At 44.3% G+C, this 134,301-nt stretch overlaps 3 protein-coding genes across 3 annotated transcripts; 2 read left to right on the top strand and 1 right to left on the bottom strand.

The window, feature by feature from the left end:
• Nucleotides 1-25,690: 25,690 nt before the first annotated feature.
• On the bottom strand, nt 25,691-63,492 carry LOC138771748 (serine/threonine-protein phosphatase 4 regulatory subunit 1-like). The gene is made up of 20 exons (XM_069951720.1): nt 63,394-63,492; nt 60,754-60,798; nt 57,009-57,141; nt 55,761-55,867; nt 55,376-55,518; nt 49,007-49,153; nt 48,684-48,791; nt 46,480-46,545; nt 45,904-46,062; nt 43,571-43,737; nt 40,029-40,414; nt 38,547-38,731; nt 37,044-37,124; nt 36,774-36,959; nt 36,121-36,282; nt 35,851-35,951; nt 34,457-34,577; nt 34,230-34,364; nt 33,766-33,907; nt 25,691-31,494 (listed from the first exon to the last, which is right to left on the bottom strand). Exons 1-20 carry the CDS (start codon nt 63,398-63,400, stop codon nt 31,340-31,342), a joined length of 2,736 nt encoding a protein of 911 aa, XP_069807821.1. The 5' UTR covers nt 63,401-63,492; the 3' UTR covers nt 25,691-31,339.
• A 12,647-nt stretch (nt 63,493-76,139) lies between these two features.
• On the top strand, nt 76,140-88,431 carry RAB22A (RAB22A, member RAS oncogene family). The gene is made up of 7 exons (XM_069951603.1): nt 76,140-76,248; nt 79,633-79,712; nt 81,112-81,193; nt 81,949-82,020; nt 84,550-84,656; nt 86,033-86,142; nt 86,526-88,431. Exons 1-7 carry the CDS (start codon nt 76,213-76,215, stop codon nt 86,618-86,620), a joined length of 582 nt encoding a protein of 193 aa, XP_069807704.1. The 5' UTR covers nt 76,140-76,212; the 3' UTR covers nt 86,621-88,431.
• A 14,475-nt stretch (nt 88,432-102,906) lies between these two features.
• Nucleotides 102,907-127,935, top strand: VAPB (VAMP associated protein B and C). Its single transcript, XM_069953691.1, has 6 exons — nt 102,907-103,098; nt 118,460-118,612; nt 119,570-119,673; nt 120,896-120,976; nt 121,332-121,508; nt 123,717-127,935. Exons 1-6 carry the CDS (start codon nt 103,041-103,043, stop codon nt 123,873-123,875), a joined length of 732 nt encoding a protein of 243 aa, XP_069809792.1. The 5' UTR covers nt 102,907-103,040; the 3' UTR covers nt 123,876-127,935.
• The last annotated feature ends 6,366 nt before the right edge of the window (nt 127,936-134,301 follow it).

The following is a 134,301-nucleotide window of genomic DNA, read 5'->3' as shown; positions in this document are numbered from 1 at the left end:
TTCTAGATAAGAGCTTAACAGCTGCCGCAAAGGTTTTATTGGTTCCCATAAATCACAACTATTTCTGGTCTCTGAAATGAAGCGTCCAGTATAGACAGAAGATAGGAAAACTGCTATTCCTCTAAAGATAATGGTTCCTGTAAGGATCAGTCTACACTACACATAGAACTAATGGATAAGCACCCTGGATAAGTGAGACTGTATGCAGGGCTGCTTCTGCCATGAGGCTGAATGAGTATTCCGCCTCAGGCGGCAGATTTTGCGGTCCTGCAGGGGGGGGCATAATGTTCCCCCTGCTGTCATTCTTGTTAGGTTTCACTTAACAAAAATGACAGCAACCCTGCAGCTGCTCATCTGTCCCGCCGCAGCCGGCCTGCCGCCCATGCTCACCGCTGTCCCCAAGTCCCGCCGGGCTCCTGCGCCGTCACCCAGCAGCTCACCTCACCATCCTGGCTGTGGTAAATGCCCGGGGTTGCGGGGTCGGAGGGGGTCCCGCTGCCCATGCTCACCGCTGTCCCCACATCCCGCGGGGCTCCTGCGACGTCACCCAGCAGCTCTCCTCACCCTTCTGGCTGTGGTGAATGCCCGGGGTTGCGGGGTCAGAGGGTGTCGCGCTGTGGCGATGGGGGGTGGGGGGTGTTTCAGGGGGTTAGGCTTGCTGTGTGGGGGGGGTGGGGGTCTGGCGCTAGCGAGGGGGTGGCCGCCTGAGGTTTGCCTCAGGCGGCCGAGATCCCAGAATCGGCCCTGACTGTATCCCAAGGATGCAGGAGGGAACACGCTTAAAGGGGTTTTGCCACTGGATAGGGGACAAGTTTATGGTCTCACTGCTGGGACCCCTCATAATCTCGAGAATTGGACACCTGAAACTACTGTCTGAATGTTACAGTGGTCAAATGCATGCTCTGCTGTTGAATCAACTAATCGTAAGAGTGCAGAAAATAGTTGTATATAATACTCGGCTCAGTGGCACCCCTACACACAACAAATGGAGCAGTAGTATTTATACTTTACTTTCGTTCCATCCAGAAGAGAGACTTAGGAGTCCTATCACAGGGTGTTCCACGCCTTTAATAGTAATGCACACTATTTACCTCAAACTTCTGAGAACATCCATATTCTGTGGGGGGTTTTTTTACCAAATAGGATAGCCATGTTCCCCAACATCCCCCGAAGATAAGCTGAGTATTGTCTCCCAATTCCAATTGCTCTAAATAATATTTGTGTATAGGAAGGCCATAAGATGTTCTCCAGTAAACTAAGTAAGCATACTTCAGGGGTTTATGTTGTTGGGGCTGATAAGTTATCTGATTGTATACTTAGCACCTTGCTCCAAAATTATTTACTATGTACACAGTCCCAGGCCATATTGCAGAAGTTAGTGTTGTGTAAAGCAGATTAGTGACATCTGTTATGTTCTAGTCTACCCCTATTATGTAGCCTGTGAGCTTATGAATAGAATTGATGTTTTTTGTTATTATTCTCACATATAGTAAGATTTCTAAGGTGTATGGTGGCTCCCCGACAGATGACTTCTGTGGAGAGAAGAGTCGGGCATGTTAGATTTTTATATGCAAAAAAGGGGTCCGTGGAGCCTCAGTTACGAGTCTCAAAACACGGGAATAGCCAGATATCCCTCTCTCCAGAGAAGGAAGCCCATTGCCAAGGGGTGCCCCCTAGTGGGGAGAGCACCAAACCACCCTGATACGTAGTCCCTCAGGTCCTCACTCTGTTGCGAGCTTTAGGACCTAAATAGGGAAACACCAGGGTGGCCCCTGTGAGTCAAAGTCTAACTCTGTGGCGAGTATAACGACATAAGACAAGGGTTACCAAGGCTAGGCATCCATCCACAGACTGCAGTTTCGGGGTATTTGCCCCTCGTCAGTGTGGAGCAGGATTCTGGCTACTGGGGCAATGATAAATAGACCAACAAAACACAACAATCACTGAACTCAGGGAGAACAGTGAAAAATTCCAATGGAGTACTCATTTACGAGTCTCCATTGATTGTCCCATACAAAATTTAAATATGCAAAAAAGGGGTCCATGGAGCCTCAGTTACGAGTCTCAAAACCCTGGTGTTTCCCTATTTAGGACCTAAAGCTCGCAACAGAGTGAGGACCTGAGGGACTAAGTATCAGGGTGGTTTGGTGCTCTCCCCACTAGGAGGCACCCCTTGGCAATGGGCTTCCTTCTCTGGAGAGAGGGATATCTGGCTATTCCCGTGTTTTGAGACTCGTAACTGAGGCTCCACGGACCCCTTTTTTGCATATTTAAATTTTGTATGGGACAATCAATGGAGTCTCGTAAATGAGTACTCCATTGGAATTTTTCACAGTTCTCCCTGAGTTCAGTGATTGTTGTGTTTTGTTGGTCATGTTAGATTTTTACCCAACTCTATTGTTCTGGGAGGAATAAGCCAGCACCGGAGCAGTACAGGCCACAAAGTCATCTTTATGGGATGGGAATACCCATTTAACATTTAAGTTGATACCTGAGTAACAATAGTGGCAATGTATCCCATATTTTACATTTGGATGCTTTATGGCCCAAAAAGTGGTGCATATTTTCCCTGTTGGTTTTATTAGGGATTTTCATACTGTATATTGCAAGTCAACTTAAGGGTACCTGTAATCACTGTCATGCTGCCTGGACTACGAGTCAACAGGTCGGTCCCTGACTACTACCCTCTGCCTCACCAGCCTTAATTCATATGGTTTACCTATAGGAAAAGATCTATTAATGAAGGCTGACAGGGCAGGGCAGCCACCAGTTGTTCTGTCTGATGCACAGAGCCCATGGGCTTTAAATATACAAAATGGAAACCAATCGTGTCAAATTGGGACCAAACGTCTGCAGATCCTTCATTAAATATGACCAGTGGATTGGGGTTTACAATGTTAAATGAGTTACCTGACACTAAAAATACTCTATTTATGTTGCTGTCCTTATATAAAACAAACATCTTATCCCCCCTCTCCACCAGTGTCCTCCTGCGACTTCTCCAGGTCTCCCACTGAACACAGCCACTGCCACTTCGATAGACAAACTCATCTCGGCAGTGACAGTCCTCTCAGCCAATCACTAGCCACAGTGCTGTCCTGTCTCAGTTAAGGATTGGCTCCTCAGTATAAGGATTGGCTGAGTGGGATGTCACTGTTATGATGAAGCATCCTCAGGAGTGGTGGACCCAGATGTTACTTGTATTTGGGTCCATCTACTGTAAGTGAACATTGGTTTATCGCATTCCTGTAACTTTTCCTTGCACTAGTACAAATCTGCAATTGCATCACATGGTACAGATTGAGAGATGTCCCTGCAACCAGGAGTGCACACAGCACTAACCACGGGAGCTTGGGGAGTGCGGGTTGGCCATTCCTGTATCTTCCAGAAATATAAGTCTGGGCTGACTCTCTAATAGGAAAGGCAGCAAAGTTCCCCTACATTCTCAGCATCAATGTATGTATAGATCCGATCCATATGCCATATATGTAATTCCTAGCAATATATACTTAAGAAAACCCATTTTAGGAAAACCAAGCTGCAATGAAACTTAACCCTTTCTGCTGGATTTCTCAACACTCTGTGATCAGCTTAGCATTAGGCGACGTTAGGCATTGTAAGTGAACAACTACTTTATTGTATGGCATGTAATAAACTGGGAGCACGATGTGGGCCAAGTGCAGTCTATGGGGGGTTGTATAATGTGTCCATACAATACAGATACACAATATAGCGGTATGTATGACCCTTCACATTGGATTTCTCTCTCAGTATAATTTCTTACAGGTGCTTAGTACACATTCTCTTCTAACGTGACATAAAAGCAAAATAACCAAACCTGTTCTTAAGAGTTTCCTCGAAAGTCTGCAGCGATGAGATAAGTCTTATAGTCAAGGAGAGCGGACTCTGGAGCTAGAGGATAAGCTCAGACAATATTTGCATTGAGAAGGGGGGTATAAGATCTTGGCCAGACAATCTGAGGAAAAAAACATTTGTTGGAATCTTACAAGCAGCCAAAATATTCATTGTCTTTATAAAACTGCAGAAAGCAAGTCGCCAACAGGATTGTTCCTGGTTTTATTAAGAGAACCTGGTCCAACTAATGTGACACTTCCTCCATGGAGACGTTTCCATTACATAACTAGCAATTCCCTGATAGAATATTAAAATGGCAGAGCTACAGGAAATTATATAGTTCTGGCCAAGTGTAGTCACTATAAGAGGCACTAGTTGCATATGGATACATACAGATAGTATTGGACTCTGGTGGTGACCGCTAGAAAATGCTATGAAAAAAAAATGCTTTTCAGTCATTAACATTTTATAAAACCACAGATGTGAAGCTGCAATAAGTGTCCCAGGCAGGCTTACCAGTAATTGTCTCTATTGGCTGCAAAATACACAAATCCTTAGGGGATGTTCACATGCGCCAGATTAGCTGCAGACTGAAGAATCCATCTATTACATTTGATGAATAGGGCTCAAATGTGGATTACTGCAAACTCCAAGCAGACACATAGGATAGGTTGAGACATTAAAGGGGAACTCCACATAAGAAAAATTGTTTTCTATTAAAAGTACATTAAAAGTTATATAGATGTGTCTATATAATGTATTACTATATCTGTGTCATTCTGCCACACTGGTAGCTGATAGAAATCCAGGAAGTGAAGAAAAATGGCCTCTGTACCAATTCACATTGTCTCCTGCTCCTTCTGCTCTCCCCACCTTAGGAGACAGAGATTCCATGCCTCTTTTTCACCTTGTGTGTGTTTGCTGATGGGGCAGGGCGTGATCTCACAGGAGGCTTGGCTGGATCCCCCAATCCCCTGAGTGATTCACCATCTCTGAACGGTCAGAAGCAGGTGCAGCAAGGACTGTGGACTGTGATGAACAGCTGAGGGAAAGCATTGCATTCTGGAACCAGTACTGCATTCTGGGAACTGCTCAACACAGGAAGTACAGAAACACAATACAGAACAAAACCCCCCAAAACAAATGGATTTTTGGTAGTTTCTAAAATAGGATAGATTGGTAAGTAATGCGTTATGCTTCTGCAGAAGTTTCTTTTTTTTAACCTCTACCTGGAGTTCCCCTTTAATGTAAAAATTCATCTGCATGTATACTCAGGTAGGCAGTCTTACCACAAGTCTTCCAGATCGGGTCATTAGACTGAAACTTAAGGTCGTAGTTTGGACACAGATATGAGGAAATATTACACCTACCAACATTAGGCTAGGTTCACACACAGTATTTTTGCTCAGTATTTAGGTAAGTATTTTTCAACCAAAACCAGGAGTGGATTGAAAACACAGAAAGGCTATATTCACACACTGTGGAAATATAGTGGATGGCCATTTAACTGCAAATAATGGCCATTATTTCAAAACAGCGTTAATTATTTGTCATTAAATGGCCATCCACAAAATTTTCACAGTGTGTGAACATAACCTGTGTTTTCAATCCATTCCTAGTTTTGGTTGAAAAATACTGAGCAAAAATACTGTGTGGGAACCTAGCCTTAAAGTGGTTGTGTGGGGTCAAATGGGTTGTGCTGGGAGTAGATGATGGCTCAAACCTTTCTTTCTCTTGGAAGTATACCTTCAAAGATGGTGGAAGAAGGGGTTAAGGCCCAATAAACATGTATGGGCACTCAATGACCAATGACTGCACCAACACCTGATCGTTGAGGCCAGGGCCGCCATCAGGAATTTCGGGGCCCCATACAACCAAAGTGTCTGGGCCCCCCACATTAATAAAAAAAAAAAAAAATGTGTGTTCGACCCACGCCTTGCTGGGAGGTATAATTTGGTTCAGATCAATTCTAGAGAACTGGCTCATATACCCCATTTTCCCCAGTGGCTTAAAATGTAACCTCTGTTATACAGTTATAAAATTGTAGAAATTAAATGTGAACAAGGTGCAATTCAAATAGACACTTACTTGTATAGCTGCCTCTTGTGCTCTGTATGCAGTGCATTATATTCACCCTTGCAACGTACAATTTATAGTGTGTCTACAAGCCCAGCGGGGCTCATTATGATGGAGACTAAAACTTATACAAGAGTGGGGTAGGGGTTCCCCTGTATTCAGAATGCTGTTGAGTACTAGGCAATGCCCCGTTTGGGGTTATTGAATTTCGAGGGTCTGGGGGGGCTGTTTGATTTGTATATGTTCACCAATATCCCCCCCCCCCCCCCCCCCCCCGGTATGCTCACTAACATAGAATATGTTGATAAGGCTAATATAATGAGGCTGTTCCATGTTAGTGAGCATATACAAATCACAACCCCCCAGGTTTAGCTCACCCAAGCCAGTGATAGCGAATACATGGCGGTGAGAACGCTTTCTAGGAGATCCTTTGTGCAGCAGAGGTGTCTTTATCCTGCTCTGCATAGACCCTCGAAATTCAATAATCCCAGATGGGGCATTGCCTAGCACTCAACAGCATTCTGAATACAGGGGAACCCCTACCCCACTCTTGTATAAGTTTTAGTCTCCATCATAATGAGCCCCGCTGGGCTTGTAGACACGCTATAAATTGTACGTTGCAAGGGTGAGTATAATGCACTGCATACAGAGCACAAGAGACAGCTATACAAGTAAGTGTCTATTTGAATTGCACCTTGTTCACATTTAATTTCTACAATTTTATAACTGTATAACAGAGGTTACATTTTAAGCCACTGGGGAAAATGGGATATATGAGCCAGTTCTCTAGAATTAATCTCACACACAGACACCAGCACACATGTATACAGACACCAGCACACATGTACACAGACATACAGACACCAGCACACATGTATACAGACATACAGACACCAGCACACATGTATACAGACATACAGACACCAGCACACATGTATACAGACACCAGCACACATGTATACAGACATACAGACACCAGCACACCAGGGCACGATGAAGTTTGAACTTCTGTAACCTGGAGAAATCACCTGATATCACCTGCAGTCCTATGTAACACCACATAACACAGTGGTATCTCTGAGTACAGATAATGTAGTAGATTTCACCTGCAGTCCTATGAACACCACAGATAACACAGCAATATCTCTGAGTACAGATAATGTAGTAGCTTTCACCTCGGGGCGCCCCTACTAAATGATGTTCTACAAAATAAGAAAAGTGTCATACAGTGACTCACAGGTGACGTCTTCTTTGATCTGAGGCGTCACTTTCCCTTTTCCTCTCCATCCGGCCCAGTCCTCCATGATGAGTCCTTCCAGATACGTTTCATCCCCTTAGAACCTGCGAGACAAACAATTTAGGCTCTGCACATTTCTAGCAACTTCCTTTCCTTTCTCCCCCCTGTAGGCTCCCATAGTAACTGCGCTGTGTGGGATGCCCCCTGTATGTAGGATTCCCAGCTGTGCCCCCATGAGCTAATAATGCCCCTAGAGGTGGCCCCCATGAACTAATAATGCCCCCAGAGGTACCTCCATGCACTAATAATGCCCCCAGAGATGCCCCCATGAGTTAATAATGCCCCCAGAGGTGCCCCCATGAACTAATAATGCCCCCAGAGGTGCCCCCATGAACTAATAATGCCCCCAGAGTTGCCCCCATATACTAATAATGCCCCCAGAGGTGCCCCCATATACTAATAATGCCCCCAGAGGTGCCCTCATACACCAATAATGCCCCCAGAGGTGCCCCCATACACCAATAATGCCCCCAGAGGTGCCCCCATACACCAATAATGCCCCCAGAGGTGCCCCCATACACTAATAATGCCCCCAAAGGTGCCCCCATACACTAATAATGCCCCCAGAGGTGCCCCCCATACACTAATAACGCCCCCAGAGGTGCCCCTAAAAAAAACAAACATCCTACTCACCTAATCCGCGCTGTGACTGCAGGCAGCAGCTCTTCCTCCTCCTCTTCGGGCTCCATCTTGCGAGCCGCAGGGACGGGACTTCCGGCAGACGTGATGACGTCACATCATCACGCCTGCCGGAGGGGCACATGATCACGGCCCGGCCTCCCATAGGCTGCTGGTATGAAGTGCCGGCAGCCTATGGGAGAGAATACAGGAGGAGGACGCTGACAGGTCCTTCTCCTGTATTCTGATCGCTTTAATGTTCCGCCCGCTGTGCGGGCAGAACATTAAAGCGATCAGTGCATCCCGAGAAGCTGCGCGGCCGCAGCTTCTCGGGATGCTTAAAACAGGTGGCAAGGGGGGCCGTGCGGGCCCCCCTAGCGTAGCGGTCGGGGGGCGGCGGCCGGCGGACCCGCCGGGCCCCCCCCCCCCCCCCCGTGTCTCTTAGGGTCCGGGCCCCATACGGCAGTACCAGTTGTACTGCCCTATCGGCGGCCCTGGTTGGGGCTGCTGAAACCCTTATATCATTGATATCTTAAGCATAATCCATTAATCATTTTAGCCTAGAAAACCCCTTTCATTTTTTAACCATAGTTCATCAGTGCTTATGGAGGAAAAAAAAAATCCCTTTAAGAAACTGCGGCCTAAACAAAATGGTTGCATCAGTGTATGGTCGAAAAACACGCTCTGATCTCTTATCTGCTGCAAAATGCTTTACCATTATGGAAACTTCTACAATCAACAAACCAAAGCCATGAGTTTTTTCAAAAGGGATGTGCAGAAATAATTTGGCATGGAATCCACTAGAGCCGACACACTGTAAAGTACTTTATAATCCATTCCTGGTGCCAAGACGATGTAGAAAACAAAGCGTCAATGTGCTACCTCACCTTTCAATGGAGCTGGAGACAAATACAACAGATTAAGGACAGATATATCAAATCCCACAGGAAGGGGGTGGGGGCCGCTATTTGTGCCTGTAATTGTAAGATTTCCAACGACAAACAGGATCATTAATCCAAGGTAGAATACATGACCCTGAGGAATGGTTATTGTAACGATAGACACAGGTCTGTATAATTGAGTTCTAACAGGATTATTGTATTGACGGTTTATCCAGAAATCATGTAGTATCAGGGGCGTAGCTAAAGGGGGCACAGGGAAAGCAGCTTTATCTGGGCCATGGTGCATAAGGGGGCTCGTAGACACAGATATTATAAATGTTTTTTAGTGGATGAGGGGCCCTGTGACACTTTATCCCCCAGTACCACTGTATTGTTTGAAGCTTCAGTGGGCATGCTTGATAGCTACTGCACTCAGAGACTTCTCGTGATCGATAGGGAGCCTGGTTGTAAGACGTCTGCTGATCAGACACTTATCACCTGAGGATAAGGGATCAGTTATAATCTTTGGTACTCCATTAAAAGGCTATATACATAGTCAGGTAATCATCCGTATACCTCGGGGAACAAGGGGATTGAGGGTGTCGGGATTCAACTGGGTTGCACCCTATAAGTTGATTTATCTCACTCATGCTTTAACACCCTGCTCGTGGGCCGTAACTTGAGCATCAATCAACAGCTTCTGTCATACACATAATCCACCCATCAAGACCAGACACACAAACACACACAAAACAACCAAGGTGCTGACAATGTGCTGTAGTTGGCAGTCCCCTAATGTGCATGTTACCTTTTAGTAATTTGTCTGCGGAGTGGATTATGAGCAATCTTGGGTCTCCTACTGTAATGAAGAGTTAAAGAGGAGTTGAGGCTCAGCGTTTGTGCTGCACTCTGGCACACCTCACCACTTCTTTCATCTTCTCTCCTCTTAAAGAATAATCTCTGCTGCCCGGCCTCCTGCTCACTTGCACTGTCAGCCAGTTTCTCTGAGTGTTTGTTTCAGGCATAAATTGCCTACAGAGGTCTGATGCGCATATAGTTGAATCTCCTCGATTATGGTGAAGGTGTGGTCTAGGGGTAAATCACCTGTCTACAGACCAACAACAGTTTTTTCCTGGTTTCGATTCCCTTGATGAAATTGCAGATCAATCCTGTAGGCAGTTTATGACAAATACTCAATGAATAATCTCTGCTGTTTGGCCTCCTGCTAACTCACTGTCAGCTAGTTTTTCTGAGTGTTGGTTATAAACTGCCTTCAGGAATGATCTGCAATTCCATCAAGGGAATTCAACAAAATGGAGAAATAAGAAAGTTTGCATACTTAGAGAGTGGTATAGGAACTTTCTCTCCTGGGGATTGGGAATAGAAAATGGTGCACAAACCAATTTGATTGGACCCCTAGCTTCGTAAAATTAAAATCTTGCATACCTCTCATTTTTAGCTAAGATCTGAAGGGGGGGATGGTCTGAGGGGGCTGCACCTCACATCTCTGACTCTGCCCCTCTGTGCAGAGCTTCATTACACATGCAGCCTTCCCCTCAGCCTTCAATCCTGAAAATATCAAAAACATATTTTTCCAGGTGCCCCGGCAAAGATATGGGCCACGACCCTTCTTCATGACCAATATCTCCCCGTTCTGATTTTTGGCATCTCAGACACGATATGCCTCAGACATTCAGAACGTGAAATCCCTCTTATGTGATGAAGAAGACAGATAGATGGACTATGTTTGGACTTAATATATACCTAAAGCTATGAAACTGGTTCTGTGGCTATACAATTTATTTGGTGCAAGCTATGGAGGATGGAAGATCTGGAATATGGAACACGATCTCCCCTGCTGATCAGGGAGTCCCCCCGGTCTGGCTTAAGGTGTCCTGAAGGTAAGAAAACCTCTTTAGCAGTTCCATGCTATTTGAGACGACCGACTCCACGCTTATCAACAATTCAATAACATTAACTTGAATCAGCCCCATTCCAAGCCAAAAGCTCTACAAAGGCCTACACAAAAATACTACACTTAATATATAAAATATACGCTGTACATATACATATAAAGGCACACTAAATATGTCATCACTTTGCACATTACATAAATAAAAAAAAAAGCTGACTATACACATACTTCTTTGCGAATATTATATTGCTTTAAAGAAAAATTGTCTCTATGGTAACAGACTACAAACAAACCCTCTGCAGTCATATGCCTTTCCTTCTGTCTTTTATGTGCTAACCCACTAAATGCAAGTCAGCGAAAGGTTTATTTGCAGTCTGTTACAATAGAGATAGATGGGCGTACAAAGGGATTGTAACGCCTGGAGTAGTGGATCCACTGGACCGTCACCAGCGATGGCACTAACCTCATCAGGGAGCGGAGTCTAAGGGGCCGCTGGTTTTCACCAGAGCCCACCGCAAGGCGGGATGGACTTGCTGCGGCTGGCGACCCCCAGGTCGCTACCCCTGGCTTGGTTGCTGGTGACGGCAGGCGAGGCGTGGCAGGAGCAGTAGGCAGGAGATCGTGCAGGCAGAGGACAGAAGGCGTGCTCGCAGGTGGCGGACAGGACTCAGGAACAATGGGAAGGCAGCGGCCAAGGATAGGGACAAGGACTAAGGACAGGAACCAGGGACAAGGACTAAGGTCAGGAACAACAGGGAGCTGGGCCAAACGCTATGGGAAGCATGTAGAGGCTCCAACACAAAGGACAGGGCATGCTGGGATTTATAGGGGAGTGATTGGTGCAACTAACCAATTAAGGGCGGACTGGCCCTTTAAATCTGAGACAGCTGGCGCGCGCGCGCCCTAGGAGGCGGGGACGCGCGCGCCGGCCGGCACAGACCGAGACAGGAACGGAGGAGAGGTGAGGCGCCCCAGGGGCCGAACTAGCAGCAGCGCCGGGTCCCTACACAAGGACCCCGGCGGCTGCATGGGACAGGAGGCGGTCGCGGCGGCGACCCGGAACGCGGGAAGCCGCTGCGGCCGTGACAGGGATTGTAGACACAAAACAGAGGGAAGGACCTTCTGTAAAAACTATTCATTTAAAGTTTTTATGTGATGAGGAATGTTGCGAGGAATGTGTTATGGAGTACACAGAGATACAACAAGACAGAACAAAAACAGCCACCGGCATTAATAAGATTCTGATGTATATTCCAGGAAATTGTCTGGAAGCAGCCGGAGATGATGGGGGATTTTTATTTATTTTTTCAAATTCTGCCCATTCCTAAACAAAATACTGTAGATCTGGAAATAATAGGCTTATTTATCAAAACTGGCCCAATCAATGAGAGCTCAGCTTTTATTTCTTCACCCACCCTGAAAAATTGAAATCTCCTTTGCAATTTGCTGGGCAATAAGGCCTAGTTTCCTGTTAGTTTACATTAAATGAGGCTCATTGAGGGAGATATATCAAGCCTTGTACAGAAGAGCAATTCCCCATAGAAACCAACCAGATTTCAGCTTTTATTCTACCGAGGGTTTTTAGGTTTTTTTTGTATGAAAGCAGGATTGGTTGCTATGAGCCAGTGTCCCACCATTTCTCTGCATACAGAGAGGATTCTTATGCCTGTACTGGTGTCTCCATCACAGATTCCTTTTGGGGTCCATCGAACAATGGTGGTATCCACTAGGGATGGTCCGAACCCTCCGAAGTTCGGGTTCGTATGAACCCGAACGCTCGGCATCAGATTCCCGCTGTCTGCCCACTCCGTGGAGCGGGTGGATACAGCGGGAGGACCGCCTGGAAAACTGGGATACAGCTTATGGCTATGGCTGTATCCCAGTTTTCCAGGCGGTCCTCCCGCTGGATCCGCCCGCTGCATGGAGCGGGCAGACAGCCGGAATCATTTCTGAGAGTTCGGGTTCGTACGAACCCGAACCGAACTCGGTTCGGACCATCCCTAGTATCCACCATATGACTGATCAAGTGCAGCATTATGGATTATGTTATAGGAAACCATGATGCCCGTGTGAACATGTGATTTGCAATTATGGTCCACACTGGGACATGTTCCTTTTTTATAGCAGATCTATGAAAATTGCTGATATGTGAATAGAAAACAATAGGATCTAAATTTGTCTGCAATTGTGGATCCGCAATTACGGACGTGTAGGCTTCTGAACAGCAATTTAACCTAGTTATATCAGGTGCAGCTTATACTGCTTTATTACTGAGGAAGTTGGTCACTCAAGATCCTGGAGTGACAGAACCTTTGGCAATTGGCATGATACTATTAGATCAAATAAAACAAAGGCGTTACATAGTTAATAAAGTTGAAAAAAGTCAAGAGCCCACCAAGTTTCCCCCCTACTCAAAAATTTCAAGAATAGAATAAATCATGGCTTAATGCTTTCAATGAATTGGATCATACATGTGTATATCGAGATAATGAGAAAGCATCTCCCATAGCTGAGAGTGTGTTACAGGGGTTGTTACCCTGTCTAGATAACCCTCTGTGAGCTACACCACCTGATACATTTTACCTGCACTAATACACTATAGCAAACTATCCGAACAAGAGAAAGATTCTTATTATTTATTACACGGTTGACTATACTGGATATATACAGTATATTAAAAGTTAATGCATAAGTAGAAAGAAACGCTCAGCTTGGCACTTCTCTCCCTGTCCTGCTGCATTTGATGAAATTAAGGCCCTATTACACCAAGCGATTATTGGCCGTATTTGGCCGATTATCAGCCGTTAAGGCCTATAATCGCTTAGTTTACTAGCTACTGTTAAAAGGCATCGATCAGCCGACATGTAAGATGTTGGCTCATCTTTGTCTTTCAACATGTTGAAATTTCTTACAATAACAGGAGCAGCGGCCTGCTACTATCTCTTAGCTTTAGTTCGTCCAGAGGGTTTATCCCGCAGCCCCCCTGCTCTAGCGCACTCGCTGACGGCACATGTAATAGCGCTGTAGGAGCACTTATCTCACAGGACGACGCTCGCTTGCTCCTGCTGATCGGGGGCTTTAGAAGCCCCCTTTAGGAGAGGAATGTATAACTAGCTGTGTGACTGCCTTGGATGTCATAAAGCAATATTGTCACTGTGCAAGTAATATCCCTTCCCCCAACCATCTTATCTCTTGTAGTTCCCTGATAAAACTGTACGGAGGTAAAGGTAAAGAACATTTAGTCCATACTAAAGCCTTGAACATGCTGAAATTCCTAGCAACCTTTGATATACAGTATACAGAGAAGAGCGTCACTCCACTATACATTCCGCTGATAGAACAGAATCCTATAGAGCAACAGACTAAGACAGGCATTAAAAAAATCCTGTCAAGTTATATATGATTTAGAGAAAGTATTGTGATACCCAATATGGCTGCTGTTACAGTGGTCACATGAACAGCTAACCAATGCAGCAATAGGAGGGTTGGCCTGTATTGTTATTCAGACACTCATGGGAGTGTTATATTAGCATCCATATTGGATCGACTGAAGATGAAGGAGTTAGGTTAAAGCTGGTGGCTACATTCATGTCATTTCCTGTACTTATTGGTGTATTGGCTAACCTTAAAGCGACTCTGTACCCACAGTCTGACCCTTCCCACCCCACCCCCCAAGCCACTTGTACCTTCGGATAGCTGCTTTTAATCCAAGATCTGTCCTGGGGTCCGTTCGTCACGTGATGCAGTTATTGTCCTAAAAAACAACTTTTAAACCTGCAGCCCTGTGTCAAATTGTCGTGGCCTAAAGTACCCATGTCCTATATATAATATTTATACTCCGCTGACATTGTGCCTTATTATTCTGATAATTGTGTGTTTAATGTTCACTTTGACAATATGGCCGACACTAATTAGTATACGGTTATGTAAAAAAAAAAAATTCTTTAATAAAACCAGATTTACAAAAAAATAAAGCGAAGCACACCATGCATTTAAGGGCTTATCCAGCGCTACAGAAACATTGCCACTTTCTTCTAGAGACAGCCCCACTCGTCTCCAGTTTGGGTGGGGTTTTGCTGCTCAGTTCCATCGAAGTGAATGGAGCTTAATTGCAAATCGCACCTGAACTGGAGACAAGAGTCGTGTTGTCTCTGAAAGAAAGTGGCCACGTTTTTGTAGCACTGGATAACCCTTTTAAGTCTGGGTAAATACATGTATACTATAGGGAAATGATCTGAACTTAGTCTCCATTGACTACATTCAGGCCCTTAATAGCTATGTAATAGAGATGAACGAGTAGTACTCGATTGAGTAGGTATTCGATTAAATACTACACTATTAGAAATACTCGTTTTCAATCGAGCATCCAACCAAATACGCAGTAAAAATTTGATTCCCCTCCCACCTTCCCTGGTGCCTTTTTGGGGACCAATAACTATGCAGGGAGGTGTGAGAGGCCCTAGGAGCACACTGGAATCGCGGGAACAGCATCTATATATTCATTGGCTGGCTTACTCATGTGACCTCCAGAGTATAAGAACTTGGCTTTCCTGCTCGTTGTCAGATGCCATGTTGGACCTAGACAGGGAGAGAGGCTGCTGCAGGGAAAGGGAGGTTTTAGCGGCTTTTAGACAGGAAAGACCCCACAAGCCTTTGTTAGGGCCACTAGAAGACATAGCACAGTATATTCTGTATATATATATATATATATATATATATATATATATATACATACAAAGAATTGGCCAACTACCTGTACAGAAGCTGCTTTATTCAGACAGGCAGCTGGTGTGTATTCTGAACATGCTGCACTGGGTTTAGTCGCTCCTACAGTCTAATTCTTGCAGGACAATCTCAAGGATAGTTTTTTTTGGAGTAGGAAGAGTGTGAATTTAGCTGATTGTAGGCAGGCAAGACCCCACAAGCCCATTTCAGGGGTAATACAATACACAGCATAGCATATACATCTGCGTATACAGTGAATAGGCCGAGTACCTGTACAACATATAGCTACATTCATACAGTGCACAAACTACTAGGCATCAGCTACTTTGACAGGCAGGCAGTGTATAATTTTCCTGTATATACCTGTGTTGGCTTATTACGTGTAACATCCAAATTGTTGTAGTGCAGTACACAGAGCTCTGTGCACATTTCTGTCCATACTAATGTAGAGGAAAGAAGGATTCCTGGTGTTTTTTCCACTTTGCATAGAGGTTATAATGTGCTTGAAGTGTATTGTTGAGAGGCTGTGATAGTTGCGTAATGCTGCGACTTTGGTGTGTTAGATGCACCCAGGCATGCTTTCCCTGCTGTCCCAGTTGCATTCTAGAGGTGTTTGTATGAATTTCTGATATGTCGTGGTGGACTTGAAAACCTAAATTCGACCACTTGGAGATCACCAAGTCACAAGCATTTTTCTCTTATAGACTTTAATGGGAATCAAATTTCGAACTTTTAAATATAGTCAATAAAATATGTTAAAGGCGGCAGAACCTTAGTAGTGTGGTGGTGCCAGAAGTACCTGAAAGGGGCCGCATGTGTGTCACTGCTGTGCAGCCTTGGCAGAGCAGACTTCCATCTAAAGCCTGTTTTACACAGACCGATTATCGAGAAGGAGCGTTGCTAGAAATGCTCCTTTGCCGGATACCTGGGCTTTGTAAAAGTGTCAGCGATCAGCCAAGAGGTTTGTGGCCGCACAAACGATACAGCTGTCCGATTAATTAGGTTTTCTGAACGCACTGTGAACGAGTTCTGTTCCCACTAATTGTCACTCATTTGCATCCTTGCACGGGCCGTGTAAAAGTTCACATCACAGTTCGTGCCTCCAAATCATAGATATATTGTCAAAATCTTACAATTGCCTTAATTCAATGGCCCAAACGTAATCGGTAAATGACTATGTTCAGGTTCTTTTTTGAGAGAATACGAGTTTGGCTCAGATTGAAAAGCGTGGTTTGCAGCATTTTCCAGTCAAAACATGCATATCCTTGGAAAAGTACACCAAAGTAGTCACTATATTGTCTATGAGACACCACTGCTCTCGAAGGCTGCAAACTAGTTAAGGAGAGAGGAAAAGAAAAAGACAACAATTTGTACTATCAAACCATCCATCCAGTTTTCCAGGCTACAAAAGTTGCATTTGTTTTGCATCAGGCTTAGCTGGAGGCATGGCTTTGTGAGGCCTAACACATTTACTATAACTCATGCCAGAAAACTGGTGTAAATTATTGCCAAACATCTGCTCCAGATCTGAGCTGGCGTAGAGTTGTAGCTTGCGGACAGTCAAATGTGCCAAACTTTCTACGCCTCTTAATAAACTGGTGTCATCTCAGTCCAATGTATTTTCCCTTAGGACTGGCAAGTAAAACACTGGTATTTAATTAAAAAAAAATAAAAAAAGTGGGTTAGGAGTAAGAAAGAGTAAGAAACCAAGGCACCATGGAACCATTATCAATGAATGTGATGATGTGTGGGATGTTTGTACGAACCTGAACCATCGGCATTTGACTCCTGCTGCCTTCCTGGTCCATGGGAAAGGTGGAGACAGCCCAAATACCGCCTGGACAACAGGGATACAGCCTATTACCTAGACTGTATTCGTGTTTTCCAGGCGGTACTCGGGCTGTCTCCACCTTCCCTACAGAACTGGAAGGCGGTGGGAGTCAGCTGGGCACGTCACTCTCCCATTTACTGCAGGGGACAAACTTCATAGATTTACAATAGAGACCATTTTCTATAGCAAGACAGAAGAGAGTTGGGAGTGAAGAACCCAACCGAGCAGTTTTGGCTCTAACAAATGAAGCAGGTCTAAACATCCAGATTCTGACCAAGCAAAACTTCTAATAAATCTTTTAAATTTATTTTTTTTTTTTAAGTGACAGTACCCATCACGGGAGATCAGTTGTTAGTGTGACAGCTAGTCTCCCACTGTAACTACCCAAGGCAGAGACTTCTCCCCTCTGGGTAGCTTAACCCAGTAAAAGCTGCTGTCAACCCCCTCCCCCATAGTAAAATGACAGTTTATTCTCCATACAAAATAAATTGTTACATAAAACATAAAAAAAACCTATACGTTTGATATTGCCACGTCCGTAATGACCCAAGCTATAAAATTCTACCATCATTTATGGTAAAGAGATCAAAAAGTCATATAAAGGAGTGTAAATTAGTATCGATAAAAACTGTACATGTTCCCAGAAAACATGAACCTGCAAACAGCTATGTCACAAGAAAAAAATGAAAGCTATGCACCTTGCAATGTGGCAACAGTTTTTTGTTGTTTTTTCAAGAAAATAGTTTCTAATGTGCCAAAGTAGTAATAGTTAAAATAAAAACTATGCGTGTGTGTGGGGGTGGGCGCTCAAAAATGGCCACATCTTTGCTGCATGCGGCGACCACATGAAGGGATATGGTAGAGTGGCACTGTACCTAGAAAAGCACACCTCTTTCACCCATCTGGCCGCCCTTGTATCCTACAGGTATAACTGTACCTCCTTCTCTGCCTCTCAGATATCACTGCTGTCTGATGCTTTTTATTAATTTTTATTTGGTGTGTGTTGGAAGAGGGGTGGTCCTTTATCGTGAGTATATCCCAAACTCTCTATTTTAACTGGAAAAGTTGGGGGTCATCTTACACGCCAGAAAATACGGTAAATTACATTTTTTTCTATTATCCCTCCAAAAAAGTGTTAGTAAAAATCAATCAATAGGTTTAATGAATCTGAAAATGGTGGCAAAAAAAGTAAAAGTTGTACCGCAAAAACCACCACCTCATATGGCTATTTGGGCAAAAATAAAAAAAACAGCATGACTTTTGAAAGGCAGCAATGAAGTATGAAAATGGGTTGGTCATTAAGGCCCAAAATAGGCTGGTCACTAAGGGGTTAAGATCAGTGGAATGACTTGTTTTTTTATTATGAAGTGTATTATATATATATATATATATATATATATATATATATATATATATATATATATATATATATATATATATATTATTTTTTTTTTTTTTGCAGTATAGTTACCACAAGTTTGTGGTAATAATGTTCAGGAATGTGACTCATGCTGTTCTACAGAATATTAAGAAATAGCCAAGAACCTCGTGATCAGACCAAAAATCGGCATTTTCTGACATCTGGAATAATGTGACTTTTCTATACTGTTCAGTTTCCAGAATTCGTCATGTAAATCAACAGCTTCTTACTGTCAGGATGGAATTTCCGCCGTTATGTAACCGAAGATTAATCACTCTATAATAAAAACTTCTGCAATATACTTTGTGTTTTAGTTCCCTATAATATCTCAGTCATTGAATAAAAACACTTTATTATCCCTCCCACTGGATGAAGGCTTGGGCAGACCCATTTCTTTAACGGTCTATGATCTAAAAAAAAGACATTAGAAAGGGGTTTCATTTCAGGGGCAAAACAAGAACATTCCTACCAATGACAACAAGCAGAGAAGGGGAAAATGGAGACAAACTGAAAACAATGGATCAATACTTATGTATTAAGCATTATAGATTTTATAAGATTGTAGTTGTGCTTCAATAGAAAAGGGACTTTGAGGAAAGAAGAGTGGCTTAAAAAAGGCTCCACATCACTCCAAAATGTCACCGCAAGAAGCCATAGATGACATTTTTTCAACGGGTTATCCCCTATTCATAGGATATGTGATAGCTGGCTGATGGGTGGGAGTTTGACCATTACAGTAGTGTTAAGAGCATTGCTTACTGTCCTCATCCTCACAGGTCCACTTTAGTGTTTCCTGTAGTCACTTCTTGCACTTGACTTCCTACATAAAGGACTGAAGTGGTCATGGGAAGTTCTATCTGCTGCAGAAGAGAGGACTTCTCCATGTTGCAGAGGCTTCAATTGACTTGAGATGAAACAGGAAGCCATGATTGGATCTAAAAATGAGATGGTAATGCTATGCTGGGAACTAGGAATACAAAAGGGAGCCATACTGGACAAAAAAAAAAAAAAGATGGCTAACCATTCTGAGGACTTTTTAGACAGAGAGTCGTGCTTGGGACCAGGAATGAGATGAACTAGGAATGAGACGAGGAGCCATGCTGTGAACTGGGAATGAGATGAGGAGCCATGCTGTGAACTGGGAATGAGATGAGGAGCCAAGCTGTGAACTGGGAATGAGATGAGGAGCCATGCTGTGAACTAGGAATGAGACGAGGAGCCATGCTGTGAACTGGGAATGAGATGAGGAGCCATGCTGTGAACTGGGAATGAGATGAGGAGCCAAGCTGTGAACTGGGAATGAGATGAGGAGCCATGCTGTGAACTAGGAATGAGACGAGGAGCCATGCTGTGAACTGGGAATGAGATGAGGAGCCATGCTGTGAACTGGGAATGAGATGAGGAGCCAAGCTGTGAACTGGGAATGAGATGAGGAGCCATGCTGTGAACTGGGAATGAGATAGTGGGGCAGACTGGGTACCAGGAATGAGAGAGGTATCCTAACTGGGGGCTATAAATTAGATTGGAAGGGATGCTGGGAAGAAGAAATGAGAGGGGATACCTTGTACTGTGTGGGAGGTTTTATCGCAACGTAGCAATAGGTCATAAAAGATTTTATTCTAACTGGCAAAGTTACCATCTATCCTCCGGGGATAACTGTCTGATCACAGGGGGTTTAACCACTGGGACCCCCTGAGATCTCAAGATCAGAGTCTCCTATTGGAATGAAGCAGCTGGTCGTATATGCATGCTGCAGGCTGATTTATTCTCCATAGGGCCAAACACCATACTCTGCTGTTTGGCAACATCCATAGAGAATAAATGGAGTGGTGGCACACGTGCAGATGTGGGAGCCATGGGTCCCTGTGACCGTGGAGTACCTCAGCAGTTAGACACCAACCCACCTCCACCCCCTGCACTTACAAAGTTATCCACCATCCGATGAAACATCTCTGTGGGCAAATCTGATACACTGTTCTAGGCCTAGAACTGGGTGACGGAACAAAGCACAACACAGGGATCCTCTCTTTAGTGGTCTGTGATTTGCTGCTTCATGCTTAATACAAGTATCAGTTTTACCCAGAATGGTCCTTTAAATGATAAATGGATTATCCAGGATTAGAGCTACCTTTCTCCAAAAACAGCACCACCCCTGTCCTCAGGTTATGTTTGGTATTACAATTTAACTCCATTCACTTCAGTGTCTGGAGCTGCAAAGCTCACACCCAAAGACGACAAGTGGTAGTACTTCTAGAAGAAAGCAGAAATAATTTTCTAAGCCTGGATAACTCCATTTAAAACGGCAATATACTAAAGGCCCTATTCCACGGGTCGTTTAGAGGAGCAATATCGTTCGTATTCGGCCGATAACGGCCGCTACGAACGATATTCGTCCCGTGGAATAGAGTGCAACGATCAGCCGACATCGTTCATGTCGGCTGATCGTTGCAGTCGCTTGTTTTTCAACATGTTGAAAAACAAGCGACTGATATAGCAGCGATCTGCTGCCGTCGCTCCGTCGGCAGCAGATGCTGCTATATCCTATGGGCTGCCCGGACGATCAGCGATCCCCCGGGCAGCCCCCCCAGCAGCTCCCCGCCGCCCCTCCCGCACTCACCCGCTCACTGACGCCGCGTTGAATAGCGGCGGCAGCGAGCGGGGAACAAGGAGCAAACGAGCGCTAATAGCGCTCGTTTGCTCCTCCAAACGACTCGTGGAATAGGGGCATTAGTTTTACATACGTACAGAGCTACAGTATGACACTACTGATGTAAGAACATGGTGCACCCATAATATTGGTTGTGTCACTGTTCGCCATTTGGTGGTGGGTCCTCACATACTTACCAAGTGGCGTCTATGCCTTTAGTCTGCATCTGATCTCACAGTCCAGAAAGAATGTTACTATAAACATCCATTTACTGGAAGTCTGCAGGAGGATATTCAGAGGAATGAGATGTAATATTGCCTGACATATCGGTGGGATTTGTGGAGCTATCCCAATAATTTGTAGTGGTTCTCAGGGTGTAGCACCTCCAAGTGTCCCCCAGCTGCAGCAAACCATGGGGGGTGGGGGGGCTTAGTCGCAGTGAGCCACCTGATAAATAGCAGGGGACAGTGTCCTTCATGCTTAGGCTGCAGATGTCAGCCATGTTCACTGGGTACATATGCTTATATCTGGGTAACAAGCCCTGCACAATCGCTTTGTTCCTATCGGGATTCTGCTCCCTGCCGCTCCTCCCCGGGTGCTGAAAAAAGATGGATCCAGTCCTGGGAAATTGGGAGAAATTTCCTGGGACTGGATCCATCTTTTCCCAGCACCTGGGGAGGAGCTTTGCGGAGCGGAGCAGACTTCAAAGCCCGCAGCCTGATGAGCAGAATGCAGATAGGAACAAAGCACTCTGTTCCTACTGTAGATTCATCTCTAATTCGAAGCATTATGGCGGCTGTTATATGGGTGCTTTCATTTAGCGGTATAATATGAGCAATATGGTGCGTTTACACAGGCAGATTTATCTAACAGATTTGTGAAGCCAAAGCCAGGAACAGATTATAAACAGAGAACAGGTCATAAAGAAAAGACTGAGATTTCTCCTCTTTTCAAATCCATTCCTAGGTTTGGCTTCCAGAATCTGTCAGATAAATCTGCCTGTGTAAACACAGCAATACGTGCTTCTATGATCAGCATCATTTCTACATGTTATAAGACCTTATATATGCATAATAGTGGGTTACACCAAATTTCTATATACAATGAATATAAATAGCTCCTTTCTCATTGCAAATCCCATCAATTTGTTCTCTTCAATGGTTAAAATTATTTCCCCTGCACCGAGCAACTACAACAGGTCGGACAGGCTCCTTAGATACAGCAGGAAACACAGTATACTGATCTGTGCACATTAGGCGACATAAGACACAGAAGCCTCTAGAGAAGGGGTAAACGACCTGCGCCCCCCCCCCCCCCCCCCCCCCCCAGCTGCTGCAAAACTACAATTCCCACCATGTCTGAAGAGTGAAAGCTGGGTGAGCACAATTCTGGCCAGATATACATGGGAGGAGACGTATGGTGCTGTCCTATGCTAGGAGTCTACCAATCAGCTTTCATTTTATCAGAGCAAGGTGAGACATGAAAACTGAGCTGTGACTGGTTGCTATAGGCAAAAAAGAGATTCCCACTATAGGACAGCAGATAAATCTCCTCCATAGTTCCCAATGCCGCTCAGCTAAAAGAAGAGGAAAGGGCTCCTTCAATGCAGGTAAATGGCCATGGCTGTCACTGTTTTCTATATAACACACTAATACCTGGTACGCATTGTACAAACCTTAGTACAAGACCATAGACTGATGAACCAGAGGCCTCTGTTAGCCCTTCTTTCAATATAATGGTGCCCTCTAGTGGTGGGACAAGCTTATAACATACATTACAGGACACAGGGACATTCAACAGCACTTAGGGCTCTATTCCACCGGACGATTATCGTTTGCATAATCGTTAACGATTAACGATCTCAAGCGACCGCTATTGCGAAAGACCTGAAAAAGTTCAGTCATTTCCATGGAACGATAATCGTTACTTATGATCGTAATTGCGATAGTTTTTTCTTCGCTATTTATTCGCTATTGCGTTCGTATCTACTGCGAACGACCGAACGATGTCTTATTCAATGCGAACGATTTGCGAACGAGCAACGATAAAAATAGATCCAGGTCTTAGAAAGCGATCAAAGATTTCTCTTTCGGTTGTTAATCGTTAACTGCATTTCAACTGAACGATTATAGTTTAGATTCGAACGATTTAACGATAATCTGAACGATAATCGTCCGGTGGAATAGGGCCCTTAGTCATGCAGTTCTCCAAGATGCAGTGATTGGTAGGGGTTCAAAACTTTTGAAACTTACTAAAGATCGTAATTTCTGGGTCTCTATCAAGTCTTCATACTAATCACAGCATGGCAAATGCTATAGACAGATGCATTGGTGCCGTTGTCCGTAAAACATGTCAATCTGATGCAGGGGAAATGTTGCATTACATGTCAGTGATATAAGTAGTCAGTCTACTATATTCGTCAAGGCTTATATACTAAATGGCCCCTTTATTAGCCCCCCCCCCTTTCCTTTCAAATTGACGCTTCCCCTGTATAGAGATTAGACCCATAAACCTGAGTGCAGCACAAAATCCAGTGATCTGTTTTCTGTGAATCTAAAATCCAGTGATCCTTGTAAGACCTGGTCATTGAGGCTAGACCAGCCAGAGGCAGGATGTCATTGCCAGCTTTGTGGGGCTCTCTCCTGTAGCACTGTTGAGAGTATACAAAGACGGGTACAATGGAGGAAAAATATCCCATTAATACCTGCAAGACAGTGACTGTCAGCAGGACAATACATCTACATGGGGAAAGGTTATCCTGACAAGCCAGAGGTATTACAATATCAGGAAGTAAGGATTATTCATTGTACTATTAAAGTTAATATGATTTCCAATATTCTTTTTGTTTTAATTCCTGCTATAGCTGTCAGTATCTCTGCTAACTCACACCCAATGGTTTACTTCCAGAGGATAGCGGCCTTTTGGACACACCGCTACATGTTCTGTTACAAGACACAGCTCTGACATTTGAACGGTATGAACCAGGAGAGGCAAGCTATGCACATGTGGGTAAACAATGAAGATCACATCAAATGACAGCAAGCAAGGATAAACACACATCTATCTACATGGTGCTCAGACAGGTAAATCTAAAAATAAAAAAGTTACTTACCTTCTTCGTCCCCAGTCATTGCTGTAGCCTGATCCTTATTCTGTATTCGGAAGGCACTGCCTGCACAGTGACAGCAAAAAGGAAGGCGGCATAGGTTTATAGTAGGTTTACAGTTCTAAAATAAAATTAATTCATTAAAACTCCTAGACAACCCTAGTGGAAAATTCCGTGCAGAATCCGTTTCCCATTGACATACATTAAATAGTGGATTAAAGCAGATTTGTTTATGTTAACAAAAATGTGGTTGACCGTGTTTTTTATACATTAAGATAAAACATACTGAAATTGATGGGAAAAAAAGCACTGTACACCTAGCCTTATTAAACTACAGCTTATACGCTGCTGCTGCAACAGCTGAGATAACTTAGACCCCCACCATTAAACTGCTTAGGTTGTGAGCACATAAAAGTGTGTGAATAGACTGAACACGTCCCTGTGAATAAGACCCACAGCATTATACTGAATTATAATTCATAGCCATGTGAATGTGACCTTGACTGTGGGATCTAATCTGTTAGAGGGAAAGGCCTCAATCATTCATTCTCTAGGAGAGCTGCCGTAGATAACGGTGTATAGAATTTGGCTATCTATGTGGGTCCCCATAGAGCATGGTTCTCCGAACTGCGGCTCTCCAGCAGTTGCAAAACCACAATTCCCACCATGCCCAAACAGCTAAAGCTTTGGATTTGGCTGTCCAGGCATGATGGGAAATATAGTATTGCAACAGCTGGAGGGTGCAGTTTGGAGACCCATGCCATAGAGAATGGTTGGTGACACATAATTTAAAGCATAGCTAACCTCAGGGGAAAAAAAAAAACTAAGCATGTCCTAGGTATGTGTCAAAAGTATTTTTCAGTCAGGGTCTGGGTGATAAGAAAAACCGGCCCCATAGACTTGCATTGGGAGTCTGTGCAGGTCATGTGACAGCCGGAACGGGCTAATCGTATAATTTTCTCAACTAATGGTGCATTTACACAGACAGATTTATCTGACAGATCTTAAAAGCCAAAGACAGGAATGGACTATAAACACGGAACAGGTCATAAAGGAAAACTGAAATCTCTCCTCTTTTCAAATCCATTCCTGGCTTTGGCTTTAAAAATCTGTCAGATAAATCTTTCTGTGTAAATGCACCATTATTCTCCTGATTGGTCTAAACACTCAGACAGAAGTTTTTAAGAAGTCAGGGTCTGTGACATATCAAATTATGGTAAGCTTTTTATTGTGTAAAAGTGTAAATTGTAAGTGTAAATTTTTTTTGTGTAAAAGTAGTCAATGATGCCATACCCATCCTACAACAGTAAACACAAGGGTTAAATAGAAATCTAATTTTATTGGGATTAATACAAACTGGTTTGCAGAACACTTTGTATAATACATTGCTATTAAAGAGGAGTGCACATCGCCTAAAGAGTCCATCATAAAGGTGCAGCGTACATGGCCGCTGCAAGGAACAGTCTCAGTTCTCGATCCAGGGAAGGAAAGGTTAAGTGCTCGACTTTAAAAGAGACAGTAACTGTACATAGGTGACACTGCCTCCCCACGATGCAAAGTGCGCTGCCAACACTGTAACCAGGTCATAGCTGCCGGTAACTACTGTACAGTGAGTAAAAGGATCGTAAAACACTGTTCTCCAATGTATTAAAAAAAAACAACAAAATACAAAGGAATTACGGTCGACTGCAAAGCCAGAATATACAGAGAAAGAGGATGTCATGCCAGGTAATAGCTATGTATGTGCTTACCCAGGATTCCTAACTGTGTGTGCAAAAAACGTTTTCATATAAAAACACATAATCAATGTAAACCGATCGGTCTGATTGCAATAAAAGTAAAAAAAAAACAAAAACTATACATATTGAACATAGGTGGTTACAACAACCATGCATTAGATTGCCAGTGTAAGTGCCAGGATACTCTAAGACTCAATGCATCGTGATCTAGGCCACTATTCGCCAACATGTGGCCCTCTAGATATTGCAAAACTACAGCTCCCAGCATGGGAGTGGATGCTGGAAGTTGTGGCTTTGCAACAGCTGGAGAGGTTGGGTGAACACTGATGTAAGTCATCTGCAAGTGAAAAAGTTCAACCAACCAACAAATGGCTACCAATGCCATGTACACCATAAGTATCAACTGTGTATGTACGTTAAATCAGTGCCAAGTACATGCAGATGCCAATGCACATGCATGATCGACATTACTACAGTATAATCACATACTGGGGATAAAAATAAAAAATGCAGTAACACTAGTGATTATACAACCAAGAGTGTGCCTTGAGCAAGAAATGTACCCCCTCTAAATCCCTGAGAAAGGGGAGGCTCTAGGGAAGTGAATGTGCCAGTATGTTCCTTATCTTATGGGAATTGTCCTAAAAAAGTAAATTTCTTAGAGGAACCAATGTAGGAGGAGCAGGAGTCCACACCATTGAGCTTTGCATTAGGAGTAGCAAAGTATGTATTTTAACAGAAAGTCCCTTTAAAGGGGTTATCCAGGAATAGAAAACCCACAAACCACCCCTGTCCTGTGTGGTATTACAACTCACTCCAATGGAGCTCAGCTGCGCTACTACACACAGCCTGACGACAAGAGACAAGAGTGGTGCCTCTTCTGTAAAAAAAACAAAAAAAAAAAAAAATAAGCCATGTTTTCTAAGCCTGGATAACGTCTAACATCCCATCACAACTGGTTGATAGAACTAGACTGACCAAGTTGCTACCTATAAACCAGCGATGGGGAACCTTTGGCCCTTCAGCTGTTGCAAATCTACAATTCCCATCATGTCTGGAAAGCCTTCGGCTGTCCAGGCATAATGGGAATTGTAGTTGTGCAATAGATGGAGGACCGAAGGCTCCCCACCCCTGCTATAGAGGGCCAGCATGTGAACAGCGCGGCACACATTCATATCCAGGACAATCGTTTTTTGGCAATTAAACTTTTAAAAAGCCATTGTAATATCCATCCGTACACGGGAGGAAAATGCTGTTCTTGCGGCAAGAGACCTTGACCGATCAAAAACTTTGGCATGTCTCTAGGACCATCTAATACAGGTACACTTTAGAGAAGCACAGCTACTTTCATGCAAAAACAGCACAGCCATCAGGTTGTGTGTGGTATTACAATTCAGCTCCACGGAACTGCGCTGCATGACCACACCCAAATAAGAGTGGTCCTGTTTCTGAAGAAAAGTGGCCATGTTTTCCCAAGCCTGGATAATAACTGGCCACACTGGGGCAGCTGCATGAACTCAACAGAGATACTTATTTCTTTCTCTGTTTTTCACAATGTTTCTGTGCTTTACAATTTAGCTAGTAAAACCACAAACAGGCATGCTGGTTGCTGTTGCTGGATCTCATTGTTTTTTCTTACTTTCATTATAGCCCCCATATTCAATAAACATAATAATTGCCTAGGATATTGATGTGTAAAGCAGTGTTTACACTGTGTGGATATGTTTTGGCTTATGCGAAACTGAAGGGTTTTTACCATATTTTCAGAAATTGCAGGGGAACAAAATACTGCAAACAAACAGCCTCATTGAGTTGAGTCCATGCAAACAGATTTACACATCAGCAACTTGCTGACTGTTTCCAAAATAAATCTCTGATCCCCTTCTATCTGCAGGGATAGATGGCCACTGGCTGCATGCAATGAGGCTTATATTAGCCTGTACGGGAGAGGATCACAGTCACCCAGTTGGGGGTTCCTCACACCAATGGACAAAGGGTCTAAAGGATCTGTGCTATTTGGAGGGTCTTTTGAGAAAGTGCCAAATTTTATCACCGATTATGTGCTTATCCAATGATATTATTACATGGGTGTGCTTTGTATTAAGATTTAATGATGGGCCTATTAAAATAATTTACGGTATATAGCGATGGGAATGCCATAAAACCATAGAAGAGGGAGCTGGCTACAGTAGCACAATCTGACACAGGACCCTATATGTCAGGGGGGCCATATATGTTGCATAAGGGTCATCAATATAGAATGCAGGGAAGTCGCAGGTTGTAGGTCACCACCTTAGAGCAATGTTACCCCAATCTGTAGCTTTTCAGTTGTTGCACAACTACAATGCATGTCATGTCTTTACAGCAAAAACCTATCAGGGCATGATGAGAGTTGTAGTTTTGAAACAGCTGGAGAGTCACAGGTTAAGGAACATTGCCTTACAGAATCTTAGAATAAAACTTTATCATACAATGTTTAATAGGGAGAGAATCTCCTCTTATTCCACAGGATCTATATACAGTATATGGAATGTATTATTGTGAGTGTAATGATATATACACCGGGCCTGTCATAGAAAAGCATACCAAAATCTCTGTAGCAGCCAGTCACTGGATTTAAAATTGTTATTTAAAAGACCACCCGAAGGCTGTCAGAAGTTTTCAACCACTGGAGCTGCAGGTTGCAGAACACGGTTGTAGTTAATCCATTTTTTTATGGTCCATTTACACAGAAAAATTATCTGACAGATTATCTGCCAAAGATTTGAAGCCAAAGCCAGGAATGGATTTGAAAAGAGGAAAAATCTCAGGCTTTCCTTTATGACTTGATCTCTGTTTATAGTCTGTTTCTGGCTTTGGCTTCAAATCTTTGGCAGATAATCTTTCTGTGTAAATTGACCCTAACTCTACTAGGAAATTTGGAGTGTATAGACATTGGCTCCATACAGGACTTTTAAACTAGCCAGAAAAACGGGCAACTACAGAATCTCTTGTTGTGGAGGACTCAAGACACAGAAAGCACAAAGCACATTGGTTTTACTGGGCACCATGCAATGCTTGACTTCTGTCATCAGCAGGGGGCGCTGCAGGGATACTGAACACTTACTGCTGTGATGATTTGGTGACAAATAGGATCCCAAGAGCCCTACAGCATGTGCTCAGCATAGCAGGACCCTTCTAACAAATAATTATTCTAGATCCTTTCCCCTCTCAATAGATTCTTAATGGAAAATATATGACATGACTGACACAATAAAACTACTGCAAATTTCATACAAGTATTTCTTGCACCTTGTAGTAGGTAACTTCTACAGTCATAAAAGTCATAAAATCATGACTAATCGGATCTATCTCCTGAAAATAACTAATGATCAGCAGATTAAGGGATCTACAGTGCTCCACCAAAATGTATGATACAGTGCCATCCATTTAGTAGTGGCTGCAGCTGATACTGCAGTTATATCCCATTCCAGTTAAAGAGGTTTTTCAGGATTAGAAAAACATTTTTTCTTTCAGAGAACGCACCAATCTTGTCCTCAGTTTGTGTGTGGTATTGCAGCTCAGTTCCATTGACGTGAATAGAGCCAATCTGGTAAGGTCAGGTATGGTGGTATTTTATTTGTAACGTTCTCCCTGTGTTTGCATGGGTTTTCTCCCACACACTAAAAACAAACACAGCTGAATTTAGAATTTACGTTTGGAGCCATAATGTGGACAGGGACCGATCTGAGCAACGACAAGCTATGTACAGAGCTGCAAAATAAGTTGCTACAGTATGTCATATTATATTTATATTATTTTTTTTTCTAGTCTTAATTAATCCCTTTAAATATACCAGGTACAGTCACTTCAAAGTGTACCATGCTGTGCCAGTTAAACTCTTTAAATCAGCTGCAGGTGCTGGAATTGAACTCCCATGGATGACATTCATGGTGTATTCTAATGGTGCGTTTACACGAAACGATAATTGGCCTGATCGTACGATTAACGATGTCGGAGTAACGATTTTTTTTCATAACGATCAGCGTTTATATGGTACGATATATCGTACGGAAAATTCGTTTTGCGATTGTTTTGCGTTCCTTAAGCCTATCTCACACATTGGTTAAATCGGCAAACGACTGTTCACACGGAACGATCTGCAAATTTTTTGCGAATGACGAACGACGATTTGATAACATGTTGAAAGATCAAAATTAACGATTTCTCGTTCGTCGTTTGATCGTTCGCTGCGTTTACACGTACGATTATCGTTCGAATTCGATCGTTATCGCGCAAATTTGCGCAATAATTGTTACGTGTAAATGCACCATAAACCTCAGAGTTTCACTTTTCCACAAATAGCACCTTGATATGTACTGACAGAGGGTGGAGGGGGCAAACAGGGGGCCCCAATACAGCTGTCTACAGATGAAGACAACTCACCCCCCCCCCCATAAAGCACTGCCTGACAACAAGACTCCATAAACCTTCTGTGTTTCTTCATTGCCCTAGGATGATCTACAGCAGTGTTCCCCAATTTCTGGCCCCCCAGCTGTTGAAAAACCACAACTCCGCCACCACCACAAATGATGATAATTATAGTTTTGCAACAACTGGAGAGCACATATCGACAGAAATAGATGGTGAAAAAACTCCTCTGACCTCCCGTCTGCTAAGCTTGCTACCCACGTCCATGCTTCTCTCTCTGCAGTCAGGTAAATAGATGAGAGAATGTAAGATCAACACTTTGTAGACAGGCTTCATTATTATTAATATTATTATTCACATATCCAACCATCACCCCCCCCTCCCCCCTAAATTTACTTGACCACAGGTTTTCTTTTTTGTTAAAAAAATATATAAAATATATTCAAAAACATATTACAGAAGTAGATAGTGTACAGCTTTCCATCTTATACAGGTATATATACAAACACTGAACATCGGCTTTCTATTTTCTGATAAGCCGTAATGGTTAAAGCCCTTGCTTGGTAGACCGGGTTTCTATAACAAGTGGTGTTCAGAGACTGAAGCGGAATCATCTTTGCGGTTACCATGCATTTTCCTTATTTAAATAAAGCCGTATTAAATGTATCTATAAAAAAATTGCTATGGAACACATCTCATGCCGTTAAAAGGTTACGGGTTATGCTGCGGTCGTGGGACCAGGTCAACAAAATGTACAACATAGGATTGGCGGACCTATTGGAGAGATAAAAAAAAAGAAGAAAACCCATACACACAGGATCAGTCGACAGATTGTTCCAGTGGGGTGCTCCGGAGGTGTCGCTTTGGCTCAGCTGTAGAAAAGAATCGCACGTCTTGGTCTCGGTCCAGCTGCATGGCTTGCACAGTCTTTTCCACCGAGTCAAGATGTGGGTTGCCCAGGCTGGTAAAGTAGGCTGGAAGAATTATTCCACAATTATTCCACAATGATAAGGTTGTATCTGCTGCTGTGAATCTGCCCCTTCCATAATAAAACATCTTGCCAATCGACATCACTAAGTATAATGGGCACCAACCATACTATCAATGTATACAAGAATAAGCTCTCTGTTCTATGATGTCTAAGTGTTTCCGCCAAGTGTAGACCAGGCCTAGCAGTATTGCAGTCTGATCACCCTATTCACATAATGACAAAACCATCATACTTCTCCTCAGAAATACTTTGTGCTTGACTTACAAGGGAACTTTATGTTAAAAACCTGAGTGTGCACCAATAAAGAGGTGGAGGTGTAATCGGATACCATTTGATTATTTACTGTTTAGGCCATCAGTATGATAGTAGTAGGTAAGGGTCATCCCCACTAATCGGCAGAAGGAAGGGGGCTCCAGTAGTAAGGCACTTCTAGTAGTAATCGTGTTGGTATCACACCTTGCTATACAGTCGGAGCTGCAATAAAAGCCACAGTGGTTACTAAAAAATAAAGAGCTGTGACGGGTTAAAAAAAAAAAAGATGGGGAAATCGTGCTCACTGGGGTACTGCGCTTCTTGTACTAATCCCATATTGGTTAAAAATGCCATTAACCCGAACCAACTTCCATTTATGCGTTTTCGCTTTTTCCTCCTTGTGCTTAAAAGGCCATAGCACTTGCATTTTTTCCACCTAGAAACCCACATAAGCCCTTATTTTTGGCGCCACTGATTGTACTTTGCAATGACAGGCTGAATTTTTGCATAAAGTACACTGCAAAACCAGAAAAAAATTCAATGTGTGGTGAAATTGAAAAAAAAAAAAATATATATATAAAAATATTTTTTTTACTACGCCATTCGCCCTGGGGTAAAACCGTCTTGTTATACATGTTCCTCAAGTCGTTATGATTACAACGATATGTAACATGTATAACTTTTATCTGATTTTATCTGATCTTATTTTGTAAAAAATTCAAACCATTGTTAACAAATATATGTTTCTTAAAATCGTTCTATTCCCAGGCTTATAGCGCTTTTATCCTTTGATCTATGGGGCTGTGTGAGGTGTCATTTTTTGTGAAATGATCTGTACTTTTCTATTGGTACCTTGATTGCGCATATGCAACTTTTTGATCGCTTTTTATTACAATTTTTCTGGACTTAATACTACCAAAAATGCGGAATTTAGCACTTTGGAATTTTTTGGGCGCTTACGCTGTTTACCGTGCGAGATCAGGAATGTGATAAATTAATATTTTGGGCCATTACGCACCAAGCGATACCAAACATGTTTATTTATTTTTATTTATAACATGGTAAAAGGGGGGGGGATTCAAACTTGTATTAGGGGAGGGGGCTTTTTATTAATAACACTTTTTTGTTTTTTACACTTATACTAGAAGCCCCCCTGGTGGACTACTAGTATAAGTACACTGACCTCTCATTGACATCAATGAGATCTGCTTGCAGCCGGAAGCAATTGAGTGCCGAGCCGGGATCAGAGCCATTACGGCGCAGACCCCGGCCGATGCCGGAAGTAAGGATCGCCCCTCCACGACAACGTCGCGCGCAGGGGGGGGATACATCTGACAACTGCATCTGAATACTTAATTAGCGGTCCCGGGCTACAAGCGGGACCCGGGACAATCAACAAGATCGTCGCTTGTTTATAATGTGGCTTGGGCCATCAGATACAGCCTTAGGACACTGATGCCATAAATGTATGACAGATCCCACACCTATGTCTAGAACAGGCCTCCTCCTCCCAACCAAGTCCTGCCTGGTGATAGTAGGCAGATGTGGCTCAAAACTGGGAAAGAGCTGAGCGGGCTGTACTATGCTGCCTCATAAAAGTATATGGGAAATAGAAGGTATCCTGTAGTGCTGTGTTGTTTTTGACTCTTATTCACAGAGTTGGATCCCAGCCACCTCTGCCTGATGCATTCTGACAGGTATTTCTATCTCAGCCATGACTGTCTCACATGGGAATATTCTTTCTTTTCCTAATCCTGGAGAACCCATACAAGTAGCAGGAATGTAGGGATGAAACAGGTGAATGTGCAGGTAGCTTATCTCTACTTAATACTCTTCTCACTCCACTAGCTGCAGTGACACCATATTAGACAGATCGAAACACTGCTGCTGTCCTCTGTCATGTCCTCTCTCTGTCTGGCTACAATCCGAGATATACAGCAGATAAGGGAACATGATGCTCCATTTCAGCAGAAGGCTAAGCACTGAAGTAAACTCGGGTTACCTTTCTCCAGGAGCGTCTGCTTCAGAGCTTTAGCGAGTAAGACTCGTACATTGGGCACAGGATCGGATGCAAGACTTAGCAGGTTGGGGAGAAGGTGGGTCACAAACTCTTCAGCGGGCATGCACTCCTCCTGTACCACTGCCTGCAATGAAAACACTTTTATACATAGCTCTACACAGGATGAGATTATGTTTTGGCCCAGAAATATAGTTACTATATACAATTCCCTTAAGATGGGACTTTCCTGAAGTCATCAGTGATGTTCTGGGTCAGTGTTCTGTAACCTGTGGCTCTCCAGCTGTTGCAAAACTACAACTCCCAGCATTAGCTGTCAGGGCACAATGGGAGTTGTAGTTGCACAGAAGTTGGAAAGCCTCAGCTTGGGGAACGCTGCTCTAGAGTACTGTGCCGTAGAAAAGAACGAACGGCAATACGACATGTAGAGAGGACAATGGTCACATTACCTGGCAAATAAATGCAAACGCCTGGCGTCCAACCCATTTAGGAGAGTGTCTGAACTGCACAATGAGCTCATTGATGAAGTTAATGCCCAATTCGTTTTCACCACTAGCATAAAACTTCCGCAAAATTGCGACGATCTGTAAAGAACACAAGTGACTCAGATATGCATTTAAAATAAACTCAGCTCTGCTACAACCACTCTCATAGAACATACAGGATTCCAACTTACCAATTTAAAAGAGATCCACCTGACCTCAGACACTTTGTCTGAGCAGAGCGTCAGAGCTATGACCCGTAAATAATCATAGACGTCTTTGGGACTGTACAGCTCCAGGATCAGGATCAGCTGCCTGAAAAAAGATGCAACATCAGCCTCTGTGATGTGGATAGAGCGAACAGTAAAATGCTAGCAGAAAACAATGTCACATAAAATGGTATAGTATAAATTTCAGTGCTTCTCCTCTGTCAGTAGATTTACTTGCTGTCAGTATATGAAGGGTTTCTTAATAAATAATATTCATAAGCAATAAGCCTGTCCAGATCTAGTCCTGCTCATCCAAAAATCATTACACTGCATCATTGCTAGTATTCACTCCCATATACTGCGCACACACAATCGATGGAATCATGCCCCTTGCTCCCCTATATCTTTATAGCATAGCCTCAGAGTAGCTGTTATGATGTCCCCATATACTGCTCACACATAGGGGAAGAGATCTTCTGCTCCCCTATATCTCTATGGCACTCACATAAAAGCAGGAGACTGGCTGCTATAATGTATTCCATACACTGTACACACACACACACACACACACACACACACACTATAGAAGAAATCATCTAAGCAGCAGTAGCAACAAGAAAGCCATTACAGAGCAGTACTGAGCAGTTCAGGCTGTGAAACCAGCACTTGGGTGAGATACAAACTTTATGGGAGATTTTAGCAGCTACACAGGCAGCTGTAATCAAAGCCCTTAGTGAGCTGATTAATCTTAGCTTTATTCTAACTGTTTTTAATGATGAGTTTAGCGGAGACTGTGGGTGCGGAGATAAGAAGCCTGATATAAAGAGAAATAGAAATTTTTTTCTGCTACCGTTTTGTGACGTGTTTGCAGTAACCAATGGGAATATAGAGCTTAAGTGGTTCGTTTACATATTCACAGCTACGGATACTCCTATAAGTCCCAGCACGGGTAATCTGTGAATGACTTATTAGACGGAGGGATATGCAAACTATCAACGATGATCTTCTGAATCTTCTGACTTATAAACGACTGACTGATCGCAAGGTGTTAATAAACAGGTGGATAATACCTACTTTCCAGTCGCTGTAGTAAGGTTTTACATGATATCACTTAATCTAACCTTTAGGCTCTTGCAGACTGCTTTGAGGCATACATCAGGGGCATCTTTCCTGTGTATACCACGGCATATGCTGCGCATAAATCCCAGGTTAAAAAATTGAAGAATATTTTTTATTATGCAGATATGATCATTTTGCTGATTGTTGCTTACGCTTATGCTGCTATCAACACTTATATGAAGATCCCACATGACCTTGTCCTTACTGATGTGATCGACCACTGAAAGGGAATCTGGGTATAAGTGTTATGTTACACTTACTCTGCCAACTCGTATCGAAATCTCCAGTTCCTGATATTGTCTGTGGTAAGGAACTCCTGAAGCTGGTATAGGTATTCCCTCCTCATGTCTGCATGGAGAAGCTGCAGAGAAACAGAAAGACACACTTTATGACAATTCTCACTATATTGGCCTTTATCATTATCCGAGTAATAGGTGGAAAATAATACAGACTGATTGCTTTCTAGGGGGAATGAGGCTACTTTCTCACATGTGGTCTGCTGCATAGAACATCTATAACCTCAGAATTACCTTTAGAAAATCATATAGATGCTTCAGGACGCCAATACGCACTTCATCCAGGTCTTTCAGGAATCCATTGAAAATGGGAACAAGATCTGCTGCAGTCAGTTTATCTCCCAGGATGACGGCTAGCTCATGGATGGAGAATGCCAGCGTCCGTCGTACCTTCCACTAAAAGGAGACAGTTCACAAGTACCTATTACCTTGTATCTAATGCACAAAATGTGGTTTCCCTACTTTTTAGGGCTCTTTTATTTAAAATAACGTGTACCTACCTCCCCGGCTCCAACGCTGATGCCTGTATACCACAGCTCTGGTCCCCATCTGCTTTCTGGTTCACTCAGCTAGTCAGAGGCAGGACCCTGCTACAGCCACTGACTGGCTAAATGGAAGTCATGTCCCAGGTCTTCTATCGAACCAGGAAGCAGACGGGGATCAGAGCTGTGGTATATGGACATCAGTGTTGGAGCCGGGGAGGTAAGCGAATGTTATTTCTTTCATCCTCCCCCTCCCCAAAAGAGGCTAAAACAAGCTCACAATACCTACCCAAACAACAAGCAAGTCAGTTCCATAGAGAAAGTGTCAAGGTAGATAGCTGTCCATGAAAGCCAAACCAACCAATTTGTGTAAAACAAGATCTCATAATGTAGTTGTGTTCATACCTGGACATCAGCAGCCAGGGTCTCATAGGTATCCTTCAAAAAATGCCAGTTCTGCCGTCCTAGAGTCAGCGCCACTCCTGGTAGACTGTAGGCGCAATGCTTAGTTATTTCTGTGTCTACTGTCTGGGCACGGACTGGGTCGGTCATGGAGAGATATTGGTCTAGCAGAGGCTGTGGAACAACATCCTTAGGAGTAATAGAAGAAACACTCAATGTTAACCAATTTCCATTGAAACCAAACTATATCATCCAAGTAATGTAAATACTAACCTGGACCTTAATCTTCTCTTCCTCCTGACTTTCCTCTTCTTGGAGAGAGACAATAGGAAGCACTGGTTCATCCTCTGGTGCCTAAAAACCAAGAGAATATGTTTATCCTTTCTCATGCCTGCTTGACAACAAAATTTTCAACCTACCTTTTTAAATAGTTATATATAAACAAAAAGAATGTTAATGTGTACACGTCACTGTAAAATAAATTAATAAAAACATGTAAAAAGTTTTGATCAGTTCGGGCCAGAGTGTTCAGACCGCTAGAATAAAAGAGGAGAAAAGTGCGCAGCAGAGCCGAATTGGTGCACGTGGCACAGAGCTGGGGGAGAGCACACTTAGGGGGAAATTTATTAAGGGCTTTGCAGCTATTTTTAGTTGAATAATTAGATTTTTCACCCATTTTTGGTCTAAGTTCTATTTATAAACCAATAGTCGACAGGCAAATATTTTTTAGATGCGACTATATTTTAATATGCCTGTTTTGAGTATTCACCCAAAAGTTACCACAATCTGGGATTAGCGCCCAATTTATTACTCGCGACTTTTTAAATAGTCGCCAAAACAGGATACATTCACTATGGCAGTGCTACTTTTTAAAAAATCTGTCACAAGATATTGGAACAAAATATACCCAATCCTCATTAGAATAGTTGCACATATTAGACCCCTTAATAAATGTCCTCCTTAGAGGTCACTTCTGATGGCTCATTCTAGCAACTGGTCGGGGTCTGAACAAAGACTGTTATCATCCAAAATTTTTGACAAAGTAACAATGCCTATTTTAAGTCATGTCTACACAGACATTAGGTTCTGGTCTGTCACCTCAGCTTTAGGGTGGGCACAATAGCATATGTTCTGCTGCTCTCATAATGATATAAGTCAACTGGACCTGTCCAAATGCATTGCAAAAAAAATCCTGTAACCATGTTTCAGTTGTCTGTCTTCTGGAAAGCTCCAATTTACCTGAGAGATACCAACAGTTTCCGTTTGGCTTCTGCCAGGCCAGAATACCTTGGTATACCTCTGCCTCGCTGCATGAAATAATGCAGCAAGTTGTCCAAAACATGTGATAAGGGTATTTTATTATGTATAATGGGGGCTTATGGACAGATTCCTCCAACAGATGTATACGTCAAGAGCGCCTCCGGACACATGGACACTGCTAAAGAACGTAAGTCACATCCCCTTCTAAATTCCCTATTGATTGCTCATGCAAAGTGCATTGCTCAATAGGGGCTGACACCAACTACTTCCTCCCAGTAAAGTTTTTTCTTAGAAATCTGTGCTCCATCTTGAGGCATGCCGGCTGTGACATTCTCAATAAAAACTGACATTTCGCAAAACCTGTTCTTTGACAAGTCTTTACCCTGGGAATGTTTACTCTACCACTGATACATTCACAATGGTAACAGCCGGGACTATAATACATGAATGCATTACCATGGTTCATGGTCAATACGATGCAGCAGAGAAGGTGTACTGTTCAGAATAAGCACTCACTGGGCTTTGTGCGGAGAGGTTGGGCTCCTCTTGTTCTTGATGTGTAGGGCTGGGGCACTGAGTGCAGACGCTGCTTGGGGTCTCTATAGGCAGCAGGCTGGTCTCCTGTGTACTTGTTGTCTCCTCTGGACTCGCAGAGTCTAGTTCTGCTGCTCGCAGGGCAGCTGACAGAACCTGAACCTGGGCTAAAAGGGCAGGAAAAAAGGGTTATGAATCTTCACCCCCACCTCCCTTTAATCATCATTATGTAACCTCTTTCTTGCTGTGCCGTTTTCCTTACTGCTAAAATAGGGTCTTGGAAACCCAGTGTACAACTAACCTCATTCTCACCCCACATGCTATCTATAGTGCCGTACTGTAGACCAAACCCCAGGACAGTGCCAGCCTGCTTAACCTAAGCAGTGCCTCACTGAAGACAGACAGCAAACATATTTTGTGAAGTGTAACCCTGTAGTCTTAAGATTCCCAAACACTTGAGACTTATTTCAGCTTAAAGGGGTGGTCACTTTATAGTAAAATTGTTTAGTGTACAGTATACAGTGAACTCACTGTATATACTGACAGCAGCTCCCTGTGTACCTCACAGAGCTAAAATCAGGCATGTCTCCCTGACTTGAGAAAGGGGTCCCCTGTACCCCGAAACGCATTGTCCCTTGAGACAAATAAATGTGTTTTTAGTAGTACCTGCTTTGGACTTTGTCCCATATCTACTGTCGGCCAGCACCTGTCAAGGTTTCATCTACATCCACAGCTGCCAACTGCGGGGACTCGAAACCCCACCACTCTCTATTCGTAAGATGACCGATATGGAGAACATGTGACCATGCATTGCCCCCAAGTGTCCAACACTGAGCGTGTACATGCCTCTGGTGGGCACAAGTGGCAGGCATGCTTACATGCTCCTCCATGCTGGCCATCTAATGGACAGACTTACCACATAGCAGGACAGCACAGAATGGAGGAGGGGAGCCTGGTTTTAGCTCTATGAGGTACACAGGGAGCTGCTGTCAGTGAGTACACTTACTAATACTGTATACAGAAAACTTTTACTATAAAAGTGGCCAACCCTTTAAATCCACTGCTGGAGTTAGGGGTCAGGCATGATGGAATTTACCAACCCCTTTGTTCTTGTTGAGTTAAGTTGCCAACAGAGATTTCTTGCTACAGCTTACCCCACCCTCCCCACAGAGAACACAGGAACAATTGGCTGTGCCAAACATTCATGTCTATGGGGAGGAAGGAAGATATAGCTGTCAAAAGGATCAGACTACACAGTTTGTTGTCTGTTACCATGGAGATGCTCAGGTAAATAGAGGTGGTGGAGAAACAAAACCAGTAGGAAATTTGGGAGTTAATACAACAGTGCATACAGCCTTTTAATGCATGGCGATAATAAGTAGGTAACAAGGACACAATATCAACAGAATGTGCAGGAAACTGAAATGGATTTCTCACAATCCATCTAACTAGTATGAAGATTACCTTGAACATCTGGATCATCCATGTGCCCCTGTAAACTCTGGAGAACCTTCTCTATATCACTACTGGCCATGTATGCTTTGCAGACTGTATTGGATTCAGATTCTAGCTCAGAATCTTTCTTTGACTCGGCTACAGGCAGTAAGTCAAGTTCTTCACTAATGTCAGGTAGTGGGCTTCTCCAGTATAAGAAGGAGTTAAACACATCAGGTGGACGTCCTTCTGCAGAGGGGCCGACTGGTGGTCTCTGGCTGTGCTTCTCACCTCCTTCTACTGTAGGACTGCTAGTGACAAGTCCACTATTACTAGAAGATTCTTTGCAGCCGTCACGGTTAGGAGAATAAGGAGGGGCTGGATTTGCTTCGGTGATGAAACTGCCATTTTCACTGCTGGAGACAAACACAGCACTTTTCCATTAGACAAGTGTACATTATATATGCTAATTATATATGACAAATGTCTCTTATGACAATTGGATGGAGAACCTGCAGCCCTCCAGATGTTAATAAACTACAATTCTAGTGAATTTACAGTGCTAGCGAATCGCTTTGCTGAGCTCAGTCATCGGCTATTCCTATTCTATTGTCAAAGTCTGACTCATAGAAGAGCCAAAACAAAATGCACACACCTAAATACTGTAATATTAAAGCAATCAACCAGAAAGAATAGTTTCATCAGAAGGATAATACTCGGACTTAACAATTCTAAGATGTTAAATAAGTTCTATATCAGATTGTTGGGAGTCCGAATCCTGGCACCCCCACCGGTAATCAAAGGGGCTGGCATGATCATGCGACTGCTGCAACCTTTATAGTTTACTTTCTGTACACTCAGTAACAGCTGTGTCTGATATTGCAGCCCACCCTATTCACTTCAGTGGGATGAGCTGCAATATCATGAACTGCAGCTAGCAGATGTACAGTGCTGTGCCTAGTAAGCAATGAAGAGGGCACATTGCTTGCACAAGCACTGCAGTCCCTTCAATCAGTTGACCATCAGAGGTGCCAGTAGTCAGACCTCCACCAATCTGTTATTAATGGCCTATCCTAAGGACACTAACAAGTCACCAAGAAGAAGAAATCCTAAAATCAGCACTTCGGTGTGCAATAAATGCCTCATAAATGGATAGCATTTTCTCTTTAAGGGTGCGTTCACACCTACAGGATCTGCAGCTGATTTTCTGCAGCAGATTTCAGTTAAATAACTGAACACAGCATCAAATCTGATGCTGTGTTCAGTTATTTAACTGAAATCTGCTGCAGAAAATCAGCTGCAGATCCTGTAGGTGTGAACGCACCATAAAAGAGGAGAATATGGAGAGTACTGTAAAAAGCTGGTGGTAGTTCCCAAACCTAAAAGTGACCACCCAATCAGTACACTATAACCTAACAAGCTCCTTACTATGGCAATGCTTAGATTAAAGAGGTTTTCCACCTTAAACTAACTTGATAGAGGACAAGTAAGAGCTTGTGGGGGGTCCGACCTCCATACCCCTGGTAATCCCTAGACTGGCACAGTCATGTGCTGTACCCATGGCTCTTTTCAAAACAAAGGACCTGGGGGCCAATCTAGGGGATTGTGGGGAGCATGGAGGTAGGACCGCTCGCAATTTCTTACTTGTCACCCATCCTGTAGTTCAAAGTGTCACTGTTGGTTAATTTTTTTTTGCAGAAATCGATAGTACAGGCGATTTTAAGAAACTTTGTTAATGGGTTTATTAGGCTAGGTTCACACTGCGTTTTTGCAATCTGTTTTTTGCAAAAAAACCTGATGCATTTATGTGCATCCGTTTTGATCAGTTTTTCCATTGACTTCCATTGTAAAAAAAAAAAAAACGGATCAAAACGGATCATTTTTTTTTGACGGACACAAAATTGTAGCTGACACTACGTTTGTGTCCGTAAAAAAAAAACTGATCCGTTTTTTTTACAATGAAAGTCAATGGAAAAACGGATCAAAATGGATGCACACAAATCTGTTCTTTGCAAAAAAAAAAAAACGGATTGCAAAAACGCAGTGTGAACCAAGCCTTAGCCGAAAAATGCATTTTTATCATGAAAAAGCAGTTTGAAGCTCTCCCCCCTGTCTTCATGGTTCTCTATGGAGAGCGCAGGGGTTGAGAGAGATGAGGCACCAAAACAGGACAACAAAGAGTTAATTTACAGCTACATTACCAGGCTATCTCCTCTGAAGTCAGCACTGACCTCTCTGACCTCTAAATAGGGGCGTTCACACAGGTCCCACTGTGTAATCCTTTGTTCTCTGCTCCCGACTAATCTCCCTCCTCCCCCCCCCCTCCCCTCTCCATAGGTTACACAGGGCTCAACTGATGTAAAAGAGTAGAGATTTCCTGAAAATGAGCAGTGAATGAGAGAGAGGAGGGAGGGGGGGGCCTGGGAAAAGTCTTTCTGAATGCAGATAATGGCATATTTGCCTAATAAACACAATTACAAAGTTTCTTAACCCCTTAAGGACCGGGCTAACTTTCGTTTTTGCATTTTCGCTTTTACCTCCTTGTGTATATAAGGCCATAGCACTTGCATTTTTACACCTACAGACCCAAATGAGCCCTTATTTTTTGAGTCACTAATTGTACTTCGCAATGACAGGCTGAACTTTTCCATAAAATATGCTGCGAAACCAGAAAAAAATTATATGCGCAGTGAAATTGAAAAAAAAAAAAAACACAATTATTTTTCTTTGGGGGGGGGGGGGGGGGGGCTTAATTTTTACGCCGTGTGTCCTATGGAAAATGTTCCTCAAGTCGTTACGATTACAACGATATGTAACATGTATAACTTTTATATTATCTGATGGCCTGTAAAAAATTAAAACCATTGTTAACAAATATATGTTCCTTAAAATCGCTCCATTCCCAGGCTTTTAGCGCTTTTATCCTTTGGTCTATGGGGCTGTGTCAGGTGTAATTTTTTGCGCCATGATGCATTCTTTCTATCGGTACCTTGATTGCACATATGCGACCTTTTGATCGCTTTTTATTACAATTTTTCAGGATTTGATGCAACCAAAAATGCACAATTTTGCACTTTGGGATTTTTTTGCGCATACGCCATTTACCGTGCGAGATCGTGATGATAAATGATAAATTAATAGTTTGGGCATTTACGCACGCGGTGATAGCAAACATGTTTATTTATTTATTAATAAAAACACTTTTTTTTACTTTCACTTACAGTAATATGAAGCCCCCTGGGGGACTTCTATATACACAGCACTGATCTCCCATTGAGATCAATCCTGTGTATATAATAGAGCAATGATCAATCAGATCATGGCTCTATTATAATGGTCTGTTGCAGACCATCTGAATAGATTGCCGAGCCGGGAACAGCGTCGGAGCGACGCTGAGCCCCGGCCGGCTCAGTACAAGTGATTTCCCCTCCGCGATCCCCGCTAATACCCGCGGTCCCTGGCTGCACATAGCAACCGGGGACTGCGGGCTGCAGAGAGGGCTCACGCCAACAGGAAAAAGAGTATGTCAGGCCCTCAATGTATTCTAGAGCAGCCTATATACATGGCCTCACCTGGAGCTGCAATGTGCACTGTCCCCAGCACTAGAATCTGTCAGCAAATTTTCTGTAGGTGGTCTAATGCTTAACGTCCCATCCTCCTTCACGTACAGACCAGCAGAGGACGGGTTAGCAAAGGTAGAGATGAACGGTCCCAGAGACTGAAATGCAGTTTGACGTACCTGAGACACAAAATGTAGAAAGGCTCACTACCAAACAACCAAAATGCACGCTCATCATCATATACTTAATATGCAAAGTACACGGCAGTTGCTACACGTCCATACAAATCAATGCAGACAAATATTAAAAAACCAAAGTTGTTAAGTTTAATACACTAATAAAATGATGAAGGAAAAAAAAAACCTCTAGTGTACTCATATACTTACAATACATGTATAAAATAGAAGTAAAACTAACTCCCCTCCTTCTATAAAATAGAAGTAAAACTAACTCCCCTCCTGCAATATGTTGAGTGCAAACACACTTGTAAAGTTCTTAATTATAAGGTTTCCTGGTGACTTGGCGATATAAGCCTTCAGTGTCTCTGATCTGAGCAGTAATCTCTGCTAATGTGTGTATCTCTGTCGCCAGCATTATAAATATCCCGCCTGCTGTCAGCAATTTGCCATTTGGAAGCAGTGGCTACAGCTGTCCTCCAGTGCTCCCATGGCAGTAATAATAAACCTCCCTCCCACCGGTAGACCTTGTGCCCATTGCAGTTTGCTTCCTGTGAAGTAGGCTTGGTGTGTCTGCTCATAGTTGTGGAACTATACTGTATGCTTCACTGAATGAGTGAGGGGGAAATAATACATTGCCATATATTTTATCAACTTGCTAATAATGGTAATTGTAACAAACGTGATATGTCTTTGTGACAGAAGTTGGTATTGGTGGGGGTCTGGGTGCCGCCCCTATAAGCCACCAGAATAAAGGGGAGAACCTGAATAATAAAGCAGACTTATATTGAGCTCTATGGAGCCCGACTCCTCTTTTTTTTTTTTTTTTTTTATTCTGAGCAGGGAGAGGGCCGCAGCTGCCTTTCCCCGTGGTATCTCCCGACGGGTAAGGGTCTGAACACTCAGGCCTCGCCCAATCAAAACTTTTGACATGTGACACGTCAAAGTTTTTTATAACGACAGTGACACTTTAGGCACTCTACAGAACCTTAATAGAAGGCTATGGGACTTCCAGTGTACAAAATGACAGACTATAATAATTCTGCTAACTACTTGCTATGGCTGAGAAAAGCGGAGACGAAAGTGCACAGTGCATGCTGCTGCCCCTTCATTTTAGTGATCAGTGAGGTTCTCTGCACCCGGAACACAACAGATACAATCATCTGACATGTCACTATGAAATGTCAAAAATTTTGTTATAATAATGCTAAAAAAAAAAAAAAAAAAAAAAAAAAACAGCTAAAAAGGTACAGGATCACTGCTATGAAGTGGCCATACACCCTCAATAAATGATGGGCGAATAATCGTTTGGCCGTCATTTATCTCTTTCACACTCTCCATACACAGGAACGTTTAGCAAGAATAAGCGTTCCTGTGTTCTATACACAGAGGGGTAAGTTAAAGCCACAAGAAGCCACAGATGGCTTCTTTCTCTGAGAACAAAGGGTTAGGCAGTGATTTTCCATCAAGCCTGACCCCTATCTCTATCGACATCATCTGTCAGTGGATAGCTGGGAGAGCCCAATACAGCTTATACTGACAGCCAAACCCGTCAAGTACAATTAACTAAGGTATACGTGTATAGGGACCTTAAGGTAAATTCATGTTTCACAGCAAAACACAAATGGATGAGAAATTGTAGATACAAAATTCCTGCTGTGGTTTGAGCAGAGTCATGTAGTGGACTTAGCAAAAGTTTTCCTATCCCACTGAAGTCAATAGGCAATCAAACTAGTGTTGCTGTGGATTACCTAGAGATCTGTATCAATATCCGCACTACACTTATACTGATCTTACCATTTCTCTACGCTAATGGTTCCTTAGTCCTTACGCCAATCCCCTTTATCGAGCTTCAGTGACAATGAGTTGTGTCGCCATGGAGGACATGTGCTGTATGAAACCGGCTAAGTACTTGTTTTATTACAAAGACTTAATGCAAGGAGTTTAGCTGCCCGTGGCTCACTGACTCAATATATAAATACCCAGAGCAAAGCTTCCCACCATGCCAGCCAAAACTATACAGTTCCTCCGTAGTAAAGAATACAGTAGTATCCAATGATCACAACCTCATCTGACGATCTGACGTACATGATATGTCTCCCTGGTTTTGTTTTACTGCTCCATAAATAATTTTTAATACCAACAATAAGTGGACTGCGAGCTGCTTACCCAGCGGCAAGGATCGCTGATGAGGTTTATGAAGAGAGGAGAAAGCTTGGTTCGTCTAACCTCACTAGACGTTGTGTAGGACACAGCCATGAAGCACTCCGCACACACCTTACGCATTCCCCAAGCGCTGTCAGAACACAGCTCGAGAAACTTAGGGATCTGCAAGGATAAACATCAATACATTAGTTATCCTTACCAGGGATATTACCTATAACAAATGTTCACAATCATCCTCGGGCATCTGCTGTTTGACCCTTTAAGTGATGGATGTCTTATTGTGACCCCAGGAAACACTGTTCGCAACAAGGCGCCTGTCAGAAGGAAGATCACAACAAACATGGCCACAGGGTATGAACAAGTCCTAACATCAAGAACTTATCTGTGAAACTAAAGATCTATAAATATACCTTGGCGATATGCAAAGTACATTAACCATGCTGCTACTATGCACATGATGCCAAGTATAGCATCTGTCATACCTATACACAGATCCCTGCCAGACAGTACTAAAACTGTGGTGTGAAGAGAGCCTTAAAGTAACGTGGTAAAAACCGTAAAATAATTCAATTCTCTTACCAAAAACTTCTCTGTAGCTTCCTGGCCAACTGCATTACATACATCTCCAAAGTTTGCAGCACAGACCTACAGAAAAAGTAGAATAAAATATATAATTCTAAGGATCAATATCATCTTGTTTATCTGGTACACAATAGCTTTACAGAAGACAAAATTATGCGTGGACGGGTGAATGACCTTGAGCAATATTTTGTTTTTCCAAAAACACGAGTCTAAACTTTTGTGTCAACTTTTTTTTATAGCTTATTAGTGTGTATGTGTGTGTGTGTGGGGGGGGGGGTGTTGATATTTTAAAGGGGTTATCTTTTACAAGATGATATGTATACTAGTCTGCAGAAATTATTTGCACTTCTGGGGGGCACTAAACTCAATATGAAACAACTAGGACTGTACTTCAGAGATGCAGATATTTCCTCTGACACTTCTGGTCTTGTGGGATTCCAGATTGCAGCACAGCTCTGTGTCCAACACAAGTGCCTAATGCTGGATAAAGGAGGCTTGTTCTTCCTCGTGACTGCAGGACATCCCTTTTCTATAAAGAGTTCCTAACTAGTTTAACAGCTTTTTAGATTCCGCAACAAAGCGGCAATTGTACCGGTGAACTTTCCGATATGTGACAGAATAGAAGTCACTAGAGATCATCAGATGATGCACAAGCTAATTTCCATTCTTTCTTCAACATTAGTCATAACAACGGCAATAATTTGTTATTACACAGTAAAAATGACCCCATTGTTGGGATCTGTTCAAATCTGCTTTGTGGTCTCCATTAATGTGACACGGTCACCCCTTTTTGCATTATGACTTCTCTACACAGGTGTAAAGGGTAAATTTTGCAGTTTTCATACCTTATTTTATATCATACGGCATGGTGATTGTCCCACTAAAAAGTGATCTTTTATCACCTGCGGATTGTGCTACCTACTTAGCCACGCCCACATCAGCACCTTTAGGCCCCCCCCCGGGTTATGTCATCGGTCCATAGGCCCCACCCTCTTGGTGGCCATTGGTATGTCCCAACCTAGATGGGGTGGGGCCTAGACCTTTAGGCCAGCCCGTTCCAATAGCTGTTGAGAGTGTGGGGATAGACAGCTATGACATCACAGAGGAGCGGGGGTCTACAACGCTGCTGTGGGTGGGGCTAAGTTTGGCTTTGATCGAGAAGCCCCCCCCAGGTGGTACAATCCGCAGATAACAGATAAATTTTAAATTAAACAAGCACCATGACGTATAATATAAAATAAGGTATGAAAACTGAAAAATATACCCTTTACACCTCTGTAGAGAAGTCAAAATGCAAAAGGGGGGGGGGGGGGGAGGACACTGCAGTGAAAATTAAAATGCTGTGCCATATTTGTCACACACCTTTAATGGGGTTTGTCTGGTTCCACTGAGGTATGTATCTATCTATCTATCCATCTAATCAAAGGTGTTGTCCACCTTTAGAAAAACATGGCCAGTTTCTTCCAGAAACACCACTCTTGTCTTCAGATTGGGTAAGTGTTTTGCAACTTCGTTCCATTGAAGTGAATAAAATTTAATTTGAAACCACACCCGAACTTGAGAGAAAAGTTGTGTTTTCTCTGGAAGAAAGGGGTCATGTTTTTCTAATACTGGATAACCCCTTCAAAGGGAAAACTACAGCTGAAGCTCACTTTAGGCCCACTGTACTAGAAAAAATTTACTCTGATTATACAGTAGTTTGGGGGCTGTACACAGCTGGAGAGTTGCTGGATATGAAATAATACCTTAAAACACCACTCATGACTGGCACCACAGATCATTGTTGCCCTAGAACAGTGATCCCCATCCAGAGGCCCTTTAGCCTCTACTACTGCTATCATGCTCTGACAGCCTTCGTATGTCAGGACATGATTAGAGTAGTAGTTTCCCAACAGCTGAAGAGTCACAAGTTGGGGAGCACGGATGTAAGTCCTTCGGCTGTTAGGGCATGATAGGAATTATAGAAGTTGTAGTTCTACAATAGCTGTAAATCTACAGGTCGGTTAACACTGCCACATAATGTCACTGATGAATTTTACCCCATTAGCCTAGGACAGTGTTCCCCAGCCTGTGGCACTTCAGTTGTTGCAAAACTACAACTCCCATCATGTTCTGACATAATTTTGCAATTACAGGAGAGCCACAGGTTAGGGAACACTGCCCTAAAAGGTCCATGTTGACTAACATAGACAATATTGTACCTTACGGACTTGGAACAATTTGCTGTCGCTGCAGAGATCACAGAATCGTGGAAGTAACATCTGTTCCACTGTCTGCCTGCCAAGCATGGAAATCATTTTACAGATAATCTAAAGGAGAGAAACCGATGTTATTCAGGCTAACATAAAGCAGCAGAGCGGACATGACACACGTGTGTATATATGTTGAGTCATGCAGGTTATGTAAAGCTCAGGGCAGGTGAAGAATGTAAAGTGCAGTCAGCTCTATAAGAACTATGCGGATGGTAGGAGCTTGTGTAAACATGCTGGGGTGAGAGTTTCCTAATTCCTGCCCTTTTACTCACATTCACCGCTTCCACTTTGTATTCATCATCGTTGTCAGGGGCAGAGAGCTCTAGCAGGATGGGGCAGACCTTGTTCTCTAGGTCGTTCTGATCGATCAGGTCTTGCTCCAGAAGGATCAGTAATGCTTCCTGGCTCGCTTTCCTAACCTGCAGTGCAAAGACAAAGTCATCCGGTGTGTACACAAGCATTATGTCAGTGCTGCTTCTAGATAAAGTAAATTCACCCCATTAAAAAAGGTTATAATTTGTAATCTTTGGATAACCCATCTACAATCTACTTAATCATGGGGATCCAACTGCAGGGACACCCCAGTGATCAAGAGATCGAAGGTCCCCATCCTCCAGGTGAATTGAACAACCAAGTGCATGCTTGTCCTCTGCTTCATTCACTCTCTATAGGACTTCCAAAGAAGACCAGTTCTGTACTTTGTCATTGTCAGAAATTCCACAGACAGTGAATAAACCAGTAGTCAAGAATGCACCTTGCCGCTTCACCCATGAAACAAGGCACCTCCATCCTCATGATCAGTGGGGGTCCCAGCATTTGGCTTCCCCCGTGATTAGCTAGTTATTACCTATTCTATAGCTAGGGCATAACCCCTCCATTATGCATATATTCATAGGCAAGTGCTAATCACTGCTGGAGCGATAAATTAGATCAAAATGAACAGCATACATGTAAGCATTAAAGCGTAACTGTCATTTCAGGGTCATTTTTTTTAAAACATTAAATATCAACAGTTCAAGCGATTTTAAGAAACTTTGTAATAGGTTTTATAAACCAAAAGCGTTTCCTTCTGTACTGAAAAAGCAATCTCCCAGCTTCCCCCCTGACTTCAGAAGAAGCAGGATTTCTGTCTCCATTATGTGGCTATGGAGGGGGGAGGGGCTGTTAGGAATGACTGAGCACGGAGCAGTCCTGCACAGCACAACACCCTGCAATCTTCTCTCAGTAAGTTCATAGATAAGCACTGACCTTTCTGACCCCTGAATCCTGCGGTTTAGGTGCCCAGAGAGTCTACAAACAGCTCACCTTCCTGTCACCTCTTCCTGCTCCCTCATCTCCCTCGGCCCCTCCCCCCTCCATAAGGATAGAATGGAGAGAGCAGAGCCCGTCTTAACTGGCTTCTCTGTAATGAAGACGTGTTTGCCTGATAATGCACAGATAAGAAGTCAGGGGGGAAGGCTGGGAGATTGCTTCTTGAGTACAGAAGGAGGCTTTTTTGGCTGATAAAACCTATTAAAGAGTTTGTTAAAATCGCTTATACTACTTATTTCTGCAATAAAAAAAAATATGACAGTTATGCTTTAACTACACATTTGCTGATTTAAAAATTTTTTTTTATGACAGGTACACTTTAACATGTTATGCAAAAACAATATACCCTCATAAAAAAAAAAAAAAAAAAATGAGGAAGAAAAACAAAAATAGCCTTGGAGGAAATCGGAAAAAAAACCCAAAACTTCCCCCTACTTATAGGAGTACTCCGGGCAAGGGACATTTTTTCACATATGCCCGGGGATAAGTTGTTTTAAAATAATAAATAACACTTACCTACCTGGCTCCAGCGTCACGACCGCTATCCTGCCGCTCCATCCTGCGCCAGTGATGTTAACCCCTTAAGGTCAAAGCCAATTTTCGTTTTTGCGCTTTTGCTTTTTCCATTTTATGTTTAAAAGTCCATAGCGCTTGCATTTTTTAACCTAGAGACTTATATGAGTGCTTATTTTTTGCGAAACCAATGTTACTTTGCAATTACAGGCATAATTTTTCCATAAAATATGTTGTGAAACCAGAAAAAAATCATTTGCGCTGTCAAATTGAAAAAAAAACGAATTTGTTTTGATTTCGGGGAGTTTTGCATTTACGCCGTTCGCCCTATGGTAAAACTGACTTGTTAGGCATGTTCCTCAAGTCGTTACGATTACAACGATATATAACATGTATAACTTATATTGTATCTGATGGCCTGTAAAAAATTCAAACCATTGTTAACAAATATATGTCACTTAAAATCGCTCCATTCCCAGGCTTATAGCGCTTTTATCCTTTGGTCTATGGGGCTGTGTGAGGTGTCAGTTTTTGCGCCATGATGCGTTCTTTCTACCGGTACCTTGATTGCGCATATACGACTTTTTGATCGCTTTTTATTACATTTTTTCTGGATTTGATGCGACCAAAAATGCGCAATTTTGCACTTTGGGATTTTTTTGCGCTTACGCCGTTTACCGTGCGAGATCAGGAATGTGATTAATTAATAGTTCGGGCGATTACGTGTGCGGTGATACTAAATATGTTTATTAATTTATTTATTTATTAATATTTATAAAATGGGAAAAGGGGGGTGATTTGGACTTTTATTAGGGGAGGGGATTTTTTATTAATAAAAACTTTACTTTTTTTTTTTTTTACATACACTAGAAGCCCCTCTGGGGGGCTTGTATATACATAGCACTGATCTCTCATAGAGATCAATGCTGTGTATATACACAGCAAAGATCCATTAGATCGGTCATAGATTGCTATGGCCTGCTGCAGGCCATAGCAATCTATTGCCGAGCCGGGATCAGCGTCATTCCGACGCTGAGGCCCGGCACGGGCAGAAGAACGGATCTCCCCCCCGCGATCGCATCGCGGGGGGGGGGGGGAGATCCGTGCCACTAGACACCAGGGATGCACGGAGGAAAGCACTTCAATGCAGCTGTCAGGTTTGACAGCTGCATTGAAGGGCTTAATTAGCCGGCGCGGCAACGGGACCTGCGCCGGCTAATAGAGGCACTGCCCGGCTGCAGATTGCAGCCGGGATCGGTGCCGTTTAGAGCGGGGTCCCGGCGGGACCCCGCTCTGAACACCCCCTGCGGCACCATGACGTATCAGATACGTCATGGGTCGCTAAGGGGTTAAAGGCCCGCCTAGCCAATCAGTTGCTGAAGCGGTCTCCCGCCTCAGTTGCGGATTGGCTGGGTGGGCCTGCAACATCATAGCCCCCGGACCCAAACAAAGGGACAGAACAGCAGGATAGTGGCCACGGTGCTGAGGTCATTGTGAATTTTATTATTTTAACACAACCCATCTCTGGGCATATGTTAAAATGTCCCGTTCCCAGAGTACCACTTTAAGGGGTGTTCCCATCTCAACTAATATAGTTATAACTTATGAAGGTAAATATTTTTGCAAATGTATTCGTTTAGCAAACTTGCCTCCTTCTCCTGATATGACCATTCTTGCCCTCTTATTGTTGACAGCTTGCTGTCTAGGTTACTGACCACCACTTTGCTTTAAAAGCAGTGGTCTGGTTGGTGTATATATATAACTATATTGTAGATGTCCTGAGAGATACTGTATAATATATTATACAGTATCTCTATGTACATCTACAATATAGCTATATATATATATAATGTATACACACACACACACGCACACCAACCAGACCACTGCTTTTACAATGGAGTGGTGGTCGATAACCTAGACAACAAGCTGTAAACAATAGGAGGAAAAAAGGGGTGTAACAGAAAGAGGCAAATTTGCTATAAAAATGTATTTGCAAAAATATATATCTTTTCTTTTACAAGTTTGCAGCATGTTATAGGGCAACACGCCCTCTCAAACCTTTTCTCTCTCAGTCCTACTGTGTCACACAACAGAGCTGACACATTGCTCTAACAGCTGGGATCAGAGATAATGCCACACTCTGCCATATACTGCTGCTATGACTGGTTAAACAGAAGGATGGGTGAGGTCATTTGTCCACTCCATCGTATCGCTATTCAAAAAACAATGGCAGAAGTGCTGTTCTTTAACACCTAGCCTCACATTAAAGTTATCACATGTAAACCAAAAAAATGAAAAAGTGATTTTAAAGTGATTTTTTTTTAATCCCTTAATGATGACCTTATCTTCAAGGGGTTAATAAAGGGACGTTTACTGGAAACCTTAAAGTGGAAAGTTTTGAGAAGGGCTGCGTGCAGCAACAAGTAAGATTACTTGACTCATGTTAGCAGTGAACACTGCACCTCAGGCACAGAATAGCTTAGGAGCTGCCCTCTAGTTTTTCCATCGTGTTAAAATCAAGTAGGTAAACCGGTTTCCGGGTCGTATGATAACACTCTGTCTGGACGTACAGACATTTCACTGCTGCAGACATGATAGGGAAGGAATACACAGTTGTGTCTGTAGTCTTAGGGCCCGGACGATTATCATTTGCATAATCGTTAACGATCTCAAACGACCGCTATTGTGAAAGACATGAAAACGTTCGGTCATTTCCAAGGAACGATAATCGTTACTTATGATCGTAATTGTGATCGTTTCTCTTCGCTATTTATTCGCTATTGAATTCGTATCTATTGCGAACGACTGAACGATGTCTTATTCAATGCGAACGATTTGCGAACGAGCAACGATAAAAATAGGTCCAGGTCTTATAAAGCGATCAACGTTAACTGCATTTCAACCGAACAATTATCGTTCAGATTCGAACGATTTAACGATAATCTGAACGATAATCGTCCGGTGAAATAGGGCCCTTAGAGGACAACCAATAACATGAACTGGAGATGATCATATAATTGTGGTACAGTACTTGTAATATGCTTTATTGAAGCAGCACACAAAGACCGACACTTATCCCTTGGCCATGTTTGTCAGTTCTATAGAGATTGATTGAATGAAGTGGCAGTGGGTAAGCTTGACCAAGGCTTAATTGAAAAAGGGGACAGAAGACCCCCCCCCCAGTGATAAGACACTTATTACATTGCCTCATGGTGCGTTTACACAGAGCAATAATTCGCCCAATCTAACGATTTCAAAGTAACAATGTGTTTTTTATAACAATCAGTTCAGACTGAACGATATATCGTTTGAAAAAAAATGTTATTGCCCTCATTTTAACATCGCTTAAGCCTATCACACACATAGGGTGAATCAATGAAAGACTGTTTAGACGAAGCGATCTGCAAACTTTCAGCAAACAACCAACGACAATGGGAACACGTTGAAAGATCAAAATGAACGATTTTGTAAAGTAAACGCACCATAAGGATGGGTGATAAGTGTCCAACAAGGAAAACACCCCTTAATGAAACCTTTAGAATAGCCACTTGCCATTATTACAATGGCTTCAGTTTACTCTATCCCTTCCGTGAACAGCGTCCAAAGGGCCATGAGCTGAATCAGGACGTACAAAGGACTTTGCTGCTACAAATCCACTGGGTGATATAATTTTTGTTTCTGCGATTATAAACATGTATATGTTTGATGAAAAATGAAATGAAATATTGAGCAGTGAAAAAAGACGTGGTTAGAGTGTGTTTCTTTTGCTACTGGTGAAAATACATTTATAGGACAGCATCATCCATAGCCTCGGGTTCTGTCAGTGAGCGGGGAACGCTACAGACTACATGGCCATGTGAATGTATCATATGACACAAAGGGCCTGACATCATCTGGATTGTAGTGTTTACATACAGCAGTGAGGTCAGCAACTATTCTAAAGAACTGAATGAAACCATTATTAAAACAAAGTATTCAAGCACATACCTTATGTTATTACAACATACAAGTTTTGTTTAGCACTGACCATCAATGGCTCACTGAGCAAAAATAAGCAAGGCTACAAAGGACTAGAGCGGACCATATCATAGCTTTGCTGTGCAAGTGTACGGCCAAGAGTGATCTTTTCTGACACCCCCTATACATATGCATGCTCAAATCAACAGGGCATTCATGTGTTCTCAATGAAGATAGATATTCCAAGCAGATTCTAGATAGCTCTGGACGTATGCTACGTTTACACGGAGCGATAATTCGCCCAATTGATCGTTTAACGATTTTGAAGCAATGATTTGGTTTTTATAACTATCAGCGTTTAGATGAATAATTCGTTAGAAAAATTGATATGGCGATAGTTTATAAGATTGCTTAAGCCCATCTCACACATAGGGTGAATCTTTGAAAGGCTTTTTACACAAAGCGATCTGCGAATTTTTAGTGAACGACCAACGACGATTTGAGAACATGTTGAAAGATCAAAATGAACGATTTCTCGCTTGTTACTTGATCGTTCGCTGTTTACACGAGCCGATTATCGCTCAAATTAGCTCCCCAAAAATAAAAGGATTGCGCAGCTGAAATTCGAGATGCCTAATGTTTCCCTTCTGATATAATCTGCTGGAAGAGAGTTGAGAAGACTACATACACATTAGATGGTCAGCTTGTCCTGCAGAAATCAGCTAAATCAAACGTCTAATGTGTATCAGCAGCATTGGTGCTACCATTTAGTTCTAGGAAACATCCTAGTAAAATGGCTGTGATGAGACAAGACAACCCTCTAAATCTCACTCAGCCACTTAGTCCCCCATACTCACCTCATTATTGGGATCGGTGAGATAGCGCACCAGGACAGGCAGCAGGTATTCAGAGAACGCTCTGGGAAACTGTGGACGGCTCTCCTGCAGGAAGATGGTGATCTGTGGGACCTGCTCCATGAGCTCTGTCCGGACTGTAGGTTCTAGAAGGAGCAAAAAAAAAAAAAAGAATAAAAAAAAAGCACAAAAACTACTACATAAAACAAATGTAAATCCATTCAAAAGGTGGGAATTTATGTGTCTCAAGAACCCCCCAACCCCTAATTCATGTCCAGATGATATCCCCAGAGGTTGATTTCATATCTCTGTTTCAGTGAAAAGAGTGTAACTATTAACGTTGTAATAAAGTTTTTATCCAATACTTGGAGAAAGCAGGTGAACTGACCTGCATCCTCTGAGAGGCGGACAACTATCTCCATGACAGTCAGAAAATCATCTTCAGTACTGCTGAAATCTCTCAGCACGTCCAGCAATCCCCGTGCAATGATCTGTCTGTAAGAGAGAGAGGGGTCAATGACAGGATTACTTGGATTATACAGTGTATGTGGCACACAGGCATATGATATGGCTATCTTCTACCACAGCTCTAGACGTCAAAGCTGCGCGAGCACTCGCTAACCTTTAGGTCAGTAGTTTGCATCCAGGGATAAAACTACAACTTCCAGCATGCCCTGACATATAAGAAGGTTCTCCCTAGTACTTGCTTCCTGTTCGTTCCTACATGTCTACCTTACCCAACGATCATGTGAAAACCCTAAAATTCAGCATCAACGTGAAGGATCATATAGTGAAAAATCTTTGAGATCTCTGACGACTAAACCAGAAAATGAATAAGTTAAACCCAATTATTACAACAAATTAGCCCATCGTCAGTGACATGAGCAATTACTTCTCACTGTTTCTCCATAGAAATAACATGTCACCATACGGAGCCCCAAATAGCTCAGTGAGGCCCATCAGAGAGACTCTAGAACACAGTGTACAATATTTCCCATTCCCTGACAGACACTACCAGAGAAGGTTTCAAATGTCCCTGTCACTTTGAAAATCTTTGAAGACAACACACAGATATGTAAAATGTTTTCATTGGTTGAGGTCTGGGTGTTCAGACCCCCACCAATTGTTAGTGCCTCGCTTCTATAGACTTACAATAGGGACTGTCTACTGCAATGAAACAGGGAGAACAGTGATCAAAGGTGTAAAGCCCCTATTACACGGCCGTTTAACAGATCAGCGCTCGCTTGCTCCAGCTGGCGCTATTACATGCACCCACACCGAGTGGATAAGTGCCGGAAGGGGCACAGGAAGCTGCAGTAGGGGAGCCCATAGGAAATAGTGGCGGTCTGCTGCTGCTGCTCCTGTTAAAAAAATTTCAACATGTAGTAAGACAAAGATCGCCCGACATTGTGCATGTTGGCTGATCGTTGTCTTTTAACATTAGCTATTACACAAAGCGATTATCGGCCAATAGTCGCTTGGTGTAATAGGGCATTAAAGCGGTCAGCTTTGCCCCTATTGACTCTATCTAGTGATCGGTGGAGGTTAGCGCTCACCTCCTGATTACTGCTGCATTATATAAAAAGCCTAGGTAACATTCCTTTTATTATGAGTTTTATTTCACATAGACATTTACCTGTTAAATATATTATCACTAAAAGCGTATTTCTCCAGGCGTGCAAGAGGCGTCAGGTTGTCCTGTCCCGGAATGTCCAAAAAAGCGCTTATCCTCATGCTTTCACAGTCTGGTCCATAATCCTCAAAGCCAACTGCAGAGATGAAGAAGACAAGATGACACATTATCTCCCCTCGCTAACCAAGGAGCAAACCCGGGCAGGTGTCATGTGAGATCCTGCGAGTCAGGTGGGCAAGGTTCATGTATCCACATATGTATATGGATGCTTAGGTTACAGGATACCACATGGCACTGGACGGTATAGGGCTCTTTAAGCTAATGTGCTTCCAGCCTGGAGATAGTGATCTGCTAAGATGCTCCACAGGTTTCAGGAGCAGGACACTAATCTCTTCTAACCTCAAGTGTGAGCAGAATTTTAATTCCATCTCAAGTGGAATTAGGCCTTGGCAGACAGAAGATTTCACTTGGCTTCTAGACGGCACTTTAAAGTGCATCTACAGATTACCCATGATGCAGGCATCCATTTTATATGCTATGAATTGCCCTAACCTTGTCAATTCACAGGCTGCATTCTCATCTCAGCTCACATGTCTTGGCCGCGGGCATGCCAATCATTACCGATGGCACTCGATGTACCAGGGCTACAATTAGGGCATCTTGTATCACTGTTTATTAAAGCTGGCATACTTATAATTATCCTGATGTCATATCATACATGGCAGATCACTGCTCAGTCCGTGGGATACACAGAGGAGGGTGCACAGGTCATCTATTCTGCAGTTATCTCTCTCTCTATATATACATTATATATATATATATATATATATACATACATACACACACAGTGGGGAAGAAAGGATGTGATACACTGCTGATTTTGCAAGTTTTCCCACCTATTGGAGAGGTCTGTATTATTTATCGTAGGTACACTTTTATCGTAGGTCCCACTCCTCCATATCTTTCAGGTTTTGGGGCTGTCACTGGACAACATTGAGTTTCAGCTCCCTCCAAAGATATTTTTTTATTGGGTTCAGGTCTAGACACTGGCCAGTCCAGTATCTTGAAATGCTTCTCACAGAGCCGCTCCTTAGTTTCCCTGGCTGTGTGTTTCAGGACATTTTAATGCTGGAAAACCCAACCACAACCAATTTTCGATGCTCTTACTGAGGGAAGAAGGTTTTAGGCCAAAATCTTGTAATACATGGCCCTATCCATCTTACCTTTAATAAGGTGCAGTCGCCCTGTCCCCTTTATAGAAAAGCACCCCCAAGTATGTTTCCACCCCCCATGCTTCACGGCTGGGACTGTGTTCTTGGGGTTGTACTCATACTTCTTCCTCCAAACACAACAAGTGGAGTTCTATTTTCGTCACGTCTGACCACACAACCTTCTGCTCCCTCTAGATTATCCAGATCATGGGTTTCAAACTCTGGCCCTCCATCTGTTAAAAGACTACAATTTCAGTTTGTGCCTGGACAGCCAAAGTTAAAGCTTTGGATTTCCAGACACAATGGGAATTGTAGTTTTGTAACAGCTAGAAGGCCTGAGTTTAACACCCCTGATCCAAATGGTCATTGGTGAACTTCAAACAGCATGCTGGTGTGAGCATGGGAACCTTGTGTGCCCTGCAGGATTTTAATCCATAATGGTGTATTGTGTTACTAATGGTAATATTTAAAGGAGAAGTCCTGCGAAAATTTTTATTAAAGTATTGTATAGTCCTCCAAAAGTTATACAAATCACCAATATACACTTATTACAGGAAATGCTTATGAAGTGCTTTTTTCCCTGCACTTACTACTGCATCAAGGCTTCACTGCTGGATAAAATGGTGATGTCACGACCCGACTCCCAGAGCTGTACGGGCTGTGGCTGCTGGAGATGATGATGGCAGGGGGATGCTCAGTGTCCCTCTAGTGCCCTGTGTCCCTCAGTGTCCCCCTGCCATCATCCTCTGACATCATCTTCTCCAGCAGCCACAGCCCGCACAGCTCTGGGAGTCGGGTCGTGACATCACCATTTTATCCAGGAAGTGAAGCCTTGATGCAGTAGTAAGTGCAGGGGAAAAAGCACTTTATAAGCATTTCCTGTAATAAGTGTGTATTGGTAATTTGTATAACTTTTGGGGATAATACAATACTTTAATAAAAATTTTCGCCGGATTTCTCCTTTAAGGCTGGGTTCACACTACGTATATTTGAGGCTGTATGTTTGAGGCTGTATAGCAACCAAAACCAGGAGTGGATTAAAAACACAGAAAGGCTATGTTCACATAATGTTGTAATTGAGTGGATGGCCGTCATTTAATTGCAAATATTTGCTGTTATTTTAAAACAACGGCTGTTATATTGAAATAATGGAAGTTATTTACCGTTATATGGCGGCCATCCACTCAATTTCAACATTGTGTGAACATATCCTTTCTGGGTTTTCAATCCACTCCTGGTTTTGGTTGCTATGAGGACCTGACATGAGGACCAAATACAGCCTGAAATATACATAGTGTGAACCCAGCCTAAGACTGTAAACCAGCTCTCTTCAGGTCATTGACCAGGTCTTCCCATGTAGTTCTCGGCTGATTGCTGATGTTTTTCAGAATGATCCTTACTCACAAGGTGAGATCTTGCATGGAGCCCCAGCCCGAGAAATAAATTGACAGTCATCTTGTGTTTCTTACATTTTGTAATAATTGCACTGACTGTTGTTGCCTTCTCACCAAACTGCTCGCCTATTGTCCAGTTGCTCATCCCAGCCTTGTGCAAGTCTACAATATTGTCCCTGGTGTACTTAGACAGCTTTCTTGGCCATGGTGGAGTGTGACTGAGTGAGTGTAGAGTGCAAAGTAGAAGGAGCATCCTAAAGAAGAACTAACAGGTCTGTGAGAGACAGAATTCTTACTGGTTGGTAGGTGGTCAAATACTTATTTCATGCAACAAAATGCTAATTATTTGAAAATCATACAATGTCTGGAATATATTTTTCCCATACATTGTCTCTCACGGGTGAAATGTATCTACAATAAAAAATACACACCTCTCCATTTTTTGTAGGTGGGAAAATATGCAAAATTGGCAGTATATCAAATACTTATTTTCCCCACTGTGTATATATATTATACATAGCAAATTACACTGGAGTCTTTGGTACAGTTGGGTCCCACATCTATTCCAGCTTTTATGTACACATCTACATCTATTCCACTCAGTATATACAATCAATGTTTTTACAGGAGCAGACATAGTAAATGATTCACCAAAGCACCTATAGACTCCTGCCTATAAGTAGTAATGACTGCAGGGGGAAATTACCCAGGACTGCATGAAATATCATGAGGCTGTGCTCAACCGTAACGGCTTCCCAGAGGCAAACTAGAGTATGCAAGAAGAGAGAAGACGAAGGGGCAATAGGTTCTGGTTGCTGATAAAACTTATCATCCCCACTGTACATGGTGCGCTTATGTTGATAAATGAGCCATTATAGGATAGGTGAGTGTCTAAGGGCACCGACCACATAAGATTACCTGAAACTATGACTGCACTGACATGGGAATCTATACACCACTACAGTCAGGGCCTGTAGATGCCCTGTGCTATCCACACTACACAACCCTGCAAGGTCGCCAGAGATTGCGCCAAATCCTATCTGATGGCAACACAGGCTTGTGGCTGACTTATACCTGTGTATTAGGAACCTCTCACGTATATGTCTACTTTTGAGGAAGGTGCAGAAAGCGGTGAACACTCACAGTCATCCAGATCGTCCTGCAGGTCCACAAAGTACAGCGGGATCCCTAAGAGGAAGCAGAACGGGAAGTCATTACAGGTGAACGTCACTGTGAGAACAGGAAAGTAATCATCATCATCATCAGAAGGCTGTTGTCACACTAGAACTCCCAGCATGTCCTGACAGCTGGCTAGGAGTAGTGGTTCATGCATTGTATATAGCTCCATTCATCACTGACTTGCAGATATTGTAGTGACAGCCCCATCCTCATGTATTATTCGTCAAGGTCAGCAGTTTATACATGGAGACAGGTGGATGACTACATACTCAATCGTACAAGAAATGAGATATCCCTTTAAGACAGGCATCTCTGTCAATAAGTAGTGAGGAATACATAGATATGTGGTGTAAGGTGACCTCTGGATCTAGGTAAGTCACTTCATCACCACTATTAGGATCCCTAATTGCTGTCAGTGAATAGACATGTAACACCCAGAGGCTGAATGATATGGTTATTGTTCCCAGAAGAGACATTCACAAAAAGTAACAAAGCCTATTAGAAAGTTGCACAATCCAGAAGCCTTCCCCCCTGCAGCATGTGTATAAATGTCTGATGGATGCAGCTTATAACTCTGACCTTCAACTATTGCAAAATTCCCATCATGCTTTATCACCTGAAGGACCTTCTAAGGCTGGGATGCACAACCTGACGCCCTGCAGCTGTTGCACAACTACAATTCCCATCATGTCTGGACATCCAAAGGGTGTCCAGGCATAATGGGAATTGTAGGTTTGCAACAGCTGGAGGGCATCAGGTTGTGCACCCTTGTTCTGGGGCAATGATCTCTAACCTATGACCCTACAGCTGCTGAATGATGACAACTCCCATCATGTCCTGACAGCTGAAGGACCCTTTACATCCCAATATGAAATGTTCTGCCTATGGTGGGGCGCAATTCTTTCCTATCGAACAAGCATCAGAAAATAACCAAACCACTAATGCAGTAGGTATAAGATATAAAGTAAAATGAAAAGTACAGACCAATATAAAGTCATGTGACAATAGTAGCCTCACCATTAACGGGATAACCTGCTGGGAACGAAATTGTCCCCAGAATTAAAGGTGCCCAGAGGGTGCGGTCAGCACTCTATTCATTCTCTATGAAAACGCTGAATTGTTTGCTAGTCCATACAGAATAGGGTGCTGGCTGCTCCAAATTGTGGGGAGTCCCTTCAGTCTCCAACTCATCAGAAACTTATCCCATATTGTCAATGTTATTAACCAGGATTCCCAACATGCCCAGACAGCCATTCCCATGATGGAGAGACACAGGTTGGGGAACACAGTTACAGAACAGTGACGTCAGACGCCTGGCCCTCCAGCTGTTGCAAAACTACAAATCCCATCATGGGAAGGGCTGTCCGGGCATGTTGGGAATTGTGGTTTGGTAACAGCTGGAGGGCCAATAGTTTGACATCTGTGCCTTAGAATCATCTGTTACAGTACAATGGAAGGTGCAGTACAGCAACAGATGGAGAGCACTGCCCAAGAGATGATGGGCATGATGGGAATTGTAGTCCTGCAACAGCCGGAAAGTCATAGGTTAGCAATGGGGAACCTGCAGCCCTCCAGCTATTGCAAAACTACATTTCCCATCATGCCTGGACAGTCATGACACTGATTGTCTCTGCATGATGGGAGTTGTAGTTCTTCAAGTTAGTAAGGCTTAAATTGGGGGGAAAACAGGAGTCAAACTACAGCCTTCCAGCTGTTACAAAACTACAATTACCATCATGCCAAAGGTAAAGAATTTGCTTTCGAGGCATGATGGGAATTGTAGTTTTGTAACAGCTGGAGGGCTGGAGTTTGACACCCCTGGCAGGAAAGCCCTGAGCAATACGGATATCCCTGGCGCAGGGGCCAAGGGGGTGGAGCCTGGCGCAGGGGCCAAGGGGGTGGGGCATGACACAGGATGGCTCTATAGTGTCCTAAAAGCCCCGCCCCCACCATGGTCAGAGCATAACCTGGCGATACATATACGCAGGGCGCCACCTGGGTAAACCATTCTGGAGCATTCCTTTATCCAATAGAAATCTGCCATAGTAGCGTAACATGTCGGGGATTATAGATGAAGAGGACGTGAAGCTTGTGGTGGCGTCAGGAGGGATGACACAGAAGCCTCACCACCTATTATATATAGAAAAATGGCACCAATGCCATCTAACAGCCATCCGCCATGATTGACTGTACCATGTGTGATGGATATAGAGGTATACGGCTCCATCCCAGAGCTGGTGATATATACTGGGGACTAGGAGGCGAATGTTATGGTAATGCATCCACCATGATGGGGGTAGTGGTGCATTGTATATAGATATACATATATATGTGTATACAGGGCATGCCACCCTCACACTGGCACACTGGGCACCTCACCCACCACAACAGCATCATCACACTGAAAGTTCCCCGGAACAACAATGGCTGCAGGCTCCCCCATAGAGATGACAGGAGGGGAGGGGGGCGCCGCACACTGGCCTCTGCAGCCATACAGCTCGGCTCTCCCCGACCACCCCGCCGCCGTGTCACACGTCCGGACCCCAATAACAACCCGTGCACCTTCCCCCCCATCAATCCCTGAGCCCCGGACTCCTCACTTACCGGCCATCTTGAGGGCTGAGCCGGGAGGACAGAAGCGCGCCGCCGACACCGCTCGTCCCCGCAGTTTGGTAGGCGCGCGCACCGCACCACAGAGACAGAGACGTCACTCATCGCGTGGCCGCGCACAAGCGAAGAAGCTGCGCGCCCCCGACCCCTGCTCTACGCAGGGAGGTGGCTTACGGCACTGGCGTGAGATCCGCTGCCCTCCTGCTGTCGGAAAACAGCAGTGCCTGCTGGGTTATGTAGTTTCCTATCAGCTGCTGTTAGAAAAGGACGGACAACAATAAAATAAATTATGGCGTCCATCCTAGGGGAGGATATAACGCTGGAATTGTGATGGAAATGACAGCAACCTGGGTAGAGCGGTTCATTGGTTTTATGCAGTCAGGAGCCATATAGTCACATACCAGCAATGAGGGTCCTGCAGACTATATTGATCAGTGATTGCAGTGCAGTTACATCCAGTGACTATAGGGTGTGTATGTTGTTTGTGTAGAGTTTGCAGCCCCCCCCCCCCCCCCATAATGCATCACATGTTCCCCCAGTGCTGTTTCTAGGTAATTTTGACTACAGGGCGAATCTTGCTAAAATCGCCCCCCCCCCCCCCTTTGAGTGATGTCAAGGGGGGGGGGGCGGTTGTTGCTATGGAGAAGCAGTGTGTGTATTATGGCATATAGCCGTGTTATTCAACCTTTTTTTTTTACTTGAGGCAGAAAAAAGTAATTCAGTGACTTACAGGTGACGTCTTCTGCAATCTGAGGCGTCACTTTTTCTCCCCTTCTGGCCCGGACCACCATGATGATTTCTTGCAGCAATAATTTATCTGTTCTAAACCTGCCAGACAAACATTTTAGGCTCTGCACTTTTACAACAACTTCCACTTCTTTGTGTCATGTGCAGGAAAGTCAGTAGGTATGTGGGTTGGCCCCTGTATGTACGATCGCCTGCTGTTCTCCCATATAGCAATAATGCTCACTGTACAGTACCCAAATAGTAATCCCCCCCTGTGCTGTCCCCATAGTAACAATCCCCCCCAGTGCTCCTCCTTATAGTAATAATCCCCCCAGTGCTTCCCTTATAGTAATAATCCCCCCAGTTCCACCTTATAGTAATAATCCCCCCAGTGCTCTCCCCATAGTAATAATCCCCCCAGTGCTCTCCCCATAGTAATAATCCCCCAGTGCTCCCCTTTATAGTAATAATCCCCCCAATGCTCCCCCTTATAGTAATAATCCCCCCAGTGCTTCCCTTATAGTAATAATCCCCCCAGTTCCACCTTATAGTAATAATCCCCCCAGTGCTCTCCCCATAGTAATAATCCCCCCAGTGCTCTCCCCATAGTAATAATCCCCCAGTGCTCCCCTTTATAGTAATAATCCCCCCAATGCTCCCCCTTATAGTAATAATCCCCCCAGTGCTTCGCCTTATAGTAATAATCCGCCAGTGCTCCCCTTATAGTAATAATCCCCCCAGTGCTCCCCCTTATAGTAATAATCCCCCCAGTGCTCCCCTTATAGTAATAATCCCCCCAGTGCTCCCCCTTATAGTAATAATGCCCCCAATGCTCCCCTTATAGTAATAATCCCCCCAGTGCTCCCCTTTATAGTAATAATCCCCCCAGTGCTCCCCCTTATAGTAATAATCCCCCCAGTGCTCCCCCTTATAGTAATAATTCCCCTGTGGTTTTCTCCTATAGTAACACTGGCCCCCGCATTGCCAAATATACACACACAAAAGAAAAAAAAAACATTATACTCACGTTATCCTGAGATAGGTTGGGTCCTTTTCTCTTCTCATCTTCTCCTCAAGCCTGCGAGGAGCAGGACGGCTCCTCCAGCAGAGAAGATGCGTGTGGGGGCGGCGGCCTGGCGGCTGAGCGCGGTCTGGGGGGAGCTGCGGACGGTGATCTGAGCAGGTGATGGGGCGTCGCGCACGCCACTGAGTGAGGTGCCAACAGCGCGGTCCGGGGGGAGGTGAGCTGCGGGGGATCTGCCAGGGAGCTGCGGGCGGTCATCTGGGCAGGTGATCGGCCAAGCGCAGGGGCAGATGATGGGGCGGGCGGCACGCACGGCCTGGAGGGTGCCATCAGCGCCCCGAGCGGTCGCCCGGCCCGCCCGCCGCTAGAAACGGCCCTGTGTTCCCCTTAGTGTCTCCATAATAATAGTGCCCCCAGTTTGTGTTCTGATGCCCACTTTAACCCCCCCCCCCATCATTACTAACAGTGTATACTAACACAGTTCGTATACTAGGCTACAACCTATAATAATTCTGCATGACACTTTGGCTGCACTTTACTGTCTGTCTCTCTCCCCTTATCTCTTAGACTGTCAGCCCTCAAAGGCAGGGTCCTCTCTTCCTATGTACCAGTATGCCACTTACCCTTATGTAATGTGTTTTATATCTTGTAATGTTTTTGTTTTCTTACCCACTATCGCTTGTATAGCGCTCTGTAATTACGGGTCCTCACTAATTGTACAGCAGGGACTAACATCTGTATGGCCTGTATCCCCCCAAGGGTGATGACAACATGGCTGCTCACCCTTGTGCTGCTTCTGTGCCTATAATGAACAATTTCCATATGCAACTCTCGAGAGAAATGGCTACCCTACATGTAACTAACACTGCAACAGTGCTTGGGGACTTGTAGGCCCATATTGAGGCCATTCCTGCAAGAGATGATATAGAGACCTAGGCTGTATTTATCGCCTCCCTCTGTGCTAGATTTCCATCTTGTTGAGAGAGTGGAGTCTGTAGTTGTTGCTACACAAGCTAAATCTAGCAGAACCGATCGCACGCCCCCCCCTAATCGCCCCCCCCGCAGCACCGATCGCTTGCACGCCCCCCTGCAGCACCGATCGCCCCCCTTCAGCCCCCGATGGGGGGCGATCGGGTGGCCGGGGCTGCAGGGGGCGTGCGAGCGATCGGTGCTGCCGGGGGGCAATTGGGGGGGGCGTGCGATCGGTGCTGCGGGGGGGCGTGCGATCGGTGCTGCGGAGGGGCGATCGAGCTGCCGGGGGATGTACATCCCTGCTGCGTGTTTGTCTGCCATTAAAAGTATAGGGCCGGGATCTGCAGCGAGGGGACTCGCTGCAGACCCGCCAAGTGGGTTTGTAGCCTTAATGATATCTTGGGTGCTCCTATTGACTCTCAGATTGAATTTGTTAGAGCCCATCGGTCACTTGGACCAAGGTCATCGGATCCGTCTAGACCCTGTGACGTTCCTGTGTCCCTAAGTAGGTGGCGTTATTAAGTGTGTCTTTACTGTGGTATTTGTTTTGGGTTTTTTTTTTCAGTTAATTTCTGTTCTTTAAATACCAGGGGTTTAAATTTTCAGAAGTGTAACCATGTGCTATACCAAAAGCATAGACAGAAAACTCATATTATACTGTTACAGGAGACCCCTTTGGAGACAAATTGTATACCTAATATCCAAGATTGTTATACCAATTGCTTACCAAGTTGGTTTCACTGCTTCAATGTAGAGTCTAAATCTAAATTTGTATCCTTAAAGGGGTTGTTCAGCAAAAAAAAATTATTTCAATTCAGCTGGTGTCAGAAAGTTATATAGATTTGTAATTTACTTCTATTAAAAAAATCTCAAGTCTTCCCATACTTATAAGCTGTTGTGTATATCCTGCAGAAAATGTTGTTTTATTTACATTCAGAAACAGTGCTCTCTGCTGACATCTCTGGCCAAGACAGGAACTGTCCAGAGCAGTAGCAAATCCCCATAGAAAACCTCCCCTGCTCTGGACACTTCCTGTCTTGGCCAGAGATGTCCGCAGAGAGCACTGTGTCTGAATGTAAATAAAACAACATTTCCTGCAGGACATATAGTAGCTTCTAAGTATGGGAAGACTTAACATTTTTAAATGAAGTAAATTACAAATCTATATAACTTTCTGACACAAGTTAGTTTGAAAGAATTTTTTTTTCACTGGACAAGCCCTTTAAGCATCCATAAGTCACTTCGCTATGACTAGGTTCATACTAAAGTAGATCTCGAGGGTAGATTTGTATTCCTGAAACTGTGGATAAATAACAAATTGGTTACAATGGCTAACATCTATGTCCCCAATAAGAGACAACTACAAGCATGTAAAAATATCTCAGCCTCTTGGAAGATTTTGCAGAGGGTGTAATTACCATAGGAGGTTATTTTAACCTTACACTTGATCTATCAATTGATTCTTGTCTTGGAGTAGTGGCATTCCCGTCACTTGTTTGGTACAACTTATTCACATAGACCGAAAGGTCTTCTCTAAGATCCTTGCCAATTGATTAAAGGGGTTATCCAGTGCTACAAAAACATGGCCACTTTTGCCCACTCTTGTCTCCAGATTGGGTGGGGTTTGAAACTATTGAAGTAAATGGAGCTCAATTGCAAACCGCACCTCACCTGGAGACAAGAACGGGGTAAAAGTGGCTATGTTTTCATAGCGCTGCATAACCCCTTTAAAGCGACTCTGTACCCACAATCTGACCCCCCCAAACGCTTGTACAGTCAGATAGCTGCTTTTAATCCAAGATCTGTCCTGGGGTCTGTTCGGCAGGTGATGCAGTTATTGTCCTATTAACAACTTTTAATCCTACAGCGCTGTGTCTAACGTCCGGGGCTTACATTTGTATATGCATTAGGCTGGCACAACCTCTCTGTCCCTCCTCCCCGCCCTCCTTATCATTAGGAATGCTTCAGGCAGATTGCTTCCTATTCCCCACCTGTGTGTATAATGAACATGGGCTGTATTGTTAAGACACCTGTGCAAAGCTCAAACAGCAGTAAATGTTCCTGGATCATTCCTTATGATGAGGAGGGTGGGGAGGAAGGACAGAGAGGTGGTGCCAGCCTTATGCATATACAAATGTAAGCACCGGTCGTTAGACACAGCGCTGCAGGATTAAAAGTTGTTTTTAGGAGAATAAATGCATCACCTGCCAAACGAACCCCAGGACAGATCTTGGATTAAAAGCAGCTATTCGAAGGTACAAGTAGTTTAGGGGGTCAGATTGTGGGTACAGAGTCGCTTTAAGCCCCATAATACCTTCTCTAATACATTAGGATCAGGTGGGCTTTATGCGAGGAAGGGAGGTTAGAAACAACATTAACAAAACAATACTGATGATAATAGCCTTGAAATTGAGGTGATTTGGTCTTTGAGGTGATATTGGTCTTTGAACAGTGAATTTTATTCAGTGGCAATGGTGGTATAAGTCAGTATGTGGGGGTAATATTTGTCTCCTGTTTTTATTATTTGTCTTAGTATACTGTATTAGGTCCGTAGTATGGTAGCAATGTTCGTGATATGGTGTGGTGGTAATAGTTGCCCCTTGTATACTGGTATTATTGGTAATATCAATATCAGTATGCAGGATTTGGTCAGTAACAGTGTCACAGTGATATGTGTATTAATAATTTCTATCTCTGTAACATAAGCTTAGGACAACACTTGATGGCTTAAAGGGGTTATCCAGCGCTACAAAAACATGGCCCCTTTTTCCTTACTGTTGTCTCCAGTTTGGGTGGGGTTTTGAAACTCAGTTCCATTGAAGTAAATGGAGCTTAATTGCAAACCGCACCTGAACTGGAGACAACAGTAGGGGGAAAGGTGGCCCTGTTTTTGTAGCGCTGGATAACCCCTTTAATGGCCAGTTGGGGGGGGGGGGGGGGGGGAATAAAAAATTTGCTATTGGGCCCAGCCATTTCTAGTTACACCCATGAATCTCAGCTAAGCCCAGTGTGCATGAGTTTTGTGGTAGGGAGCTGCCAGCTGTATGGAGAAATATTAGCTCTATGCCAGAAATTTTAGCGGATGGTAGGGATCCTAGCAGTCAAACTCCCACCAATCACAGCCTATCCAATCTATATAACACATATAATTGTGAATTGGTTACAGGAATATTACATTATTACTGTACATTGTCTATACCAGACCCTGGCAACATACGACCCGCGGGCCATATGTGACCGCTTCTCCCCTTTCAGCATCCATAAAAGCTTCTAGGGATGCATTGCCGCTGTAATGTTCAGCGTGCTCCCTGCAGTGTGAGCGGGCTGAACATAAGGAGGAGCAAAGAGCAGCAGGACCTGTCAGCATTCTGCTGCTCTATTCATTGTCTTAGGCTTTGGGCACTTCGTGCCCGCAGCCTTTGACAGGCCGAGACGTGAGCTCTCCAGCAGGCTCTATAATATGACGTCATTGCATCTGTTGGAGGATCCGTCCACCTGAAGACACTAGAGCCAGAAGATGGAGGGTCCTGCTGCTTTCCTGTTATAGGTGATTATCATGTATTTGTATACAGAAGGGGGCATTATTACTGTGGGGGGGGGCTGTATTACTGTGGGTGGGGGCTTTATAAAGCAGTAAGCATTATTACTGTGGGTGGGGGGCTGTATACAGCAGGGGGCATTATTATTGTGAGTGGGGGCTGTATACAGCAGGGTGTATTATTACTGGGGGTGGAGAGCTGTATACAGCAATGGGCATTATTACTGTGAATGGGGGTTGTATACAGGAGGGGGCATTATTACTTTGGGTGGGGGCTGTACATAAAAGGGGACATTGTAACTATGGGTGGTGGGGGGTGCCTAGCAGGGGGATTATTACTATGAGTGGTGGGGGTGCCTAGCAGAAGGATTACTACTATGGGTGGGGGGAGTGCATAGCAGGGACATTATTACTGTCAATGAGTGGGTGGGGATGCTGTACACAACTGGGGGCCATTATTACTATGGGTGGAAGGGGCATTATTACTATATGGGGGGCACAGCAGGGGACATGATAACTACAGTAATACTGTTCTCGAGCACAATAGTTTCTGGAAGGCTGTTCCAGAATCAAGCAGTTTGAGAATTGCTGCTTCAGAGCTGGCGGTCTGGAGATGGGCGCCGGCAGCTAGGGCGGGCTGAAGGAGCTGTCCCCAGCGACAGCCCGTGGAAACCACTGGTTGGCGACTGTAGGATTAGCGGTGGGGAGAGCTGAGGGGGTCCAGGGGCTAAGGGTGCTGTTATGCGCAGCGGGAAGAAGCAAGGGCCGCACAGCAGGTTTAAACAACCGTGGGCTCCTGCATCTCTCTTTGTTTCCACTGCGGGGAACATCCGTTTACAGTGGGGACTCCTGTAACCTTGGTGTTCCAGAACACCTCCCCTGATTTTGTTATTACCGTATATATGGGGGGGGGGGGTCATAGAAGGGAATATTATTACTATAGGTTCTGAAGAGATGTTTTGTAGCTGGAAGAAATCATCTTGGGGATCTGGGCTCAGATCAAAGAAGATGTTACCTGTAAGACTCCTAATGCAAACCACGCACCCCCCCCCCCCCAATCCCCACGTACCAGTCTGGCCCTTGAAAACCATTTCAATTTTGCATGTGGCCCAATGGAAAATTAATTGCCCACCTTTAGTCTATACCATACTATTACCTATATAGATTAATAAAATATGCAGCCACACAAAACATGCGTTGGATATAGGGGATATGCAGCTTCCCTCCAGTCACTTACAGCTTTTGTTCTTATGTCACTATATAAAACCACATCCATAATGGTTTAACCACATTCAGGATACAATACAGTGCGGTGCACAAACCACATGTCTAATGCACTGTCCACCATTTCCACTAAATATATTATAATGAAAGCAGCCCATGTTAAAAAGCTATAGGTAGTAATGCTTGTCCTAGAATGGCACGATTAGTCGACAATAGATTTTACAGGGGTTGCCACTCAATGGAGAAGATGTAACATGAAGCGCCTGGGCCCCAAAGTAGGATCGGAAACACTGCCACCACATACCATGTGCCATTTATGACACTGGTATATTCTTGGTAAAGAAGCTCTTGCGCCTCTTAGGGCACCAAGACCCAAGAGCAAGTAATACTTCTATTATGCCCTATCACTACACCCCTTCTCCCATTTCCAGATTAAGTAGCCAGCCAGGTGCACTAACCTTCTTCTTGGTGGGTGCCATAAGCCAATTATTACAAAGCTTTAGGGCCCTATTCCACCGGACGATTATCGTTTGCATAATCGTTAACGATTAACGATCTCAAACGGCCGCTATTGCGAAAGACCTGAAAACGTTCACTTATTTCCATGGAACGATAATCGTTACTTATGATCGTAATTGCGATCGTTTCATCTTTGCTATTTCTTCGCTATTGCATACGTATCTATTGTGAACGACCGAACAACGTCTTATTCAATGCGAACGATTTGCGAACGAGCAACGATAAAAATAGGTCCAGGTCTTATAAAGCGATCAACGATTTCTCGTTCGGTCGTTAATCGTTAACTGCATTTCAACCGAACGATTATCGTTTAGATAAGGGCCCTTACTGTCTACATACAAGAGTAAGCCATGGTGGCCCTATACAAGTGTACCTCTATACCAAAGGAAGCCATGGTGGCCCTACAACAGTGTAACTCTATACCAGAGTAAGGGCCCTATTCCACTGGACGATTATCATTCAGATTATCGTTGAATCGTTCGAATCTAAACGATAATCGTTCAGGTTGAAATGCAGTTAACGATTAACGATCAAACGAGAAATCATTGATCGCTTTATAAGACCTGGACCTATTTTTATCGTTGCTCGTTCGCAAAACGTTCGCATTGAATAAGACATCGTTCGGTCGTTCGCAATGGATACGAATGCAATAGCGTATAAATAGCGAAGAAAAAACTATCGCAATTACGATCAAAAGTAACGATTATCATTCCATGGAAATGAGTGAACGTTTTCAGTGTACTACCACAGTGTACTTCCATACCAGAGGAAGCCGTAGCGGCCCTACCACAGTGTGCCTTTATGCCAGAGGAAGCCATGGTGGCCCTACACCAGTGTACCTCTATACCAGAGGAAGCCATGGTGTCCCTACACCGGTGTACCTCTATACCAGAGGAAGCCATAGTGTACCTTCCACAATGTACCTCTATACAAGAGGAAGCCATGGTGGCCTACAACAGTGTACCTCTATACCAGAGAAAGCCATGGTGGCCCTATACAAGTGTACCTCTATACCAGAGGAAGCCATGGTGGCCCCACAAAAGTGTACCTCTATACTAGAGGAATCCACGGTAGCCCTACCACAGTGAGCCTCTATTACAGGCCACACACAACACCAAGTACTCCAGAGTTCGGCTGAAGGGCCACATGAAGAATCCTGTGATCGTTCAGGCAACTTGGCCAGACGACTGATTGAGCCTTATAAATAACCACTGATCACATCAGCTGATTACTATCGGATTTGCTGCATTTTTAAAAGGAGAAGTCCAGCGAAAGTTTTTATTAAAGTATTGTATTGCCCCCCAAAAGTTATACAAATTACCAATATACACTTATTACGGGAAATGCTTATGAAGTGCTTTTTTCCCTACACTTACTACTGCATCAAGGCTTCACTTCCTGGATAACATGGTGATGTCACGACCCGACTCCCAGAGCTGTGTGGGCTGTGGCTGCTGGAGAGGATGATGGCAGGGGGATGCTCAGTGTCCCTTCGGTGCCCTGTGTCCCTCTGCCATCATCCTCTCCAGCCACAGCCCGCACAGCTTTGGGAGTCGGGTCGTGACATCACCATTTTATCCAGGAAGTGAAGCCTTGATGCAGTAGTAAGTGCAGGGAAAAAAGCACTTTATGTACATTTCCCCTAAATGGGGGGCAATACAATACTTTAAAAAAATTTTTACCCCGACTTCTCCTTTAAGCAGAAGAATCTGCCGAAAATCAGTCTACTTGGGAAGCGGATTTGATGTGCTATGTTTTGGAGTAAAATCCATGCCAAAACCTGGGTCAAATGGGAGAGGGCGCCCATGGGGCACACACTAAAAGCATAACCCATGGCAAGCTCTATAGTCAGCACACTTATGGCGGAGGATGCTTGGGGGTGAGGGCACCTAGGGACTGGGGGTGATAGCATTTAGGGGTCCCAGATGCAGGGGAGTGAGGCCATTTGGAGGTCCAGGAAGCTGGAGGGTTATGGCACTTTGGAGTCCCAGAAGCTGGGAGTGAGGGCTCTGGGGGTGAGGCCACTCAGGACCACGGGGCTGGGGTTGAGAGCATTGAGGGTCCCGGGCTGGGGGTGAGGACAATGGAGGTCCTGGGGGCTGGGAGTGAGGGCTCGGTGGTGAGGGAACTGAGGGTCCCCGGGCTGTGGGTGAGGGAACTCAGGGTCCCCGGGCTGTGGGTGAGGGCATTTGGCTCCACGGGCTGGAGGTGAGGGCACTATGGGTCCCCGGGCTGGGGGTGAGGGCACTCTGGATCCCCGGGCTGAGCACTATGGATCCCCGGGCTGGGAGGGCACTATGGCTTCCGGGCTGGGGGTGAGGGCAGATGAGGTCCCTGGGCTGGGGGTGAGGGCACTATGGGTCCCCGGGCTGGGGGTGAGGACACTATGGATCCCCGGGCTGGGAGTGAGGGTAGATGAGGTCCCCAGGCTGGGGGTGAGGGCACTACGGATCCCCGAGCTGGGGGTGAGGGCACTATGGATCCCAGGGCTGGCGGTGAGGGCACTATGGGTCCCCGGGCTGGGGGTGAGGGCAGATGAGGTCCCCGGGCTGGGGGTGAGGGCACTATGGATCCCCGGGCTGAGCACTATGGATCCCTGGGCTGGGGGTGAGGGCACTATGGATCCCCGGGCTGAGCACTATGGATCCCCGGGCTGGGGGTGAGGGCACTATGGATCCCTGGGCTGGGGGTGAGGGCACTATGGATCCCCGGGCTGGGGGTGAGGGCACTATGGATCCCCGGGCTGGGGGTGAGGACACTATGGATCCCCGGGCTGAGCACTATGGATCCCAGGGCTGGGGGTGAGGACACTATGGATCCCCGGGCTGAGCACTATGGATCCCAGGGCTGGGGATGAGGACACTATGGATCCCCGGGCTGAGCACTATGGATTTCAGGGCTGGGGGTGAGGACACTATGGATCCCCGGGCTGAGCACTATGGATCCCAGGGCTGGGGGTGAGGGTGAGGGCACTATGGATGCCCGGGCTTGGGGTGAGGGCAGATGAGGTCCCCGGCTTGGGGTTGAGGGCACTATGGATCCCCGGGCTGAGCACTATGTATCCCCGCGCTGGGGGTGAGGGCACTATGGATCCCCGGGCTGGGGGTGAGGACACTATGGATCCCCGGGCTGGGGGTGAGGACACTATGAATCCCCGGGCTGGGGGTGAGGACACTATGGATCCCCGGGCTGAGCACTATGGATCCCCGGGCTGGGGGAGAGGACACTATGGATCCCCGGGCTGAGCACTATGGATCCCCGGGCTGGGGGTGAGGGCACTATGGATCCCCGGGCTGAGCACTATGGATCCCCGGGCTGGGGGAGAGGACACTATGGATCCCCGGGCTGGGGGTAAGGGCACTATGGATCCCCGGGCTGAGCACTATGGATATCCGGGCTGGGGGTGAGGGCACTATGGATCCCCGGGCTGGGGGTGAGGGCACTATGGATCCCTGGGCTGGGGGTGAGGGCACTCTGGATCCCCGGGCTGGGAGGGCACTATGGCTCCCGGGCTGGGGGTGAGGGCAGATGAGGTCCCTGGGCTGGGGGTAAGGGCACTATGGATCCCCGGGCTGAGCACTATGGATATCCGGGCTGGGGGTGAGGGCACTATGGGTCCCCGGGCTGGGGGTGAGGACACTATGGATCCCCGGGCTGGGGGTGAGGGCAGATGAGGTCCCTGGGCTGGGGGTGAGGACACTATGATTCCCGGGGCTGGGGGTGAGGGCACTATGGATCCCCGGGCTGGGGGTGAGGGCACTATGGATCCCTGGGCTGGGGGTGAGGGCACTCTGGATCCCCGGGCTGGGAGGGCACTATGGCTCCCGGGCTGGGGGTGAGGGCAGATGAGGTCCCTGGGCTGGGGGTAAGGGCACTATGGATCCCCGGGCTGAGCACTATGGATATCCGGGCTGGGGGTGAGGGCACTATGGATCCCCGGGCTGGGGGTGAGGGCACTATGGATCCCCGGGCTGGGAGGGCACTATGGCTCCCGGGCTGGGGGTGAGGGCAGATGAGGTCCCTGGGCTGGGGGTAAGGGCACTATGGATCCCCGGGCTGAGCACTATGGATATCCGGGCTGGGGGTGAGGGCACTATGGGTCCCCGGGCTGGGGGTGAGGACACTATGGATCCCCGGGCTGGGGGTGAGGGCAGATGAGGTCCCTGGGCTGGGGGTGAGGACACTATGATTCCCGGGGCTGGGGGTGAGGGCACTATGGATCCCCGGGCTGGGGGTGAGGGCACTATGGATCCCTGGGCTGGGGGTGAGGGCACTCTGGATCCCCGGGCTGGGAGGGCACTATGGCTCCCGGGCTGGGGGTGAGGGCAGATGAGGTCCCTGGGCTGGGGGTAAGGGCACTATGGATCCCCGGGCTGAGCACTATGGATATCCGGGCTGGGGGTGAGGGCACTATGGGTCCCCGGGCTGGGGGTGAGGACACTATGGATCCCCGGGCTGGGGGTGAGGGCAGATGAGGTCCCTGGGCTGGGGGTGAGGACACTATGATTCCCGGGGCTGGGGGTGAGGACACTATGGATCCCCGGGCTGAGCACTATGGATATCCGGGCTGGGGGAGAGGACACTATGGATCCCCGGGCTGGGGGTAAGGGCACTATGGATCCCCGGGCTGAGCACTATGGATCCCCGGGCTGGGGGTGAGCACAATGGAGGCGGCTCCAGTGACTGCTCAGCCCTGGGAGGAGAGACGGTGCTGGGCGGGAGGGGGAGGCGGCTGCTGCAGGGCCTGAGGAGGCCGAGGATTTGCCTGTAGAGCCGGGGCCGCCGCTGCATCCTGGTGGGCATAGATGCCATGGCACTGCGGGAGCTGAAGGTCTGCCTGCTGGGGGTGAGTGAGGGGCACCGTGCCCGGGCGGTATTACACTATGGGAGTGCATACATAATACCGATGCGTACTCCCGATCCCTGCTATAACCTGGGCACATACACCACGGGCTCAGCTCCGGTGCCACCACCGTGCATGATGGCATAGATCGCTACATTGCATCCAGGGAGATGTGGCTGCTGTGGATCGTGTGTTGCTCTGCAGCCTGATGCAAAACAGCTGTTTCCTGGCTCTGCCCATTCTGCTGCCACCTGTATCTAGCTGAACCCCCCATAAAAAGTCACCCTTTTGGGGTCTGCAGGATTATACTGGGGGGCCCTCTGACTGTACATTATAAGTAGTATTACATACAGGAGGGTTCTGTCACCTTATATAATAATCCAGATGTGGCGGTGTAGTGACATAATGTGTGAGTTACAATATGACGCATATGTTACTAATGGATCAGGTGATGTCCGTTATATTGTATAAACATTGCAGAATGTTTTTGAGTCTACATTAAAAAATTAACTGCCGTTGTTGCCTATAGCAACCAATAAAAAAAAACAGCAGTTATTTTTCAAGCAGCATATGAAATGCAAGTTGTGGTGTGATTGGTTGCTGTGGACACCGCAGTCAGGTGTAGGTGTAGCCAGTCTCAGAAATCTTCCCCATTGTATGCTTTGTTTAATGTGCTCTATAGTAACTCGAATTCCTTTAAGGGGTTTCTCATTACACAGTTTTTCTACCAAATGGGAATGATTGGGGTCCACAGAATAGGGGTACTCAGAGGATGCATAGACGCTCGCCATTAGAGTTTATGCGAGATGGGGAAACGGTCATTTGAGTGGGCTTCAGAGTTTCTTTATCCCTGTTAGGTGCAAGGGTAACAGCTGTAATCGGGCCCTTATGCCTGAGATGGACAGTATGGATAGTATATAGTGGCCACCCTGAGCTTACCCCAGTAGTAATAGCAATGGTATCAGCAGTCGGTTCTCAGCGTCTGTTTAGCCTGTTTAGCTGATCTTGCTTTTTTTTTTAAAGGGAGCCTGTCAGCAGATTTGAACCCTCAGGACTGCTGACATCACTATAGAGAGGATGAGTAGAGTGTTCACGCTGTGACTTATTCCTCTCTCAACATAGAGGTCGTCAAATATTTTCTATGAAGGCCAACCCCTATTTCCACCGACATTATGTTTCGGTGGTTGTTTAGAACGGCCCCCTACACATTAGATTGAAGGCCGAATCTGCCACAAACTTCAGGGTCCCCACAGCGGATATGGTTGTCATTCTAGCATTTATGTGGCCTCCGAACAGCTATCTACAGATGATGTCTGTGGTGAAAGCTGTCGGCCGTGATGGAAAATCACAGCTGACCGCCTTGTCCAGATAGAGATAAGGGTAAACCGTTGCAACTTGCCCTTCCCCTCTCCATAGACAGGGAAGGATCTCCGCAAGATCCTGTGTATGGGGATGACGGGCAGCGGGTGGGAGATAAAACTGGCCACTGGGCGATTGTTTTTTGTTTTACTGTCAATTCACACAGCACCCTCCTAAACAGAGGCTGAGCTCTGACTGGTTGTTATAGACATTACTGAGCTCTGACTGGTTGTTATAGACATTACTGAGCTCTGACTGGTTGTTATGGACAATACTGAGCTCTGACTGGTTGTTATGGACAATACTGAGCTCTGACTAGTTGTTATGGACAATACTGAGCTCTGACTGGTTGTTATGGACAATACTGAGCTCTGAATAGTTGTTATGGACAATACTTAGCTCTGACTGGTTGTTATGGACAATACTGAGCTCTGACTGGTTTTTATGGCCGCCGACCACATATCGATGCGTGCAATAGGTGCGCATTCGGCAGACGATTAAAGAATATAGAAAACAAAAAAGTTATATACTTGCCTCACCATGCCGACACTGAAGCATCTACACCCATCTTTGAAGTGACAGGCCACTCAGCCAATCCTTGGACGCAGCCCTGTCCCTCCTTAGTCAGTGATTGGTGTAGAAGCTTCAGTGGTGGCTCCAATTCGCGGGAAAAGCTAGAAGGACATAGGGGAGTGTGGAGAGGTAAGTATAAGGCTGAGTTCATAAACGGTAAAACACCGTCTGTTCCGTGTCACAGAACAGCCAGTGTCAGCAGTAGTGGATTATAACAGGGGCATTTCGGGCGGCAGCCCGGGGCCCAATTCAACATAGCACACAAAGGGAAGTGTGAACTGACAGTTCTGTGCAACCGCTATTCAGTGAATAGCGGCTGCACAAAACTGACATATCAGTTTTTCCGGCGGCCGCTAGGGATCCCTGCCGGAGTGTATACTAAGTGTATACACTCTGACGGGATTCCATTGACTGCAGTGCAACGTAAATTTTCTATTAATCACAGCCGTTGTTGCAAATCGGCATCAATGGCCGTGATTAATAGAAAATTTATGTTGTATGAACTTAGCTTAAAACTTTTTTGTTTACTATATAAAGTAAGAGCTGCACGGGCATCGTTAATGATGTCCATGCAGCCCTTGCCGCATGATAATCGAGCTGTATGAGCCGTATATAGAGCGTTTAACAAAGCAAGTACTGTATCTTTTCTGTAATCTGGTTAAGTTTTAAGTTAGTGAATTTCAAGATAAATGACCATTGTAAACGAGCCAGGTATTCTCTGTGACAAATAACATCAATGGCCGATTAGTGACCTTTGATCTCTGGAGGTGAATGAGAGAGCTGCGGTACACTGCCATATGTAAACAAGTACACAATGAAGGGGAAGAGGCTACAGATCCTCCATTGTGCCGAATGTGTGGGCGGCAGGAGATCGGACCCACACTGATCAAATACAGTATCCTAAGCATAGTCTGTCAGTTCCAGCAAAATCTGTTCAGGGGCCATACGTATTTCCCTATGGCTTCCTGTAGCAATGTCCTCATTCATCGGAAGACTTCCTTTTAATGAATGGCTCTTATCGGGAACAGAACTTTCACGGTGCCTCTAGTCTGTGATGTAGCAGTTTTATTTCTTATCTTGTTTAGGCAAAAAAAAAAAAAAAAAAAAATATATATATATACTGTATATATAATATGTGTCCATATACATAAAAGAATTACAAAATACATAAATACAAAACAAATAAATATATATACAAATTGAAAAATAAGTATATATTAAATAATAATAGACCAGTGGCATTACTGTCCCATCCTAATAGGGATCGGTGGCTGCTGCCTTATTCCTGTTCTTAGATTTTATAAAGTACTAATCACACAACTACCCTACTCCAGTGTCCCAATGATAACACCTCCTGTCTTGTTCTCTGCCAGTTCAGCACTGTCATAGGAACATAATGTAATCATCATTGACTGGTACTAATAATATAATATTATGATAATTCTCCTTTTGCAGGATACGGGTGTTGGAAAATCGAGCATTGTCTGGCGGTTTGTAGAAGACAGCTTTGATCCCAACATCAACCCCACTATTGGGTAAGAGTTGGCTGTATGTTTTATGGAGGGCGCTGGTATTGTTTTATTAATATGTTTTATTTATCTAGAACAGAGATTGTGGTTGACACCATTATTAAAGCTCATCTCCAGTCTAACCTCCTCCCTCTATGGTCACAGGGGTCCGGGAAGCTGAGATTTAGGCTGCTGTATGCACAGTTGCGCTGAAGGGAAGCAGGTAGTCGCCAGTGAATTCTCTAAAATAGTGGCTTTTGTGGTCTTATAGAGCTGTCACATTGAACACGTTGTCACATTCACGTTTACTGGTGACTGCATTATATACATCTTCTTTACGTGGAAACTCTAACCAGTCATGCAGTGTATTTCGCAGGCCACTTTTCGGCTTCCTGTACTGTACATGGGGGATTTTGGGTGTAGATTTTTGCACGCAGTGTGCACAGGTTCTGTGGTGTGAATAGAGACAGAGCTTTATTTAAATGGCAACGCCGGAGCTGATAAAAAAAAAAAAACGAAAAAACTTCCAGTTGGTGTCTTCATTTTTTCTTTACTTCCTGGTTTGGGCTTTCCCATGATGCACTTTGTCTCCTGTAATGTCTAACTGACTATGTAGAACTGTTAGATGGCTTACAGCTTGCTCAGCCGATCAGAGCTAAGCAACCTACGTCATCTGACAAAGGGAGGCTGACCTAACAGGGCTTAGACCAGCATCCCTCTTGATGATGTCATTGTCACAAAATGGCTGCCACAGAAAAGCCTGGGGTCAACAGTCATTAGGTAAGAATGAGTTTACTTCACTCCCTGGTAGGAGGTTGAGGGGTGAAAAGATAGGTAATGGGGCAGATAGGTGATTGAAGCATGTTACAAAGTTATATAACTTTGTAAAGTGTTTCAATTACTGGGAAAAATCTTTTCACCAGAGTTTTCCCTCAAAACAGGTCTTATTAAGTCTCCCCCTAAATGTAACTATAACTTGTTCATCTATTGACAGGGGGAGAGCAGGATATATATTATAGTGTATTTGCATGGTTTATACCTCACTTAAAGGGGTTCCCTGAGTTTTTTGGGTTCCCCAATTTTTTTTTATACGTGGTAGTGCAGTAGAAATAAGTGATACTCACCTGCCCAGTCCCCTGCAGCTCTTCTTCCATTCAAGATTTCTAAGCAGTACCTGCTGCTTCACTGGTTACAAGTGGTGAAGAGCAGGAGACTAAAAGAATGTTAAAATGGGAGTTTTAGGGGACCAGGTGTCTTTGTGGAGAAAGACAGCTGATATATTTACAGGCCAGGCCAGTTAATGCACCCTGGGAAAAAAAGTATGGAAAGCTGACTCTCTGGTGCTATCTATTGGAGTTATTGCTACTATGCTTTTGTCTTCCTTTCTGACCCATAATTCTCAGTGCCTTGTTATCTCTAATTCCAGAGCCTCCTTTATGACAAAAACTGTTCAGTACCAGAATGAATTGCACAAGTTTCTCATATGGGACACTGCTGGGCAGGAGCGGGTAAGTAGTCAGTACCCAGTAAAGCATAGTTCTCATCAATACCCCACCCAGTCACACTAAGGGCCCTATTACAGGGAACGATAATCTCCCGAATCAGGCCGATTCGGGCAGATATCGTTCTATGTTGTAAGGACAACGATTAGCCGAGGACCTGATTGTTGTCTTTTGGCAAGTTTAAAAATCATCGGCCACTGGCCGTGCATTGCTGTGTATGTGATGCACGGCCTACTGCTTATAACAGTGTAGAGTAAACTAATAAACATTATACTTGCCTGACCAGGCTCCCCTGGTGTCTTCCTGCCTCTTCCCTGCTCACTGCAGCCGCCTATGAAGTGACAGGGTGTCACTGTACAAGAGGTTCAACGGTGGCTGCAATGAGCAGGGAAAAGGCAGGAGGACAAGGGAGAGCTAAAGATGTCTGTGCAGCCCTGCCACAAGATTACCGAGATGTATATAGGCTCAAGTAAGTGAGCGCTGATCTGCACTGTAAGCGAGCGCCGATCTGCTAGATTAGGCAGTGTAAAAGGTCCTTAGGAAGACTATACATATCATTTCTAGTGCCTGGTTGCAGCTGGCAGTGTAAACAGTGGGGGATTTCATTAATCTATAGATTCCTATTGTAATCAATAAATATATAAACCTGGTTCCTGACATGTGATAGGTTTCTGAGATCACACATAAAATTGTATAACTTTTTATATGAGGTCAAGGATTTGGGCTAACTTTTTAGTTTTTTTTTTCTTTTTGGTGTGCAGTTCCGAGCGTTAGCTCCAATGTACTACAGGGGATCAGCGGCAGCCATCATAGTGTATGACATCACAAAAGAGGTAAGAAGTGCCTGTGACTTGTAGTGTCTTGCTAGTTTCACAGTCTAATGTCTGATAATGGTGTATTGCCACCTGCTTTCTCTGGCTGCTTGTGATGCTGCAAGTTCAGAGCCCTGTAAATCATGCATCACCCCCTGCCTCGCTCACTCATCACTGTGCAAGCCCTGATCTGAATGCTGCTGTCAATATTAATATTGACCTCTAGACAATTTTAATGTCCATTGGTGTTCATTTTGGGGCGCTATAGGCTCCCCAAGATGCAGTTGTAGAGAGATGATCAGTTACCATACTAGCTGGAGGCCTCCATGGCTGCCATGACAAATCTACTATTATAGACTGTCCATAGGCAAGCTGTAGTAGATGACCAAGTTATCGGATTAGTACAGTACATACATATCGCATTGATCTGTATAAGCATTAAATGATTGCTTATGCATTTATACAAGTCCTCTAGTGGGGGAAAAGATTTTACAAACAAAAAAAAATTGGGGTCTTAGGTTTGAAAAAACATGGCCATTTTCTTCCAGAAATAGCACCATTCTTGTCCTCAGTTTCAGTGTGGTTCTGCAGTTCTGTTCCATTAAAGTGAATGGAGCTGAATTGTATTACCACACACAACCTGAGGACAGGAGTGGTGCTGTTTTTGCAAGAAAGTATTAATTTTTTTTTTCTAGTCCTGGATACCCCTTTTACTGGGTAACTTTATTCAGGCTATTAAAAAAATGAGGCCTGGTTGTCCGGGCAAAACTAAAATGTCCCCTATCCTGTGGATGAGTAAGTAAGAGATCGCGGGAGGCCAGACCTCTGCACCCGCCCCCCCCCCCCCCCATCTCTGTATCGGCCCCCTTTGTTATGAATACAGCCACGGATACATCACGTGACTCGAGGCTATATTCATTCCTATGGAGCCGCCGGAAGGAGAAGAGTATAGCAGTACAGATATGCAATCTCTTACTTGTCCTCTATTCTGTGGATAGGGGGACAAGATAGGATGCCCAGACAACCTCTTTAAGCTCCATATACTTGAAATACATGGAACTGAGTTGCAAAACTTTACCCAAACCGGAGACAAGAGTGCTCTGGAAGAAAGTGGCCATGTTTTTCTAACGCTAGATAACCCCTTTAAGCAATAAGCACCTTCATTTGTGCAACATAACTTGGCAGCAGCAACAGGCTGGTGTGACACAACGTTGTGCGACCATTCATAAAAATGGAACAATTGTGCAAATTTTCACTGCTTCCTACATTATATTTAACTATGACACATAAATGAAAAAAAGCAAAGGAGTCATATGACGAGGTCAGATCGCTGTCACATGTGCTGCTCTGACTTGTGGGGCAAACGTCGCTGCAGATAAATGCCTGCAGTAGTTTTACACTTCACTTTTATTGACTACCATGAAAATATTCTTTTTTGTATTTTTTTTATGTCATTTCAAAACAAAAGGTTGTGTTTGTAGGGTGGAGGGTGGCAGAACATCTATTGCTGGGAAGAAACAATTATGAAGTCAATTTACAGCAACCTGTAGTCCATGAATGGAGGAAGCAATGGAGTTGTAGCTGTCCTTAAAGTGTACCTGGCATCTATAAAAAAACCTTTGAGGTCATAGAGACGTCAAAAGTTTTGATCAGTCTTGGGACTTGGAGCTTAGACCTATTGGTTGTTAGAATGAGTGGAGAACAATAACAAGTGGAGCATCAGCCAGGGAACCATAGGTGTCTGGCTAACATGTCCAAACCCACAAATTGTATCGCAGAGGGAAACATGACCTGGTCAGATGGTTCTAGATCTCTGTTGTGAAACATGGCCCAGTCAAATGGATCCAGATCTTTGTGGTTAAATGTGGCTCGGTCAGATGGTTCCAGATCTCTGGTGAAGCATGGCCTGGTCAGATTGATCCAGATCTCTGTGGCACTATGCTCATGAGCGGGTCAGAATTTGGCACAGGCAGCAGGATTTAGTGACCGTTCTGTCAGGTGCCACGTGGTGGAGGTTGTGTAATGGTGGGGGACAGTAGAGTTTATCTTAACATTGAGAATAACCATGCCTATAAGGCAGCAGTTTCCCCTCTGGCAGTAGGAGACAATCAGAAGGACAGTGCACCATCTACTGGGGATGTATAGCCATGGATTGGTTCCAGGGACACAACAGCGAGTTTTCCTTTCTTCTCCCAGTCTTCACAGTCTCCAGGTTTTAATCCTATAGACTTTTCTGGGATGAGGGAGGACTGCAGTAAGCTATCATGTCTAGGCAGTTTCATCACCTAGTGGGGTTTATGCCCTAACAAACCCCCATTGATTTATGCCCCGACAAGTCCAAAGAAGATCCAACACACCATTATATGGGGGCTGTAATAAAGCGGCCATTTAGGGTGTATTATGCACTCTTGCCTCACTCACTGGTTTGTTTCAATTTGCCCTCATCACAACATATTGACCTGAGATTTGCAGTTTTCTTTTTTGCTTTTTTAATCAAATAAAGCAAAAATACTAACAGAAGTAACCACGTGGATTGTTGTATCCTTACAGGAAACATTCTCAACGCTAAAAAACTGGGTGAAAGAGCTGCGTCAGCATGGACCCCCTAACATAGTGGTGGCAATAGCCGGGAACAAATGTGACCTGAATGACGTCAGGTAAGTTGCAGTAAGATATACAGGGCACAATATCAGAAGGTTTGACCATTGCAGTCTGTCAGTGGCTTCTAATCCGCACTGGACATATGACAGCCCTCCACATTGCCCCTCTCCGCCTGTATACCTGAACCAATCCCACCTTATCTTTTCACCTTTCATTCAAGTCACTTTTCGACCACCTAAAGTCATCCCCCCCCCCCCACACACACACACAAACTTCACAGAAACTGCCTTCACCAAAGTGGCCAATAATCTGCTGACCACCAAAGCCTCACATCAGTACTCTGTACTCCTCCAGGAGGCATCCTCTGCCATTAACACCGTCAGTCATTCCCTTCTCCTACAAACTCTCATCTCTTCACAGCATCACAGCCCAGACCTCTCCTGACGTCTCCTTATACCTCTCCAACAGCACATTCTGCATCTCCCATTGCACAGCACCTCCTGATCTCATCCTGTCTCAGCTGGAGTTCCCCAATGCCCGGTCCCAGGGCCTATAACTCCTCACTATCTATATGCTTGGCCTGGGTAAGATCATAGAATCCCACAGCTTCAAATACAATTTCTATGCTGATGACAGTTAAGTCTATCTCCCCGGATCATAGAGTGTCTATCAGCCATAGGTTATTTCTTCTCTCACTTTCTAAAAGTCAACATGGAGAAAACAGAATAAATCATCTTTTCTCATCTTGACTTCCCGGTTCCCGCCAAGCTAATATGTCAGTTACAGTCAATGGCTGCACTCTCTCCCCATTGCTTTGGGGTCACCTTTGATTCTGCTCTTTTATTCAAACCACACATCCAGGCCCTTCCCATTTCCTGCGGCCACCCCACAATTACATTCCTCAAACTAGCCTTTTATTCAACTCTGTGGCTTTCTATCCTACACCCTGGCTCCCCTCTAATCCATCCACAACTCTGCTGCCCATCTGACCCACCTCTCCCCCTGGCTACCTGTTGCCCAATTAATTCTGTTTAAACTGTTATTCATGACATAAAAAAGCCACCAACAACCTGTCCCCTTCGTACATCTCTGATCTTCTGATACCACCCCTCACACAATCTCCAACCCCCCATCTGTGCTCTTCCCTTGTCCGCACCTCAAACAACCAACTCTAAGATTTCTACCAAGCTCCCTCATACTCTGGGACTCACTACCCTGACACATCTGGCTCTTATCCACCATCATAACCTTAAAAAACAACTTGAAAACCCATCTCTTCAGTATAGACTACAAGCTACAATAACTCTACTGCCATCTCACCGCACTGTGAACAGCTGCTCCTCTCACCTTGCAGAATATAAGCCTTGCGGGAGGGCCAAAGGTGCCCCATCCCTGTGCCAATAACCAGGTTCATCCTTCTATTTTCTTTTAGAGAAGTGCTGGAAAAGGATGCTAAGGATTATGCTGACTCTATCAATGCTGTGTTTGTGGAGACCAGTGCCAAGAACGCCATCAACATCAATGAGCTCTTCTTAGAAATTAGTAAGTTAATGGTTGAGCCTCTGTATAGTGATATATCAAGGTGAACACTCTCCTATGATCTGTCAGCATGCACAACAAAAGAATACTTTTGCAGTATCATTTTATTGTACTGTAGTGAAATCTGCTTAGTGTGTCATCTGTATTGGTTTCTCTCAGAGATCCAGTATCCCTCTATGAAGACCACAGAGATACTACGGGGTTAAGATTACACTGTGTTGTTGGCTGATTTCCATATTGGTCCTCTTTGTGTTTTCAAGCTCTGTCTTCTGTGATGTGATGGTACATGGAGCTGCAGGGTGCTTGGAGTTGTAGTGAGAGAGTCACATGTTGGAAATCACTATCACACCAAATATCATTATTGATCTTCTTGCTTCCCCTTTTAGGTAGACGGATACCTTCCAGTAATGCCAGCGCTGCTGCTGGGAAGGGATTTAAGCTTCGGAGACAATCGTCAGAGACGGATCACCGATGCTGTTGACCACAGGCATGTGAACCAGTAGACAGGACTGTATGGCCGACAAGCCTCCACTGGACTGATCACCACTATGCACAGTGTGTACGCCTCCTCCGCTACAAGCTTTGCACAGACTTTATCTACTTAAAGGGAAAATGTTGCACATACACCATCCATCCTATATGTTACCAAGTGTATTACTGCATACAACTCTTTGTTCTCACCCTCCTCTTCTATTCTTAACGTATATGGTTTCCATGTTTGTCCTCTAGGAGGACATGAGCTTCAGTAGATCAGTAGACCTTGAAATCGTTATAGACGGGATCAGCCTCTTATTTGACTTTCCTCCTCAAGCCAGTGAACTATCATGCAGTGACTATGGCTCTGTTCACACTAGTATCACATCCGTATCAAAAGAGAAAGCACTAACAATGGTAATTGATGCCTTCTGCTTCCATCTTTCTCTCCAGTGGGAAGTATATTGATACATCAGGTTTCCCTCGTAATTTTACCAGGTAGAATAGTGTTAGCTGGCTACGCTATTTTCCCTGCCCACAAAACCTGCCATAAAAAAACAAAATTTTCAGGAAAAGAATGACTATCGCGTGTGAACAAAGCCTAAGCTTATTTTACATATAACTATTTTAGGGTGTCTTTGAACTACAAATTCCAGCATGCTCTATCAGATACTGCACATACATTAGTGTATAGAACACACATTGGGGGACATCTATCAAACTAATTGCGCCTGTTTTTAGTCTAATATATCTAGTTTGCGCTCAAAATAAATCTAATATGAATTTATGAAGCTTTTTTAGACAAGACTATCCAAATTAGATGCGACTTTTTGAATTCGATTTTTTGTTGTTAATTAGATCGAAAGTGCGCCAGAATTCTTTTCTAGCTAAATGTATTAACTGTGCAATTTTTAAAAAAGTTGCATATATTGGCGCATCGCTACGTCTGCTCCAAACCAGGTGAATTTATTAGACTAAGTAAAAGACCATTATTTTTAAGACACATTTACTATGCAATGAGACAATTTACATAAATTTGACTAAACACATTAGATTGGAAATTATGCCAAAACATCTTTGACAAAATCGCGTTTTTAGATTTGTTAGTAAATATCCCCATTGTCCTTTTTTTTAAAGTTTTTTCAATAGTGGTTATATGCCCAGTTCTTAAAGGGAAAGCCAACCCCAGAGAATGTCAGAGAAGAGGGTCATCTCCTTCTATGAACAACAGTGGCAAGTCACTTTGGGGGATATTTATCAAAATGTGCCCCTGGCATATGCCACGGAAAAGGGGCAGATTCACCTCTTTTCCGTGGTGTACACCATCCAGATAGGCGGGCAGAATTGGCGTAGCAGGGCAGGAAGGCGGCATCTCCTCTTCCCATGTCTCATTTATCAAAGTTTATCAGGCGTAACCTGAGCAAGTGTAAATTTTTGCTCAATTCCTGCGCCAAGCACAGGTCCTGTTGGATTGTTTCTTAGAGATTCTGGTGGGATAACTGGGTGCGAGGTCTTATTTAAGACCAGCGTACGAGTATGACAGTCTTAATAAATGTCCTCTACTGTATTCAGTATTACATAAACTCATTTATCTGTATAGTCACCATGTAATACTACATTTCCCCTGTTTTGCCCGCTGTAAAGGCAGTGCCTGGTTGTGGCTTTTCTTAGTAACAGGAAGTGGAGCAATCAGTTGATCACCTCACAGTCTGTGGTATTAAAGGTGTTGTCCCTGTTAGGATAACTCCTTTAAAGTGACACTGTCACCCCCTTTGTGCATTCTGACATCTCTACACAGGAGTAAAGGGTAAATTTAGCGTTTTTCATATCTTATTTCATATCATACGTCATGGTGCTTGTTTAAGTAAAAAGTGTCCTTTTATCAACTGCAGATTGTATTAAGTGGTTGGCCGACGTAAAGGGGGTGGGGTCTAGACCTTTCAGCCAGCCTGTTCCAATGGCCGGGGAGGGGGTGGGGCGAATTGTGGCATTGTGGGCGGGGCTAAGTGGCGCTTTTGCCGCAAGGCCACACCCACTTAACACAATCTACAGTTGATAAAAGATGACTTACTTGAACAAGCACCATAAAGTATGATATGAAATAAGATATGAAAAATGCTAAATTTACCCTTTACGCTTGTGTAGAGATGTCAGAATGCAAAAAGGAGGTGACAGTGTCACTTTAAGTGCTTGTCAGTAGTTATTGAGCACAGTTATACAAGATAAGTGGCTCCTGAATGCCTCCCTACACTTCTCAAAGTGATAGAACAGAAAAAGGCTATGGGAAATTCTGCTACTGATCCCCTTAATAACCTGTAGTTATGAATAGTCAAAGAAGAGTAGGAAAGGGGCTAAGAGGTATTAGGAGTATCTATTGCAACACTCTACTTAGGTTTCTGACGTTTAGTGACCTATTAAAGGGAAGTATCACTCTTATTTGGGGACGCTGTTCCTCTTGTGTGCATATTTTAAGTGATTTCAGTTTACCACTTTCTATACCCGTCTCTGTTGCACACATTGTGCTCTGCTAATCTTTCCTGTTATACTCTTCCATTGTTTAACACTTATAATGTCTAATATGGGGTCCCACCTCTGGGACCTTTACTTTTCTCGAGGGTCCCCTAGCAGGGCCGGCTTCAGCTTTTTGTGGGCCCTTGGGCGACAGAGCCTCGGCGGGCCCCTTTGAGGAGCAAATCATGGAGAGACAGGCGAGGAAAGATTTGCAGCAGAAGAAACATGCGGCTGCTGCATATCTTTCTCCTCCTGTATCTCCTGATCTCTGCAGTAGTCAGGACTCTGGAGGAGTCAGACACAGTGACAGGATTATATATATATATCATGCTGGTGCTGCTAGTTCTCTAGTATACAGCTCCTTCTGTGTGTGTGTGTGTATATATACATACACACACACAGAGCAGGAGCTGTATACTAGAGAACTAGCAGCACCAGCATTATATATATATATATATATATATATATATATATATATATATATATATATATATATTTATATATATATTTATAATATGAACATGGTGAGACCTCTAGTTCTCCTATATACAGGCCCTGCAGTGATATACAGTGTGTGTATATATATATATATATATATATATATATATACACACACACACACACACACACTGTATATCACTGCAGGGCCTGAATATAGGAGAACTAGAGGTCTCACCATGTTCATATGATAGATAGGAGATAGGGAAATAGATAGATAGATAGATAGATAGATAGATAGATAGATAGATAGATAGATAGATAGATAGATAGGAGATAGGGAAATAGATAGATAGATAGATAGATAGATAGATAGGAGATAGATAGGAGATAGATAGATAGATAGATAGATAGATAGATAGATAGATAGATAGATAGATAGATAGGGAAATAGATAGATAGATAGATAGATAGATAGATAGATAGATAGATAGATAGGAGATAGATAGGAGATAGATAGATAGATAGATAGGAGATAGATAGATAGGAGATAGGGAAATAGATAGATAGATAGATAGATAGATAGATAGATAGATAGATAGATAGATAGGAGATAGATAGGAGATAGATAGATAGGAGATAGATAGATAGGAGATAGGGAAATAGATAGATAGATAGATAGATAGATAGATAGATAGATAGATAGATAGATAGATAGATACAGATATCTAGTTGTTTTGTGTATAGAGGTCCTGCTGTAATATATCTATATCTATTACTGCAGGATATATATATATTACAGCAGGACCTCTATACACAAAACAAGTAGAAGAACCAGCACATACAGGACACTTAGTTTGCAGAGCCTACCTGCTGCCCTCTATCAGGTCATGTGTCCGATCACATGACCCGTGACATCATCAAAGGTCCTTCAGACTCAAAGGTCCTCTTTCCTACTCGGCTGTAGGGAAGATTTGTGATGGAAGACAGGTGCTCGGGGGCCCCAGTATGGATCGGCGGGCCCCTAACTGTCACATGCGGCCTCTAGGGGCCCAGTCCCCTTTGTTACTACACTTTTTTTTCTTTTTTACTAACAAAAAAAATGTAGTAACAAACGGGAGTGGGCCCCTAGAGGAGCTGGGGGCCCCGGCATTTGCCCTACTTAGCCGGGTGCTGACGCCGGCCCTGTCCCCTAGACCCCACCAGCTTGGTTGCGTCCACTAGAGATAGTCAGCAAGCCAAAAGAAGCCAAACTGCAAATGCACAATATGATGTACAATATGATGTTACTTAGAGAAGTAGTTGGAGTGGAGCAGTATGACGGAATGTACGTTGCGGACGATTCTGCTGAATTTTACACATTGCATTAGTGTTGTTTGTTAGTGAGAACCATGTGGGTTGCAGCCAGCCTGTTCTCTCCATGTGGAGGAGAATACCCCTTCTTGTTCTAGCTGACATTTTGCATCTCAGATCTCCCAGTCATCTCCAGCCAGTTGGCGGTCGCTGGGCCTTGCTGTGTAAGCACCAGGGAATTTGATAATTGTCATTGTAACCTTATTAATGTTTAACGCATGTGTATTTACACAAGGCGCATAATAGTTGCTATAGCGGCCGTAGGTACCACAGTTACCAAAACCCCTAAAACCTTGGTGTAGATTTATTAAAAGAATTGTCCCCCATAGACATCAAGCAATCAGATCTAATCTTGGAAAAATCTGGCAGCAAGTGTTAAGTTTCCCTGCAGCGCCACCCCTGGAGAAATGAAGCATTACATGATTTGAGTTTAAAGGGGTACTTTCTGACAAATTGGTGGTTATATAGATTTGTTAATTACTTCTATTTAAAAATCTCAGGTCTTTCAGTACTTATCAGCTACTGTACGTCCTACAGGAAATGGTGTATTTTTTCCAGTCTGACACAGTGCTCTCTGCTGCCACCTCTGTGTCAGAAACTGTCCAGAGCTTAAGGCTTGAGATTTGTTGATTTGAAAGAAAACATTTTTCGCTGGATAACCCCTTTACGTCTATGGGCTGTTCAAGTGATATGCTAATGTGCTGGGTCCTCCAGAGAGAGAGAGAGATGCTTATTGTATTAGTAATATTGCAATAGTAAATAACCCCCTTTAAATTACCTGATAAAGTATTAGAATATAGGGGTCCCAAGCCAGTTACCCCCTTTAATTACGAGATAATTGAAAATAAAGTGGTAACCATTGAAAACAATAGACCGTCCACCTGATGTACAGGCATGCTGGGTCCTCCGGAGAGACACTGTTTGTAATGGTTCACAGCTCCTGTTAATGCAGGTCCTGAAACTGGGATCCCTTTATTAACTCCATGTTCTTCGGTATGACAAGTAAAAATGGGTCCTTGGGCAATCCCTCTTGTTAAATAGGATCACAAAGTTTTCCCTTGCTGGGAATGCCCAGTTGTAATTTATGGAGAGACCTGTCAGTAGCTGTACATTTTTTCTGCAGTGCCACTACAGGCTAGATGAAGCATTACACAGTGTCCATTCATATTAATTAGTTGTGTGTGTAATACAGGACAGGTCCTCCAGAGAGAGAGGCACCCTTTGTAACCACTATCCAACAGGCTAGGATTCCAAACAGCAGACCCCCTCTACAGAGTCAAAATTCTGTTACAGGATACATGAAAATTATAGAAGTTATAGAATAGCTGGGATGTTTTACTGCATTTTTCTGTAATGTGTATGTGGGCATTGGTGTGTAATAGAGATGAGCGAACCTCGGGCATGCTCGAGTCTATCCGAACCCGAACTTTCGGCATTTGGTTAGCGGTGGCTGCTGAACTTGGATAAAGCCCTAAGGCTATGTGGAAAACATGGATATAGTCATTGGCTGTATCCATGTTTTCCAGACAACCTTAGAGCGTTATCCAAGTTCAGCAGCCCCAGCTAATCAAATGCCGAACGTTCGGGTTTGGATCGACCCGATCCCCGGTTCGCTCATCTCTAGTGTGTAACTATCCTCTAAGCTCCCACAATGCATTGCCCTCTAAAAAAAAAAAAAGCTGAATTTTAAAGGGGTTATCTATGCCTAGAAAAATATGGACACTTTCTTCCAGAAATAGCACCTCTCCTGTCTTCAGTTTGGATTTGGTATTACAGCTCTGTTCTATTGAAGTGTATACCACACAAAACCTGAGGACAGGGGTGGTGCTGGTTTAGCAAGAAGGTACTTGTGTTTTCTCTAATCCTGGACTCCTTTAAATTTTGTTTTTGGCCTGAATGGAGTAAAACACCCACGTCGTGTGACATCATTATAGGGCTCTGTTCACATCTGCATTGTGTTTTCTGTTCCCACAAAGCTTGACTGAAATTTTAGCCCAAGATGTAGTAACCTTTCCATGTATACCTGTGAACATGACTAATAGTTCTCAGCAGCCACTTAAGACAGCCTCCATCTTTGTATTTTCCTTGGCTGACATTGCGCCATTGTACAACACTAATTTACTGACATGTAGGTGACAGTACAAGTAGTATAGAATGATGCATTTTCTATGGATTTTCACTATATTATTTTTATATATATATAAATAAGATAAATTTGTATTTACCTTGTTAGGGTCAGTTCACACTTTGCAGTAACATTGCGTTTTTTCGATAAATTGCTGGAAAACCTGCAATGATTTTGTGAACACCCGAGATAGGCCGGTTCTAGATGCGCAAAATATGGTCGCGTTTTTTTTGCTTTTGTTATGTCTGGATAGTGACGTCCCATATCTCTCGTTGAGTTCACCAACCTAAATTGCATGTGAACATGCATCAGTGTGAACCCAGCCTAATACAACTGCAAAAATACTGCCGTATTACACTTGTCTGGAACCAACCCTACATAGATAACATTGGACAATTGTCATGTACTTCTATTTAATTAACCTCTAATAATGTGTCCTTTTAGACCCTGTTCACACTGTGTTCTGTAGGAGGACTATATTAAGATGATTTGCAGACATATACCTCCATTGTATGCCACGGTATATGTCGCCCATAGAAAACATGTACCATAGAGTAAATAGGGACTTATAGAGACATATGACTTCTATATCAGGATCTTTCCCAACTTGTGCTGCGAGCATAGTCTGAACAGGGTCCTACCCAGTCCCCTGCCTGTCCAGCAGCTTAATATGTAGTTTTTAATATTAAACAGCAAAGCTAAAAATATGTAATTTTGTACTTCAGACTTGGGCTGGTACCAAGCTAAAATGTAACCATTGTATTTTGTTTTGTGCTAATGTTATTTTTTCCTAATTTGTGTTATTAGCATCAATTGTAAAAGGGAAGGATTACGCGTTTTGACTGCAAACTATTTTAATCGTCTCTGTTCTTTGCTGAAAAACAGTAAAATCATTTCCAATTAAAAAAATAAAGAAGCTTGTTTTTGTGAACCGTAAAGTTTTTTAAATGCTTGTGACAACCAAATAAAAGCATTTATAAGCCTGCACATACATACAGTGAGACTCTAATGCAGGGGTGGGGAACCTTTTCCATGTCGAGGGCCGGTCGGGCATTAATAAAATCATTCGAGGGCCGCATACCATGCGCGGCAATTAGTAGCGTGGGTTTGCAGCACCCAGGGCAAAGTATTGTTCCCCTAGTGCCCCTGCTATTGTAGTTAATCCCCAGTGATGCCCCTGCTATTGTAGTTAACCCCCAGTGATGCCCCTTGTAGTCTAGTCTAGCCAAGTCATGTCCCTGGTAGCCTAAATAACCCCCTATCAGTCATGTCCCTGGTAGCCTAAATAACCCCCTATCAGTCATGTCCCTGGTAGCCTAGTTAACCCCCATCAGTCATGTCCCTGGTGGACTAGTTAACCCCCATCAGTCATGTCCCTGGTGGACTAGTTAACCCCCATCAGTCATGTCCCTGGTAGCCTAAATAACCCCCATCAGTCATGTCCCTGGTGGACTAGTTAACCCCCATCAGTCATGTCCCTGGTGGACTAGTTAACCCCCATCAGTCATGTCCCTGGTGGACTAGTTAACCCCCATCAGTCATGTCCCTGGTAGCCTAAATAACCCCCATCAGTCATGTCCCTGGTGGACTAGTTAACCCCCATCAGTCATGTCCCTGGTGGACTAGTTAACCCCCATAAGTCATGTCCCTGGTGGACTAGTTAACCCCCATCAGTCATGTCCCTGGTAGCCTAAATAACCCCCATCAGTCATGTCCCTGGTGGACTAGTTAACCCCCATCAGTCATGTCCCTGGTGGACTAGTTAACCCCCATCAGTCATGTCCCTGGTGGACTAGTTAACCCCCATCAGTCATGTCCCTGGTAGCCTAAATAACCCCCATCAGGCATGTCCCTGGTGGACTAGTTAACCCCCATCAGTCATGTCCCTGGTGGACTAGTTAACCCCCATCAGTCATGTCCCTGGTGGACTAGTTAACCCCCATCAGTCATGTCCCTGGTGGACTAGTTAACCCCCATCAGTCATGTCCCTGGTGGACTAGTTAACCCCCATCAGTCATGTCCCTGGTAGCCTAAATAACCCCCATCAGTCATGTCCCTGGTGGACTAGTTAACCCCCATCAGTCATGTCCCTGGTGGACTAGTTAACCCCCATCAGTCATGTCCCTGGTAGACTAAATAACCCCCATCAGTCATGTCCCTGGTGGACTAGTTAACCCCCATCAGTCATGTCCCTGGTGGACTAGTTCACCCCCATCAGTCATGTCCCTGGTGGACTAGTTAACCCCCATCTGTCATGTCCCTGGTGGACTAGTTAACCCCCATCTGTCATGTCCCTGGTAGCCTATTTAACCCCCAAATAAAAAAATAAACATCCCACTCACCTTACCTCCGTTCCCACGCTGTCCAGGTCCTCTTCTCTCCCACGTCCTCTTATGTCCCAGGTCCTCTGTGCCGGTCTTCTCCTGCAGGCGGCGCGCGATGAAATGACGTCATCGCGCACGGCCCGCAGGAGACTGAAGACGCGCTGCTCTGCTGGGGAAGAAGCCTGCACAGACACAGGAGGAAGCTGTGTGCGCCGGCTCCTTCCTCCTCCAGAGCAGCGCGCATTACAGGGGAGCTGCGGGCCGCGGGCTGCATCGGGAGGTCTCAGGGGCCGGATGCGGCCCGCGGGCCGGAGGTTCCCCACCCCTGCTCTAATGGAACAGCATGAGATCCAGAAACTCTGGTAATCCAGAATGCTGTAATATAGTCCTATGCCTGGAGGATGTAACCTGATACTCCATGGTCTGGCTGGGGGTCCGGGGGCCGAGCAGAAGAGGGACATGCTGGAGAGTGAAGGATGAGGGTCAGCTTCCATAACTTCTCCAGAGACTAAAGGCCCTTTCCACCGGACGATTATCGTTCAGATTATCGTTAAATCGTTCGAATCTAAACGATAATCGTTCGGTTGAAATCCAGTTAACAATTAACGACCGAACGAGAAATCGTTGATCGCTTTATAAGACCTGAACCTATTTTTATCGTTGCTCGTTCGCAAAACATTCGCATTGAATAAGACATCGTTCGGTCGTTTGCAGTAGATATAAACGGAATAGCGAAGAAAAATCGATTGCAAATACGATCATAACTAACGATTATCGTATCATGGAAATGAGTGAACGTTTTCAAGTCTTTCGCAATAGCGGTCGTTTGAGATTGTTAATCGTTAACGATTATGCGAACGATAATCGTCCGGTGGAATAGGGCCCTAAGGGCTGTATCAGGCTAGGTTTACACTGCGTTTTTGTAATCCATTTTTTCATCTGTTTTTTGCAAAAAACGGATGAAAAAAACGGAGGCATTTGTGTGCATTCGTTTTTCCATTGACTTCCATTGTAAAAAAACGGATCAAAACGGATCAGTTTTTTTTGACGGACACAAAAACGTAGCTTACACTACTTTTGTGTCCGTTAAAAAAAACAGATCCGTTTTGATCCGTTTTTTTTTTTTACAATGGAAGTCAATAGAAAAAAGGATCAAAACGGATGCACACAAATGCATCCATTTTTCATCCGTTTTTTGCAAAAAATGGATAAAAAAAATGATTGCAAAACGCAGTGTGAACCTAGCCTCACACAGCCCGATGACTACTGTAAGCGAGATCGGCAAATTGCAACGTTCGGCCATAGGCCTTTGTCAAGGACAAAGTCCAATGGCCGAAATGTTGCAATTTTGTGCCCTGATGTGTGAATAAACACACTCTTTTTTGCATTTTGGATGCTGTGGGAATCCTTTTTTCTGATCTCAGCTAGTACTCATACCAAGGATTGTGAGCCCTTCTGCGTGCATCCCAATTTTCTATGACTGTGGTCATATTCGGAGTGTCTCCAAGGTGCTGTTGAAACTTTTTATTTTTTTAGGACAGTAAAGCGGTCAGTGATTGGCTGAGCAGCCTGTCACTTCCGAGACACAGAAGCCAGAAGGACACTGTTGGAGCCTGGACAGGTATGTATAAAGTTGTGTTTTTTTTTTTGTTTGTTTTTTTTACACGTTCATCAGCCGTCGGCCACACTTTTCTATTACATGTGGTGATGTGCGGCCGGCGGCCGATGGCTTTTAAACTAGAATAAACTACAATGATCATCCGATGATCACTTCATCGGCTGATCGTTGTCTTTATTACACAAATTAGCATGATTTGGTAGGTTATCGCTCTGTGTAATAGGGCCCTAAGACAGCCATATACATGAGAAAGCTGTTGTCTGAAAGTGTATGTAAGCGGTAAAGCCAGAGAGATATCCTTCTTGTTTGGCTAGGTCATCTCTATTCTAGCCTGTTTTATATGCTACTGCATTTTGGGGATCTACAGTTCCATCCTGTATCTACAAATTGCGGCTGTTTTTTCCATTTACTTCAATGGAACTGAGCAGCAGAACCCCGCCCAAGCTGGAGACAAGAAGAAAGTGGCCATGTTTTTATACCGCTGGATAACCTCTTTAACCCCTTAAGGACAGGGCCTGAAATGGCCTTAATGACAGAGACAAATTTTATGAATATGACCAGTGTCACTTTATTCATTAATAACTTCGGGATGCTTTGACCTATCCGGCTGATTCTGAGATTGTTTTCTCATGACATATTGTACTTCACATTTCTGGTAAATTGGAGTCGATACAAATCTTTATGAAAAAAAAAACAACAAAATAACGTGGAAAAATGCATTTTTCCAACTTTGGAACTTTTCTGCTTATACAGAAAATGGTTATGCCACATAAATTATATATTAAATAGCATTAGCAACATGTCTACGTTATGTTGACAGCATTTATTAAACTATATTTCATTTTTTTTAGACAATAGAAAGCTTAAAACATTAGCAGCAATTTTCCAAATTTTCAGTAAAATTTCAAAATCAGATATTTTTAGGGACCTGTTCAGGTTCAAAGTGTATTTGAGGGGACTGTATGTTAGAAAGCCCCACAAAGCACCCCATTTCAGAAACTGCACCCCCAAACTCTGCAAAAGCACATCCAGAAAGTTATTTAACCCTTTAGGGGAGTCACAGAAATAAAAGCTAAGGGGGACATTTATTAAGTCCGGCTTTTTTACGCCGGACTTAAAAATGTCCCCACATCTCCAGCGCTACGGGGATTTATGTAGAGGCAGACTGCCTCTACATAAATCCCGTGCGCTCGGCCGAAAACCTACGCCAGCTGAGGACTCCTTCCTGCTGCCAAGACACTGGAAACCCCCCACAAGTGACCCCATTCTGGAAACTACACCCCTCAAGGAATATAACAAGGAGTTCAGTAAGCATATGGACCCCACTGGTGATGGGCACAAATGTGGAACAATGTGACGTCAAAGGGAAAACTTTCATTTTTTCACATTCACGGTACAAATGTGCCCGTCATCAAGGGGTCCATATCCTCATTGCACCCCTTGTTAGATTCCTTGAGGGGTTTAGTTTCCAGAATGGGGTCACTTGTGGGGGGTTTTCACTGTCTTGGTAGCACAAGGGCTCTGTAAATGCGACATGGCGTTCATTATCCATTCCATCCAAATCCAGACTCCAAAATCTAAATGGTGCTCCTTCCCTTCGGAGGCTTGCCCTGCGCCCACATGGCGCTTTATGTCCACATGTGAGGTATTTACAGACTCAGGGAGAATTGCTCTACACATTTTGTGTGTTTTTTTCTCTTTTAACCCCTTGTGAAAATGAAAAAAATCAAGACAAGATCAAATGATTTAGTGTAAAAATTAAACATTTTTTACACTAAATGTTGGTCTAGCCTTGATTTTTTCCATTTCCACAAGGGGTTAAAAAATAAAATGAACGCAAAACGAGTAGGGTAATTTCCCCTGAGTATGAACATACCCCACATGTGGACATAATGTGGTATATGGGCATAGGGCAAGTCACCAAAGGGACAGAGCGCCATTTAGAGGCTGGAATGGAGGATGGAGGCCATGTCGCAATTACAAAGCTCCTGTGCTGCCAGGACAGTAGAAACCCCCCACAAGTGACCACATTCTGGAAACTACACCCCATAAGGAATCTAACAAGGGGTGCAGTGAGCATATGGACCCCACTGGTGACGGCACATATGTAGAACATGTGCCGTGAAAATAAAAAATGCAATTTTTTTATTTTCACGGCACAAATGTGCGCGTCACCAGGGGGCCATATCCCGGCTGCCCCCCTTGTTAGATTCCTTATGGGGTGCAGTTTCCAGAATGGGGTCACTTGTGGGGGGCGTCTACTGTCCTGGCTTTGTAATTGCATCATGGCATCCTCTAATGGGAATGGCGGCCATACCTATTTAGCTGGGGAAAAGGGACAATTCTAATTTATTTGTGGGTATTAGGCCAATTATTAGTTTATAAGGTTGAAAAGGACAGGAGTCCATCAAATTCAACCTGTGTTGATCCAGAGGAAGGCAAAAAACCCTCCGTGAGGCAGACGACAGTAGCCTCATCACTGGGAAAAAATTCCTTCCTGACTCCATAATGGCAATTAGAATAATCCATGGATCAACGTGACCCCTGAAATAGGAATAAGGGACAGAATTTAGATAATGTAGAACTCCAATGATGTGTGGTACGCCTTGGAGCGATCCAGTATGCAGAGGCCGGGGGGATCAGGACAGGTGTCACACTGGTAAATGGTGTCCTTCCTGATCCCCCTGTTACGCCACACTCTGCACTTCTTCTGGGGTCCCCTGTTTTCCAGTGTGGGGGACGTCACCTGGAAAATGTTGTCCTGGTGCGATACAGGGTCCTTCATATCCAGAAGAGCTGGGTCCGCTCCATGGCTGCTAAATATTAGGGCTTTATTACTGCTTCTGATATTTTCGGATTGTGCTGCAAGCTACAGTAGCTCGGGCAGCGAGGGACCAGAAGAGGGGGCGCTGGTATAAAAGTTATCCCCGTACAGGTGGTGACCTTTATCCAGCAGTGGGAAGATCAGTTCCTGAACGATCTTCCCACTAACTCCGAGGATGCGGGGGGGGGGGGGGGGGGCATCTTGGGGCTGGATTCAGGTGTCCTTTCCTTCATACACTGTAATGGTACATGTACACTGCAGAATGGCGAAGGATAACACTTTGTGCATTCCGCAGCTGGCACCCGGCGGCGGATTGATGCAGGCGCACGTCTCCACCCGTGTCACACTCCATTCTATGCACTGGCAGATTCCTCCCTCTGTCCAAAGAATGAACGTGTTCATTCTTTGGACAGACGATGGAATCCACACGTGCATAGGATGGAGTCTATGACACGGGTGGAGACGCGCGCCTGCATCAATCCGCCGGCGGGTGCCAGCTGCGGAATGCACAAAGTGTTATCCTTCGCCATTCCGCAGTGTGCACGTACCCTAAATCTGTAAGTGTACCCTGAGGTACTCTCACAGAGTTTGGAGAATTTCACGCCATACCGTGATCTCTTATTGGGACGGTACTGGCGGAAAAGACATGTCTGGGGGGCAGCGTACGCTTACGCTACCCCCAGACACGTCATTGGATGATAAGGATGAGGATAAATGGAGGAAAAAAGGATCCCCCCATTCATCCTCACTGGCTGTTTCCATGTCGGAGGCAATAATAACCTATGCGTCCAACGCCGAAAACACCCTGGGGGCCATTTTTAGATGGGGACTAGTATATGGGGTATGTAAATGTGTAATGTAGTGTAGTGTAAAACTTTATTTCATGTAGTGTGGTGTAGTGTAGTGTTTTTTAAGTTATTTTTTTTTTGACAGTAAGAAAAAATATACCTACGCCAAGAAAGGAGCTGCTGATAAATGCCGCTCTTCTGTGCGGCACTTATTAGCAGACAGTGGCAGTAGGATATAGGGGGAAAAAAACGCCCCTATGCCAATAATGAGGAGTTGCTGATCAGCGGCGCACTTACGTGCGCCAAAAAGGAAAAGAATAATTGGGGAAAAAAATAAATTCTTTTTAACTCAAAGCAACTGATCAGTGAACGATATTCACTGATCAGCCGCAAGGGGGCAGTAGAATGGAGCTGCCGAAGACTTCCGAAGAACGCCGAAGATCTACGAAGATTTCCGACAGAACCCGGAAGTCGCGCCGAGGACGCCGTGCACCGCCGATCGTCGCTCCGGACGGCGGGATCAGGTGAGTATGGTGCACCTACACCACACACACCTGTTCTGCACCCCTCAGCTACTTAGCTGAGGGGTGCAGAGCCCGGGGACACTGTTTGTTAACAGTTTGATCGCCGTGATGGGCCGGCCTATCACAGCAATCTTGGGGTGGGCCTATCACGGCGATCGTGGGGGTGGCATCGGCGCCATCTTTCCCCACGACACGGATGGCGATTGGTGCTGTCTCGGAGAGCACCAATCGCCATTGCTTTCCGGGTCACCGATGACCTGGAAAGCTGTTTTCAGCTGCTATCGGCTGATCTGTATTGATCAGCCTATAGCAGTGATCGTCGGCACGGGGGGGTTAATCACCCCCTATGCCGACGAGCAGAGAGGGCCTGCTCGTGAACACACAGCGAGCGGGGAAACATCGGGCGTAAGTGTACGCCCGTTTGCGTTAAAGCCCACCCTGCGGGGGGGGGGGGGGGGGGGGGGGGGGGCGTACACTTGCACCCGATGTCGTTAAGGGGTTAAGGTCAGCGGGGTCCATCAGGTGCCGATTGATCCACCAGCACCAGCAGATGAACAGAAAAACCCAACATGGAGGATAACCCTTTTGTGAGGATTTCCATCTCTAGTGTGATGTCTTCCTTTCTCTTGTATCATCATTGTACTGCCTAATGTTATACCATTGTTTTTTTATTTTTTTATAGTTAATTTTATTTTGCTATAAATTATTTGGCTGTCAGGGCATGCTGGGAGTTGTAGTTGGTAAAGGCTGTCAGGGCATGCTGGGAGTTGTAGCTGGTAAAGGCTGTGCAGGGCATGCTGGGAGCTGTAGTTCTGCAATAGCTAGAAAGCCACAGATAACAAGGGCTGCACAGGGCATGCTGGGAGTTGTAGTTTGTAAAGGCTATGTAGGACATGCTGGGAGTTGTAGTTGTGCAATAGATAAAAAGCCATAGATCACCAGGGCTGAGCCGAGCATGCTGGGAGTTGTAGTTTGTAAAGGCTGTGCAGGGCATGCTGGGAGGTGTAGTTTGCAAAGGCTGTGCAGGGCATGCTGGGAGTTGTAGTTTGTAAAGGCTGTGCAGGGCATGCTGGAAGCTGTAGTTTGCAAAGGCTGTGCAGGGCATGCTGGGAGTTGTAGTTTGTAAAGGCTGTGCAGGGCATGCTGGGAGCTGTAGTTTGTAAAGGCTGTGCAGGGCACGCTGGGAGTTGTAGTTTGAAAAGGCTGTGCAGGGCATGCTGGGAGTTGTAGTTTGTAAGGGCTGTGCAGGGCATGCTGGGAGTTGTAGTTTGAAAGGGCTGTGCAGGGCATGCTGGGAGTTGTAGTTTGTAAGGGCTGTGCAGGGCATGCTGGGAGTTGTAGTTTGAAAAGGCTGTGCAGGGCATGCTGGGAGCTGTAGTTTGCAAAGGCTGTGCAGGGCATGCTGGGAGTTGTAGTTTGTAAAGGCTGTGCAGGGCATGCTGGGAGTTGTAGTTTGTAAAGGCTGTGCAGGGCATGCTGGGAGTTGTAGTTTGTAAAGGCTGTGTAGCACATGCTGAGTATTATAGTTCTACAACATCTAGAGAACATTTCCCAATCTTTGCAGCTGTCCCCATACACTGTCAGAGTGCGATGTATGTGACTGCAGCCAGCCTGTGTATACGTATTGTAGGCCGGGGGGTAGTCCCGGGGCAGGGAGTGTCCGCCGCCATGTCTGTGAGTCACTCCCGTGTCCCCTGCAGTCCGCCCTCCCCCTTCCTCCCTCCTTCTCTCCCCGCCCCGTCCTCGGCGCATGCGTGCACGGCCAACCGTTGCCCCGGGCCTTGCAGTGCGTGACGTCAGCAGCCTCCGCCCTCCGCCGCTTTGCTGCATCACCAGCTCCTGCACTGCTCACTGCACAGGCCCCGAGCACCCCCTGACCGCTGCATGCACTGCCCCTTCCCGGAGAGCACACCGGAGGAGACATGGCCAAATCCGAGCAGGTCCTCGTCCTGGAGCCTCAGCACGAGCTCAAGTTTAAAGGTAAGGAGCCCCCCGGGGCGGCGTCCGCCTGGGCACAGGGGGTGGGGGGACCCCGGGGGTGCAGGGGCCGGGACAAGGACGGGAGGCACGGGGCTTCCCCGCCCATACGGGATTGCACAATGGGGGGGACAGGGTGTCATGGCTGTGCTCCCGGGGATTATCATCTGTATGGATTACATAGGGCACGTATGGCTTCAGCTGTGATAGACATTCTCTCCTCCTATACTGTCCTGTATGTATGTATGTATGTATGTATGTGGGCTATCCTTACCTATATGTCCTATACATTTATATGGGCTATCCTTATCTACGTGTCCTATACATGTATCTGGGCTATCCTTACCTATGTGTCCTATACATATATATGGGCTATCCTTATCTACGTGTCCTATACATGTCTGTATGTATGTGGGCTCCCCTTATCTATGTGTCCTATACATGTCTGTCCTGTATGTATGTGGGCTATCCTTACCTATGCGTCCTATACACACATAAGATGTCTATACATGGCTTACCTATGTGTCCTATACACGTACATATAAGATGCCTATGCATGGCTTACCTTACCTATGTGTCCTATACATATATGGGCTATCCTTACCTATGTGTCTTTTACATAAATGTGGGCTCACCTTACCCATGTGTGCTATACATATAAGATGTCTATATATGGGCTCACCTTACCTATGTGTCATATATGCTTTCCTTTCCTATGTGTCATATATACATATATATACTATCCTTACCTATGTGTGTGTCTATATGTATGTATATATATATATATATATATATATATATATATATATTATGTGTGTGTGTGTATAGACCCACCTTACCCATGTGTCCTATAAATATATAATGTCTATATATGGGCTCACCGTACCCATGTGCAGCCTGAGCGGCTTCCTATATATATGATGTAGATTATATAGGGGGCATACATGGAGATGCCTTGATATTACATATACATTAGGGATGGTCCGAACATGCCGAGGTTCGGGTTCGTATGAACCCGGAACGCTCGGCATCAGATTCCCACTGTCTGCCCGCTCCGTGCAGCGGGTGAATACAGTGGGAGGACCGCCTGGAAAACTGGGATACAGCCTATGGCTATGGCTGTATCCCAGTTTTCCAGGCGGTCCTCCTGCTGTATGCACCCTCTCCACGGAGCGGGCAGACAGCCGGAATCATTTCTGAGAGTTCGGGTTCGTACGAACCCGAACCGAACTCGGTTCGGACCCTCCCTAATATACATTCACCTACATATGATGTCTTTGCTGTCAGATTATATAGGGGGCACACAATACTCTGATAGTATATACTGATGTATGTACACGGGTTTTGTACCATCTCCAGCTTGATAAGATGTCATACTCGAAAGCATTGATCTCTTCTATGTATGGATAATCTATATTTTATAGGATTACCTATGTGCTTTGTATTTTATACATGCATATACATATGTACAGTATCTAGATAAAGCATCCTTATACATTTGTTCATCCTCACCCCCATCGGATCTCCATGCCCACTCCTTATACCTTACATTGTAAGCCTCCAGGTGTTGGCACAGCTGTAAGGCCTCATTGCCCCCTATATCCTATGTGATATCCAGTGTCCCCATCACTGTCATGTATATGCATTACCTAATCTGCCGGTGATATTAGGACTGCCTTGTCTTCTGTATAGATGTAGAAATACAGAATCAGAATGAAATCTGATGCCTGTATACATTTTGTTTTGCCTGCTCGGCCTCCATTACTATAGTATTGGGTTTATTCCCAGTCCTTACTACGAACCAGAGTAGAAAATAAACCCACAGGCTTTGATACAGCTAAGAAAAGCGATGATTCATGTGGCTCCTATTTGGCATCCATGGCGCTATATATAGGACGATTTGCTCTTTCCCCGTTCTCTGGATTAGATGGGATTGGAGGAGACTATGGGGAGCCCTTGGAGTGTCCCCCATGTATAGGACTGCAGGGAGGGTCAGAGCTCAGGATTGTTCTCTGCACCCAGGGATAGGCTGTTTGGCCTTTTAGCCGATGTGTGAATGTATGCTGAGACTTGTGATACCATAGTGTTTAGAAAGTTAACATACATACAGTACACATCAGCCACCATGCTGGCAAGGCATAATGGGAGCTGTAATTTTGCATTGTAGGAAAGTGATGTTTTCCTGGACGTTTATGATAACTACAGAAGCCATAATGGTGGCCATATTGGTCAGATGGCTTTCTCGTGGAACTAAATGACCCAGGCCATTAGCCAACCAAGGTGTTTGGTGGCCTCCCAAGTCCCTGACGTAGGGGGACAGAAGGGGAGGATATGTTGGATCTCATATCTCCAATCTGAAGGTGATAAGAGGTGTCGGGCAGCAGCCTTTTCCCCATTGGGGACACATGCTCGCTCAGTTGAGCGTGCATGTATAAGGTGAGATAGGAAATATGGAAATACTGCACCATGCCTGGTGCAGGGCTGAGGAGCATGACACAGACATTTATAAATCACCAAGCCCTGCCTGGGGCAAAGGCTTAGTCCACTCCTGTAATAGGCCTGAAGCTGAGCCCTAGCCATATCTATGAATTGTGATGACAATGGAGCATGAGGTGATCCGCGGCCTGTTCAGGAGAACAAACTAAAATTTACTCTTAACTTCGGCCGACGTGGAAATTGCAGTGCCGCTCCGCTAAAATAACTTATGGTATTGAACGTGGTCGCCAGTATATCCAGCAGGTTTGGATTTTCACTAAATGTTGTGTCCACTAGGTCGCCATGTGACTACATTCAGCATTATTAGTTGTAATCCTAATGTTGTGCGGCCATATTGCCCTAGCCATGTCTGCCGTCCTGTGTAGCCCTGTGTCATGCTCCGCCCCTTGTTTGGTACTCATCTTTGGTGTCCCTTTGATGTCTCGGCAGGAGAGGACATTGTTCTCCTTGTCATCTTTATGTCACTTCTGTTTGTGATGTCACCGTCCAGAGGTCAGAAGAGAAGAAGCAGCGCATTAAGACACCGCTGTAACATAAGCCTTTGTGCTGCCCGGCTCGCTCCTTTCTCCTTTCCTGGCTTTTATCAGCAGAGCGTCCTGTGCCCCTGATGTTACATCAGATTCCATTACTGAGCTTCAGTCAAAGTGCTTTACAGATTGAGCCTATGTCTCATGGGGGCAATGGGCTTCGGTTTTCAGGAAGATCAGGAGGAGGATAATGCACCAGCAGGATACACTGTGCACATGTATATGCCATCTATATACTCTGTGTGTGTGCGCACACTAAGTATATAGATAGTAGCATTATGTTTATACGATCAACACACTCTTGTGCAAACTGTAAATTTCTGTACCGGTGTGTAATGATATATAGAGTTATATTAGGCCTCGTTTCCACAGGAGGATACGTACCATATCTCCCAAGAAAAAAAGGACCAGGCTGTTAAATCAAACATGCCTGATCCTTCTCTCCCCTGACATTATCTGGAGGCCTCCATACGCATTGGACATTTGGCTGGCCGCACCAATATCAGCAGGTGCAGCTGTCTTTTCCCTGTGGGATACTGGGTGCTTCATGCTACTTCGGGAGCCTCTACATGCCCCTGATTTATGGAGACGTTACCTCTATAATGTCATAATTTTTTCTGCCAGATTCGTAAGAAAAATCAGCCCATGGTGGAACGGCCTGAGACAATGATGTGTCCTGCTATTACCTCATGGACTTGATATGGAGTACACTCCCCCTGCTGCAGATTGTTCAATGCAGTATGGTCGGCTTCCCCGGGGACTTGTTGTAGTCATATATTTTATCACTATCCCTGAGTGGCTTCCATTTTGTACCCATTAGGACATGAGTGAGCCCTTCCAGTACATCTGGTTTTTTACGAGGCGGTCGGGTAAAGCTGTATTTTAACTCTTTAACATTTACTCGGAAATTGTATATTTTTTTCAGGCTTTTTTGTTGTTTTTATATTCATTATTAAAAAGTTGCGGGAGGGCGCCAAATAACCTCTTCAATTTGCAGACTGTGACAAAGTCTAAACATTTGTGGAAGACAGTTTACGGTACACCCTCAATCACACGTGGCAGATTTTTCTGCAGCACATATTTAGCTTTTTATGTTTTTTTTTTATATATTCAGTGTTGGTTAGTGTTTCGCTCATGGTGGTCTCTTACAAGGATGACAACATTTTTGCCCATATTATTACCCAAGAAAACTGTGTGCCTTTATCCTCATAGCATTCTTGTACTTTTTTTCCACCTTTTTTATTGTATAGAATAATCCAGTAGACTGTGCTGTTCTTTGCAATGGAATATACTGTACTAAAAAAAAATGCTATGTAGTAATATAGATGATCCTATTGTTTGGGGCCAAAGGGGTTGTGTGTGTATATAGATCTATCTGTACACACAGCACGCCAGGATTTTTTATAGACACATGGGCTTTTGTGCACTTCTCAGGAATATCCCCCACTTCATGTGCACCTGTCATTCACACAGCTGTTATCTAGAATGTGGACTCTGTGAATCTGTCGCCTCAGCGCCACTCACTTGTGAATGGAGGGGCTGCAGGGATATCAGACTAGCAGCAGTGGCACTTTATTTTACAGCTGTAGGCTAAGGGGGTGTAGTATGGTGCAGGATATCACAACTACCCTATGGAAGTACATGCCTTTTTGTAGTGTACATGTTTTTTATTGCTAACATGCAGTTTTCTAATTGTAACCATAGAGGAGAAAAAGTGTAGACATTTGATTCTGTATTCAGTGTCTCGTATTGATCCTGAATCATAGCCTCTTCAGGTATGTTCACACTGAGTAAATTAGTTGGAATTCCGCAGTGGAATCCCGCCTCTCTGTGTGCCATAGCCTGTCTATGGGAGAGCGCATGCTCCTCCCCTGCTGCAGCTCTCCGCTCAAAAAAAGTGACATGGCACTACCTCGAGCGGAGAGCGGTGGCAGCAGAGGAGCATGTGTACTCCTATAGACAGGCTATGGCACACTGAGAGAGGCCTAATTTACTAAGGCAGGCGGGATTCCGCGGCGGAACTTTCCTCCTAATTTACTCAGTGTGAACATACCTGGTAAGCCGCGGCTCCGATTCCAACTTTGACTGGCCAATCAGACATCAGGAGAGTTATTTATCTCGCTGGTGTAAAGTAGATCTGGCTCAGCAGCTTCTTGTTCAGCAGATTCTCTTGTGTGTGCAGTGGATGCAGCCAGTCTCCAACCAACATGTCCTGAAGAACTCGTAACTAGACTAGATGGTGGTCTTTTTCTGCTGACAATCTTCTATGTTTCTAACTAAATATTTACCATACACAAAGGAAAAGTGCTAGCAATGCCAGTTACAAGTGATATAGAGATCAGACATAGGCCCAGATTTATCAGCTCTCTGTCATCGTCCGTGCTCCTGAATTATCGCCGACCCAGAGGAACTACCCACTCGGCCAGTCACTGACTGCAGCTGTGTCCCACCTCAGTCACTGATTGGCTGAGTGGGGCCGTGATCTCACAGGATTAGGAGCCTGGTAAGTTTCCATGAGCCGTGAATGCTGCGGGGGCACAGGGACGGGTTAATAGGACTTATTTATTATGATCCCACCATCCCCTGCCCCCCCCACTTGCATTTTTCACTGTTACCCAGAATCCCTTTAAGTTCTGCCTCCCTCTCTTAATCTCAAAAACACATGCAGCCATAACACGCAATCTTCTCCCAGAGAAAAAAACACCACATTGAGGACAAAGTTTACTGCCACCCACAGCTTATGGCTTCTCCTCCTCCTTCTCTTTATTACACAGGGTATCTTCATATTACACTGCTGCTCATATACAATCATTCAGCATCCAGAAAGAGAACAACACAGATCTCCCCCCCCCACACACACACACAATGGACTCTTCCAGCTCAGAAACAAACTGCCACATAGTGACCCCCAACTTTTCCCCAACCCCCCTTATCTAATAGGTCCAGTGCTTTATTACTGTTATATGAAGGAAATTAAATATGCGCGAAAGCCATTTATTTATTTAAATAAGCTTCTTAGATTGATAGAACACAACCCTGTCAGACACACCCCTATAAGTAAGTAGAAACAGCGGCGGCTCTCCCCCCCCCCCCCCCCCTTTTTTTTTTTTTCTCTTCTCCTTTCTTCTTTTCTCGCTTTTTTGGTTTTTCTATAGACTGCTTCGTTTCTGTTGCTACACCCGCATTAGGTGGCTACATAAGTTAAAACACTAGTTGGATGGCGGGGGAGGGTTCGGCACAACCCTTGGTTCGCTCATTTTGTGTATGTTATGACACACCAAGTTGACAATGTTCTGCATACTGTTCGCTTTTTAGTTATGTACTACTTTGAGAGGACTAATGGGCATGTCACCTCAGTGTGTCCACAAAATAAAGAATTAAAAAAAAAAAAAAACTAAACAGCGGCGTCCTCCCCTCTCTCCACCCCAAACATACATGTATAGAAGAGCAGGAGAGAAAGCTGTTTGCTGAATCAGCATTTGGTAGACAGTGATAATAATGTATTAACTTTATAGTTATGACAAGAGATGAGCAAATTTACAGTAATAATGAAGCAAATCGATTTCTCGGAAATCAGCCTGCTTCTATTTAACTGACTGCAGCTCTGCCTTTTCTCCCCCGGGTGCTGGAAAAAGCTGGATCCAGTCCTGGGAAGCTGGGAGAAGTTTCCCAGGACTGCATTGAGCTTTTCCCAGCACCTGGGAAGATGCTGCGCAGAGCAGCAGAGTGATGAGCGGATTCCAGAGATACTGAAGCGCTTTATTACTGCAAATTCGCTCATTTTTAGTTGTAACTTTTTGTATTTTCCTTTTTCTTATAGTGTCATCTGTAATAATCCAGCGTCCATCAGGTCCCACTTATTCTGGAACAGATTAGTTTGACTGTATTTGACTGTAGTTCTTAAAACATTTGCTGCACCTCATTTCAGATAAACCCTCTAAAGAGGCAAATGTTAGAAGCTTGTCGCCCTATATATGTCCTACACTGGCTGAGTTCTAGGCATGAGCACTATTAATTAGAATAAAGCCTGCCCACGGAACTTCAAGGGTATGTTCAAACGCTGCTGATCTGCTACCAGAAATACTCAGTAGTATCTCAGTCCTTTTTATTCCTTTCTGTTATTTGTGAAAGCAGCCTATAATAGCTTCCAATCTAGCGTATGTGTATTGTGTGTGTATGTGTGTGTGTGTATATATATATATATATATATATATATATATATATATATATATATATATATATATATATATATATATATATATATAAATAAAATAAGAAATTCAGAATGAATGCAGCACTCGTGTAACGATAGATGTGGTGCCAGGCGGTATATACCAGCGACCACCTGGTATAGGTAATATAAATCAGAAGAATACCGCAGCACTCATGGGATAGAATTCACACTGAGAGCCACACTGAGAGCTGAGACCACTGCTTGAAAAAGCTCTGTGTGGAGAGCAAAACGTCGCGGTTTGGGGAAATAAACACGTTGTGTTGAATTCTATCCCATGAGTGCTGCGGTATTCTTCTGATTTATATATATATATAGGGTTATCGTGTACTATATCTGCATGCACGCTGCAATATATACATGCAGATATAGTACACGATAACCCCATATGTCATAAGCCAAAGCTTATGGCCGCACCCATCCCTATTAACAAATGCCGTACTGCCAAGGGCAGAATTTGTGGCCATGTTAACACCTTACATATAGGGATTGTTAAAGAGACTGTATCAATAGTGTTTTCCTCAAGATGTCTTAGTCCTGACAGAGGTGTTTAATAGTTAAACATTTAGCTCCTTATAGCCACCTTATCAGGTTTGGATGTAGAACTTAGACCCTGCCGCGTGTACAGCTTGCCTGGTGTCTGATGGTGCCATGTGCTGGGGCGAGGTGCTGAGTTGGCATGGTGTGCTGTATATAAATAAATTATCCGGCACAATCTTTTTGGCATCCTAATAATTTATAGCGCACATATTCAGGACAATGCAGGCTTTAGTAACCTGTGATGCTGCCAGAATCCCCTCTTGATCAGTCACTTTAGGATTTCCTTGTACTTTAAGAAAGTGAACAAACTTGAGATGGCCTTGGAGCGCTTGACATGATTTGTTAAGCAATTCCCTTGGAGACAAGTAACTGTGAAAAGAGGTCTTTATTGCGAGCCGTGCGATTTATCTCCTGTGCAAAGTGCTAAGTTTACAGTCTGTCCCATGCTTCATGGGAATTTTAGACGTGTCCCCCTCCTCCTCGTGTGCAAACCTTGCCAAGAGGTTCTCTGTTATGACCAGTGCTTAAAGGGGTTATCCAGCGCTAAAAAAAAACATGGCCACGTTTTCACCTCTCGTCTCCAGTTCAGGCGTGGTTTGCAATTAAGCTCCATTTACTTCAGTGGAACGAAGTTTGAAACCCCACCCAATCTGTAGACAAGAGAGGGGGGAAAAGTGGCCGTGTTTTTGTAGCACTGGATAACCCCCTTTAAAGGGGTTTTACGTATTGGATCAAAAAAATTTCTAAAACAGTGCCACTCAAGTCCATAGGTGGTATCTGGTATTGCAGCTCATATCTGTTTAACTGACTGGGGCTGAGCTGCAATAGGGGTTTACTGGTTTACGGGAAGAAGCTGTGCTGATATAGGGCTGTGCTTTGCTTCTAGTATGCAGCTCACCCACAGTATCATTCCCAAAATCAAATTTCTCTATATCTCTCACCTACATTGTATCACTCTCATCATTAAGAATCCAGCAAGCACCAAACACACATCCCTCGTCTTGCGGATAATAAACTTCTATGCGTGGCATATGATAACTTCTCATGACTTGTAGGTTTACAAACACATAATAATACAGCCTTGTCCTGATAGCCCTCATTATCGTTGCATGCTACCCTAATGTAATACGACATTGATCGGTAAGTGTTATCAGTCGTTTTATCCCCCTAAAATGGTCTTGTCGCCTGTAGCAAACAATGAAAGTTTAGCTTCAGTTTTCTAAGCTGCACAGGATATGTAACATGGAGTTTGGTTGCTATGGGCAACAAGGCCTTGTCTTCTCTCAGGCAATGCAGTCATGAGGCCTAGAGTGTAATAGTGTATATAACATTACATGGACAGGAGGCTGTTCCTTCAGGCTAGAGAAATGGCGCCTCTCTGTCTTTACCTGCTTCTTGTAAAATTATAGTTGTGGCTTTTGTTTCGCACACCGGGTTCAGGTTTCTCTCCTCCACCTTGCTAAGGTTGGATGAGTCTAGCTGACAGATAAAGTAGCGGTGGGGGGGGGGGGGGGGGGACTCGGACAGTATGAGCCATTCTAGAGTAGTGTTCTTATAAATAAACTTGTGACGGTTGCCAGCTCTTGTAATCGTAGCCAAGCCTCGTCCATGCTAATTACATTACTGAGCGGGTTTTATTATCATACCGCAGCATGTGCAAGATCAGACCGCGGGTATTTATGAAGTGTGAAAACCGCTGCAAGTCGCATCCCAGCTCTGGAATCCAGTATATATGTTTACAATAGCCGACTGTCCATAGCTATATTTATCATGTAAAAAAATGAGAAATTCCCTTAATCCACAATCTGGTAATGTGGCATCTGTCTTTACTGAGCTGTGTACACTATTATATAGAGCAAAAACGTATACTCTGTGTGTGTGTATGTATATAAAAAATTTTTTCCATTAAAAAAAGCACACAAGAAAAAGCAGTGACGTTTCACTCCCTACATATAGGCGCTTTTTCAAGCCAGTGAATACACACATCAAAAGCAAGTGTTATATATCATACATAATTTGCTAACAAGTGACGTTCACATGTGTGTGTGTGTGGCAAAGCATTCATATGACCAATCGTAGTATTTAAAAATAATGTGAATAAAAGATGGTTAAGGGTATATTCACACGAACGGGCTCGCAGCGAGATTCTCGCTGCGAGCCCGGCAGGTCCTGGCAGTTCCCATACACTACATACTAGCTGCGGTCTAAACGACCGCAGCGAGTATGTAATTATACCGCCCTTAACCCCTTCTGCTCCCGCCCGGCTCCCCCGCTGTAATCATACTTTACCTGTCCTTGCTGCACTGGTCCGGCGTCCTGCTCTCCCGCCCGGCCAATCAGTGGCTGCGGCTGGGCAACACACTAATTGGCCGGACAGGAGAGCAGGACGCCGGACCCGTGCAGCAATGACAGGTAATGTATGCTTACAGCGGGGGAGCCGGGCGGGAGCAGAAGGGGTTAAGCGCGGTATAATTACATACTCGCTGCGGTCGTTTAGACCGCAGCAAGTATGTAGTGTATGGGAACTGCCAGGACCTGCCGGGCTCGCAGCGAGAATCTCGCTGCGAGCCCGTTCGTGTGAATATACCCTAATAAGGGAATAACATTCCAAATATGTGAATAATGATGAATAAGTCCTATTTGTGATAATGAAAATGAATAAAGTACATATCAGGGCAGATGCAGCTCACTCACAGACAGCAACCATCTTCAGAGTCTTCAGAGCAGTTACTCAGCACTTGAAGATCAACTGTTTGTGGATAGCGTCATATATAAAGAAGTTGCAGTGTTAAAACATAAGCTATTTGTATCCTGATATGTATGCCGCTATCCAGAAACAGTTGATCTTTAAGGGTATAAACCCACACACCGTATAAGCAGCGTATTTACTGCTGCGATACGCAGCAAATACGCATCAAATACGCAGCAAAAACGCAGCAGATTATATCTAAATAAGGGTACAAACACACACGGCATATACGCTGCGTATTTACTGCTGAGATACGCAGCAGATTAGATCTAAATAACTGAACACAGCATCAAATCTGCTGCGTATCTGCTGTGTGTGTTTGTACCCTAACTGAACACAGCATCAAATCTGTACCAACAAATCTGCTGCGTATTTGCTGCGTATTTGTTGCGTATCTGCTGTGTATACGGTGTGTGGGTTTGTACCCTAAGGGTATAAACACACACCATATACGCAGCGTATTTACTGCTGCGATACGCAGCAGATACGCAGCAGATTAGATCTAAATAACTGAACACAGCATCAAATCTGCACCATCAAATCTGCTGCAGATCTGCTGCAGATCTGCTGCGTATCTGCTGTGTATACGGTGTGTGTGTTTGTACCCTAATACAACATCACAGCTCTCGTGCCGGATCCATGCCTCCAACCCTGACGGTGGGAGAGCCCTGTAAAGTGCTGATAAGCCTACATGGACGCCACACGCTAGTGAGGTGAACGCTACCTGACAGCGCGTGATCCTGCCACACATACATAGCCAACATCTACGGATGCCGAGACAAGGCCAGCTCCAGCATTTACTACAGAGTACACAACTACCCACATCCTGGGGAGACTACAGGAGCGGTGGTCATCCACCATATAACCACACTATACTATGAGGACATGTATCATCTGTAATATGGCTTCTTAATAGGACTTGGTCCAAACAACAGAGACACCACCTGTTTTATTTTTCACAGATATCAGTACATATTTACCAAACGTGGCAATTTCAATTAACATCTGAAATCAGGAATTGAGAGACTGTATACACAGCATGCAAGGGCCCTGCATTACTGCAAATAAGATATAGATAGTCTTATGTTTTTTATGTTTTTAATATTTTATATGCATTTTTTTATTCTTTATATTGTTTACATAATTGATACCATGTTCTGTATATTTTTTTGTATATTGTACCTAAGCCGTTCCTGTGTTTTTTCAGTTGTTTGCCTGGGGTCAGTGTCTGGAAGGTGAAGCTTCAGCCCAGTCTTAGGTCCAGTGTGCTTTGGAACAGGTTTTCATTAAGAATCTCTGCGTTTCCTCCATTAAAATTCACCAACATCCCCCCTCTTCCCCCCCCACCAGGTACATCCTCTTTAATCTGAACCGACGGATTGAACGGCTCCGTCACGGGGAAGCCGGTGCCGCAGTCCATTTTTCGGACCGCGGCCCGGTTCCCGTGCGCGGCGTCGTTCTATGCACCGGAACCAGCTGGTGCTCAAGCACTGGAGGTAGGCCGGGCCGCCCCCAGTGGGAGGGAATTCCCTCCTCTGTATGACGTGGCTCCATTAGAATGAATAGAGCCGCGTCATAGAGGGGAGTGAATTCCCTCCCACTGGAGGCGGCTCGGCCCGCCTCCAGTGCTTGAGTACCGTCCGGTTCCGGTGCATAGAACGGCGCCGTGCACGGGAAACAGGCCTCTGCACCAGCTTCCCCGTGCCGGCGTCATTCGATCCGTCGGTTCAGATTAAAGAGTATGTACCTGGTGGTACATCCTCTTTAAATAGTTGTTGTTAAGTAGTTGCCCCATTGTGTTTCAGGCCTCATACGTGGAGCCTGTATTGTTGCACACAAGGTTGTAGATGCCCTCTATGGCGGTCCAAAGGGTGCAATTGAAAGAATAGTGATAAGATACAATACCACACAGATAATAGGGACAGGTGTGGAGCTGTTTGTGGATTTTTTTTTCTTTTCTGTGGTTAGGTGGTGTTGCCTTACCATACAGGCTATTCCAGAACCGACCGCGGATCTAATAAACGGAAATAGAAACATCCTAGATTACCTAAGAGACTGTCATTGTATGGCATTAGACCCACAGTTGAGCAGGGACTTGCTTTCTGTATTAGGCTAGTCTGAAACTGGTCGTGACCTTATTCTTGCTTGTTTGACAGCTAGACCACCACAACGTTTGTTGTCTAATATGAGGAAGTTGCTTTTATGCCTAAGGTCTCCCATTTTATTACCCTGGGATAGATAATAGAGGTGAGCACGCGTGAGCCTAATCATTCAGCATTTGAATACCGGTGGCTGAAGAAGTTGGATGCAGGCTGCAGCCTTAGGGAGTTGAGGAAAACAACTCTAATAGAGAACCTTCGGTTTTTGTAAGACTACAATTTCCATCATGCCTGGACAGCCAAAGCAAATCTATAATCCTCATTAGGGGGACTTCATTCATTCGCACATAGTTTCTAGTTCTTTCCAATGTCATGTGGCAGGCAGGCATTCAAGTAGTGATCAGACTAGAAAGCAGGTGATGGTATAGAGTGATCCCGGGTATGTGCGCGCTGTGTGGGTGATGCATACGGGTTAGGTGGAGAATCTAGTTGAACAGGTTTTGGTTTGCTAAGGTTTTTGGGAGCTGCATTCCACGAGTTGACCCGGAGGTATTGACTTGGTAATCTCTACAACTTTTCTAGTTATTTCCTAATACTGATGACCTTCCAGGCAGATCATGTGCACGCATGCTCCTACAAACCTTTTGTTTTCGATGGTCGGCCTGTGTAAAGATCAGCTGATCACATACACATAAAAATCATTGTTTGCTGGCTTCTCCCAGTGTAAATAAGGAGTGTCTTACCAACTACCTATGTATGTTCTACACTGTGTGGTGAATGGAGCCAGCTGCCAGCTAGATTCCCCCACAGATCACAATCGCTAAGGCATATGTGCAGGGATGCCTCGAACATGTTAACCCTCCCCCTTAAAGGGTCCAGGATTAGAAAAAAACCCATAGCTTTCTTTTTCTTGCCCCCAGTTTGGGTGTGGTATTTAATTTTAGCTACATCAACCTCAGGGCACGGGGGCTGCTGTTGTTTTTTATTTTTCTATATTTTCCGTGACCTTGAAATTTCTTTTGTCTGAAGACTTGTTTGGTGCATTTATAGGCCCTAAAGTAAAGGTAAACTTTGATTGTAATTTTGAGGTAAAAATGCATCCTTACGTTCAATAAAATATTGTTGTTCATTGAAGTTGTTAGGTAATTGGTCGACAGTGCGCACGTAGATTAATATCCGTAATTGACCATCCAAATAATAAACACGCTCATTATAGACCACCTACTTTTGTGAAATACAGCCATTTTTTTTCACTGGAAATGTTAGTTGTATTTTTCTTTGGTTGAACCTAGCCACAGCCATGCTAATTTCTATATTCACATACATATAGTGGTCTTTTATTGCTTTGACCATGAGTCCTTTAAAGGGGTTTTCCAGTCCTGAAAAAAATTGAAAATGGAGTCTAGGTTGTAGAAAAAATAAAAAGCATACTCTCCTTCCCTGATCCTCTGCAACTGCCTTTCTGATGTCTGCTGCTCGCTGCTTGAGAATTGGCAACGGTTGGGAACTTTGTGTGGTACTGCAACTGTGTTTTGTGTGTAAACTCTGTATTTTATAAAGTGGGGTACCTGCATATGGTAGGTATAAGGTAGGTATAAGGACATGCTGCCAATAAGCCATCATTTGCGATCGGCAGAGAAATCTTTAGTGTCTTTTGTTCTTTCTCTTCAGCATTCCTTCTCTTGTCCACTAAATTATGGGTTTCTGTCACTTCTTGAACCTTTGATGTTATCGCACCAATAAAACAATAATGGATCTATTACTGTAGAGTTCAAAAGCCAGTTGGGCCACTTCAGTAATGTATTAAAAATTTTTAGAGGCTAAGCTGGAACACCTCCTTAGCCGAGGCATTGCTGACCGTATGTCTCCTATAAGTGTAGATCGATACAAATGATATTTATCACCTCTCAATAGAGTTGGTAATATATAATCACGGGGGTTCGATCCTGTGTGAGCTTCACCATTCAAGAGATCAGGGTTCAGAGTCCCCCATTTAAAGGTTGTGTCCCCTATGCAAAAGATAATTCCTTTAAATAAGGTAGTACACTACCGCTCTATTCAACTCTTTGGGACTAAGGCAGGGTTCATGCTACGTCTTTGCAGTCATTTTTTTTTCTAATCTGTTTCTGTTTCTAATTTGTGTGCATCCATGTTTCTATGCATGTTTTTTTTTTTTAAGTATACACAAAGATGCGTTTGATGCGTTGGAAGTCAATGCAAAAACGGATGCATACATATGCATTTTTTTTTTTTTGCATAAACTGTTTGCAAATACGGCGGAATCCCGCAGCGCTCGGTGTCCTACAGTGAGTGAATGAGAGGGCGTGCGCGTCCGCTTCCTCCCTTCTCCGCTCAAAGAAGTGACATGTTACTTCTCAGAACGGAGAGCCGCGGCAGCGGAGGTACGCACGCTCTCCCACAGATGGGCAATGACACACTGAGCACGGCCTGATTTGCTCAGTGTGAACATGCTCTTAGGTACAGTATGGCAGCACATTTGCTTGATCGGTTTCATTCAGGTGGCACTTTGGGCCTTGTTCTAGTGATTGGTGGTGGGGGGAGGATCCTCATCATACATTTATCAGTTATACTGTGAAAATGTCTACGACTTTTGTGTTTATTTTGTCTTTGAATTCGTGGACACTTTCTAGAACTTTATATGCTGTCAGTGAATAAACGAACACCACCCGCTTCTAACACCTTTCTCATCATCTTCTTCCAGGTCCATTCACAGATGTAGTTACAACAAACCTGAAACTAATGAACCCCACAGATAAAAATGTTTGTTTCAAAGTGAAGACCACGGCGCCTCGCCGGTACTGTGTGCGACCTAACAGTGGGGTCATCGATGCCGGCTCCTCCATCAATGTATCTGGTGAGTTCCTGGTAGCTAAAGTGGGAAAACTGCATCCGATCCCATCAGGAAGGCCAGAGAATGGATCCCGTTGGCAGCTTATGAACATGGTCTGCTGTACAACAACTTCAGAGTCAAATTCTTTTTGGGGGGCTTTAGCTATAATAAACCCTTAATAGTCACCCTATATTTTATATACAGCTTGGGAGCCTTGCTGGTGATGCCTTTCATGGTGGTTAGATGTCGGCATCAGCAAGGTACCTGCAGACTGGCCGAGCGAGTGAGTGAGCATTGCTATAGTAACTAGGCTCTTGTGTGATAACTGGCAGCATCTTCTGTACACGTGTCACTTTGTAGCTGGGTGTGCGCTTTTAATTCACACGTGTATCAGTTCATCAATTATATACATCCTCCCAAGCATACTCCACCCGGTATCTTTATTAATGGAAACTACCAGAGACGGCATAAACACGTTATGGAGTAGCCTGAAAAATGAACACAAAACGGGATGTTCTGGACAAACCCTGCCCCTGTCACGGTCCTGAATCAGGGCTGACCAGTGATTTTATCACTGTTTTTATAATTGGGTGGGGTGGGCTTAAATTATTCAGTTCTGAGTATTGTATTGTACTAAGGCTGCATTCACACGTTCCGTGTTCCGCACGGAACACGGACGTGGAATACCTGTAACAGAGACTCCCCCTGCCCGGGCAGCATCTGTAATTAGATGCTGGGAGCGGGGGAACTGTACAGCTATGCGCCGCGCTGTTAAGACAACGCCGCACTGCTGTTTCATTACTGGGCGGCTTATATTTGTACAGTCCCCCTGCTCTCAGTATCTTAGCACAGATGCTGCCCAGGCAGGGGGAGAGCCCGTTACAGGCATTACACATCCATGTTCCAAACGGAACACAGAACGTGTGAACGCAGCCTTATACTTTTGTATTTTAACCCTTTTTTTCTCCCTTTTATTTTCAGTTATGCTCCAACCCTTTGACTATGATCCCAATGAGAAAAGCAAGCATAAGTTCATGGTCCAGTCCATGTATGCACCGCCAGACACCACCGACATGGAAGCTGTGGTAAGCACACTTAATGTATTTTTTATTATACCAAACCTTAGAACCACCTTTTTGCAAATTTCTTGGTATTCAGGTCTTGTAATGCTATGGAAAGGATATGTGTACACAGGCTTGCACGTTGGTGCAGTAATCCTGTTCATCTGTGCAGTCTACAAATAAATGAGAAAATATCTTTTAATGTGAGACATGGTAACATGCACGTAAAGTAGTGACGCCAATCAATGGACGTTTCAAACTGCTCTAACAGTCGTTCAGAGTGAACGGTGACACAAGTGTACATGGGTGAGTTTTTGCTCATGTGCACATACCCTAATATAACACATCTGCAGGCTCTTATTAAAAGGGTTGTCCTACCAGCACCCCCTGACCTTGAGGGGGGGGGGGGGGGTGTCACGATGGTCAGATTTTTTTTTTCCTGTGCTCTGCATAGGATGGGGGCCATTTTTAGTTCGTTGCTTAACACCCCCCCCCCCCCCCCCAACATTATAGTTATTCAATCGGTCCGGGCACTATATAAAATGATAATAATAAAAGCAATTTCAAAATTTCTTTGCGTCGGAGCCCCCCACCCATAACTCCTTTTTTTTTCCCCCATCCATGGAGCTGGGTGAGGGCTCAGTTTTGCTCAGTGATCTGCATTTTTTTTTTATTGGTAACATTCTGGGATAGATTTGACCTTTTCACTTGGTGGAATTGTCCATTTTTTTGTATAAATTTTCAGTTATGGCATTTATCAGGCAAGATAAATGTTATTTTTATTTCTTAATTGTTTGGACCTTCTTGGCACAAAATGATGCCAAATATGTCAGTTTTTTTATTGTTTAGATTAATGTAGAACTTTGTTTTGCATTTTCTTTTCTTTTTTGTGTGCGGGGTGTTTGTTTTTATTTTCTCGTTTTTTTGCTTTTTTTGTGTAATTTAGTTTTATTTTCATTACCCTGAGACCCTCATTCACATGTCCGCAACATTTGTTTGTAATTGTGGATCTGCAATAACAGGACAACGCATTTTGCACCCATGTGCCTTTGGACCCAAAGGCATTTTGGACCCATTTTCGACCCATTTTGCGCAACAACGCATTTTGGACCCATGTGCCTTAAGGTACAATCAATATCTTGATAAGCATGGCTGCAGTCTGAAACATGGGGAAGGGACAGGGAAGCAACCTGATCCTCTGAGTAGAAATGTTAACATTCTATAAAACTTTTTTCATACTTAACAGTGGAAAGAAGCCAAGCCGGAGGAACTGATGGACTCAAAACTCCGGTGCCTGTTTGAGCTGCCTTCTGAGAACGATAAGCCCGTAAGTGTCTTCTTTCTGAAGATCCCAGATCTACCGTCTTCTGTTTATAACACACACAGGGCCAGCGGTTTTGTGCATTGGGTCAAACCATTTGACAAAGAGCATGTGCCGAGTACGAGTAGCCATTGCCTACAGTACCCTTTCCCTTTGCTGTTTGGAGTCTAGAAGAAGAAAGAAGCTGTCTTATTGGTTGCTGCTAGTGGTTTTCTTTGTACACAGTCTGTCTCTTAGCAAAAAACAAAACCATGTTTTTGGAAGAAAAAAATTGCAGAAGCCACCATGTGACAGCATGGTGTTATTGCAGCACTATCATTAAAGGTAGGTTAATTTCTTGTATTTTTCTGTTGCCTTTCAGCATGAAGGTGAAGCAAACAAGGTCCTCTCTAGCAGTGTAACAAAGACAGAATCCACCTCCATGTTCAAATCCATAAGTTCTAGTCTGGACGACTCCGAGCAGAAGAAGCTATCAGAAGACAACAAGCGACTGCAGGCAGAACTGCAGAGACTACGGGAGGACTACAAACAGCTTAAGGTAAGGACATATACCTTGAAAGATCTCTAAAGTTACAGCTATGTTTTTTTTGTTAGTCTCCCCATGATAACACTTCTGGTCTTTATTAATTCAGCTTTGTTATGGGTCCAAACCACAGTCTGCATCATTGATATATAGTAATGGCCAGAGTAGTGCTGTTATTTCAGTTCAATAAGTGCATTTTTAAAGCTTGGATAATTGCTAATCAGACTGTGGGGGGATGTCAATAATTCTTGTAGGTTTTTGAGTTATTGGTACCCCCAAATCAGGTCATCTGTCTTATTGGACCAGCAGTCATGCTTGCACACTGTCGCTATTCACTGTTAGGAGTTTTTGGAATAGCCAAGTGCAGTGCTCCATTTTTTTTTTCAGCAGCCCTTTTGACAATGAATGGAGGAGCTCCATCCAAGCAGGATAAACAGGAAAAGAAGCACATGCAAATATCAACTGCACATCAGAAAAACACTTTATTCAATGGTAAAACATATATGGATACAGTTGTAAGGGCTGGCAAATAGTGTAACAAACCATTTAACAAACATTACAGACATTTAAAATACAAAACATCCATTGTCCTGCTTTGTATTCAAGGAAAGACACGCCGCAATGTGACCCAAGCCACTATGAGATCAGATGGTAACAGTATGAAAAAAAAACATACCAGGAAAATAATTCGGTGTCAAAGGCGCCATGATGGCACATGGGTAATAAATAAATTGTAGAGTGATAGGAATCTGCTCTAAAACAAGATATTGGTACAATAATATGGCCGCTGTATATGTATAATATGTTGATCCTTCCCAAAATAAGGTGTCTCTCTTAACCATATAGCCCAAACAGATATAACCTTGACTGATGGCCATCATAATAGAATATATAGGTATGTGTAAAATATAAGGCTATTAAAGAAGAGGACAGGTGTTAGAGAGCCCCCTAAAATGGCGGCTGCACGTTCCTAATAAGCTTGACACCCAAGTTTAGAGGACCTGACCCCTGATTTGGTACAGCCACATGTGGCATGTTTACTTGCTCCATTATTTTCCTAGTATGTTTCTTCATGTTGTTACCATCGGATCTTGTAAAGGCTTTGGTCATGTTGTGTATCGCTGCTCGAATATGGAGCAGGAGAATAGGTGTTTTTTTAATTAAAATGTCTGTAATGACTTGTAAGGCTATTTGTCCGCCCTTACAGCTGTCTCCATTTATGTTTTATCGTTGAATAAAGGGATTTTCTGACATGCAGCTGATATTTGCATGTGCTTGTTTTTCTGTTTTGGGTTTATACTGTTTATATATGCCAAGGCTTTTATCGGTGCCCATCTGCTTGCTTGGTTGTTCCCTTTCAAGGGATACATGGGACTTTTGTGGTCGATTGCTGGATGTTCCAGAGAGCGGACAGCTATTGATTATACATTCATAAAGGGATTATCCCAAGGTCATAAATTATTACTCATTGACAGGAGCTCTGCTCTTGGTCATTTTTGACTGTCCTAGTCCTAGGGAGTAAATGGAAGCAGTGGTCATACGTATGCGCTGCCACTCTGTTCACTCAGAAGTCAAGGGATCTCCATTCAATTATGGTCCCAGAAGTTGGTCTACCACCAATAATATATTTATCGTCTATCCTGTGGATTATTTTGGGATAACTTTTTTTTTTTTTATCCTGTCAACGTTTTCTTGCTTGAACAACGTGCACTCTCTCCTACCACCATTATTTCAGGTAGCTATGGAAACTGCCAGACTTTGGTTGGTTACGTGCATGAGCCCTATTGGATCAGAATGTATGTCTTGCAGGTACTGGTAGTCTTTCCACTATGGAGAGCAGGAGAGGTTTTCTATTGAGGTTTGCTGCTGTTCTGGACAGTTCCTGACATGGACAGAAGTGGCAGCAGGGAGCACTGTGTCAGACTGGAAAGAATACACTACTTGCTGCAGGACTTACAGCAGCTGATAAGTACTGGAAGGCTTGAGATTTTTTTTAACAGGAGTAAATTACAGAGATCTGGCACTTTCTGGCACCAGTTGATTTGAAAGAAATTTACTGAACTGCCCCTTAATTGTAGTTTTTGCTTAGAGTCCTGTTAAATAGAGACTGCAGGTATTACATAACTAGTTGTTGCGTCCTGTCTGTAACAAAATTTGTATTTTGCTGCAATTCTCCATTTTGGCCTCTAGGCTGTGCACTGACACAAGTCTTTATTTTAACAGGAGGAAGATGGCTTGAGGATGCGAAAACTTCAAGCTTCCAGTAACCCTGCGTCTTCATCCTCTAGCCTTGTAAAAGACGAAGGCTTAAACCCACGGATACTCGCCCTGGCAGTCTTGGTTTTCATTATCGGTGTAATCATAGGGAAAGTGGCCTTGTAGACGACGCATGCTTTTAAAGGAAACGAGGAAAATTACAAAATCATACTGTCAATGGTTTAGCCATATCAAAGAAAATTAAATTTATTCATAACGAGAGCGAGAAAAAAAAAAAAAGTACAACATTTCACAGGTCCTGCCTTTAAGTTCCTACCCCCTCTCCACCTCCCCTGCTCAAGTTCTAACATTTTTGCTTCTAGGATCAGATCAATTGTACAGAATGATTCATTAGCAAAGATCATTATTGATTAAATAACAGAAAACGTCACCTAATTCTTTAACGTCGTACTGTAAAATGTAATTTTAAAGACAAAAAAAAACAAGAAAAAGAAAACAAAACACATTTTTTAAACCTCTGAGTAAGTGTTTCTGGTTTACCTCTTTTAAGAAAATGGAAAAAAGGTCAATGAAATTGTCATCACTTAAGTTCCACTGGCGCCGTGGTCTAGTAGGTTCCAAGGGAGGGGGAGGGGAAGTGGATTTTTTTTTTTTGCCCTCCGGTCTATGTATACATATATAAATATATATATATAAATATAATAATCATACTTGCTGCTCATGAAGGATTACGTCCATTTTTAAGTGTATAGACTTTCCCGATCTCCTGTGCTGTATACCGCAGTTGCAGCCCACTTGGATTTGCACAGTATCCAGTTTGTGGGCGAGCCAGCCAAATGAGGGGGTGGTGTTTTGGTCAACCCGGTTGCCAAGGCTGTACAGTACAGAGATTTTTTTTTTTTTTGCAATGGTAATGGGACACAGGCCTATATGTACAGAAGTTGCTTATTGCATCAGGTATTGACTCATATTAACAGGGATAGGGCTTGCTGGCATAGCAGTGAATCTTGGGGTGCTTGGGAATAGTCTTTTTTTGAATAGGGACCAAACAGGAGACCGTGATATAGTATTTTGTACAGGGTAGGGGGTGAAGAGTCTGCTCTACCCTGTCCCATAATGAAGCCATTTACAGTGTTCCCCCCCCACCCCCACCACATCACTATCCATTCCCTTCTCCCCATTGTTTAGGTGATCTGTCGATGTGAATACACAGCCGTCTTTGTCACGCCTACATAAGACCCACTCACGTTTCATTATATAGTTTGGCATTGTCTCTATCTATGGGGGTCTTTTGAGTGTTGCTTCTGTGTGGTGAAGCAACAAAAAATGTTTCCTATGAACATCTTAAGACACTGGGTCTTTTTGATGAGTTTGCACCCCCCCCCCCTTCCTGTTTTAGGTATACAATCTGGGAGAAAAAAAAAACATGAGATTTAACCACATTAGGTGTCCCTGCTGTAAATTAAATCGTTCAACAATATATTGGTTTGTGGCTTGTTTTTGTTGATTTTGAGAATGTGTCCAAGTTTTTTATTTTGTAGGTGAAAAACAGCGCCACCCTTCAACAGTGGCTGAGTCTAGTACTGCACAGATCTGCCTGTGAAATACAATATTAGACACGACCAATGGCCAAGAGTGGTGCTGTTTCTAAGGGGGGGAGGAAATAACTGATCTCATACAAGTCCATGATTCCCATTCCCAGATTTTTGTTGGGATGGGTTCCCACGGCAACCTGTTACTTTGGTAACTAATATTATGCTGATCATACATCTGCACATTAGTTCTGTGTTGACCATGTGTGATATGGGCTGTAGAGTAATACTACTTCCAGAAGTCGTTGTCTAGAGAGGGAGATGAGGGTGGAGGCAGCTGACGTAGACAAACGGTTAACCTTGCAGTAACAAAGTCTGGGGCGAGTACTTTCAAGCCTCCTTGACCCTTCCCTGTCATCCTTGAAGCCCCCTTGAGACCTGAGTGATCTGGTTGCTATGGTCTCCTCCTTAGCAACCAGAGCTGGATAGGCACTGTGTCGGCAGACACAAGGAAAGGATTGGCAATGGTTACACCGGTCCTTTTCCCAGATTGCATTAGTAATTAGATTTTTCAAAAGTTTGTTTGTGATGGTTTTCTTCTATTTTATTAGTACAACCGGCAACTAATGTGATAGAGGTAGGAGAGGCATTAAAGGACCAGTACTGTGTGTAAGTTTTTTTGTTGTTGGATGGGGCTGTATAGCAGAAACTGTAAACCTCATTTTAGAACGATATGAGAAACTTTAAAATGCAGTCTTATATTGATTGTGCCCTATAGGTAGTTTTCTTTTCCATGCACCAAAACGGAAGTAAAATTTTTTTTTTTTTTTGGGACCTCAGAGTCATATGACTTAGCAGTGCTTCTTTATCTACATATTTACCTATGTTTTTCTGTTCCAATTTATCTAAAATTGTTTGTGGTGTTTTTCCTCACTTGGGCTATGTTTCCACACAGTGTTTTTGTTCAGTGTTTTTGCTAAATGTCGGCCATCCACTCAATTTCAACAGTGCGTGAACATAGCCTTTCTGTTTTTTCAATCCACTCCTGGTTTTGTTGCAAAAATACTGCGTGAAAACATCGCCTTAAACTGTTAAGCCCAAATAACAGTCGTTAGTTTATAATGACTGCCGTAATGTGTACTATAATGGCCGTTATTTGGCCTAAAAAAAAACATTTTGGGAACATAGCCTTGAGGTGCCTTTTCTGGGTCAGCAGCTTTTTCCTGTAATTCAGCAGGATGTAGCTATTGTTTTTTTCTCTCCCATAAGCCTCTTTTCCTCTAGTAAAAAAAAATGCAAATCCTTGCATCACACAAAGTGTGAACAAGGCCTGTCACTTAAGCTCCCACAATGCACTGCTCTTGGGCACATTAATTCTGCCAAATGTTAAAGGGGTAGAAGGGGAAGAAGTTATCCCCTATATACAGGATGGAGATTGGTAAGCTAATAACACTGCTGGGACCCCCCAACTATCAGGATATCACAAAAGCAATTCAGTGCTCGACATGTAAACCCCATAGAGTGAATGGAGTGCACACATCTCTGGAATGGTGAGGGTCTTAACAGTCCGGACCCCCCCACCAATCAGCTTGTTACTAGCTCAGATGTATAAAAGGAGAATAAAACATGATAGGATAAAATAGAGCAAAGGTTTTCATAATTTTACTTAGTTTTAATCAGTGGTCTGTGGAATCTTTCAAAGCTTCATGGGAAAGTTTAGAAATTGGTTATTGGTTATAATTGGTTTGTGTGTGGGTTTTTTTTTTGTTCTAGAAGAGTCTTACATGCAGTGCTTTATGGGAAGGAAGTATGGACATTTGCATATTGTAAATTTAATGGAACAGTGTTTTAAGTTCCTTATGGTTATTATCTTTTAAAAGCATCGGGGTGAATCCAGTGCAGCCAGTCCTATTACACGTGTGTGAATGTAACCACATGAGTCTTTCATATCCGATCAAATAGTATATTGCACTATTACAGGACCACACCACGTCGGAAGAGCTACGCACACTTGTTGTTGTTTGGCCATTTGTCTTTTGTTTACCCCTCCCCATAGCTGGGTCATAGAGAAGATTGACATTATTTGCTGAAATTTATGTTGAAAGGTTTACATTTACACAAGGCTATATAATCTGATGGTTCTTTAAGTGCCCAGTGTTACATAATCTTTGTATTATGTTTAGACTGTGCGGAATGGGTTAAAGGGGGTGATAAGAGATTAGAAAACAAAGATTTTGTATTCCCCCCCCCCCCTTAGAACAGCACCAATCATGTTTATAGGCTGTACATAGTATTACAGACCCATTTGAATATAGTTGAGCTGCAATACCAAACACAACCTATCGCTGTCTGTGGTGCTGTTCTAGGGGGGAAGAACGTTTGTTTTTGTTTTGTTTTTTTTTTGTAATTTTGGACATCCCCTTAAAGTTCTGTGCTCATCTACCCCCTATCCCTCCCGGGGTCCACCTGTGTTATTCATCACCGACTAACTCCGCCACCTCCTTCCAGCTGTGTAAAGCATATTTCCACTTAGGCTGATGAAGTTACAACTCTTGTGTAGTTCCTCCGTAGGAAACAATGATCCTTGTTTGTAGTCTCCGCTACAAGTGGTCTGTGTGTTTCTACACTTTTATCACAAGCCAGTTAGAATTGTCCATGTTCTGAGTTGAAATATTAAAAATGAAGATATTAAACTGTTTGTTGTTGCGAATGTGTTAAAAAAATAAAAAGCACTAAAATTCCTATCATCTGAATATGGTGGGTTTAGATAAGTGTCATATTACAAGTGAGATATAGTGAGATTTACTGGATTATTGGATTTACAAAAGTAAAGCCTTAGCAATGATTTGTATTTTTTAGGGGGGGCATTTAAACATTTCGTGCATGGTCCATATATATTATCATTGCCCCAGTAGCCAGAATCCTGCTCCACACTGACGAGGGGCAAATACCCCGAAACTGCAGTCTGTGGATGGATGCCTAGCTTTGGTAACCCTTGTCTTATGTCGTTATACTCGCCACAGAGTTAGACTTTGACTTACAGGGGCCACGCTGGTGTTTCCCTATTTAGGTCCCAAAGCTCGTAACAGAGTGAGGACCTGAGGGACTACGTATCAGGGTGGTTTGGTGCTCTTCCCACTAGGAGGCACCCCTTGGCAATGGGCTTCCTCCTCTGGAGAGAGGGATATCTGGCTATTCCCGTGTTTTGAGACTCGTAACTGAGGCTCCACGGACCCCCTTTTTTGCATATAGATATATATATATATATATATATATATATATATCTATCATATGCTATGGGACAGACTTTGGAACTCCCGGCATTAACATTCATTCTACAGTAGTGTGAAAATTAAAACTGTTTTGAAGCTCACTGTATCATGAACGATGTCAGAAGTTCCTAAACGCATTCCGTAGCACATCATCCGTATATATGGCACATGTGAATGCCTCTTAAGAAAGTACAAATCTGCTAATTCTTCATGTTTGTAAATACAATAATATGGAATGTGTAAATGCCACCTTAAAAAGAACTTCCACTTTGCATGAAACCCCTAGAGAGATTTCTGGTTTGGCCTAAAGTGGTTATTCAGCGTTAAAAAGGTTTTTATTTATTGCTGCAGTCTTGGTAAACAAAAATAATTGTGGTATGCTTACCTCCCTGCACTCCTTCAGTTCCCCCTGCTTAGTGGAGTGCCGCTACTTCCGAGGCTAACTCAACTCTGGAGTGACGCCTCGCTCAGCCAATCACTGTCTGAGGCGAGACAGAGCAGCGGTCTGTCATTCCCGAGATGTGTTTGTTTAGGAAGTAGTGGAGCTGCCCTCAGTGGGGAACACTGGAGGGGCCACAACCGGACACCTGAGGAGTGCGGAGAGGTAAGCATAACATGTTATGTTAACAAAGAGTGCAGCAATATATAAAAACTCTTTAAATGCTGAATAATACCTTTGCATCCCAAGTCATGTTAGTAAGCTACTTATTGAGTCAAACACTGGCTTCAGAGAGCTGCTCTGCTTATCCTTCTTTCTATAAAAGTCTGGTATGACTTTAAAGGCATTGGCGTGTATGGAAATCTACTGTTCCTCAGTTTTGGGTTTGTACTCTAGTCTTGCTCCTTTTGAGATGCTTAATAAAGCAATTCCTTTTTGCTACTTATTGCTTATATAACCCACATATTCTGCAGCAATATACATGGATTGAAGTTGACACAGGGATGTGTCGACACAGAAAAGAGGGTCCATCTCACAGGGCCAGGAAACTATAAAGGCCCTTACTAACCACTGAGTCTATCCTGTACACATCTTTATAATCACATTGAGTTCAGATATTCTGTCTTTTTCATCAAGAAATGTCAAGGCATGAAAACTTCTTAGTTTTCTGGTTGCTGTTCTTTACCAGAGTTTGGAGTCAACGTTAATCACATCCATAGGAACCATGTGATGTTACACAGCAAGAAATTGTGGTCGATGTTACAGAACTGTCTTCTTGCTCTTACCCACAGGTAACTAGTGGTAGATGCAAAATAGCCATCTCAACCCTCTATACCATTAACATACTTTTTAATAGCTTGACCAAATGGCCATTTTATTTTTAAATCAGGAACAAGCTAAGCGGTAATTTAATATACAACATAATAATAATGCCTCCAGATAGAAATATCAAATTGCTGAAAACCTCATCCTGTAGTTTTCTCAGACAGATATGGAATTATTACAGATGAGGTTTATTATATACCGCGTCCTGCCACAAGAGGGTGTAAAAGTGATTCTACTAATGGCCTATAAGACGCTCTTGGAGGCTACTTTTGTGCTACTTTGAGAAGGGGGGGAGCCACATTAATGGATTAGGATTGTTTTGATGTATTGACTGTCATCTAAGACATTCTGATAAAGCTGTTATGTGACGGCGCACACAGCAAACAGGCTTCAGATAGCAGGCGGACGGGCAACAATAGAGAGGATAGTTTGACTTCAGATCCAGACACAAGTGGCTCCTTCATTACACCCCCTGTCTCTGCCTTAACCATTTCCAGGCAGTTAACAGAAGGAATTGTGGTCTTACTACATCCATTATGTGTTCTGCCATCAAAAGTCAGCTGCCGTGACATTTCTTTAGACTTGGATGATGGTTTGGTTGGAGCATGGAGTCTATAGTGAGTGCTTTATTCCTGCCTCATGCATTGCCCTGTGTCTGACTCGCGCTGTCTGCCGGTTCAGTGCAGCGGGTGGATACAGTGTAAGGAACGCCTAGAAAACTGTGATACAGCCAATGCCAATGGCTGTATCCACCCACTGCACGGAGGCGGGAGTCAGACGCTGAGATTTCTGGTTTATATGAACCAGAAATCCGGCAAGTTCGCTCATCTCTAGTTATGAGGTAGGGAGTCATTACATAGGAAAGTGAGTGGTCACCCAAAGTAGTGACCACTACTGGATCCAGGACGGAGGTGCTCAAACATATGGCATCTGGTACCCAAGCAAAATTTGCCCAACCCTATCTCATCTTGTATCTAGACTAGAGGCACTCAGCAGGGTCCTAGAGCCTTTCCACAAATACACTGTTTTATTTGCTATCTAAGCATGATGGTAGGTGCAGTTTTGCATTAGCTGGAGACATTGCTGTCCAGTGGGTGTTCTTCCCAACTGTGGGGTTCTTTGTTACAGTGCTGTAAGATCAGTTTGGAAGAACAGCGGTCCATATTTTACATCCAGAATACAAGAGATAAACCTTGGTACACCATGAGCACTGGAGCTTAGGATATTCAGGTTCAATTGCAAAGTGCACACACCTCTTCCATATAGAATGCTGTCCACTGTACTTCTGCAAAGCTATTTAAGGCAGTACCTCTATATGGCCAGAAGGTGGCAATATTGCTTTAGGAACACTACTGATCCAGGTGGTAATATGGCATAAACATGGGAGAGGATGGTGGAGTAATTTGTGCAACAATGTCGATCAAAAAGATAGACCTTCAAAAGCCTCTATCGGACAGAGATGACCGTCTTCTCCTGAAAGAGTCTGGACGTTTACATGTTCGCAATGACAGTCCATACACGGATGATGTGCTATGGACCAGAATTCGCAACTCCCAGCCAGTGTCGGACTGGAGTCCTTGGGCCCACCAGGGGAAATCCTTCTTGGGGCCCACCCTTCTGCCACTATACTTATCTATGGTAACATTAATAAGGGTCCAGTTACACGGCGTGATAGGGGGCAGTATATAGAGATGTGCGGCCGACAGCAATGATTATTACACCCGCACAAAAGATCTAATCAGCCGACTATGGGGCATTTGTCAGCTGATCTCTGGCACTGTTACATGGGGCTTCCTAGGAGCGCTTGTTACCGATAATTGGCCGATGTAATTGGGCTATAAGACAATTTTCTTTGCATGATAACACTGTATACTACTGTATGCTACCAATAACACCAGTATATAAAGAGCAAACATCCCCACACATATTACTGCCATACTGTTACTGACCAGATCCTGTATACCAATATTACCAATAATACCAGTATATAGGAGGGAAATATTATCACCATACATATTACTGCCATACTATTACTGACCAGATCCTGTATATTGAGACCAATATTACCACTAATAACAGTATACAAGGGGGAAATATTACCGTCACACCACAACCAATACCATCTCCACCATATTGTTACTGACCAAATCCAGTATACTGAGACCAATGAACACTGCACCAGATTACAAGTAACAAATACCACCACATACTGACTAATACCATCACATACTGACTAACACCACCACATACTGACTAATACCATCACATACTGACTAACACCACCACATACTGACTAACCCCACCGCTGCTACTGACTAACACCACCACATACTGACTCACATCACCACTGCTACTGACTAACACCACCACATACTGACTAACACCACCGCTGCTACTGAATAATCCTCTGTACACAGATCACCATCACCTCATCCAGTCATATAGAGGTAGACGCAGCTCTACACAGGCTCTGTACACCATATACATTACAGTGCAGTTATAGCAGGTGACTCACAGGGGACGTCTTCTCTAATCAGAGTTCTTCCCTCTTCTTCTTCTTCTCCATCTGTCCTGGGCCGTTATGAGAACTTCTATGAGCCACGAATCCACAGAATCTGCCAGAGAAATATATTAGGTTCCTCACTCTGTCACCATCCTCATCTCTATACACACTGCACATCTGTATTAGCCCCTTTATGCCCTCATTTAGTGGGTAGCCCTGACTCTATGTGTATATATCTCCCTTATAGTATATAGTCCCCTCTGTGTAGGCACCTTATAGATGGTCCTTTGTTCAGTCCCCCATATAGACAACTTACAGTGTTGTCCATGCCCCATATAGGTAGACCCCTTATGTTGTCCATCCCCATATATATAGCCCCTCCATGTTGTCCTCCTTCAATATAGATACCCCCCTTATGTAGTCCATTCCCCATATAGCCCCCTCATGTTGTCCATTCCCCCCTATAGCCCCTCATGTTGTCCATTCCCCCATATAGCCCCCCTCATGTTGTCCATCCCCCCTAAAGCCCCCCTTATGTTGTCTATCCCCCCATAGCCCCCTTATGTTGTCCATCCCCCCCATAGCCCCCTTATGTTGTCTATCTTCCCCATAGCCCCCTTATGTTGTCCATCCCCCCTATAGCCCTCCTTATGTTGTCCATCCCCCCTATAGCCCCCCTTATGTTGTCTATCCCCCCCATAGCCCCCTTATGTTGCCCATCCCCCCCATAGCCCCCCTTATGTTTTCCATCCCCCCTATAGCCCCCCTTATGTTGTCCATCCCCCCCTATAGCCCCCCTTATGTTGTCCATCCCCCCCTATAGCCCCCCTTATGTTGTCCATCCCCCCCTATAGCCCCCCTTATGTTGTCCATCCCCCCCTATAGCCCCCAGTGCTGGCCATCCCCCCTATAGCCCCCAGTGCTGGCCATCCCCCTCCCTCCCCTATAGCTCCCAGTGCTGGCCATCCACCCCCTCTCCCTCCCCTATAGCCCCCAGTGCTGACCATCCCCCCTATAGCCCCCAGTGCTGGCCATCCCCCTCCCTCCCCTATAGCCCCCAGTGCTGGCCATCCACCCCCTCTCCCTCCCCTATAGCCCCCAGTGCTGGCCATCCACCCCCCCTCCCTCCCCTATAGCCCCCAGTGCTGGCCATCCACCCCCCTCCCTCCCCTATAGCCCCCAGTGCTGGCCATCCACCCCTCTCCCTCCCCTATAGCCCCCAGTGCTGGCCATCCCCCTCCCTCCCCTATAGCCCCCAGTGCTGACCATCCCCCTCCCTCCCCTATAGCCCCCAGTGCTGGCCATCCACCCCCCTCCCTCCCCTATAGCCCCCAGTGCTGGCCATCCACCCCTCTCCCTCCCCTATACCCCCCAGTGCTGGCCATCCCCCTCCCTCCCCTATAGCCCCCAGTGCTGGCCATCCACCCCTCTCCCTCCCCTATAGCCCCCAGTGCTGGCCATCCACCCCCCCCCCTCCCTCCCCTATAGCCCCCAGTGCTGGCCATCCACCCCTCTCCCTCCCCTATAGCCCCCAGTGCTGGCCATCCCCCTCCCTCCCCTATAGCCCCCAGTGCTGGCCATCCCCCTCCCTCCCCTATAGCCCCCAGTGCTGGTAAAAAAAACAGCAAAACCCAACTCACCTGTCACCACGCTCCCCCGACGGTCGCGGGCCCCTTCTTCTCTTCCCCGACAGACGAGCAGCTCCTGGTCCTGGCAGCATCACCACCAGAGAGCTTTGTGTGCACCGCAGCGGCTGGGACTTCCGGTATGCGTTTACGTGAACCGGAAGTCCCCGCTGCCGCACTGCGCACGGAGCTCTCTGGTGATGACGCTGCCCGGGACCAGCAGCTGCTCATCTGTCAGGGGAGGCGGCGGCAGCACCACGCTTGTGACCGCAAGCAAGAAGCTGCTTGCGGTCACAAGAGTGATTGACAGGGTGGGAAGCCAATGGCTTCTCGCCCTGTCAATCGGAACACTGCTACATTTAACTGGAAGCGATCGTTTCGATCGCTTCCAATTA

This window comes from Dendropsophus ebraccatus, chromosome 14, assembly GCF_027789765.1.
Source record: "Dendropsophus ebraccatus isolate aDenEbr1 chromosome 14, aDenEbr1.pat, whole genome shotgun sequence".
Lineage (NCBI taxonomy): Eukaryota > Metazoa > Chordata > Amphibia > Anura > Hylidae > Dendropsophus > Dendropsophus ebraccatus.
The sequence above is the reverse complement of the archived record's forward strand: the minus strand, read 5'-3'. Positions and strand labels throughout refer to the sequence as shown.

Excerpts from the sequence above, each read along its gene's own strand:
- LOC138771748 (XM_069951720.1), bottom strand. Across the intron at positions 38,732-40,028 it reads GGATGATCCAGATGTTCAAG|CCCAGGTTCAGGTTCTGTCA; the intron begins GTAATCTTCATA and ends CTGCCCTTTTAG. Across the intron at positions 31,495-33,765 it reads GCAGACGCTCCTGGAGAAAG|CCTACTTTACCAGCCTGGGC; the intron begins GTAACCCGAGTT and ends TAATTCTTCCAG.
- RAB22A (XM_069951603.1), top strand. The coding sequence starts at position 76,213 with ATGGCACTGCGGGAGCTGAAGGTCTGCCTGCTGGGG. Across the intron at positions 82,021-84,549 it reads TGTATGACATCACAAAAGAG|GAAACATTCTCAACGCTAAA; the intron begins GTAAGAAGTGCC and ends GTATCCTTACAG. Across the intron at positions 86,143-86,525 it reads TGAGCTCTTCTTAGAAATTA|GTAGACGGATACCTTCCAGT; the intron begins GTAAGTTAATGG and ends TTCCCCTTTTAG.
- VAPB (XM_069953691.1), top strand. The coding sequence starts at position 103,041 with ATGGCCAAATCCGAGCAGGTCCTCGTCCTGGAGCCTCAGCACGAGCTC. Across the intron at positions 103,099-118,459 it reads GCACGAGCTCAAGTTTAAAG|GTCCATTCACAGATGTAGTT; the intron begins GTAAGGAGCCCC and ends ATCTTCTTCCAG. Across the intron at positions 118,613-119,569 it reads CTCCTCCATCAATGTATCTG|TTATGCTCCAACCCTTTGAC; the intron begins GTGAGTTCCTGG and ends TTTTATTTTCAG.